We start from the raw sequence: 144,179 nt of genomic DNA on the forward strand, positions 1-144,179 counted from the left end.
GTGTGTGAGAAATGTATTTGAGTGTCCCTTGATTCCAAAAAGAGGGCCAAGGCTTCTATGATTATTTCTAGTGTCCACACTATGCTTACACAAAACAAGGTGATTACTTCCATTTGAGCTAGTCAGCCATATATGACCTTGTAGCCTAATTGTGTAAGGTAGACATACCTTTTAGCACATTTGTGCTAGTCCAACATATCACTATGGTTATTCTAATTGTGAAGGGTAACCATACTTTGCATTTAGCCTAATTGTGTAAGGTAGCCATATTTTGCATTTAGCCTACTTGATTAAGGTAGCCATACCGTGCTTTAGTCCATTTGTGATGGTCTGCCATATCTCGAATTTAGTCGAATTGTGTAAGGTTGCAATATTCTGCATTTAGTAATTGCACGGGCTAGCCATGTGTCACCCTCAGATACAATTCTGAAGATTAGCTACGTGTCACATTTAAATAGAATTTTGAAGACAATCAATGCCTCACACTTGGATAGATCTGTGAAGATTAGCCACAATTCACAGTTAGATAGATTGCAAAATTAACCATGCCCATTACTAGATAGGATTGTGAGGATTAGTCATGTGTCACAATATATAGGAGTGTGTTGATAAGAAGAACTTACAGAGTAGCCAATGTCCTAACCACACTGCTCCTGCTCCCCGCCAACAAACCACCTAAATACTATACACACCCACTGGGCTAGCCAAATTATACACAAACACACACCCAAAATATGTATGACTTGCAAGCAGCATACAATCCTTGACACTGCGCCTTACTCATAAGGATACATAAAGCCAGTGTGCACAACCACAACCTTAAATACCAGCCAATATACACATAAAACACACAGACAAATCCCAAACATAACAAAATATTCACATAGAAAAACAACCTAGGCATTGCCCCTTACTGATACGGATACAACAAGCCAGTGCATTCAACCAACCATCTGCAGCCCAACACACACAGACGCCAGTTTCTCCTGGTTATAGACATATCCTATCACTCTACTCTCACTAACCAACTCCATCCTCTTTCTTTCGGAGCCACATGAGACTAGCCCTGGGTTGTAACAGTGTAAGGTATAAATAAAAATAACATAGCATAACATAACCTATGAAACTAGCAATGTCAGCCCTATGGCCAGTAATAGAGCCTTGACGTCATGGAAGCACGTTCTATCGACATCACCATCTCCACAAATTGATGCTAGTGCTCAATGTGTATTGAAAATACACAGCTTATTTTGTTCTCATTAAAACTGTTTCACTTAATTTTTCCTCTTACTAATATCCGAATAGTGGAGCAACCAGAAGGTGTGGGTTGAGCCATGTCTATGCTTCACTTTGATTTGATCTTTGTGTTGCATAGTGTTTTATTCCATCAGCAATTCTTCCTGAAATTCGGTTACGAGTGTGTTGAGGTGGATTTAGCATTTAGTAGATGGTTTGATGAACAGGAAACTGATCGTTTGATGACTTCCAACTCGGTACAATCTTCTTGGGCTGGGGAAGAACTTAGGGTGGAAGTGGACAGGAACTGACAAAGAAAAATGTTTCTGAAGTCCAGCGTTCCCTGTAACCCTAGTGTTCCAGAAAGAGATGACTGGTCCTGGTTGGCCGGCGCTCTGCATATTAGGGGTGCTAGCAGATCCTGACGCTGTAAATCAGGTGCTAGCCTGGAACACTTAGAGGTCATGCTCAATATACTGGGGAAGCAGACATTTGGGTTTCCCTTCAGTATTATATGATTCTTGCCCTTCAGGAATCTTGGACAATGGATGAATTAATTTGTGATGGTAGAAATACTATTCAGCTGGCAGCAAAACAAGGTAACAGAGGTGGACCGAAAGGAGGACAAATGACCAGCCTACATAATGCTCTTACTATTAGGCATGTTTCTTTGGATTCTGATCACATCTTGGCAGGGCTGATTACTGGCAATTAGCTAGGTAGTCATAAGAAAACCTTGGTCATTAACTACTATGACCCTCTAGGATATGAATTGAGTGTAGCAATCATGAATACATCGAGAAATTTGCTGATATGTGAATATTATGTTTATAATATCATTATTATTATTTTGGGAGATTTCAACTCTAAAATTCCGATCCCTCCAACCAACAAATGGGGAGTGGAGAACATGAGTTATCAATGAATATTCCTCCCTCTTAAATCAGCCAAATCATTCATAGTTGCAAGGGAATTATATGGGAATTATATGGAATGAAGTTCTCTTGCAATATGGAATATGGTTTTGTCATGTCGAAGGGTTGTTGTACTGGTGAAATTCCAGGAAAATTTACTAGGGTTGCCTTTTATAGTGCCTCGACATTAAATGATTGTTTTGTACAGGTCACTTTTTTCGAATTACTTGTTAGTTTAAAGGTTGAATATAGAGAAGAGAGTGACCATTTCCCACTGATCATGCCCTGTACCTGGCTCTCTAGTAAAAAGCAAGTTGACTTGACTGGTAATATGGATCTAAATATTCAAAAAACAATCACATTACCCCGGCAGCTATTAAACTAACCGTGCCGACATTTATTTTAATATACATGACTCTCTCCTACTGCATGTATAAATATTGACAAACAGTTACCAAAACGAAAAAACGCTAAGCACCCATTGGGGCACTACAGAACGGAAATGAGTCTGAATTTAGCAAAGGGATTTTAATGTTTAATATCAAGATGCTTTATGGGGTATGTACAGAATGAAATGATTGTCAATTTGGGGAACAGGAGTGAGTGAAAGTTATACATTGGGTGATCGGCCTGGGAGAGAAGGAGCAGCCACTCTAATATTCTACCTTCACCCTTGTCACTGGCTGGCAAGGTCAGGAATGGGCGTAGAGAGGGGACATCAGGTTGAGGGAGTTTTTGTTGTTGGTTATAGTTTTGGTGTAGGGAAGGGTAATAGGGATGCACCCAGTATTTGGGGGTTCAGGTGCAGGGAGGAGGGAAGGGGTGTTGTTTGGAAGTGGGAGATTACTGTGCTTTTGCACACTTGTATGCTTTCTAAGGATTTAATCTGGCTCTTAGGTCCAAATTGGCTGGGTATTATATTAAGAATATGGTTGGAAGGGCCAGGCGGAGGATGCTTAGTTGGAATGGTCGAGGGCTGAATAACGCCATCAATAGAAGGAAGGTTTGTTCGTACCTTAACAGGCACAATATTAACATGGCAATCCTGCAAAAGACTCACCTGGATGCACATGTGTTACAGGGAGTGCAGAAGTGGTTGAAAGACTTGGTGGTCACTACTGTCTTCTCCAATTATGCGAGGGGGGTGCTTGCATGTGGACACCGGACTGATGAAGGTTTCACAGACTATGTTGGATAGGGAAGGAAGATATGTGGGCATTGTGGAGGACCTATTGGGCATTCAAATGTTTCTTCTTGGAGCCTATGCCCCTAACGTCGCTCAATTGGAGTTCATGAAATGCAGGATGTACTGATAGGATATGATATGATATGATATATGACATGGCATTTATAACGTGCCTATACACAAGTGTTTTGAGGTGCGACGAGGCAAGGGAGAGGGAACAGATGGAAGACAGACAACAATCTTACTAGGCCAGGTGTCATTCAAATTGCGCAGGTGCATGAGAAGGGGGAAAGGGAAAAGTGCATGCATCATGGGAATGAAATGGGTGTTCTCCAGCTCTTCAAGATGCTTAGCAATACCCTGGAGATGGATGGGGATGCAGACCTTACTCATACATCAATAATCAAAACGACTCAGGTAGTTGGCAAAAAGCAAAAGTGTTCTAATATGAATCATCTAAAACAGGGAGCACAAAGGAAATCAACGGTCGTCTCAGCGCAAATTATCTCAATGCATTACAAAAAAAAGCAATCTTATATAGCAAAAAATCTTCATTGATGACGTTAACCTATATATTACTAACGTCATCCTATGTGGCAAACTACAAAAACCAATTGAAGAATTGAAGAAAATGATTGGGTCTAAAGGAATATCTAAGTATATGTTCTATACAAGTATGGGACAGAGAATGAAAGTAATTGGTTTTTTAACATCAGGTGGGGCAACTAAGCCCTCCCTTCAGCACGCAGATTGGACCTCCAGGTGCTGGTGAGCGCATCTAAAACAGAGCTTCCCACCAATTAGCACATCCATCTATCATCACCTAAGTGGTCTGCTAGCAATTAAGACTTTAAAATTCTCCATGGGAGTGTTCTTAGCTCTGGAGAATTCAGGGTAGTGTAGACACGCTCTGCCCTCATGCATAGGTGTGATAGTCCTGTCCGTCCGACTTCATCTGTCCACGTGACTGTAGACCATGATCTCAAGCACTTAGTGTATTAAAATACTATTTTGTAATATATCTCTGACGTCTTCATTGTTTTGTTCATGCCTTCTGAATAGGAGCTTGTTCTTTCACACAATTTTGTATCCAATGTCAGCCCACCCCAGCCTGATAAGATCTTGACTTCTTGGCTTGGCTTTATGGCTCATCCAACCTCACCTTTCTAGGATTCACTTTGAATCAATTTGTTTTCTTACTGCGACACACTGAAAATGAGGCCTTCCTTTCTTGGTCAAGCTCTGCTATAACACGTAGTGGAAAATTCAATCCTTTACTCTTTATGCATATATGTATATATTGGCGCATGCTGCAATCTATTCACTATAAAGCTAGCCTTAAGAATACTTTGTTTGCTTGTGTTTCTCTGCATCTGTACACATGTAAAACAGATTGCTATCTTCATCATTTCTGTGGCATAAGCTTCCTCACCTTGGTCCCAAGATGTCACTTATCCTTGATACTTTCTTGATGCCTTATAGAATATCTGCATTCTCTTGTCTCAGCATCTCTTCTATGTATGTCAGCTCGACTCTATATAATGTCACCATTCATCTTGGTCATTCATTTGCTCTGCTTCTTCTGGGATTTCATTCAAATGGCCATCATATTTTCTCATATGCAGTTATGGTTTTCTCAATGGGAACCTTGCTTTCAGGATGCTTTTTGGTATCGGTATTCTTAGTGGTACTGCACGTGTCTCACACTCTGGCTCCCAACATATAGGCAATATGGATGATGTGGTTGAGGTGGGGTTACTTGGCTCCTTCTCTACACTCCCCCTTCTGGGTGATACATCAACCACTCTGCCATCATCCTTTACATCTAGACATCCTTGTCTGAAGAAATGCTTCTTAAAGATCCATATCTTTATGACTCCCTTCAGGGATCATGCTGATTTCACATAATCATCCTCGTTACATGTCATGTGCTTGCACTGTCCACTTGGACTGCAATAGATACATCTTCCCAAATACTTCTTATGGTTCTTTGGATACAGGAATTTCTTTCCCTCAGGTACATGGATAATGGCCTTCAAAAGGTCTTGATTTTTTCATCTGTCAAGTCTCTGGCCTTCCACCCTGATTCGACATCAATCATGATTTTCATCCCTATGGCTTTCTCTGCTGTCTTTTTACATTGTGTAAGTATTATCTTGATTACACAGAATCCAAGCAACACCAACATGATCATGGCTTCAAGGAATTTGAACATATCTGCCATCCATTGTTGAACCCATGAAAAAAGTGATACAAACCAACTGTCATCAGCAATGTTGTCTACTTCGTGTATCATCTGGACTTGTAGCTTCGTTAGCATCTCTATAGCCTCCGTCAAGGTTCCATTCTCGTTGTCATGAGCAGGTATGAATATGCAACATGATTCACTGATTTTTGCACAAAAACCTCCATTCATTGCTGTGATCATGTCCTAGACATATCTGTTCTGAAGAGTCATTACTCGTATGGGTCTTATCTCCACTTTCAAAGCATTAAGTCCCTTCATGGTTATTTTGATCATTTGAAGCAATTCCCATCTGGTAATCTGCAGCCATTTGGTATTTGAGCCAACCTAGATTTTCGGCATGAAGATCAATGTGAAGACTGACGAAGTCTGGCTGAACAGTCTGTGCTCATGCGGAATGGCATCAAAAGCTTCTATTGATTTCACTGAGAAGTCGTTCTCTCTCTTCTTTCTTCTTATCAGCTCCACACATCTCTTCTTCCTCAAGTGTGCATTTGCTTTCAGGAAACTGTCAAGATTCAGGAGACTTTTAGGAATCACCAACACTGGAACATGAACATTCACCAGTGTGCATATTCCTCCCGCAGTCTGTAGGCAATTTCATATAAGTTCTGGCTCCACAGGCCCAATCATGATCCATGATCACTGCTGTCCCAAGTTTCATCCTTGGTGCATCAAAGATCCGACTACCGTTCTGGTTCTCTCTGACTTTTCTTGTGCCATTGTTTCTGAAGCACAGCTTTGAACTTTCCAAAGGCACTATCTGCAAAGGTCCTCCTTTGTCTTCGACTCAGGTCAGTAGCTTAGCAAGTTTCAGCCACATGGTTTGCACAGTACCTGAGCATTCCAAACAGTTGATTCAGGACGATCATATACAATCCAGGCTCTGCAGATAACCACTTGTTCTGTCCAACCATCTGGTGACAACACTGTTCCCCAAATCTGCATCTGGCCTCTGTTCTTCCAATGTCGGATGTCTTCTTCAGTTTTTCCTGGACTCTCAAGTCATTTGTTTACTTCCCATCTGATTTCAGCTCCTTTCACTCCAGGCTTTTCATATTTGATCACGTGATTCTTGGTATGAGCTCTATCTCTTGTCTTTGTGTCTTAGACATAGTCATCTTCATCTGGATCTGTCCTTTCAGTGGCCCATTTGAGATAGGTATCTCGACCCATGAAATGGCCTCTAGTGCGGCAAAGTGCTATGTGTGATAGACAATGTGTTGTCTGGACATCTATTTCAATAGCTATGAGGATTTTAGACTTTCCCATGCTATAAGGCAGGAGTGCACATACAAAGCATTCCTCCATCAAGGTCCTCCTTCCCACTTCTTTCATATGTTATTTCCCAGATGTGCTGAACTGTCCAACTAATCATTTAGCTCATGATCATCCTCCCTAGCATTTCTCTTGGATCTCGTTTTTCTCTTATGATCTGCTATGATCATCTCATACAACATGTCAGCATGACTCCGTTTTACTGGACCAATCATAGGAACATTTGTCAGTGGACTGGGTGCGATAACATGTACTACCTGTGTAGGTTCACTTCTAGATAATCTCTTCCTCTGTCTCTCCTTTCGAGCTTGTTTCTGGTTCTCAAGAACAATCTCCACAATACTTTGTCTCAAAGAACGAGGACTAGTGACATTTGTCACAGACTCAGGTAATTCCTCATCATCCACTGGGACCGGGATGATTACATAGGGCCTAGATTTTCTAGTAGTTGCCACATCTGTACCCTCCTCTGTTCAGGAAGTTTCACAGGAGTCCTTGCTCCATTTACGTCTATGTAATAGGACATGCGCACTGTAAGTGAAAGCAATATCACTATGAACAAAATGCAAACATAAATCATACAAAGGTAGGTCCATTTACAGCAATAACATTTTATGCATTGTGAACGTCTCTCAGGATTTGACATGATGATATTACTATAATGCTGCCAATTTATATTTTTTAAGGAACAAAAAACACTTTTTAATGGGGCAACATTATGCACTACTTCTGGAAGCTGCTGAATCGGCTCTGTAAATCTTCTCGATTAGCAGACTGCTCACTGAATGATGAGCACAAATTCCCAATGAATGTCATGAATTGACCATTCACAAGACAACATGATGATTTTATTTCAGCATGAAACAAAAGTTCTTTAACCAGTAGACCTTGGATCTGTCCCTCGAAAGAAAGTCTCGTTCAATTCTTAATGTTCTTGCAGAGTACCCGTTCACTTGTATGATAATATCTCTCAGAATTTAATTAAGCACTGCATTATTTCTCGGGTCTCTCAGGAATGTTGGGATGTCGGTTTGCCTCCCAACAAGATGTGGTCACTCTTAAATCAGGTAGTAGAATACTAGGCTGACCAGTCTGTGTGCATTATCCGGTGACAGGGACATTTGCGTTCTCCCCACTTAACACAGAAAGCTGGAGAATCTGCTCAACAATTGCTATGAGCAATCGCCTCACAATTTGACCATTCTTAGGATCTTGCAAGAAAACATGAACACTATTAGTTCTCCCCACAAGCGCAGGGTATGGGCGCAATATGAACATGAAAACTGCAAGAATGACCCGTGAAACCTTGTCATTGGGTACCACCATATGTGCCTCTGAAAAGAACTCAGTGAGAAACGCATCTGGGTACTGCTCCCTCTTCCAGAAGTCAATAAGGAACTCCGGATTTGGCATGTCTTTGTTTTTCAATCAAGGCTTAAGCATGCCTCAGTTCAATGTCAACAAATACCTGTGGCTCAAGAACACAATAACGTCCTTTTTAAATGACTGAAAGGAGTGTTGCGAAATAAGCCACAGTCTTTATATCTATTTGGCATCTTCTGCGTCCTTCTTCCTCACCATAGATCGTGGTTCTTCACCGATGCTTGCTTCTGATGGGTGTAGGTGTGAAGGGGGTTCTCCAACATAGACCTTTACGTCACCAAGGAAAGGCCAAGCGCGTCTGCCTTGCACTTTGACTGCAGACGGCGTGATGTCTTCCACAATGAAAGGGCTGTTGAAGCCAGTGGTTCAGCTACAAACATGGCAGAATTCACTATTCTGCATCAGACCATTTTAATTGCTGGATTCAATATGACTACTTCATAGGCAGAAGCCCTTTGAGATGTCAACGTGCCTTTAGGTTTCTCCAAAATGGCAAATAATGCATGTTCAACAAATAAAGTCAGGCAACACCCCATTACTATACTGGCAGCCTTCTAAATTGTGAATGCCGTGGCTGCCAAAGATTGTTCGCAAGGAAAGTGACCCCTCATTACTGGGTTTAGAATCCCACTGTAATATACAAGGGGTTGCGTGAAGACTGCTGTCAGAACCGTGTCATCTGTGTGCAAAAACAAAAAGAATTCCTCAGCATAATTGGGAATCTCTAAAACTGGAGCTGTGCAAATTGCCTTTTTCAATTCATCAAACCCTTCTTCCATTTCCTCAGTCAAAACCATGTTCTCTTGAGTTGCCTGTTCTTTCTTCAGAACTTGCAATAAGGGCCTTATGTATGAGCTGTAATCATAGACCCATGCTGTCACATAGTTACATAGCCCCAAAAATCTGTGCATGTGTTTTATCATCAGTGGCTTTACTATTTTCAAAACAGCCTTCGCTCTCTCAGGAGTAACCTTATTTCCTTCATGTGACATTAACTGACCAAAGTACAACACTTCTTGTTGACAATACTGTAACTTCTCTCTGTCGACCTTATATCCTTTGTCATCAAGAATAATCATTAGCTGAATAGAATGGCATCTTCCCTTTTCCTCTGTGGTACTACAGACCAATACATCGTCTACGTATTGAAACACAACACTTTCTAAATCAATATTGCTTAAGTCCATCTGCAGGTCCCTATTGAAAATCAATGGAGACTCACAATACACCTGGGGTAAATGAGTGCTTTTCAGTTGAGTCTGTCTGAGCGCAAATGATGTCAGATCTTGCAAGTCTTTATGCAATGGGATTGAGAAAAATGCATTTTGTCAAATCAATCACAGAGAAATACTGTGCCTCAACAGGTATATTACATAGGATTGTTGCAGGATTAGGAACTAGAGAGAGCTCTGCCTTTACAATCTGGTTATTCAGGCATAAATCTTGAATTAAACACCACAACCCCCCTTTCCCTTTTTTGATCAAAACGAATGTGGTATTACTCAATGACTCTGACGTCACTAGGATGCCTTGTTCCATCATAGCTGATATCATCTTGAAAATACCTTTGTCTGCCTCTCTAGACATAGGATACTGTCGTGCTCAAGATAAAATTGCTCCTGGTTTCAATTTAATCTTCACTTCTCCAACCCCCTTCAGTAGGCCTACATCATAGGGGCCTGTGATCCATAATGAAGCTGGCATTTTGCCATGTCTTCCTCAAAATACTCGGGACGTTTTTAAACTAACGTAATTTTCAGACAAACCTCACTTTAATTGCTCTCACCCAATAAGTAATATTCATCTCAAATATCACTTCGTCATCTGATGGATGATCTCCAAACATATCCTCATCAGTGATATCAGTAAATCTGTAACCCTCCCCAATGGCAATCACTGTGCACCATTGTCTGCCATCATGATCATTCCCATCAACAAAGCCATTTCCCCTCGCACTATGGCTGCTTGTAATTCTAAAGGAAAGATTTGCCCTTCCTCTTCATCCATAGGTATATTTGGCCTGAATAAGAATTCATCAGGTATTCTCATAGTCCTGCCCACTATGCCTGGCAGCCATGTTAACAAAATGTGTACACCATAGTGAAACACTTCTGGTTCTAACAGCACTCTTCGTATGGCCACATGTCCTGCAAATGCCATAATAAATTCACTCACATTTAAATAATGCATTGCTGGTGTTGAACACACTATGCGTTCATCAGTAAATGAAATTGTCATATTTAAATTTGTCATCAAATCTAGACCCAATATATTAACAGGTGTCTGGCTTGAATATAGCAATGGCACCAACATGGCACACTCTGCTATAGAGACTGGTAATGCATCAGTAAAACAAACTCTGCTTGTAGCTCCTGTAAATCCTTGAGTATTCATGGCATTTCCAGACATCAAAAATGTCCCCTCTTGTATACATGAGCGTGTTGCACCCGTGTCTACTAAAAACGAAAAAGATCTGCCTCCTATTTTAACGTCAACCCTTGGTTCCTCTTGAGGATTTGGTGTTATTGATAGTATTGAACACATCAAGTCTCGCTGTGAGCTGTCCTATGGTAGATACAGCCTCATCCCTGTACCTGTGAAAGGATTCCCTCCATTGACAGTGACAGCCCCAACCCTTGGTGTCATTAACTGTCCTGTGCTTGTGCTTTGCTGCATCTGCATGGGCAAATGATGTGACTGCCCTTGTGGCAGATCCATTGCTGTCTGTTGTGTCTGTAAATCTTGCTGCACTTTCTGAGCTTGTGCTTGCTGCACTGTTTGATTCTGGGCAGCCTCATCTCCATTCTGCTGTGAATATGCAGGCGGGTTTGAAATCCCCCCTCTTGAGAATTGATTATTCTGCGCAAATCCTTGACTTCTACATACATGGGCAAAATGACCTGTCATACCACAAGTCCAACATGTAGGCCGAGGTCTTCCCATTTGTCCTCCCTGCATGCCTTGATTATCATTCTGCATGTTCTGAAACCCACCTTGATTATTCTGAAAGTTCCCCTGATTATTCAGAAAACCTCTTCCTCCAAAACCTTCCCTTCCCCGTGGTATAAACCCATTATTGCCTTGGTCAAACTGCCTTTGGTTACTCATCTGCGGCATATTTTCTGCTTGCTGCAAGCTTGATCCTTCTCCAATAGTTAACATTGCCCCTTCAATGGCGTACTTGGAGAGTTTTTTCTGCACTAACTTTGACTCTTCGCCTTTCCTAATATCCTCTTTCTTGCGATTCTTTTCTTGTAAGAGTCTTCAATAATGTGCAATGACCAGCTTTATCTCCGACCATGGTTTTGCTTCCATGCCCACTAACTTCTTGAGCTGCTTCTTTACTGGGTCTGGCGCCCCTCACATAATATATGATAAAACACAGGTATATATTTCCCCCAAGCCTTGTGTGTTTTCAAAGTCCATTGCTCTTGGACATTTTATATCTAAACAAGTGGATTGTCTCCTTCATACATCTTTTTTGTCATTATAGCTCGCATACAGCACTCTAAGTGCTTTCCAAATTGCCACTCTGCAATTGTTGAACGGTGCTCCATCATGAGCAGTTTTTACAATGGTAATACCTGAATATCCTGCTCTTGACCAAACATCATCAGCTCTTTCACCAAGGATTAGCAATTAGGAGACCCTTAATGTCCCCTAATGTATTACCTCCTGTCATTTTCTCTAATTCATGCATCCATTTCCCATCTGCGGCCAAGGTATATACTGTGGTCTGGCCCTTCCCTTCTCTAACAAAGTAAACTGTGAGACTCCAAATTCACTCTCATCTCCCACTGTTTGTCTATCCATAGCAGGAACAATGGTTCTGCACTGCCTTCTTCCTGGCAATGACCTTAACCTGCTCAAATAAGGTCGCGAGTCCCCCCTCTGAGCATGGGACCACCCTTTAAGTGGTGGATCTTGCCGCATCAATGATTCTGACGTCCGAGATGTAGGTAGGTCTAAATCCGGGCATCGGATTCCTTATCCATTGTGAAACATCCCTCAGGTCCATATGCGTTACCTCCCTCCTCCCCCAAAGAAGGCTTCTCTGTCTTTGTCTGACATCTCCTTTGCCCAACTCGTGTGACCTCTCTCCTCTTTGTCTCTTTCCAGAGTCAGTCTATCTAGAGACAGCTCTTTGGGCTCAAAACTACATGAGGCTCCCTCTATGTCGTACAACTGTGTACTCTCAAGTCGATAATTTTTACCCTTCCCTTACCACTTTCTTAGTCTTCATATCATGATAGACTTAATCGATAGCATCTCCAATGCTTCTATAGTCAAACTCATCCTCTAGATTTACCCTGGGATGGACCTGTTATTGGCTGGTGTTCTGGGAAGAACTCCTCCAAATTTTCCCTTGATACTACTGGATCAGGACCCATTACCTCCTTCTCCATGCGATCAAGTTTGCTTGCTCTTTGCCTTCTCTTTCATTCTAATTCATCATCAAACTCTCTTCCCTTTCTTGTTTCCCCTCATACCCTATCTTCCTCTGTTCTTTTCATATCTCTTCTCTCATTTGCCCTTCAAAGTTCTTCTTCTCTACCTCTTTGCATTCTTTTATCCCATCATTTCTGTTCTCCTTCTTCCTTTCTTTTCCTTTCTCGTCTTTCCCAGTCTTCAATTGCCCTCTTTCTATTATCATATTTTCTTTAGTCCTCTGCTCTTTCCTGTTTCTTCAATTGCTCCTCTTGATACAACTGTTCCCGTCTCTGTCTATCCTTTTTTTTTGCCCCATCATCTTTCAATCTTTCTTCCCTTTCTTTGTCTTTCTTATACTTCTCGTCTCAATTTTCCCTTTGCCTTACGTCCTTGATGCCTTTACCATCGAGTTTGAGCAAAATCTGACCACCCATCCATTCGTTCTGTATTAGTGCTAACTCATCAACCTTATCATTTTCTCCTTTCCATCTCTTTATTTCTCGTCCTATATCTAAGGATGTACTTGGTCGATCACTTCTCTCTTTATCACGTCTCTCGTTGTCCCTCACGACCTTAGAGATTACATCTCTCTCAGTATTTTTCTCTGGGTCCTCGTCGCTGCTTTGTGCAGGCAAATCATATGGCGGGTTACTATACCATGTTGCTGCCTTAAGCTCCCTCAATTGGTACAGCCATCATCTTTCTTACTATCGCCATCTGCTTCAGGCAGGCGAGGGGAGCAGAAGGCTCCTCACCCCCCTCTTTGCATACATTAAGTTTCTAATCTACAGGAGGCGGGTCTTCTCTCTCCTCCTGGTACATCTTCCAAAGCTCTAAGCTCACTTGTCGCTTGTCTAGCTTTTTCCCGTATATGCAGAATGCAAATATGTCATCATATGCTGCAGCACTACCTTCGGTAATGATCCCCCTTGTGGCCAGGGCATGAACATTTTGTCTGTGGTTCCTTTAACCCATTCTGTACTGTACTATCTAAGTTTAGGTGCGTGTTTCGGCAGGTGAATAAGCAGAGTAATATCCTCCATTTTGACACGTCACTCTTTGACTGTCAATACTCACCGTTTTACAATTTTCAAATTTGAATAATACTTTTCAAGAAACACAAAGCAATATGAGCGTGCACCAATCGTTGCAGGCTCCAAACCCTTTTTATCATGTTTTTTATTGTAATCTGCTAAAAATTTAATAAATTCAAGTTCATTTAAGTACACCCTTAATTCTTTAACTCTCGCGTTTCTTCTCTTTACGTTTATCAATCTCGTCTACTATTTCGTCATCACAATCACATAAAACAAAACAGACAGACAAACATACTCGGCCGGCCACACATATCTTAGCCTTTTTCCTCAAGACTTCTCCTGCCTCTAAAAATACTCCTACAGAGTTTGAATAGCCCTCTGTAAAATCCATCATTAACCGGGTTTGTCTCCCACGTCATACACTATGGGATTTTAGGTGCTGTTCCTTCTGTTACACTCTTTAAAATGCAGGTATCTAGGCATACTCTTTATAATGGACTCTCCTCACAATACTTCTTAATTGCTTGTCCTCTCCCCAAGACAATTTACTCAATATTTAACATTAATTATTCTCAAGTTGCTTTACCCCAGCCTCCCGCCTTTACTCGTTTTCCCCTTATCACTTTCTCCATTCACTGCTCATACACAATTTATTTTGACACCTCAATCAGTTCTACTCACCATTTGTATGTTCAACTTCCGACTCTCGGGATTGCTCACCTCGTTATCACCTCTTCAACTTTTCATTTGTTCAGCTTCCTGTAGACCCCGGGAGGGGATTCCGTGGAAATCGGGTGACCTGTTACCCCCTAGCTTTCAATCATAATGTTTTTAATGAACAGCGCTATCTACAGCTATCTTCACATCCTTTCAGACGAATGGCAGAGGTCGTGCCCTATTGTCGGGACCCCAAAGCTTACTTATCTTGATGGATTTGCTTTAAACCATCCTCTGCTACCATGTGAACTGGGTGTTCTCCAGCCCTTTAAGATGAGCAGCAATAACCTGGAGATGGATAGGGATGCAAACCATACTCATACTTCAATAATCAAAATGACTCAGGTAATTGACAAAAAGGATAACTGTTTTAATATCAATTATCTAAAACAAAGGACATCAACTGACATATCACCGCAAATTCTGTCAATGTATTACAAAACAAAGCAATCTTATATAGCAAATAATCGTCATTGATGATGTTAACCTACGTATTACTAACGTCACCCTACGTGGCAAACTACCAAAACCTATTGAAGAAAGTGATTGGGTCAAAAGGGATATCTATGGATACGTTCTATACTCGTATGGGAATGAAAGTAATAGGTTTCTTAATATCAGGTGGGATAACTAAGCCCTCCCTTCAAAATGGCCACTATGAACGTCACTAAACGCACAATGTCCCATTGGCTACACAAAAAATAGGACCCTTAATTATGTGGTCCCCTTCAATTGGTTGGCACTCTAACCTTTGTCAGTACTTTTCCACCTACATCTAGCAGCACACAGATTGGACCTCCAGGTGCTGGTGAGCTCATCTAAAACAGCTTCCCACCAATTGGCATATCCATCTATCATCACGTCAGTGGTCTGCTGGCAATTAAGACCTTGAACCTGTCCTTGGGAGTGTTCTTAGCTCTAGAGAATTCATGGGAGTGAAAGCATGCTCTGCCCTTATGCATAGGTGTGATAGTCCTGTTCGTCCAACTTTATCTGTCCACGTGACTGTAGACCATGATTACAAGCCTTTAGTGTATTAAAATACTATTTTCTAATAGACCTGTGATGTCTTCCTTGTTTTGTTCATCCCTCCTGAACAGGAACTTGTTCTTTCACATGATTTTGTATCCAATGTCAGCTCACCCCAGCCTGATAAGACCTTGACTTCTTGGCTTGGCTTTATGGCTCATCCAACCTCGCTTTCCTAAGATTAACTTTTAATTCATTTGTTTTCTTACTGCGACACACTGAAAATGAGGCCTTCATTTTGTAGTCCAGCTCTACTATAACATGTAGTGGAAACATCCATCCTTTACTCGTTATGCATATATGTATATATTGGCACATGCCGCAATCTATTCACTATGAAGCTAGCCTCAAGAATCCTTCGTCTGCTTGCGTTTCTCTGCATCTGTATAGGTGTAAAACAGCTCGATATCTTCCTCATTTCTGTGGCATAAGCTTCTTCACCTTGGTCCCAAAATGTCACTTATCCTTAATACTTTATTGATGCCTTATAGAATATTTGTAATCTCTTGTCTCTGTAGCTCTTCTATGTACGTCAGCTCAACTCTATATGACATCACCATTCATCTTGGTCATTCATTTGCTCTGCTCCTTCCGGGATTTCATTCAAATGGCCAACATATTTTCTCATATGCAGTTATGGTTTTCTCAATGGGAACCTTGCTTCCAGAATTCTTTTTGGTATTGATATTCTTAGTGGTACCGCACGTGTCTCTCACTCTGGCTCCCAACATATAGGCAATACGGGCGATGTGGTTGAGGTGGGGGTACTGGGCTCCTTCTATACAGGATTATTTAGACCCTTTGTGCTGGGGAGTTCAATTGTGTGCTGAATGGCATGTTGGATGTGGCCAGTGTCACAGTTAGGCAGAGGGGTACAGCAACAAAAGCCCTGGCATGGGTGGTGGGAGATCTCTGTCTTAAGGATGCCTGGAGGGTGTTACATGTAGCTACTCTCACTTCTCTATGGCCTATGGATCATATTCATGGATAGATTATGCATTTGTGGGGGAGGAAACATTTGACTGGGTGTCAAGCATGGAGTATCTAGATAGGTAATTATCAGACCACTCATGTATTGTGGTGGAATTGGTTCAGAAGGATGTTTGACCGCTTGTACCTAAGTGGAAGTTTGATAACCGGATGTTAGAAGACGTTAGGTTCAGGGCTTCAATGGGAGAAAGCATATGTCAGCTTCGGGGAGAATTGGGGCACCATGGCATTCAGGTCCACAGAGTGGGAAGAATTGAAGTTCATTATAAGAAGGCTGTGCATATCCACAAGTGTGGAGGTCACTAGGGCCCTAAGTCAGGAAGTGAAGGATCTCAAATTGAAGGTTGCATTAGTGTACCAAGAACTGGCAAGATGGAGGGTGCAGCCTGGTGTGCTGACTTCTGCGAAAGTGGAGCTATGTGAAGTGAGGGAACGCATGGACACTCATAATTATGCTGGATATGTGACTTGCCAGAACTGGGAAGAAGATAAAGCAGGTAAATGATTGGCCTAGTTTGTCAAAAAGGAAGGGGGGCTACAACAGTGTGAAGACTTTGATGCTATTCTATATCAGGAGAAAGATGGGTTCAATGACCATCAGGCCACTTAGTGGTTGGGGCAAACTGAGTTCACAATACTGGATTATAATCAGAGGGAACAGTTGGACGGGGATGTTGATGTGCAAGAAGAAGCAAGAGCAATTGGCAGTCTGTCCCAAGGTAAAACACAGGGAATGGATGGGATCTCGTGGAGTTGTATAGAGAATATGTTGATATCCTGTCAACTAAGCTACTCTAAGTTTTTCTGGGGCTAAGAAGAGGGGGGAGGGTTCCAGAGTCCCTGATGGAAGAACTGGTAACAACTTTGCCTAAGGAAGGGAGGGACCCGGCCGGGTGCACGTCATATCGTCCATTGTCAATGATGAATGTGGTTGTTAAAATGATGTGTAAGGTGTTGGCAATAGGTTTGTATTTGCTTATGCAGACCTTGTTTCATCCAGACCAGACTGGAGTTATCCCTGGGAGAACCACAATCAATTACCTATGGCAGCTACTCTTGATACTGGATAAGCACAGACAAACTGACAAGGGGCTAGCAGTCATTAGCTTGGACTCTTACAAGGATTTTGACTCCATATCATGGGAATTTCAATGGAAGATTTTGTAGAGGATGAGCCTTGTGGCTCACTTTATCGAGTGGGTGAAGCTGCTATACGCAGGCTCTTCCTCCAGGGTACAGGCAAACAGGGAGATTTCTTCCCCATGTGGGATGAGAAGGTGAACGTAACAGGGGTGTGTGCTTTCCCCTCTGATATTTGCATTGGTCAATGAACCCCTGGGGAGGGTGTATCGACACAGACATGAGAACACATATTTGCTCCTCGGAGGGACCAGACACTGTACGCAGATGATGAGTGCTGATAAATCAAGAACCCGGGGGCAAACCTCTGTCAAGCTATGAACAGGATACAAGTGTTCCGTGAGCTTTTTAGACTGTTTGCCAATAAGTTCAAGTCGGCCATTTATGGGCTGCCTATCGAAGAAGATTTGGTGGTGCTGGTCAGTGCGGATTGGGAGTGGATGTAGAGTCAGAATGTAGACAAACTAATGGCGGCCTTCGAAAAAACTCACTGGATTTTGGATTAAGTTTCCCATTTCTTTGATATGGCAGATGGCATTGGTGAAGATGATTATATTGCCTAGGATATTATATGTCTATCAAGTAATGCTGATTGTTCTAATGGCCGCCTGTTTACAATCACTGCAATGTATCCTAACTAGGTTACCCTGAGACCAGAGGATTACTTTAGTTATGGTCATGAATCTGATAATGTCATCACTCCTTTCCCTTGTATAGGCTCTGGCCAGGGGACGGCAGCTTCTACCTGATCCTGACCCCGGGGGTGGCTATGTGATGGAGGATCACATGGGGGAAGCCACCCTCAGGGGAATGACACAACATCATCAGGTGAGACACTGTATGCCCTTTTCCCCTTAGGACATAACTATGACCCCAAAATTCACCAGGTCTCCAAGACCTATTGTATTGTTACACTAGAATGTTCTCAGGGTAAACATTTATGTCATCGTTGTAGTCATTCATTCCCATCCAGTGTTTGTGATGTTGATAATCAGCTTAAATTTGACTAGTGAAATAACTCTAGCCTCTCTTTTCACACAGAGTTATAAGACAAGGAGAAGGATGTGATAAAGAAGAGTAGGGTTGACTTGAACAACAACCCCCACCCTCCGTGGAAACACTGAGACAAGGAACGGCCACGTGCAATCCTGGTATAACCATAGTACTGGGACGAGGAAGAGGACCAGAGTAACAAAGATTACTAGAGCCAGAAAGCTAGCTCTGCATTCTAGTTTTCGGAAGAGATTGAGCAGTGCCGGGACATTGAAAAGCGCCACAGCTTTTATAGGACGAGAAGCAGCTGGGAGAGAGATGCGACCGGCTAGTCACTCAATAGAATGCTGTTATTAATGATGGGATTAAGGTGCGGGGGTAGAAAATTGTTGACAGCAGTGCTGTGGATGGGTGGGGGACTGTTCACTGTGTTGCTATTGTTGTTGCCCTGAAACTGATTCAACGGACAAAGCAATAAGATATGATTTGTTCATCTACCCAGATGTGGACAGTAAGACAAGTGTTTGTTATGGAAATCAAAAATAAAATATTTTAAAATAAGAAATATAGAGTGGGAATGGCCAAAGTCTGTGCTGACTAGCCAGGGCCAAAGACCCTAGCTTGTGGGACTGAAACACATGTACAGTGGACACAGCTGAAAGTTGTGGCCACTGGCCATCGACAAAAGAAATATATTGGGGGAACATCTACATTGGACATGGCTAAAGGCCATTGCCAGTACTGTGCAAACAAACTACTGTATACCAAAACCCCTGTAATGTGCTGAAAAAACTTCAGTGAAAGTTTAGTTAAGCTGATAAGTCTATCGCAACAAAACCCTTGAAATTCAGTGCATTGGCGAAGTCATTGAGCATATGGCCCTTTGGATAACGTGCATGCAATGGATGGGGATGCAGAACAACTATGACACCAAATAATCAAACCAACTCAGGAAGATGGCAAAGGTTGCTGTTTTATTAACAATTATCTAAAACAGGGAAATACATTTATATACAAAAGAATTTTCAGAGGTGACGTCATACTATGTGGCAAATGGGAAAAACCTACAAGGGATTGTGGTAGGTTCAAAATGAACATCTAAGTATACTTTTTATACGAGGTGGGATTGTGATTGAATGTCTACTGTCAGGTGAACAATTTATGCCTACATCTAAAACATGTCATCTTTAACACTAGTAAGTACACGGTATATCATTGGCTCTCAAACTATAAGGCCTTTTGTTATATGGCCCTCTATAATTGGTTGGCAAGCTTGTGCCCTGCCTGGAACATTCGGTTCACTTAGCAGCACGTAAGCTCAGACCCAGGTGCCAGGAGGTGTGCTTGACTTTACTTCTGCACCCAATTAGCCCATCATCGGTCATCACCCGCGCCTTCTGCCATGAAGACTATCTTTGAACTTGGCCATGCAGAGTATTCTTGTCTCTGGGAATATAAGGGAGTGCGAGCATGCACTATCGTTGTTTTAGAACTCCACGCTTGACTCTATTTCCATCCTTGGCTCACGTGACAGGACACCAAGATTTGGTCCACTTTGCAGCATTTAAATGTCTTAAATTAATCAAACTTGGCACACTTGGTGTTCTTTCTTTGCACCTTAACAAGGGATGATTCAGCTTCTCATGTTCACCGCCTTCAAGAGTAGATAACCTGTCTTGGGTGCCTCAGCTTTGACACCAGGCAAGAAATCCTCGCCATTTGTTTCCACAATCTCAGTTTATTCTTGCTGTGACACGGTTCTTGGTCTTTCCTCTCCATGGATCCGGGATTACTAAATTCATGACACCGATTTCCAGTTTCTATACAATGTTGGCTTCGCCTAAAGTCTATTTACTACTTATAGACAGCTTCTAAGATTACTTAGTCTACTTGCATTACAGCATCTGTACAGTTATTGAATGGCTTGCATTTTCTGCAATGCTTCACAAATGTGCAATCTTCTTTTCACATATGAAAGTTTACTCGATTCTTAACTTCATCATATTCTGTAAGATTCATGCATTTTTTTCAGCCAGTATTCTCAGTATGTCATGCTCGTCTTTCGTGTGACGTCACTAGCTCCTCTTTTTGCTCCTTTCATATTCCTTCAGGGAGTTGCTCCCTCAGATTATCATCTCTTTGGGGTTATATCTGATAGGGCTTTCCCAGTGGGTACCTTCTTTCAAATATTTGCTGTGGTGGTCACAACTGCTGGTGTCAAGCATGGCACAATCTCAGGCTTCCAACATACAGGAGGTAGGGGGGCGGGAATTCCTGCAGAGGCATGTAACTGCTCCACACCATTTCCCCCTCTGGTCGAGTCATCGACACCTCTTCAATGGTTTCCACATCTTGATATTTACTCTTGAAGAAGTGCTTCTCCGGAGTTCAGATCTTCTAACATGTTCATCCACACTCCAGGTCATGTAGTGGCACTGTCCATTCGGATTACAATAGACCCATCATCCTACGTACTTCTTATGATTCTTTGGTTTCAGGAACTTCATTCCTGCAGGTGCTACGATGCTGGCCTGTATGTATTTCCTGACATCTTCATCAGTCAATTCCTTGGGTCCAAACCCTGGACATTGATCATAATCTTCATTCTTACTGCTTTCTTTGCTGTCTTCTTGCATTGTGTAATTATTATCTGATCACACAGAATCCAAACATCACCATCACCAATATTGCTCCAAGACACTTGAAGATGTTTGCCATCCACTGTGGAATCCATGAGACTGTGGAAGCAAACCACCTGTCATCTATATGTCTTCCGACTCATCTTCCATCTTGTTATCCAGGTTTGTCAGAAACGTTGTGGCCTCTATCAAGATTCCATTCTCGTCATTGTGAGAAGGTGTGAATGTGCAACCTGATGGCCTGATTTTGGCACAAACTCCTCCTTCCATCACTGTGATCATCTTAAGGACATATCTATTCTGCAGGGTCATTAGTTGTATGGCCCTCGGCTCTTCCTTGATAGCATTGAATCCCTTTAAGTTAGTGTTGATTGTCTGCAGAAGCTCCAATCTTGTAATCTGCAACCACTTGGCATTGGCCATCATTTGGATCCCAGGCATGAAAATAGTTGTAAATATTGAAGCAGTCTTGCTAAACAACCTCTGCTCATAAGGAATAGAGTCATATGCTTCAATTGATTTGGATGAGAATAATTCCCTCTTCTGGGTCAATTGAGAAATTCAAGCGATGGTCTCCTTCTCAAATGGGCATCTACTTTTGGAAATTCTCCAATGTTCAGGTCACTCTGAGGAATCACTAATGTTGGAACATGAATGAGCACCAAGGAGAACGTTCTTCCCCAATCCTTGGGCAGCTTCAAGTAGGCCCTACGCGCACAAACCCAATATCGATCCATCAGGACTGCTGTCCCTGCTTTGATTCTGAAAACATCAACTGTAGTTTTGCAGTCTCCCACATGATTCTTTCTATGTCTCTGGAACCACGATGTCTCATTCACCAATGGGATTACAACCATTGGACCAGATTCATTTTCTACCCATGTCAGCAGTTTGGCATGTTTAGCCCATGACTTCAAACATCCATTGTTTACTCTCTGTACCTCTTGTACATATTCTGGCTTCAGTAGGTGAGCTGCACAGGACATCAGTCCTTCTTCCCATCCCGTCTTGAATTTCACTTGTCCATAGACCAAGATTTGAGTTTGCTCACAACATCTAGGCGATCCAGCTATTTCTGTCACATCAGGGCAATTTATTTCCTCTTTAATGACTACCTCTTCCTGTCCTGCTGCAAGATACACAAGCATCTTGCTCTTTCATCCACGTTCCTTTTCCATTTGCTTGGTCTTGATATAATCATCTTGGTATGGAAATGACCATTTTGATCTCCATCGTAAAGTGCCCCAACTTCCCTGCAATTGTCCTCTGGTCATACATGCTGCAAGGTTAATGAGTCATCTGGCATTGTGTTCTGGAACTTCTCTGGAAATAAAAGTTTGCACTATATTCATCACATAGGGTATGAGGGTGCAGACGTAGCAACTCTTCTTAGATGTTCTCTCTCCCACCTTTCTCATGTTCTGATACCACATGTTATTACCCAAGTGTGCTGCATTATCTAGATAGGTATTTATCCCCTCATTATCTTCCTCTGCATTTCTCTTATGTCTCCCAAATGCAAAGGTTGTGTAATAATCATGAAGCAAATCAAAAGCAGTTTTCATAGTGGGGAGAACCATAGGCGCCTCTGCCTCAGCAGGAATGCGAACATGATAGAGACTGTGAAACATGAGGAACAGAAACACAGAGAGTAATTGTACAGGCATATATTATGCATAAAAACATAGGCACCCACTTTTCGCACCATCCTGGTACTTGTTGCACTTGTTCATTCTCTAGAACCGTGCCAGCTTCTTCATTTCCCATTTGTAATACAATCATAACATTTCTTTATACTTACAACTGTAACATTTGATCAATTATTGCAATGAGAAAGCTCCTTATCACAGGGCCATTTTTAGGATTATGTAAAAAAAGTGTGAATACCAACGTCTCTTCTGACAAGAGCAGGATAAGCCTGAAGTATACATATAAAAACAGCAAGCACAAGACGATGAACATCACTGTCAGTAAGTACCATAAGTTTAACTACTTAGAACAGGTATGCACCACAAAATGAATCTAGATACTGATCTCGTTTCCAATTTCTGATCAAGAACTGACATTTAGGCATAACTTTGATATGTCAATTCGTTTCTAAAGTTCATTTTTGGCCTACTAATATTCTCAGCAAGTCTTTGCACTCCTGCTAAAATATCTATAAGGAGTGTCCACCAAATTATAGTTCAAGATAAATCTGTATCATTCACTGGTCATTGCTTAATCATACTTCATCATTGTCATCATTCAAGTCTGTGTCAAGGAGTTCCCACTTCTCACCTGGGTCCGTTCTTTGCTGGAGTCCTTGGTCGCTGCCTTCTTGTGGACGGACCTGGTTTTGAACAAGGCTGCTCGAGTCTCTTCCGACTCCAGAGTGCGTTCAGTTTCCGGGACGCGGATCCAGGAATCCGGGAAACTATGAAGAGTGCAAGTAGCACACGAGTCCAGGAGATAGGAGGAAAAGAAGGGGCAAGGAACGGGTAGATAGACAGGTACAAGGAAACAATACCGCGAGCTACGGGACACACGTCGGATCACTACTTTGCAATAGCATTGAGACGCGCGGAGCCGCGGAAGGCGTGGTCTATTAATAGAATATGTTACGTCCAGCGCTTGGAGCGAGAAAGGGGTTTCACGCTGGACGACCATGTTGGGAGTATTATGGCGTGCAAGCCCCGTTGTGACAAGGACCAGGAAGTCCAAAAGGGATGTGTTCTGTAGTTCATGACAGTCTGCACATGCTGAAATTTCCTCTTCTTGCATTGCTTCTGGATCTGTCACTCACCTTTATAGGATTTTACATCCCCTAAGTGAAAACAAGCTCATCTCCCTTGGACCTTCACAGCTGAAGGGGTTATATTCTCAATGCGAAAGGAACCATTAAAACATGGCTCATGCCACTTTCTAGTAAAGTTCTTGATCAGGGCTAGGTCTCTAACATATACCTTAGGTGCCGATAGTAGTTGTATAGGGTCGGTTGTTGAACTGTCTTCTTCTGTGTTCTGAGACCAACCCCTCTTGCGCTTGACTTGATCTGAAATGGGAGAGATGCTAGAGGTCATACATGTCAAATAGTCGTGTAATTCATCACCTAATGTTTTAGCTGCATTCTGAGCATCCCTTCTTCTCCAAGATGGAGGTGTAAGAGGTGTTCTCATATGCTGCCCTGTCACTAGTTCATGAGGGGTGAGGTGATGGTCTAATCCTGGCTGATTCCGAAGGGCATATAACGCTAAAGGTAGGCAGTATAGCCATCATTTCTTCAAAGTCAATATAACCTTAGCAATCCTTTCTTTAAGGAGGCCGTTGAGTCTCTCACATAATCCGTTAGCTTGCGGGTGATAAGCAGAAGAAAACGTGTGTTTTATATTTAATACAAGCTTTATTTGTTCAAATAGCTCATTAACAAAATGTGGCCCATTTTTGGATCCCAGCACTTCACACACACCCCATCTCGGAAAGACTTTTCACACTAAAACCTTTGCTGTGCAAGTGGCATCAGGGTGTGACCTGCCTCGATCCACTTCGAGAAGGGACATACCACCACTAATAGATACCTATATACATTACACACCTGCAGCATATCGACATAATCGATATGTAAATGCTGAAACTGACCATTTGGTTGAGGTATAATTCCTCTAATTGTTCTCAGTGTATGCCAGCAGTAAACTTTTGACACTCTCCCTAGTTACATGCGTGGGGTAATGCAGCTGTTCAAGCGTGACCTTTAATAATGCTACTGGCATCACCGGCTTTCCAGTGCTGTCCTGTTGCCACAATGCTTCTTTGGGGGATAAAGACCACCCTCTTGGTGTCCATAATTCCTGCTCTTCCTATGGTGCACTCCCTTGAATCTCCATTAGTTGGGTTATTGATAATTTATTAAACCCTTCTTGCACTAACATGGCTGTAACTAATTTTTCTTTAACATTCTCAGTATCAAAACTTGAAAGATCTGGGGAACATGCAACCCTTTTGGCTTTTGCATCTGTGGCTTTGTTTCCGCAATACATAAAATCTTTTCGCTTAGTATGAGTTCCGCATTTAACGATGTCTATGGCTACTGGGAGTTGTAGTGCCTTAAAAGACTGTCCAATAAGGATCCATGCTGCACTGGAGTGCCGTCCGCATGGAGGTAGCCCCTCCTTTTCCAACATGCTAGCCCTGCGTGTACAGTTAACGTCACGTAGACGGAGTCACTGTACACCATCACATCCTGCCTTCTGTGTTTCTCGAGCATGACAATAAGCACCACTAATTCTGCTGCTTCCGCTGAAAAGTGAGACAGTAGTCTGACACTTGCTACAACTTCAAATTCTCCATTTAATCTGTGTCTTACCACCGGAATGCCTTTCCCCACTAGTCTGATCAATTTTCAAAGAACCATCATTAGAGAGAAGTTCCCCTCCTGCTAAAGCATTTTCCTTCACATAGGGTATATCATCTTAAAACTCAACAATAATTAGCACAGTCATGCACATGATCACCTTCTCCCATTGGCTCAGCAATAAACGTTTCAGGATTCTCTATTTTACATCTTACAATCTTAATCGTTGGATTTGAAATCACTACCTCATAAGCTGAAGCTCTTTGGGATGACAATGTGTCTTTGGGGTTCTCTAAAATGGCAAATAGAGCATGTTCCACGAAGAGGGTCATAGAGCAGTCCATAACAATACTTGTAGACTTCTCAATTGCGAACGTGGCAGCTACCAATGACTGTTCGCAAGGAAAGTGTCCTCTCAAATGGGTCTAAAATCCCACTGTAATACGCTAAAGGCTTGTGCCCCAATGTAGTTCTCTGAGTAAGCACTGCTGTCATTGCTGTCCCATTTGTGTGCAAAAATAAATAAAATTCCCCAGCATAATTGGTAATTCCTAAAACAGGGGCTGTACAAATTACTTTTTTCAGCTTCTCAAACCCTTCCTCCATTTCCACAGTCCATTCGATTTTTACTTTGTCCACTTTTGCTTTCCTCAAAGCTTGCAAAAGGGGTCTTGTGTATGTACTGTAATCAAACACCCAGGCTCTAACATAGTTGCATAAACCCAAAAACTGTTGCATCTGTTTCACTGTATTTGGCTTTGAGGTTTTCATGATCGCCTCAGCTTTTTCAGGTGTCACCATCTTTCCATCATGTGCAAACAGTTGCCCAATGTATAACACCTCTTCTTGACAACATTGTAACTTATCCTTGTCTACCTTATGTCCCTTGTCTGCTAGAATGGTCCTCAACTGAATAGAATATTGTCTGCACTCATCTTCCATGGTGCTACAAATTAGAATGTCATCAGCGTATTGTATAATGGCACTCTTAAGATCAATGTTACCTAAATACAACTCTATTTATAAAGATTGATGGGGACTCACAGTACCCCTGTGGCAAACGATTATGTTTCAGACGATGTTGTGGAACGTTAAGGAAGTCATGTCTTCTGAGTCTTTGTGCAATGTAATTGAGAAAAAACGCATTTTTCAAATCCATCACTGTGAAATATCGAGCTTCCACTGGAATACTGCATAGTATCATCACTGGGTTAGGAACTAGAGGAAACTCTGCATCTACAATCTGGTTAATCAGTCTCATATCTTGGATAAATCTCCACAACCATTCTTTAGATTTTTTGATCGGATACACCGCGGTATTACACAATGATTCCGATGATTCCCTTGTTTCATCAATGCCAAAATGGTCTGAAATATACCCTCATCAGCCTCTCAAGACATGGGGTACTGTTCTGCTCGAGGTAAAATCATTCATGGCTTAAGCTTTATTTTAACTTCCCCTATTCCCTTTAATAAAACTATGTCATAAGAGCCTGTGGTCCAAAGAACACTTGGCACCTCCTCCAAGTCTTGGACGCTGCAGCATTATCGCCATTCGCTGTGGGACTTCCCTCTTCTCTATTCATATCCAGTATGTGATGCTCATAAAAAACACAAACTCATCATCTATTTGGTCTTCCCTGAACATGTCGTCATCAGTGATGCCAGTCAATCTGTACCCTTCCTCGATAGCTAATGATGTTCTCCATGGTCTACCCTCATCATCACACTCCTTTGAGCATTGTCATTTTCCTTCGTACTATGGCTGCTTCTAATTCTATAGGGATAGTTTTTCCCCCCTCTTCATCTATAGGTATTCGTGGTCTAAACAAAAACCTATCAGGTATGCTCACAATTCTTACCACTAAGACAGGTAGCCATGATAATAGAATGCTCACTCCATACAGACAAATCTCTGGATCTACTGGAACACCTTACACAGCCACCTGCCCTGTGAATGCCAGTATACATTTGCCCACATTTAAATAGTGTATTCCTGGAGTGGAGCACACTATTCCTTGCTCAGTAAATGAAATCATCAAGTTAAGTTTTGTCATCAAATCTCTTCACAAAATGTTAACCGGTGTCTGTTGTGAATATAACAAAGGAGTAGACATGTCAAACTCTCCTATAGAGACTGGTAATTTATTAGTAAAAGGAACTTGACTCATAGCTCCTGAGAACCCTTGAGCATTCATGGCAATTCCCGTCATTGAATATTTTCCCTCTCGTATACATGAACGAGTAGCTCCAGTGTCTACTCGAAAATTGAAAGATTTACCTCATATCGTCACATTGACCCTTGGTTCCTCTTGGGGGTCTGATGTCACAGATAGTACTGAACACATCAAGTCACCCGGTGAGCGGTTCTATTGTGGATACAAGCACATTCCCGTTCCTGTGAAAGGATTTCCTACCAAAGTGGGACCTCCTATTCTGGGTGTCAGCACTTGTCCTGTGTTTGCATACTGCTGTGTCTGCATAGGGGCTTGTTGCAACTGCCCTTGTGGTAGATTTATCTGCACTCGCTCTTGATGCTGTACCTGCTGTACTTGCTGCGCTTGTGTCTGATACAATGTGTGATCTTGGGTGAACCCTTCTCTAGTTTTTGTGCTGTACGGTGGAGGATAATCTGTCCCCCATTTGAAAATTGGCCATTCTGTACATTCCCTTCACTCCCACATACATGTGGAAAGTGTCCTATCATCCCACAAGTCTAACATACCGAGGGTGCTTGTCTGACAAGTCCCCCTGGGTTATATTCTAACTGGGTGCTCTGATTCTCATTCTGTGTTTTCTGAAACCGACGTTGATTATTTAGGAATCCTCCTCCTCTTCCTCTATAGCCTATTCCTCTGCCTTGTGGCACAAACCCGCATCCACCTTGATCCATCAGGTGCTGATTACTCGCCTGCAATGCACACACTACTTCCTGCATTGTTGATTTTTCTCCGCGTGTCAATACTGCCTCTTCTATGGCAAATGTAGACAGTTTTTTCAGAACTAACTTGGCTTCCTCAATTTTCCTAGTCTCATCTTTCTTCTTATTTTTCTCCTGTAATAACTGGCAATGGGGTACTATTGTCAACTGTATCTCAGCCCAAGGCTTCACTTCCATACCCACGTGTTTCTTCATCTGCCTCTGCACTGGCACAGGCAACGCCAGGCATGAAATGTGGTAAAATAATGCCACCATGTTTTCCCACGGCTCGTGTGTTTCAAGTTTCCATTTCTCCTAAATGTCCTGAATGTAAACAATAGGGTCTTCATCTTCCTTCATCTTACATGTCATAATTGCTCCCATATCTGATGTATCAGGGTACTGTAACCTGAGAGCCCTTCACATGTTTGCTCTACAATTATTAAATGGCTCTCCGTCATGCGCTGTGTTTTGTGCTGTCACACTTGAATATCCTGCTCTCCTCCATATGTAATCACCTCTTTCCCCAAGAATAGCTGCCAGGTGACCTTTTATGTCCCCTATTGCCAATGGATTACCTCCTGTCATTTTTTCTAATTCATATATCCATTTACCAGTGCCCGAAATCAAGCTCGGGAGCTTACACCTTACATTTTCCTTGTCCATCTGCGGCCATGGAATACACTGTGGCCTTGCTTCCCCTTTTTCTAATAAGTGAAAATGTGTAAACCTCAACCCACAGTCAGATCATCCCTGTCTGTCTCCTTGTCAGTAGTGGCCTTAACCTGCTCACAAATGACGGCGATTCTCCCGTCTCACTATACGATTTTCTTCGGAGATGCTCTGGATATGCTATGGGATCTGGCGTCCTCTCCTTAAGTTGTTCCACATCTGACCATCTAACTTCTTTATTGATTTGTAAGCTTCCTTCATGGGTGCACGCGCTCCCTCCTTCTACCTCAAGGATGGACTCTCTTTCCTCATCTGACATGTCTTGTCCCCAACTAGTGTGACTAATATCTCCTTCACATTTGTCTAAGTTCAGTCTGCTTAAGGACAATACTCTACGTCCGTGACTGAACGGAATATCTTCTTCGCTTTGTGACTGAAATGCTAGGGATTGATCCTTCCTCCCTCGACTTCCATATTTGCTACCTTCCTTTAATTCTTGATAGGCCTTATCGATCTTGTCTGCGATGCTCTCCGCATGAAAGCATTATTCTTCGAATAATACTCTAGATGCACCTGATGTTGGTCCCTTTATCAGAAGAAACTCTTCTATTCTGTCCCATCGTATTTCTGGGCTTGGCCCTACTGGTTCCTTACAAATACGACTGATATCAAGACCCTGCTGTCTTCTTCTTCATTCTGTTTCTTCATCTAGTTCTCTTTGCTTTCTCGCATCCCTTCTAATTCTTTCTTCCTCTTGCCTTCTTTCTTCTCTACTTACTCCTTCCCTTCTTTCCTCTTTTTCCCTTTGTCTCTGTATTCTTTCATTCCTTAATTATTGCACTTCCTCCTCTTCTCTCTTCCTTTCTATTCTATCCTTATCTTCTATCGCTCTGTCTATTGTCATACTTTCTTTGTTCTTCTGCCTGTTCTTCTTTTTTCTCTTGCTCCTCCTGATACATCTGCTCTCATAGCTCCTTGCTCTGCCTTTTCTGCTCATCTTCTTTCAATCTCTTCTCGTTTTCCTTGTCTTTTCTATCTTGTTCGTCCTTATCTTCTCTTTGTCTAACTTCCTCAATGTTTTTCCCACCTATTTTAAGTAATATCTGTCCTCCCATCAATTCTTTCTGCATGAGCGCTATCTAATCAGCTTTATCCTTCTCTCCTTTCCATCTCTTAATCTCCCTGTCTATTTCTGTCAACAGATTTGACCGCTCACTCCTTTCTTCCTTCTCTTTTATGATATTATAGATCTCTTCTATTCTCTAATTCTTCTCTGTACTATCATCGCTACTATAAGCTGGAGGTTTGTATATTTGATTACTATACCCTGTCAACCCTTTCAACTACTTTAAAGGATATATCCCTATTTCTTCTGTGCTAGTGCCTCTTACTTCAGGAGAGGTAAGGAGTGCTGAGGGCTCAACACCTTCCTCCTTATGCTGATTAAGCATCCACTCCTTAGGTGGCAGATCTTCCCACCCTCCCTGGTATATTTGCCAGCGCTCTAGAATTGCTAATCTTTTCTCTCATTTCTTCCTCGTGTATGCAGCCTTCAAGTATGTCGTCAAGTGTTGCAATACCGCTTTTGCCAATCATCCCCCTTGTGGCCATGGCATGAACATTTTATCTGCCGTGCCTTTCACCCGTTCAGCACTATACTGTTTGAGCTTAGGCATGTGATTTGGTAATGTCTTACATAAGTGTATCAGAGGAGTATCTCCCCTAATGACAAGTCTCAATTGACTGTCAATACTTACCATACTTATGAAATAACCTTGATACTTTTGCTTAAATCACGACTTGTGCAATGCCTTTTAAAACAACCAATATGAGCACACACCATCAATTGCCGCTAAAGCCTCTAAATTCTTAATTAGCTATCTCTACCTTTGGATTGGTACCAACCATTTTGCTAGGTTTTAATCAGTATGCTCCTCAGATGTTTTCAATTACTTCACAACTTCTATCACTCTTTGATTTTTTTACTCAATAAACAATCATACAGACTAATCGACTTTAAAGATTAATAAACACTGTGATCACCTTTTTCTCTCTCGCCTTTACTTTGTACCCTATACAGGGTTTGAGACGTCACCTTACGTGAATCTGTTCAAGCGTTATATATTTCTGTCAAATCCCCATTGGGATTTGAAACGTCTCCTTCTGAAACTCCCTTGAGCCAGGACTCTAGGTGCTATCTTTTCTTCACACAATTTCCCATTTCATAAAAATGATCACAACCCCATCCCCTTCATTTGCCATTTCCTTACTCTACTCACCATTCGTTCGCTTATTGACTCGAGGCCTTCGGTATCGACTCCTCCTTCAATCCAACCACTTCGCCTTCCATCCGCAAAGCGACCATGGAAACCTGGCAGGGATTTTGTCAAAGGGGGACCTGCGCACCATCTCAGTTCTTCTTGCAAGTTTATTTCTATCGGCTGCTCTCCAAGGGAAACCCTATGATCTTCTGGCTAATGGCAGAAGATACTCGATCGTCCAAAAGAGTGGGGACAAACTAGTTTGGATCTTTTCCAACCATCTGCACTGCTACAACGTGAGCATATAGCCCTTTGGATAATGTGCATGCAATGAATGGGGATGCAGAATAACTCCAACACCAAATAATTGAAGCAACGCAGTAAGATGGCAAAGGTTGCTGTTTTATTAACAATTATCTAAAATGGGGAGTTAAACAAGGGACATCAACAGATGTTCGCTCGAGCTCTCAACGCATGTCTCATATAAACACATTTATATACTAAAGATTCATCAGAGGTGATGTCATACTACGTGGCAAATTAGAAAAACCTCAGAGGGATTGTGATAGTTTCATGGGGAACATCTAAGTATTCATTCTATATGGGGTGGGATTGTGATTGGATGTCTACTGTCAGGTGGACAACTTATACCTACCTCTAAAACATGTCATCTTTAACACTAGTAAGGACACAGTATATCATTGGCTCTCAATCTATAAGTCCCTTCGTTATATGGCCCTCTTTAATTGGTTGGCATGCTTGTGCCATGTCTGGAATATTCGGTTAACTTAGCAGCACGCAAGCTCAGACACAGGTGCCAGGAGGTGGACTTGACTTTACCTCCCCACCCAATTAGCCCATCATCTCTCATCACCCATGCCTTCTGCCATGAAGATTGTCTTTGACCTTGGCCTTGCAGAGTATTCTTGTCTCTGGGAATATAAGGGAGTGCGAGCAGGTACTATCGTTGTTCTAGAACTCCACGCTGAACTCTATTTCCATCCTTGGCTCACATGACAACAGACCACGATTTAGTCTATTTTGCAGCATTTAAATGTCTTAAATTAATAAAACTTGGCAAGCGTGGTGTTCTTTCTTTGCACCTTAACAAGGGATGATTCAGCTTCTCATGTTCACTGCCTTCAAGAATCGATAAACAGCCTTGGCTGCCTCAGCTTTGACACCAGGTCAGACAGCCTCGCCATTCGTTTCCACGATCTCAGTTTATTCTTGCTGCAATACAGTTCGCTGCCTTTCCTCTGAATGGTTCCGGGCTTACTAAATTCATGACACCGATGTCCAGTTTCTATACAATGGCGGCTTCACCTGCAGTCTATTCACTACTTATAGCCAGCTTCTAAGATTACTTAGTCAACATGTGTTACAGCATCCGTACAGTTATTGAACGGCTTGCATTTTCTACAATGCTTAGCACACGTGCAATCTTCTTTTTGCATATGAAAGTTTACTCAATTCTTAACTTCGTCATCAGTTTCTGTAAAATCCATGCATTTTCTTCAGCCAGTATTATCAGTGTGTCACGCTCGTCTTTTGTGTGACGTCACTAGCTCCTCTTTTTGCTCCTTTTCATATTCCTTCAGGGAGTTCCACCCTCAAATTATAATCTCTTTGGTGATACATCTGATTGGGCTTTCTCAGTGGGTACCTTCTTTCGAATATACATGGTATGGTCGCAATTGCTGGCGTCAAGCATGGCACAATCTCAGGCTTCAAACACACAAGAGGTAGGGGGGAGGATTTCCTGTAGAGGCATGTAACTGCTCCTCTATATCATGACCGGCTTATTTTATCAACTTAACTAAACATTAACTAAAGTTTTGTCAGTGTAAAAAAATATATATATAAATATATGGGCAGCAGCTCGGCTCATTCAGGCCAAGGATCTGTTCAGCGAACAGCAGGAGATGCCTATCTCTTTGCCCAACAATGGGGCAAAAAAGACTAATTTGAATTTAAGTATGGAAATAACCTTACTCAAAGATATCGAGAAGCTGCGAAAAAAAGAAATCTCAAAGTGGTGGGAGGAGCATTCGTTGAAGAATTATTTGGACATTGGACGTGTACCTCGAGGATTGCGCATCATGACAATGCCATCCTTCGAGGACCAAGATCCTCTCATGCTCCAAGAATGGGGAGAAGCCAGCAAGGGTTGCTCTGCCTATTTCCTTACCATTTTGGTCAAATATGCCAAATCTGATCGAGCTATGGCCCTTCAAGAGCTTGAAAAGAAAGAAACTGAACTTAACAAGGTTTCCAGTACGGAGGAGGGTAAACAATTGCGTATAAAAATCAATGAGGCTTTGATTGCATATGAAGAAGATATCAAACAGCGAAAACATCGAAAGTTTATAAGGGAAAAATTGGATTACGAGACGGGAAGGATATTTACCTTTGCAAAAAGATTTGATTCTTTATGGAAATATCCCGTTATCCAGCCTGTATCTATTGCACCTGTTGATCTTGGCACCATTTTGTCTGAATCAGATGTTTTAGCTTCTGAAAACGAGGAGCCGGTAGTTAAGCTGAATTTTTTAGAGGAGATGCGGCTACTATGCCAAGACGGGAAAAATCAAAAACGTGGCAGAGGTCGGGGCAAGGGAAGAGGAAGAGGAAAAGGACATAAATCGCGAAAAGGAGCACAACTCACCGAGGCCGGCGTGGGAAACGGCTCAGGGGCACATCAGGAGAGCAGATCACTGCGCTCTGGAGTCATCGACACCATGTAGCTTTGCCAAATAATTAATCTGTCCTCTCATGTACTCACCAAGCCTCAAACATCTGTCCTCTCCCTGGGCCTTAATTTTTGTCCCACTAAGGCTTTTGACTATGTTCAGGCACGTCTAGATTTAGACACATTTTTTCGCAAGATTAAACTAAAGAAATTCTTCTGCATAAATCCCACAGCAATCAAGCCCTCTGTACCTTGTACTGGTCGTACTGACCTCCTCATTTCAGACATTCCATCGCTTATGGATCTAGCTTGTCTGGAAGATACCCAGTTTGATCCTTTAAATGTCGACTTCACTGACTTTGACATTAACCCGAACTGGGATATACATACAAGACTCAAAAACAAATCCAAATTTAATCCACAGTTTCCCGTGGGTGGTTGCATTGAAGCGTTTTATGATTTATGTGTCAGCGATCTTAGAAAATTACGAACAAGGACTGTCAGTGCTAAACACAACCTCACTGCCTTACAACTTCAGGCCATTGGCGAATTACAAAATCTGTCAAACATTGTCATCAAGCAGGCCGATAAGGGGTCGAATATAGTGATCAAAGACAGAGTCCACTATGTTACCGAGGCCAACAGTCAGCTTAGGGACCAACTGTGCTATGCCAAATTATCAAAAACCCCTTTCTTGATATACAGTCGGAACTCAATAGCCTTTGAACCAAATGGGCTGATATTGGACTCATCGAAGAGGATTTAGCTAAATTCCTTGTTCCCTCCTGCCATAACGTACCTACCATCTATTTTTACCTAAGACACATAAATCTCTCACTCACCCACCAGGGAGATCCATTGTCACGCTATGTGGTTCCCTCCTTGAACACTTGGCACAGTTCAGTGATGAGACTTTGTTTCCTTTTGTTTCGGTTCTGCCTTTTTATTTGCAAGACACTAAGGATTTTTTGCAACACATCACCAATACACCCTGGGAGGATGGGCTTCTTTTGGCCACCCTTGATGTTGTTTCCCTCTACACCTCCATCAATCATCAAGTGGGAATGGGTGCCTGCAAATATTTTTTGGATACTCGTTCACTGTACTATCATGGCAATAGCTCCATGATTTTGGAGATGTTGTTTTTTTGCCTGACGAACAATGTCTTTTTGTTTGAAGGTGCCTTTTATCGGCAAGTAAGGGGCACTGCTATGGGCAGTACCTTCGCCCCACCATACGCAAATCTTACGATGGGATGGTGGGAGGCTACTTTTCTCTGTGACTTGATTGAATCTAGTTGTCCTACTCAAATTGTCGCCTGGTGGCAATATATCGACGATGTGTTTGTAATCTGGAAGGGTACTGAATTGACTGGCAACTGTTTGTGAAAAGCATTAATACCAATACGGCCAATTTACGTTTTACAGAATGCCATACCACTGAAGTTATCTATCTTGATGTGGTCGTGACCCTAGAAAGATCTGGTTTTCACACAGTATTGCGTAAAAAACCCTCCAATACCGGTCTACCTCTGCATGCCACCTGTTGTCATCCTATGTCATGTAAAAGAAGCATTCCCTATGGCGAATTCATTCGCTACCGCAGGAATTGCACTGACCTTCCATCGTTTGATCATTACTGTGCCCAAGCGGCTGTTGACTTCTTGCAACAAGGCTATGCAAAAAGAACTATAGAAATGCCCTACACTAAAGCCCGTGGACTCTGTAGGGACAAACTATTGTATGGCATCAAGTTAGATAAGCTCGCTACTGACGATGAACCCAGACTCATTGTCTCTTTTGATAATGCCTCCAACCATGTTCGTAGGATCATCGAACGACATTGGCGTGTCTTGATCTTGGATAAAGATCTATGCCCCTTGCTTTCCAAACGTCCCACCATTACGTATAAAAGAGTACCATCGCTCAGAGACAAGCTAGTTTCCAGCTTTTTGCCACCCATTGACAGAAGTCCTCCTCTTTCCAATTGGTTGGCGGTCTCCCCCATTGGCTTTACCAAATGTTTTAAATGTAAAGCCTGTGCTCATGCCACTGTCTGCAAATCTTTCATACATCCGGTCACCAAATGTAACCAGACTATTAAGTACTCTATTAATTGTGACACTAATGTCCTCTCGTGTCCTTGCATGAAGTGGTACGTCAGGAGCACCACATGCAAGCTCAAACTAAGGATCTTGCAGCATCTTAGGGCTATTAAAAATTCAGATCCCGTGTACCCAATGGCTAAGCACTTTTGGCAAGAACATGAGAATGACCTTAATTTGCTTACTTTTTTTGCAGTGGCACACATCCCCATTAGGTAAGACAATTGGAAACAAGATTTATTCTGGACTTCAACACTAAGTTTCCCAATGGCCACAACCTGGACGAGGAGCTATATACGTTCTTGGGCACCTAAGCTTGCTCTACATACATATATGTTGTTTTCTTTTATCTGATGTTTTTTGATTTCTTCGTTGGTTTAGGTGTTTCTTCTTGGCATTCATTTCCGTTTATTTTATCCTTGGCTTGTTTGTATTATTACTTTTCACCTTATTTTTTCGGTGATTCTACCTTTTTTCTTTAGACTCCTTGTGGTCTGATTTCTGAGCTGCTGCAGCATCATTCTGTGGGATCTGAGCCCTTTATTGTCTGTTTTGATTATTTTTTTGTAGTCTTTTCCCATTCTAATTCCAGTTTTTTCCCCCTCCTTTTTTGCTGTCATTCAGTTTTGCCATCTTTGTTTTGCATATTTGTACAAATAGGGGCTGCCATTTCCCTTTATAGTTGCACTTCATCTTCCCCCAGCTTTTGTTAGGATCATGACCATTGTTAATTTCAGCTACTATGTATGCTTTTTATGGCGAGAGATGTACTTTGCATTTTTGCACATGTATATGCTTCAATTTTGGCTTTGCATTTTTGCACATTTTGATGCTGCTATGTACTTTTCTAATGAGAGTGGTACTTCGCAATTTTGCACATGTAGGTATTGCCTCTGTGGCCTTGCTTGTGTGCATATGAAGATATTGCTATTTGTTGCTGGCACTTGCACTTTACACCATCTTTTACCTGTGGCATGTTGCCATACTAATGTCTAGTTATTAGTCACATGTATGAGCTGTTTTAATCCTCACATGGGGTTGGGAAATGGTGGTCTTATGCTTTAATCTATTGTCATTGATGTATTTTCTAGTTTTTCAATTGTGTGTGGAATTTCCACTCATTTAATTGTATGCATATTATGACTATGGGTTTCCTCTTTTTGAATTTGTAAACTAAACTGGATTTTACAGTGGAACTGTGGTTGTGCCTGCCGTGGACTATGTGGTTCAGACCATACTTTTGTTGGTCATTAACGATTTTTTGGCTACGGCTTTTATTTTGTGCACTATGCACCGCCCAGCCACTTCTATTTATTTCCCCCTCTTGCTGCTGGGATTTGCTTTGGCTCACACTCCTGGCTATTACTGCCTCCATTCCAACATGGCTGCCACTTTTTCCATTTCCCCATGCACTTACCCAGTTCCACTGACATAGCAAAAGGACTACATTTTTCAGTTATTAGTGTGCTCTGGTCCTTCTTTCCTTCACGTGACCAAGCGCTCAGTTGAGCGTGAAACGCGTTGTGTGCGGGTCGTGCTTACGGGCGTCCTGCCTCTGTTGTTGCTGCTGCCTATCCGGTCGTGTTTTTTATCTGTATCTTTTTTGTATTTATCATTAAATTTATGACCACTCCTTTGCTGTGAGCTGCGCTATTTTAATCTACATTGGTTCTCTATTTGGCCCGCGGAGAGTGCGGTTCCCCTTCTCCTCTTTGTTTTTTTATATATATATATATATATATATTCAATTAACACATTTTAGTTGCAGGGACGTTAAGGTGAGAACTTGACGCAACAAAACCTCTGAAATTTAGCTAGAGTTACCTTAACTTTGCGCCCCCTATTTCGCAGCCTATGGCGAAAATGATGACATCCCAGATAAATTCACTGATGACATCACTAATTACATTAGAACAGTAAATGGCATTAAGCATGGCTGTCAGCCATGGTCAGAGTGCATGGCCAAATATGTTTTAACACATTAATAGGTACTAGTCGTGGCCTTTAGTTATGGACAGTGGTCACAACCTTCAGGCATGTGCACTGAATATTTAAAAACACTAACAGGCTACCGGGCTACCAACCATAGATTCAGGCCTTTAGTGGCTTCAGCTTTCAACCGTGTCCACTGTATATTAAATACACTGATCAGCCACAATCCATGGACTTTAGCTCAATACTGGCCACTTGCCACAAATGTTGGCTCTGCCCACTATATATTGCAATATATAAATGGGCCACTGGGCATGGCTTTTGAACCTTGAGCAATTTGTACATCTTTTGGCCATGTCCACTCTATATTTTAAAATAATAAAATACAAAATCAAAAGCCTTCAGCCATGCCCACTGTATATTATATACCCTAACCAGCCAATAGCCATGGTTTTCACCACAATACTAGCCAGTGGCCACATCCTTGTGGCCACAGATTGTTAGACCACTTCTACACCATCAGCATGGTCTCTGGCCATGGTCAGTGGCCACGGTATTTGGCCGTACCCATTGTCCATTTTAAAACACTACCAAACCACTAGCTGTGGCCTTCGGCCAAGGCTGATGGGCACGGACAAACACTACCAAACCACTAGCCATGGCATTCAGCCATGACCGGTTGGCACAGCCGCCACTCTATATTTTAAAACACTTGCAACCCATTGCAACCAATCACAAACTGATTTTGTCCTGTTTTGACAGTGGTATTGTTATGTATAAAAGATTGGAGGCATTGAAAACTCACATTATTTTTAGGCAATGTGCAGTGAAATTGAATTATTTGCCATGGACCACACACTTTGGGTAAGCAGCGTGCTCAAATCCCCTTGTTTTATAGCCGATCTCTTGGTGACTGTTGTGATACATCACACAACCCCAACTAACCAAATTTAAATGAAATATACAACTGTAGTTCATTTGACCTTCCCCTTAGAAGAAAGTGTGCAAGACAAAATAGCATTGGACTTTAAAAAAAAGTAATGAACACTTGAAAAATAACCTAAGAGAGGAAATGTTCCAACAATACTCTGCTTTATAAAGATAACTTGAAAATGCCTCGTACCATTATGTCACTCAAATATATAAATCCTTTTAAAACTATGTTAGGCAAAAAGTGTGCAATTGTGGCAGTATTCCCCCCTTTTTGACTGGGAGACTACAAATACCAGAATGCAATTCAGCAAAATGCAAAAACAATATCTCTGAGTGTAAAACTTTCAAGGACTGACAGTAGCATGGTTTAAAAAAAATAATGTGGATGCTGTGTGTTATGAGATATTTAAAACTAGGAAAACACACATTATTCGGGACTGTGGAATGTAGTCTCCCATCCATGCAACAACCTGAAAAGACCTGGGTTAGCTTCAAAGTGAGAAAGTATCTGGCACCTTGCGGCCATGTTGCTCTAAGTAGTCTGAAAGGAAGGCTCATTTATAAGCTAACATGGCCTGAGTGGGCTTGCTCCTTCCACACTTTGAAACTAAGCAACATCGGTTCCACGGCATGGATGGGGAACGCACTGTAGTTATAAACATATCTATTTCATTTGAGTGTTAGTATTGACTAGGAGACTACAAATACCAGAATGCAATTCAGAAAAAAGCAAAAATTGATCTCTGAGTGCAAAACTTTCAAGAACTGACAGTAGCATGGTTTAAAAAAAACCAATAATGTGGATGCCCATTCGGACACCCATCCATGCAGTAACCTGGAGTGACTCTGGTTAGCTTCAAAGCGAGACTGATGTTGCTTTGCTTCAAAGCAAGGAAAGGGCAAGCCTGTGTCTCTAAGTGGTCTTGTAAGTTCGTTCCATTTATTGGGCAAAATGGCCTGAGGAAGCTGACCCCTTTTTCTCTTTGAAGCTAAACAAGGTCTATCCTGGTTAGTGGATGGATGGGGGACCTGGGTGGCAATTGTGTCACTGGTTATGGCCACTGTTTTTTTTTTACTGCTGGCATCACTATAGCTGTAAAAATAACTTTAAAAAAAATACAACTGCGGGTACTAAACTACACATACCCTTGGCTGTCTGTAGCACTATATAGCATAGAATATAGCATATAGAATACTGGAAAACGTCTGAACAAGAAAAATGCTTTTCTCCCCCCCAGGCCCTCACCAAGTTCCCACTCATCTGTGCCAGCTCCACTCACTCCCAGGATGGCCTCCCTACCTCCCTTGCCCTCTTCCTTTACCCCCACAACACATGCTTTTTCTGTGACGCAGTTTGCTTTCAGATGGCGGGTATAGCCAAGGCTACAGAAATCTGTGTTGTAAACTCAGTCCCTAGACCTCCCCCAACTCCCGAATTTCACTTGGTGCCCTCTAGCCACCCCCCAACTTCTAGCCTGATGGCATTTTCATTTGTTTTGTCCTGAAAATTGCTTTTTTTCCTTTGTTTCATTTTCCCATATCCTCGGCTATAACCTCGAATATCGCTCACATCGAGAGAAAAACAAGATGGCAGCTGTTTCATTTCTAAAAACACCCAGTTTTGGGTAAATCCCTGTGATATTGCTGTATCTATTTTTGAGCAGTGGGCACCCCCTTCTCCATCAAATGTATAAATAACAGCTGCACGGAATAACCCCAAACTAAGCATGGACTGTGAGATTAGTGGTTCGTGGCCAAGTTGTTTCGGACCTGGACAAATACGTCAAGCAGTTTGGACTGTGCGTTTTGGCAAACATTTACCTTCTTTGTCTATGGGAAAATGAATGGGAAGTAGGACACGATTTTGGAAAACATTTTCTTTGTCTTTTGATAACTTTCTTATTTTTTTATGTATATTTACAAAATATTACATTCTGTGGAGGCCCACCAGTCCCTAACCACTTGCGCAATTTCTTTCAAATCCATTACTCGAATCAAAAGTTATAAATAATAGATTGTTAAGGGGTTCCTGTAGGAGTCCGACTCACCTTAACTAGCTGCCCTATAATATACTGATATACTCATATACTCTTTGGCCCTTTCTCAATACCCCTGTCCCTCTCTCTATGCCTTCCCTTCTTTCTCCGCTGTTCTGTTTCTCTATGTCTTTCTATGTCTCTCTCTCTCTATGTTTCTTGGTCTCCAGCTCTCTCTATGTCTCTCTCTTTAACTCGCTGTCTGGCTCTCGCTCTTTGTCTCTCTGTTTCCAAGGCTCTCTTTTGCTCCATCTCTCTCTTTCTCGCTCTTTCCTTATGACTAAAGTAGGTTTCATTTTCTTTACATAAGTCCCACACTTTGGCAGCTTTGGTACAGAGAAGGCAGCACTGGATTGATTGACAAATTAACTAGCTAAAAATATTTATATAGTACATAAATACCCACAGGGGTCTCAGGGTGGTGAGCCACAGAGTGGGAGATCACCCACCTCAAAATGGTCCCAGACTTTGAGAAGGTCAAAACCTGCCTGAAGAACTGAAAACACTGAGTCGACAAAAAACAAACTGTTGCCACACAATCCCTGATTAAATATGCAGTGGATGTTCACCAAGCTGCCAGATAGCATGAAGTTTTGCGTCATTTTGCCGATACAGCACAAGCACTGAGTGGCAATTCGCCCATTCTGGTTCAAAGCAAAGAGGGCGAAGATCTTCAGGAGGGTGACATTAAAGTGGGGAATGAAACATATATTGCACGAGAGCTGATGCCATATGTTGCAGCACCCAGATTGACTCGGCCTACTCTTCATCCACACCCATCACACTTGCTCCAAGCCCCAAGTGCCACACGCGCCATGGCCTTATCACACAGTTCCAGAGAAGAGTGTTGGTATCCAATTGATTAATTAAATGCTGAAAATCATTTCAGCAGAGAATGAGCAAGTCAGTATTAAAATTTGAATGCACTGCCTGGGAAATGCAGCCTGCAAATTGTTCAAATATTTGGTCACATTTGAGTAGTGTGAGCATTGGTGCAAACTATTGAACTTTGATAGATATGACAACAAGATAGCCCTTCCTATTCTTTTGAGGAAGCCCATCCCACCTATCTGCATTCAAGGATAGAGGGCAACCACACCCAGCTTGGGAAGAACAAAATCAGCAAATGCTTGCACATTCATAGGTGAACTCCATGGTCTCTGTACAACCTATCTCTATTGCCCCAATTCTTCGCTTAGACCTTCAAACCGGCAGCTGGTATACTGTCAGCCATTAACCTTCTGCCTCTTCCAATTCTAACAGTTCCTTTCTCTTCCACATTTGTGATGTCATCTTTGATGTCGTGGGTGTTAGTCTTAGCAGTGCACAGTGGTGGCACGAGTTATGGTTGCTTAGCTTACCATAGCTGGCGAATTTCGGGGGGTTTTCGGTATTACTTGGAACCATAACGTCCATTTAACAAAGTTTTTTCACTGAATTTCATAGGTTTTTAGTAGCGCAACTTAACCATAACGTCCCTTTAACAAAGTTTTTTCACTGAATTTCATAGGTTTTTAGTGCGCAACTTAACCATAACAGGCCTTTAACAAAGTTTTTTCACTGAATTTCATAGGTTTTTAGTAGCGCAACTTAACAATAATAAATCTGACTTTATGTACATGTAATATGGAACATACTGAACCCCCTCTACTGAATGTGATGTCTGCGAACTCTTTTAATGTCCGCGGACATGTTCAGACAACAGCACCACTACACAAAAAGTCTGGGGGGGTATGTTTAATTGTTATATCATAACATATGAACATTTTACAAATTCACAAACCAGCACACATACACATTATAAGTAGTAATAAATAAGAAGTGTAACCCATATATATAACACACTAATCATTCATTTAAATACAATATTTTATAAAATGGAATATACCAAAAGAAGAAAGATAGGCTTCCAACATGATTACCTCACAGAAACTCCACAAATAAGAACAACAGCAGATCTACACACCACTCAGAACACACCTTACCTGAAATAGTAAGTGCACTGCATTTTACTCATATATTTGTAAACTTTCTGTATTAGATACAAAAAAGAATGATATTATGTTTTTTTTCTCACAGAAATGTCTAGTACTCTGGAGTGGCTAGAGGAGCATTTCCCACGTGAGGAAATGTCAGAAGATAGTGAATCTAATGGTAGACACTTTACTATACAAACCAATTAATTAATATTATTTTATATACATTTAACATATATATATATTTTTTGTACAGACCATACACAAATTGAAAATACTAATGAAAAAGCTGTATTTGATAAGACTCTTCAGCACATAGAAGAAAAAATGGACCTACTCTTGGCAAATTTTAATAATTTAAAAAACTTTGTGGAGGATCACTTCAAACAAACAACTACATACCATTGTCCCACATGTACCTGTCCCCCTCACCATATCCCAGTCAATTATCCCCAAACCCTCTCCATGAACCAAAGCGTTTTGATGAGACTTCCATCCCTTCTTCACCTCATATAATTCCTATTGAAACCCCTAATTCTCCTGTTTTTGTTTCAGTTTCTGCCTCACCTTCTCTATCATAAATGTAACATACATGTAAAATAAATCAAAATAATTATATTGTGTCCTAATTCATTTCTTGTTTTGTTTTTTTTAAAGCAATTCAGGTGTCCGCGGACAGCGCGGGTGTCCGGAATGTCCGTAAAGAAATGAAAATGGAGGTGTCCTAAGAACACTATACTTGTCCGTACTGTTCACTAGCAAGTTGAAACTGTTCTAAGAACACACGCGGTATCCTGAAATGTTTGTCAATGGACGAAATGTGGGTGTCCTGACGACGCTGTCCGTATTGTTCGCTGGCAAGATGAAAGTGTTCTTAGAACATAATATGTGTCCTGGGATGTTCGTAAATAAACAAAATGGGGGTGTCCTGAGGACGCTATGCCTGTCCATATTGTTTGCAAGCAAGTTGAAATTGTTCTAAGAACACAGGCTGTGTCCTAAAATGTTCATAAAGAAACAAAATGGGAGTGTCCTTAGGACGCTCTGCCTGTCCGTATTGTTCGCAGGCAAGTTGAAACTGTTCTAAGAACACATGCGGTGTCCTGAAATGTTCATCAATGGACGAAATGTGGGTGTCCTGAGGATGCTGTCCATATTGTTCGCTGGCAAGATGAAAGTGTTCTAAGAACACAGGCTGTGTCCTACAATGTTTGTAAAGAAACAAAATGGGAGTGTCCTGAGGACGCAATGCCCGTCTGTATTGTTCGCAGACAAGTTGAAACTGTTCTAAGAACACAGGCTGTGTCCTAAAATTTTGTAAAGAAACAAAATGGAAGTGTCCTGAGGACGCTATGCCTGTCCGTATTGTTCGCAGGCAAGTTGAAACTGTTCTAAGAACACACACGGTGTCCTGAAATGTTCGTCAATGGACGAAATGTGGGTGTCCTGAGGACGCTGTCCATATTGTTCGCTGGCAAGATGAAAGTGTTCTAAGAACACAGGCTGTGTCCTACAATGTTTGTAAAGAAACAAAATGGGAGTGTCCTGAGGACGCAATGCCAGTCCGTATTGTTTGCAGACAAGTTGAAACTGTTCTAAGACCAGAGGCTGTGTCCTAAAATGTTCGTAAAGAAACAAAATGGGAGTGTCCTTAGGACACTATGCCTGTCCGTAATGTTCGCAGGCAAGTTGAAACTGTTCTGAGAACACACGCGGTGTCCTGAAATTTTCGTCAATGGACGAAATGTGGGTGTCCTGACGATGGTGTCTGTATTGTTCGCTGGCAAGATGAAAGTGTTCTTAGAACATATTTGTGTCCTGGGATGTTCGTAAATAAACAAAATGGGGGTGTCCTGAGGACGCTATGCCTGTCCGTATTGTTCGCAGGCAAGTTGAAATTGTTCTAAGAACACAGGCTGTGTCCTAAAATGTTCGTAAAGAAACAAAATGGGAGTGTCCTGAGGACGCTCTGCCTGTCCGTATTGTTCGCAGGCAAGCTGAAACTGTTCTAAGAACACACGCGGTGTCCTGAAATGTTCGTCAATGGACGAAATGTGGGTGTCCTGAGGACGCTGTCCGTATTGTTCGCTGGCAAGATTAAAGTGTTCTTAGAACATATTATGTGTCCTGGGATGTTCGTAAATAAACAAAATGGGGGTGTCCGGAGGAGGCTATGCCTGTCGGTATTGTTCGCAGGCAAGTTGAAACTGTTCTAAGAACAAACGCCTGTCCGTAACTGTTAGTATCACTTGTGACGCACTTTTAATCACTCCAGGACCCGAACAGTGTCCGTAGAACACCAACGCGCATGCGCAAAACAGTTTCAGTGCATTTGGTGTCCTGCGGACACCCGCTCCCTTCGCGGACATGTTTGCGAAGCTATCATGTGACCGCGCCCACGATCAGCATATGTTCTGATTGCAAACAGTGTTTGTGTCCCCGAACAATTTAAAACTACATTTTCAAGTAATATACAATGTTTTCCAACAATAACTCACCATAGAACAAGTCCCACATAGTAATCCTGAGTTTCTACATACTGTTTGTGACTTTTTGAACCCTTTTTTCTGTTTGATCTGTCCGCCGACAGCGCGCATGTCTGTGAACCACGCACAAGCACCCCTATAAATGACCACGCCCTAGAGCTCATTCTCATTGTGTTTCTGGCTATCCTACAGAGCACAGCGAATTTTGCTGCCAGTTTGCAGATTTCCATCGCGAACTTGATGGCATCCGTGGCTCCACTACTGCCACCTGGTGCTGCATCTGCCTTAGCACCACCCCCACCCCCTCCACCACCACCACCTCCCCAAGGGCCTGAAGAGGGGAACAGGAGTGAGGACGCACAGGAGGAAGAAGAGGATGATGAGAATGAGGTAGTGGAAGTCCCTACTACCAGCACTCGGCATGAGTCTTGGGTGTGGCGGTTATTTACCATTCGTGGTAATGGTCCTAAGGCGCATGCGAACCAAGTCACCTGCAATGAGTGCAAAATGGTACTCAGTCGCGGGAGGCATGGTTCATACAGCTTTGGGACAACAACCATGAAACGACACCTAAAGTCATTCCACTTGTGGGCCGTTCGCAAAGTTGTACCTTGCGAGGAGCGTAGCAGGTTGACTTCCTCTACTTCATCCTCTGTTTCCGATCCTGTCACCACAAGGAATACTCCTGTGGGACAGCGTATTCCTCAAGCTGCCTCACAGGCCATACGCAATGCTGATGACCCTTACCTTTCGAGGGTCACAGTTGTGTGTATGTACTGCAACGCAGTACTGTGCAGAGGGGAGGGACTTCGTAGTGCTTTTGAGGCTATTGTTTCAGAGCACGAAAAGGTCTGCTCACTACCCAAGTGAAACCCACTCTACATCTTCCTCTCTCAGCTTGCCCTTTCTTATCCCCGTGGTTGGTGTCCCCCCTTACCCTCCTTTCCCCTCCTCTCCTAGTGTGTCTTGTATAAAAAAAAACAAAAAAGTAAAACAACAAAAATACAAAAAAAGGCTCTTTTCAGAGCCGCCTTTTACAGTTAAAAAATAGAAGTGAAAATAAATGAAGCAGGACTCTGTGTATTTTTTAGAAGTCTGCGGACATCTAAAATTGTGGGGTGCTACCCTATCATAACCATTGCAGTTTTATCTGGGAGGAAGTGGTGGCTTTGAAAAGAGCATTTTGGTGGTGTTTATTTGTGTTTGAAAAATTTGAAATGCTCAACACCTACTATAAAATGGATGCTGTAATTCCAAAAAAGGTTGCAATGCATTTTGTACATTTCTCAAAAAAATCTGATTGCCAGCATAAGTAAGATGGACTCCATCTCTGCGAAAAATGTATGTAGTACGAAACATAATATTTTCATTGTGAAAAGACGACATGGCAAAATCTCTTAGAAAGGCACAAACAGCCTTATTGACATTGCGCCTTGCTTTCTCCATTTGTGGACCAAATGAAGAAGAACGAAGCCACATTTGTCTCTGTGCAATCCGTAAAAAAATTACTTGAGAATTTGGAAACATGTCCATGACCTTCCCAAGTCCTTCTTTCATTGCAAATTGCAAAGAAATTCCAGACACACGTCCTAAACTGTTCCCTCCACACTGAATTACAATTATGTCTGGATGTTGCTCTGTCTCCAAAGTAGCACAGAGAGGTAGCAAGTCCAACCACTTCATTCCACGTACTCCATGCCAGTGCACTTCCACATGTGGGAATCCAAGATCTACAGCTACTCCACAGCTTTCTGCATGCACTTTTAACCAATGTATCCACGAGTCTCCCAAAATCCAAACAATCTGTTTTTTTAAACACACAGCCATAGCTATCTGTTCTTCTCTCAGCAAAAAGAGTATCTGAGAAACTCTCTCCTGGCACAACACACCCACTAAACTTTCCTGACCAATCCCTTTCTCTTCTCATTCTCATTTGCATGGCTCCCCAACCCAAAAATCCCTGGATGGTTACACCCGATGTCCACGGACTACCGCCATGTCCGTGGACATATCGTAACATGAACAGTCCTTCTACCATTTCCTTTTCACTTTCTGTGCCATTCCCTCATTGGATATAGCTAAGAAGTCACATGAGCATCCACCAATCACATCCAAGACGTCTACATCTAACTGCATCATCATAGATCAGCAGTTTAAAAGTACTGTGAATCTCTCTGAGTACAAGTGTCATATCATTGGAAAGCACCTTCTACCAGAAATACTGTACAAGTCTCCAAGATTTCTACTTGCAGCTGCATGCATATCCATATGCATGAACACAAACTACAGGTATGCATATTTTCTATATAGTACATGTACAATTTGTATAGATTCATATAAACAGATTAACTGACTTTTAGCTTGTATAATCTATAAAATGAATTTACTGTCATTTTTTCCATCTCCTAAAATCAACTGTCACTTCCAAACTTATCTGCTATTTAATTTCTTTTTACACACACATTTTCAAAGCATGTTGAACTAACATATTTAAAGTACAATATGAAGAGTTAACATACTCAAACAAAATTGCATGCACACAGTATGTTCAAAAATCAAACAACAATACTTGTACAAAAATGTAAACATTTATTTACTTATATTTATATACTGCGCAAGCAGCCCATGGCATGTAGGTGCTGTTACTTACAAGAGCTTAGTTACAGAAATAGTGGTATTCAGTGGTACATTATGAATTCCACAAGGCATACAAATGATATTTTGGTTGGTACAGTTAGTCATTACAATACAGTTTATGCATTAAGAACATATGATATGTATTCAACTGGTGTGACACATTTTATGTGAATAAAATAGTTTTCATGATTTTGAGGAAGGTGCTGAGGGTCAATGTCAATTAAAAAAATCAATGTCTAAATTCAAAACAATGCTATATACAAACAAAATTCCTTATTTGTTTCCTTTACAATTGCAGTGAAGACCATTCTCCTAAAAAGAAGCAGCCGAATTTGAAGTACAAAGAACAACTAAGAAGAAACCTGCTCATTTCAGAAAAAAAGTAAGTTGAATAACACCATATTATTTGTACTATTATTCAAACACACTGTAAGGTTAATTCATGCTATTTCTGTGTCTAAAAATAGAGATTGTGCACCATTCTGTTTACAAATCCCCATTTCTTAAACAGAGATTTACAGGCAGAATGACGCACAATTTCTTAGTTTTCGACACACAAATAACCCAACTCAAACCCTCAACTCAACAAACAACTGTTTTAATTGTATACCATTAGATTTACTATTTCTACTTCTCCACACCACCAGCTTACTTTCTACTATCATGTGAACCCCAGTTTAGTAGCACATAAATTCAAGAATAGACATCCCAACTAGTTGTAGTTGCCCAATGCACAATCACACACCATTACATACATCTTTATTATCGTACTCACACACTCATGCAGACAGCACACATACATTAAGGACACCCCAACCCATACCTTCTTTATTTTTTTCAACAGACCCTAAAGAATGCCTAACAAAAATCAAGTCCGTAGAAAGCAACGCAGAAACTGAGCAAATTAAAATATAAGTGTCCAAAACAAGCATCCATCTCTAGCAGAATTTGTAAAATAAGTTAAAACAAAACAGCTAATACAGTCATTTAGTGAAACAAAACAAGCTTCAAGTACAGAAACTTTGCCTCCTCCATCAAAATGTAAAACAAACCACAAAACAATTAACAAAAAATCAGCTACCACTACAGATAAAACTGCTCCTATAAATCTTGATATAGTGCAAACTAAGCATACCAAAAAAAGTATTTTAGCAAAAATGTTCCATCAGAGAGTCCTGCAAAATCTTATAAAAACAGGAGAGAAATCAAACTCAACCCTTAAAACCTATCATAGGAAATTAATCTTAGAAGCGTTGACAGACAGTGCAATCCTTCTCAAAAGAAAGTTATTTATTTTAGTGTTAAACAAAATGAAACAACTAACAAAACTAATGAATAAATTACAAAAAAGACTTCTCAATAAACGAAATGTCAACAGAAATAACTTCTTAAGTATCTGTGGAGGTGAATGGAGTCACACTACGAGCACAGAACCATACTTTAATGAAGAAGCATGCAAACAAAAGCAAACAAATACAATTGCCATAAATAGCGGTGGACGAGGTTATGAAAAAGTTAATAATACCATAATGGAACAAGAAATACTGCTTACAAAAATATCCCCAGAAAACTTAGAATTACCTCTCCATTCAACTGAATCAGAACGTCTAGTATACAAATGGCCATGCACGTCAATGTGTAACATTCCCAAAGAATATTTCAAGTCTTTACGCCAATTCCTCAATCAATATGTGAAAGGCAAACACAAAATGAAAATTAAACTACTGCAAAATATGGATACCTGTCCAGTGCGCAAGTACACAGGACTACAAGGACATTCATTGGCCTACATTTCAGGACCTACTTGCAAAACCACCTTCCATTATATCAAAATGATATCAACACATCATTCAACTATAAGAAATCTAGTCTATAAACTGTACTATGCTAAAAGTCCTGCTTTAGCACTAGCCAATTTAAATAACATTCTTCTACATGGTACAGCAAAAGACCTACTTGAAGAAATCGACTATATCCAGAAAAAATATTTTGCATGTGAAAGCCACTTACAGAATGAAATAGCTTTAAAGCAAATTAGCAACAATTCTATGCATGGCAACCTTCTACTACACACATACAAAAAAGAAATACTTAAATTTAAAAGTACCTCTGCTGAAATACCAAACCATGTGTGTGTATGTTGCCGTAGAACTTTCTATAAAAGTAACACAAAAAAAACTGTAGACCTAACATATAAAATAGAAAACAATGAGGATTCTAAATGGTTTGAATTAGCTCTCTGCCTTATAGCAGAAAACAAATACGAAATAACTGAACCCTTTATACTTTGCAGTTACTGCACTACAAAACTTGACAACAACCAAACTCCTTCACATGCTATCACAAATAATTTGGAATTATTTCCAATACCAAAACCCCTACAAAAACTCAATTTATATGAGAGCATCATAATTCAAACAGTGCACCCCTTTCAAGCAATAATACGCCTCCAACCAAAAACAGCAAAATTACCTCCCTCTGAATTAGTGAAAGGTATTCGTGGAAAAGTAGTGTATTTACCATTAGATCTAAAAGAAAATGTGCACACTCTAGGAGTGCAACGTCCAATGGACAATCTTTAATTATCTTAGTAAATGATGTACCTACAAAAGACAAATAAAATTGGCAACAACTGGTAGATTTACATAAAGTTAGACAAGCTTTGCAATATTTAAAAGACAATAATGAATACTACAAAGAAATTAATATTGAAGAAAACTTGAAGCATACCACTGAAATAATTCAAGAGACACAAGAAGCTGGTCAATTTGAGCTCCTAGATCCTGCTACAATATCCAATACTTTAGAACATTATACAATTCACCCATTGCATTCTAATGACACCGTAGAAGATGCACTAGAAACGTACCAAATGCGTCAAACAAAAGGATCACCAATCAGCATATGGGAAAAAAGTATAGAAGCACGTGCTTTTCCTCTACCTACTGGCAAAGGAGGAAGGTACGATGATAGACCTATTCAAATAACAGCATCAGAATATCGCTCATTACGGATGTATTCTGAAGATCCCAGATTTAGACAAAATGTGGAATACATATTCCACCTACTCTTTGAAAGTGAACTAGCAACTTTATGTTACGGAGTTGCACACACATTAAAATCAGGATCCCACTTTCAAAATATGTCAGCTACACAATTATTACAAAAAGTGCAACAAAAAGATGAGGTTGTACAATCAAATATTACAAATCTATTAGCAAATATGCGCAGTACTAAAGAATACTGGTTTCGATGTCACGGAGATGAACGTTGTATGATAATAAACCTTGGCCCAACCACTTGGTTTGTTACATTAAGTTGTGTAGAATATGCATGGGAAGATTTACATGATTTCCTACGCATATCAAACAAAAACAAAACAAACATAGATATACTAACACCTGGAGAATTTTGTTCTCTAGATCCTGTTAATGTTTCAAGATATTTTCACCATCGCTTCATTGCTATGCTACACTTTATTTGTAATAAAACTGCTCATCCCCTTGGAGAAGTGCAACACTTCTTTTGGAGAAAAGAATACCAAGCAAGAGGAGCACCACATATCCACATGCTTTTATGGATTAAAGATGCTCCTAAATTTGGTCAAGACAGTGACGCCTCTGTTTTACAGTTTATTGAAAAATATGTCACTTGTCAAATTCCATCAGAAGCAACAAATACTGATGTTCAAGCACAAATTTTACAATTTCAAAGACACAAATGTGGCAAATATTGTCGTCGCAAATACAAAAACAAAGGGAAATACTACACCAAATGCCGCTTTGGTTTCCCTAGACCGGTTACAAAAACAGGTCAAGTGAGCAACTTCATGTCTTCAGTTAGACATAGGCCCTCATTACGACCCTGGCGGAAAGTAACTGACCTGACCGCCATAGCGTAAATAGCGTTTCCGCCATTGCACGACGGAGTAAAGTGCGGCTAATTCTGACCCATCGGGCACGAGCACTATGCCATGGCGGAAGTGCAAAGTCCGCGATGGCGGAAATGTCCCCAAAACGCCCCTCACCGCCGTCGTACGGCGCCCTAGGTGCAATTCCGCCACCCATCATAGCGGTCACCGTAATGAGCGGTAATCGCAAAATACGGTGACCGTAAATATACGGAAACGGAAGTAAAAACATGGGCCCGGAACGGGAAACAGCACGCCGTACACCTATAAAATCAGAATCCCAACACAACCATTAAAAATCCTACCCTGAGACACATCCCAACCCGTTAGCCACCCTAGTGAAAACAATAAAAATGGGAAAAGTTGCGAAAAAAGCGTGCGACCGCAAGCGGCAGGTCCACTTCTCCCATGAGGAACTCACCGTGCTCACAGAGACCCTCCAGGAGAATGCTGCCGTCGTCTTCTCGACGCAAATGACCAGGACGGCACTTGCGAACAAGAAGGCCATATGGGCCCTGGTGGCACAGCGGGTAAGTGCGGTGGGGACCGCACCCCGCAACCCACAGCAATGCAGAAAGCGATGGGACGACTTGCGGATACGCGTACGGAGCATACTATCAGCCAACCGTAACATTGCCACAGCTACCGGGTGAGGATCGGAATCACCCATCAAGTTGACCCCCTGGGAAGAAATCTGTGCCTCCACCATTGGAATGGAGAGTATAGAGGGAGTCGGAGGGATGGAGAAAGGAGTGCAGACATCCGAAGAATCAGGTAGGTGGGCCAAATAAAACAATGCTAAATCCACAATGTCCAATCATGTGAAGTACCATGTGTCCACATAGTGCAACAGAAACACATGTCCAGGAGAACGTCCACATACATTGGCCTGATAGCGCACTTTAAAAGTCACATTAAATACATAAATAATTAAAAATCCTAAAAACACCCTCTACACGTGCAGCATGCACACCCTGACTGCAGGCTGCAAAACAACTGCATCCTCAATCCACACAAAAATGAAACCACCTCCAAGGCCCTGACCCAAATCACCCTCAGGTACCACCCCAATGCATGTGATACATTGCCATTCCAATTTCCACAGACCCATAAATAACGCTCGCCCTCCTTTACTCCAACACAGGGTCCGATTCAAACGACGAGCTTCAGGACACCCCTACCAGCACACCTGCAAAGAGGGCCAAGACCAACGGCCAAAGACCCTCCACCTCAGCTGCACGGATCAAGACACGGCAGCAGCACAAATCAAGTGGCAGCACACAGGAGGGGACTTCAACAGGCACCCCAGCAGCCAGCATGCCCACAACAGCAGCACCACAGGTCCCCCCAATGGATGCCACAGAAGGCACTGCTTCTGGTGGCAGCAGCACCATAGGTGACACTGCATTAATGGCAGCATGCTCCGACACAGAAAACGGTGCTGTCGATGTAGGATCCATCCATGACCTGTCTCAATCCCCCTGTTTGTTTCATCCCGTACACCATGAGGATACCACGCAGGGGCACCCACAAGACGACGACTGGCCATCCCCCACAAGCCCTGTGGCAAGGCAACATGAGGTGATCAGCCCCTCTGTGACACCACCGCAAATGAGCATGGCCCAGCAGAGGCAACAGTCCCTCGACCAGGTGATCGTGCAACAGCAGCAACTGGCCACGCTCCTCAAGGAGCATGCTGATGAATGTGGGGGTACTAAGGCAGCCATAGAAACATCTACTGAGACACTTAGGGCAGAAATGGAGAGAAGTACAGAGACACTAAGGGCACAAATGGAGAGAAGCACCGAGAGCCTGAGGGTACAAATGGAGAGAAGCACCGAGAGCCTGAGGGTACAAATGGAGAGAAGCACCGAGAGCCTGAGGGGGGAACTGCATGCGACGTCCAAAGACGTATGTGCTGAACTTGCCACTGTGCGCCGTGTGCTCACTGAGCTCTCACAAACCCTTAGGGACATGCATGGACGTGAGCAGGCAGAGACATCATCCGTTGCAAGTTCCGTCCAGGGCAGCCCCCAACGTAGATCTGGGAGAAACCTGCGCTCCACAGGCAGGGGTGCCCCTGATACCCGGAGAGGGGGCTTGCAATAGCGTCTGCCCACTGACAATGAGCATCTTTGGACACTGGTGTTCGGGGGGAGGTAGGAGGGTGGAGGGGGTGTGTTGGGCTTTCTTGGGTGGCGGGTCGATGGGGTGTGTAACATAATTTCACATATGCTATAAACATTTCACAATCATCCAATGAGATGTGTGGACATTGATCTTTGTGTACGAGGCCTTTATAGGCGTACAGTCCATATTGTGCATGTTCCAGACACACACAGTGCCACAAGTCCCGTGTCCATGTATCAGCCACCAGGCGTGAGTGCTAGAAGCATGAATCTATGAGAATCTGACGATTTTCACGGCCCTCCTGTGCCTCGCGGACTCCTTGAGGTGCTGCCACATCCCCACCCTCATCATGACCATCTTCAGGTGCTTGCAGCTCTGCGTCAGGGGGCATGGGCACATTTCTACGTACGCACATGTTGTGTAGCATGACACATGCCATGACCATCTTTGCAACCTTCTCATGGCGGTACAGGAGTGCCCCGCCAGACCTGCTGAGGCAGCGGAAACGAGCTTTCAGTAGGCCGAATGCCTGTTCTATGACTACACGGGTACGTGAGTGGGCATGGTTGTAGTCCTCCTCATGCTGGTTCTGTGGGTTCCGGAGTGGTGTAAGGAGCCATCTCTTCAGTGGATACCCGGCATCACCTGTATGTGGACAATAAAGGATGTTTGTGGAATGACATTGCTACGTACGCTTCCCCCCAGGTCATTGCCGCATCACATACCCCACATTATCATGCATGAAATGAGACTCACCGAGTAGCCAGGATCTGTTCCCTGCGTGGCGCTCCATGTAGCGTGGTATTGTAGAGTTCCTCAAGACCATAGAATCATGGGTTGATCCAGGAAATCGGGCACAACAATGTGTAATGATCCTGTTGGAGTCACACACCATTTGTACATTAAGAGAATGATATTGTTTTCGGTTGCGGTACTGGACCTCCATGGCATGTGGGACAACCAATTCCACATGGGTGCAGTCGATGGCATCACACTTTTGTGTTCGTAATTTCCTGCTCCGAGCGTGGTAGAGAGATGTAGTCGTCTGCGTGCTTCAGGAGGGCATCGAGCACTTGCAATAGTGTCCGTGACAACAGTGGCTGTGAAATGCCATGCAACTGTCCGACTGTGTGCTGGTAGGTGCCTATGGCCAGGAAGTGTAGTACAGACACCACCTTCAGTAGGGGTGGGATGGCGGTTGGGCTATCTATCATGCTGACAAGGTCAGCGTGTGTCATGTCCACAATGGCGGTTATGGTGTCCCGGTCCAAACGGTAGAGGGTGTGGATCTGCTCATCAGTGAGGTTGAACGGATGAGCTCGGAGGCGTGGGATTGCGGGCTGCCTGCGTGGTGGTAGTGGCTGTGCTGGTGGGCCTTGCTGGCCCTGCCTTGCCCTCCTCCTCCTCCTGCGTCTCCTCTGTGCGGCCGGTTGTTGTAGTAGTTGGTGTTCGTCTTCTTCTTGAAGATGGAGTACTTGCAGTGCTATCAGGTCCCCCAGGGCCAACATCGCTAGTCCTGCCGGTAGCATTTTGGAGTGGGTGTGGTTGTGGGAGGGGGTTGGGTGTGCAATTTATGTGTTTTCAGGCAGTATAGCCTCCACCTGTGGTGATTCATTCCACCTGTGCAAGCTGCAATCCCCTTTGGGCGAGCACGTCCCGCACACAACGCTGCAATTTGACGCATGGCATCTTGCTATTACAATCATGTATTTAATCCCGATGGCAGTGAAATATTGGTTCATATGTTCATTCTGCTATGGTCCCATTGTTTCACATACTATCTTTACAGTCGCGAACAAACTTGTGAAGGGTCAGTGGAATGTAGTACTCGATTAACGGTGGACCCTCATGCAGCACTGTACCGAGGTTCACCGACGGGCGGGGCGTCCCATTTGTGAGTAAAGCCAGTTGCCATTTTCACACACTGCCGCACTACATGGATGAATTTGTGATTTCAAGCGGTCACAGATGCCTTTTCGACGTGATGTTGCAAATGAGGAATTCGAAGGACAGCGCTTTCGGTTTTCAGCTAGCGGCGAGGAGACGCCCACAGGTCTGACTGCAGATATAAAGTTCTATTGTTTAATGTCCTTCGGACAGGGGCCATGGCGAGAATGCAATGATTGATATGAATAGTATGGGATGCGCAATAGCGTAGTGGACGATAAGGCCGGACGTTCCTAAATACATGTTACTTCACAACACTGGAATTCCGGGCTGGAGCACAGTGGATTTTGCAGACTGCATTACGCACAGACTCAATGGAAATTTCACATGTTATGTGAGTAAATTATCAGGCGTTTTCATACCGGGATGAGGGAATGATGTATGGATGCATGGACAGATGATTTAATTGAGAGTTTGCCATGTACATGGCTTTTTGGAATCTATCCACTTCCCCTGCGCTATGTGATGCAGAGCTGCCATAGTGGGACCATCGTCTATCTGCCCTTGTTGAACCCTCCCTGTCTCGACGCGCCTTCAAACACTTGTGTCTATGCACGTTACTAATCCCATCTAATGGATTCTGTTTTAACAGACGCATGCACACAAAGACTCGTTTGTAATAGTGTTTTCACCTCGATTTATATAGTTATGATTCGCAAGTGATTTTTGGGTGGGAATAATCCTTTTGAGTGGGCTAGCATGCATATGGCTGTAGATTTAGTGTGATCATTGAAGTGAGTAATTCAAATGAAGTTCTGATGCCCATACTATTCTTTTTCATTTCATTTGGGTGACAGGTATCTCCTCCCCTTTTGCCGCTGCCATCTGTATGCCACTCCTGCAGATGGCTTTTACTCCCGACACCTGCTGCTTCGTGTTAATCAGTGGAGCACCATTACGATCTTATGGGACGATCGCCAATGGGCCACATGCCCTTACGCAGTACTAGTGGCTAGGAGCAACATATCGGCCTTTCAGCTGGACTAGTGCCTACCTAATGGGACGGCCCTGCGGTTCTAGGCGCTTCCATGTTGCCTTTTTGAACGTGAATGTAGCCCGTGTGTACCATGAAGGAACAGGGCGTCACACAAGAAGAAGCTGGTCATTTATTGCGGATGCAGCCCACAATGATGAAATATATTTTGGAGTTCATGACCTAATAACTGTATGGGCTTGGTGATTTTGTTGTGCATTAAATTTCTATTATGATATTAACCGTGTAGCGTTATTCTTTGCAAGTAATGTAGCATATTCCTATTTGTGGAGCGATGTATTGTGAGAAGATCTGCATTGGGTTCCGGCTTCTGAGTATAGTTGCGTGGTACTGTACTGGGCGCGTTTGCCTACGAAGCCCAGTGAGGTCAGGGATAGGGGCTGCCATTATGACTGTTTTAATGATGTCATGCTCAGGGGCGGGGGATTAGCTTTTGTGTAACAGATGCCGGTCAGCCAGGTGGATTGGTGGAATGATGTGATTATCAGAATATGGCTGGTCACAGGTGCCTGTGTTTGCGTGCGTTTCTTGGAGGGAGACTGAGGTCATGTCCATTGGAATAGCTTCTGTATTCGTGCCATCTGTGCCCTGCAGCTCCCATTGGCCCCTCTTGAGATGGGCCTGGCTGCTCAGTCACTCTGCCAACTTGTGTGGTACATGCTTGTGCTGATGGTTGGTTTGTTTACTGGCAAGAGTACAGGGCTGGTGCAGTCTCCATCAGGATACTGCTTTGAATGTTGCCTTACACTGGTGTCAAGCGATGGGGGCCTGTTGTTGTTTTGTCTCATATTTCAGTTCATATTGCTGTACTTGAACCTTCACATGCCTGTGCTGCATCAGTACGGCAATGGTGACATGGCAAATATGGATGGCCACTCACAAGGCACTTGGAGCCCCTACATTCATTTGTTCGTTGGCATGCATGGGTGACTTGTACATTTCACTGGTTGCATTGTGTGACTTCATTGCACCTACGAGGAGTTGTGCAATGTGGCCAGGGAGTGGTGTACAGGCACTCAGTAGGGCCATTTACGGTTGGTTCGCGATGCCGTACTTCTCACCATGGCGGAATGGTACTTTCCGCCATGCTTGATGGCGTTAGGTAAATGTCCGCTAGGGTCAGAATTCGCGTACCGTTGCGCCATGGTGGTAATTACGGTTTTGCATGGCGCGCGTGCGCGTACTTGGTGCAGTTAGCGTTGGCGTTCACTACGGTGTCGCTAATGGCATCGTACTTTACGGTGACGGGTCATAATCGCACCGAGCGCTATTCGATGGCGGTATTGCATTTCCGCCATCGTTTTTTGATTTCCGCCAGGGTCGTAATGAGGGCCATAGTGTTAAAGGCAAATCACCTAAAAATACATATTACATAAAAAGAACAGAAGAAGAAAAATATATCAATGATTACAATGCAATCGTTCCCCACTTATGGAATGCAAACATATATGTGCAGTGCATTGCAGACAATTCCACTGCAGTTGCACGATATGTTACAGCATACTTAACCAAAGCAGAAAAAAGAGAGCTACAAGACCTCTGGAATGACCTGTCATCAGACAAAACACTGTCTCAAAAATTATACAGCTTGGGCATAAATATGCTCTCCCATAGAGAATGTGCCTCCTATCAAGCAGCAGATCATTTAACTGGTACTGCTTTGTATGGAAAATCTGAAAATATAGTATGGCTAAGTCTAGGTCCTGCTAAATCTAGAAAAAAAGCCAAACATGATCCCAACAGCCAAGACATTTTAAAAAACAATTTGCTGGACACATACTACCCAAAGAGAAGTACCACTTTGGAAACCATGTGTCTATACCACAATATAAAACCTGATGAAAAAAAGGTAGATACAGAGTGACAAATTGTGAAGGCAGCTTAGTAAAACTCACCAAACCAAATGTAATTAATCATATCAAATTGTCCTTAAAGACTCCTCAACATAAAGAACTATATTACATGTCCCTGCTACAACTCTTTAAACCATGGAGAAAAGAAGAAGAAATACTAGATAACTATGACTCCTATGAAGACGCTTTCAAAGCAAATAAAAGCACTATAACTGATGTAAACTTTACATAGTACAAAACAATGTTGCACAATGAACAGCAACACGAAGAAGTACTGCAGGCCCAACTAGATAAGGACACTCCTGACAGTAGTCAACCTTCTGTAACAGGAAGCCAAGAACCACTGGGAGAGCCACTAATAACAAATGAGGCAGAATTAGCTATGACAGAAGTAGAAAACACCATGTGTCAGTATGAAGATAAAGAAGACTTAACTATACTACAATCAAAACTAAACAATGAACAACGTAGCATTTTTGAAGAAGTAACAAAAGAAATTGCATGTGGGATACAACATGAAAACAAAGAATGCACCTGCCAAAATTACAAACCTATACTACTGTACGTCAGTGGTGAAGCTGGTTCTGGCAAAACATTCTTAATCAAAATCATCAGTAAATTCCTTCAACAATTGACAAACAACAACCTGTCAGCTGTTGTCACTGCCCCCACAGGTTTAGCTGCCTACAACATAGGCGGTGTCACTTTACACCGATTACTACTCCTGCCAGTAGAACACCAAAAAAAATTCGACTATTACAAACTTTCTACAGAAGCTGCAATGGAACTACGCAGAGTATTAAAACAAATGAAAATGCTAGTAATAGATGAAGTGAGCATGGTCTCCAACCTAATGTTGGCCTTGATTCACCTCAGATTAGAAGAAGTACTCAAAACAAACTACGAAGAGCTCTTTGGAGGAAAACACATTATTGTTTTCGGAGATCTTCTTCAATTGACACCAGTGAAAGGTGAGCCTATTTTTAAAACCTTAGGACACAAACTCTGCCATAAAACTGTTGGCAGCATTGGAAATGTCAACCTTTGGCAACATTTCCAATACAGAGAATTAACAGAAAACATGCGGCAATCTGCAGATCTCACTTATGCCAACATCGTAAAAAGTATTAGAGTTGGTATATTATCTTAAAAAGCACAAGCAATATTGAAAACCCGGCACATTCATGCACTTTATGGCCATAATGCATGGTCTACGGATGTTATGGAACAATTAGCCCACAAAAATGTCAATTGTATGGCCTTAATGCCAACTCTTGCAAGCTGTTTCAAATTCAATGAAACAATGTTAAAAAAGAAATGCAACCAATCATTGAAATTAATGCCACAGACGAACTAGACATACATGGTATGACACTACCCATGTGTGAACAAGCCACGGCAAGTAAAATAGTTTAGAAAATTCAATCTCCAACACAGCTGGATTGGAAAAAATATTAAAATTATCCTTAAATTGCAGAGTAATGCTTAAACGTAACCTTGACGTGGATCAAGGACTAGTTAATGGAGCACTGCGTACAGTTGTTGTCTTTCAAACATACCCACGTGACAACAACATTCAGTTTGTCAATATTCTCTTTGACAAATTTTCAGAAGTGAAAAGGATAGGACGCTTAACAGCTCGATTCCTTCTCTTCAAAGACATGTATGTACGAAGAGAACAATTTTCTCTAACTCTTGCATACGCAGTCCCCATTCATAAATCACAATGTCTTACCCTAGACAAAGCAATGATAGACATTGGTAACACAGTCTTTAAAGAAGGCATGAGCTACATAGCACTATCATGCTTACGTATACTTGACGGTCTATTTCTAATCAACTTTGATGCAAGTAAAGTAAACGCTGATATTCCTTGCAATTCAGAATACAATAGACTTCGTTCACTATACACCCCCTATCTAAAAACATATCCTATTCCACAAAAAGTAAAATGTTCTAAAAGAAAACTAAATCAAACAGAAATGCAACAGGATGTCACTGCAAATCCTCCAAAGAGATTAAAAGAAACTAATACTTCATCAAGTACTACAATCAAAAAAGAACCTATTAGGGAAAGTAAACCAGGTACTTCTTCAAAGAAGGAAGACAAACTCCAAAAAAAGCACTCAGATACAGAACTACCTGGTCCATTTAAACTTTCAAATGTAAATGGTGTAAGTTGCTACGCAAATGTAGCAATGAATATTCTATTTCAATTACCACCAATAGTTGACAACATTTACTTACACAGTACAAACCAATTGTGTTTTGTGTTTGCAAATGTTAGTACTTCATAGAAATGCAACAAACAATCCTGACAACACGTATAGTGTTTATGGAATAGGACAACAATTGGACTACTGTGCTGGAATGGTGAAATTCACTATAAACTCACAGGAAGATCCACAAGAATTTCTAATGTACTTACTACAAGTACTGGAAAACAAAAACATACCTATAAATGAAATCTTCCAGATTTCATACATGTGGAAACATACATGCACTCTGTGCAACAATGTGACACAAGAACAAATCCCCAATGAGAGCTTTGTGTATGTATCAATACCCAATTGTGAATCCGTTCCATTTCAGCAACTTGTACAAAATACAAACCATGGTAGATTATGTACTACCTGCAATTCAGATAATAGCTCCACCTTACTAATACAAACACATAGTAAATACGTAATACTAATGCTTCTACGTTACAATGCAGATGGTACCAAAAACAACTGTAAGCTGACTGGATTCACACATGGTCAAGTATCACTTGGTAAAAAAACCTTCACAACAATAGGTATAATCTACCACACAGGAGCCACAACCAATGCAGGTCACTATACTTCATATATAAAAAAAAATTGTGGATGGTTCGAATGTAATGATAGTACCATTACTCTAAAGCAGAGATTACCTGCAAATCTTACAAACGCTTATTTAATCTTCTTAAAACCGAAATTTATTAATTAAACTGTACTTAAACATTAACTAAACTTTTATTAGAAAACTATAAACTGTTACAATATGCCAACAGCTATAAAACTGCCCCAGGATTCTACAACAACTAAACAGATAAATGAATACCACTAAATTATATAAAAAAATAAACAGTTAGAATACACCAACTGGTATCTAACTACCCCAAGATTTTCAATAACCAAACAGATAAATCAATACCACTACATTATAAAAAAATATAGACAGTTAGAATACGGCAAATGGTATCTAACTACCCCAAAATTTTACAATATCCGAACAGATAAATCAATACCACTTCATTATAATTTCTTAAAACCAAAATTTATTAACTAAACTATACTTAAACATTAACTAAACTTCTAATAGAAAACTATAAACTGTTACAATATGCCAACAGCTATATAACTGCCCCAAGATTCTACAACAATTAAACAGATAAATGAATACCACTAAATTATATAAAAAAATAAACAGTTAGAATACGCCAACTGGTATCTAACTACCCCAAGATTTTCAATAACCAAACAGATAAATCAATACCACTACATTATAACAAAAAATAGACAGTTAGAATACGCCAAATGGTATCTAACTAACTCAAAATTCTACAATATCCAAATAGATAAATCAATACTGCTTCATTATAACAAAAAATAGACTGTTAGAATATGTCAACAGGTATCTAACTGCTCCAAAAATCTGCAAAAGACAATATATAGAGCATTAGACAGAAACAACAAGTGAACACTGAAAACAAAAAACAAACAAACAAATAGACTGTAGCATAACAAAAAAAGTTTTTTTTTTAATCCAACATGGATTTTTTTTCTCCCACAGACCCAATGATTTTAGCAACAAACACAGAAACTGAGCAAATTGCACAGTACACTGGTTTGTAATCTACTAAAAAGGAGGGTAAAAAAAATGTCGATTATTCAATGTTATAAGTTGTCACAAAATACCAATACTAACATGATCTTTTCTTTTATCACAGAAATAAACAAGAAATACTTGTACTCCAGTTACTAAACCAAACAGCAAGTATATTATATTAAGTACAACCATCACAGCAAATCACACCCATAGTGACTTATAACTTTGCTGCCTATAAATGTGATCTTGTCCATGCACCCAAGACTATAGACCCTGCAAACAACCACCACAGCATATCACAACCATAGTGTCTTATAACTTTGTTGCTTATAAATTTGTTCTTGGATCCAAAAGTTATAAGCCACTATGGGTGTGATATGCTGCGGTGGTTGTGGCCAGGGCATAGAGTCTTGGATGCATGGCCATATGGCCATGCTCCTAAGACTCTATGCCCTGGCCACAACCACTGCAGCATATCACACCCATAGAGTCAAACATTTTAACCACGCCATATGGACACTTTTAATGTCCGCGGACATCATGAGTGTTCTTAGAACAGTTTCAACTTTGCTGCCTATAAATTTGATCTTGTCCATGCACCCAAGACTATAGGCCCTGCCCACAACCACCACAGCATATAACACCCATAGTGGCCTATAACTTTGTTGCTTATAAATTTGTTCTTGGATCCCAAAGTTATAAACCACTATGGGTGTGATATGCTGCGGTAGTTGTAGCAAGGGCATAACGTCTTGGGTGCATGGCCATATGCCCATGCTCCCAAGACTCTATGCCCTAGCCTAGCATTAGCCAAAGTATATGACTTTTTACACTTTTCTTTACATACAAAACATTTAACGACAGAGAATTAAAAAAGGACAATAAATATTTCATCTAAATACATTTGAACATATATCAAAGAAAAAAAAGAAAAAGAAAACTAACATATTAATAAAATTACAACTCTCATCTAGGTTCCCTTTGATAATTGTCTAGCTTTAAATCTCTCAGTAGTCTTACCATTTCAGCTGTTAAAAAAGTTTCGGCCCCAGAGGAAGCTCTGGACCAAAATACCTCCGTATCTAGCCAGCTGATATCATGTACAAATCTTCTCAGTCTCAAAATTCTCATCTCCCTTGTACCCGTGCACTTAATTGCCAGATGTATTAGTGTTTGACATCACATTTCGTACAACAGTTCCCAGATTTAATTAAATCTCTGGCTGATTGAATTTCCAGAGTAGGTAGTAAATTAAGTCTGAACCTCAAAAAGATGTCCCTGGAGCATGGATCCGGATATTTTTCCAAGTATGGGGGAAGACTTGTCCTTTTTCTACCCATACCGGAAAAGGATTGTGATAGTCAGTTTCAACTTGCCTATGAACAGTACGGACAGACATAGCGTCCTCAGGACACCCTCATTTCGTTTATTTACGAACATCCCAGGACACATAATATGTTCTAAAACACTTTGAACATGCTTACGAACATGTGTTCTTAGAACAATTTGAAATTACTTGCGAACAGAACGGACAGGCATACCGTCCTCAGGACACCCCCATTTTATTTATTGACGAACATCCCAGGACACATGATGTGTTCTTAGAACAGATTCAACTTGCCTGCAAACAAAACGAACAGGCTTACCATCCTCATTTATTTTCGAACATTTCAGGACACCGCCAGTGTTCTTAGAACACTTTCAGCTTGCTTGCGAACAATACGGACAGGCGTAGTGTCCTCAGAACACCCCTCATTTCGTTTATTTAGAACATTTTAGAACATCCGCATTGTCCGCGGACAAAGCGAACACAACCGGGGTGTCTACCCACTAAAAAAATAAAACATTTAACCCATCTCTTACTCCCCCACCCTCCCCAAACACTTTCACACAACAACACACTCTACTAAATAGTATTTTTCAACTAAGTTTCACTGCGCTGTCCGCAGACGTCCGCGAATCCAAGATGGCGGGTGTTCCCGAAAATCTGACGCGCTTCACGCTCTTCAGTGTCCAATCAATGAACACTTTGCATGTCTGCGGACATGACGCAAGCCAATTGGCCAATCAGGACACTGTCCGCGGAGCGAACAGTGAAGTGTGTCCGTGGACCGAACATAGATATCACTAATTTTTTTTAACCTATTTTTTGCTCATTTTATAAAAAACTACTGGACGGATTTTCACCAAATTTGCTAAAGCACGCTTTCGGGACCAAGCCGCTGCTCCTGGTCCAAATTTGGTGAAAGTCCGTCCAGCGGTTTGGGCTGTAGACGTGAGCAAAGTTTTTTCCCCATTCATTCTATGGGAAAAAAAGAAGTTTTGGGACCCCCCATATAACGTTGCCCCCCCAGAACCAAACCTCACCAAACTTTGCAAAAAGTTTCAGAGTGACCCATATACCTTTTTTGCACAGTTTGGTGAGGATTCGTCCAGGGAGAGAGAAGTTATAAGCCACCCAAAAAGGGCTCTTCCTATGGAAACAGCAACTTAACCATAACTACACAGCCACTACCGTGGCTGTGTAATATATATATATATATATATATATATAGGGTTTGGGTGGGGGTTTATGGGCGGTTCTGCATTGGGTGGGGGGTTGCATGGGGTTTCCCCCTGTATATATGTAACAATTGACAAATTTGGTCATTTGTGCAAAGGTCAACAATTGTTTTTCGCACAATTGTGACTCGAACAATTTGTATGCAACCGAATGATCACAGGGAGCACCTTCTGTATGTGGTGTATTTTGTCTGCACAGGTTTTTATTGTCAAGATCTGAAAATGCAACTTTCAAATGTCACTCTTGGCAAGTGTTTTCACATGCTTGAGGTAACTCCTTGGCTTTACCCAGGTCAACTCATTAGGTTATAGCTCTGGAGATTCTATGGACGTTCAGACCCAAGTTAATCTTCCCCCTCACCGTAAAGCCTGCTTCAGACGAGTAATAAAGGAAAGGTTTCTGTAGAATCGACAGTTTGTGGGTGTCTGGTGTTTAACGATGCCTCACATATGGCAACAACCACTGCATATGTATATTCTCTTTAAAGGAGTAAGTATCCACTGTACTTAAAAATAAATCAGTGGTCTGGGCCTTACTTGGAATTGCTGCCCTAGAAATGTACATTGACATGATGCCTTTGGGTGGGCTTGCTTGAAAGTTGGAATTTCCTCCTGAAGGCCATCCAGTTGAAATGTTTTAGGCTGATGGGATTCTCGTCCATGATAGGCCATCCTCAAAGTCTTCCACTGTCTCTGCCCCGAACTTTACATGGGCCACGACATTGCTAAATTAACATTGCAGATATTAGGGCACATCATGTGAAATCAAAATAGGGCATGGATCTAATAAAAGAAATGATCACAGTCCTTCTTGACCACCGATACATAATATACAGAGGGGGAGAGGGAAGCATAAGTAGTCCGAATAAGGCATAATAATAATAAAAGAAATTAACTTTACCTGGTTTCCACCCAAACATAACTCACAGAGGGGGTCCAGAATATGTCACTTGTATTAAAAAGAAAACGTGGAGAGGAGTTCAGCAAGCTGATTTAGACTTTGCATCGTTTGTGTTCAGTAACTCAGATCGCTCTGTTTCCTGTGCTCAAAATGGAGACTTGCTCACAAACACATATGCTGGTGTAGCTTCAATCAACCTCAATAACCCATTGATTTTGCTTGGAAGTGGTACAAAACAGGGCAGATTTTAGATATCGACAAAGACCAATCCAGAACCACAGTAAATACTCAGCTGAAAATTGCTGTTTTAAACAATAAGCAATGTGCTGAGGACGTGAAAGATTTTTCAAACTTTGTTTTATAATCCTTCTGCATGAAACATGGGCTTGGAGCCAACTCATATTGATTGTTTTGAAACATTCAACCAACCAGCCACTATTAATAACTATGGCTGAAATCCAGGCAGGGTTATGTATATTGGGCAACATTTTCTCACAAACTCTAATGCAAGGAAATAATGAAGCATACTTCTGGCTATATAATGTCAGTGATTGTTTATAGCACTAGTGAACCTACATTATGAATTATGAACCTGTATCATCCTCCAACTCCAAAAGATCATGAAAGGCATTTGATAGCTATGTAATCTACATGATAATTTGGATTGTATTTTTCTTTAATTTATATAATGCTTTTCGACAAAAACACTGGTACAAAAATGTAGTAAGAAACAGTACAATCAAAATGAAAAAGAATCCAGGTACATCAAGAAAGAAGAGGAGAGAGAAAAAAGAGATCAGTTACTGGGCAGAATGGATAGAAGATGAGTTCTAAGGTTGGTCTGAAAGATACAGAAGTAAGAAGAAGACTGAATAGAAAGTGGGAGAGAGTTCCAATATTTGGGAGCAAGAATGACAAAAGAACGGAAATGAGTAGAAGCACAAGGGGTTTTAGAGAAAGAAAGTAAGAACTGGTTCTGGGAACGAAAGACACAAGGGGGGAATAAAGTGAGATAAGTGAAGAAAGGTAAAGAGTGGCGAGAACATGAATACACTTGAAGACAATGGAAAGGAAATGATAGGGGAGACATGACTCAAAAGGGAAAAGAAATATAGAAAGTAAGGAAGGAGTGAAAGTGTAGAGGAGCAGGTAAATGCTTTCTCACTAGTTCCCGCCCCATAACCATTGACATATTGAAAAAGCAGACAAAGGGATATGGCTGTCACCCCTTGTGTAATCCCACTACCGCAGTGAGTGTATGAGAGATGTTATGCACTCAGACAGTCATACAGAATGTACCCTCGCACTGTAAGTATGAAAGGATGCTTCATGGAAGGATGTCAGCACACACCTATGGACATTATGCACCATTAAGTGAAGTCTGACAAGGACAGAATGATGTCATAAAGAAGATATATGAACCTATGCTGAAATAATATGAAAATACATAAGACTGACGATGTAACTGAAGTGCCAAGAGAAATATGTACATAAAGCTAAAGTAATCATGGAAATAAAGAAGAATTAAGTAACTTACAGGTTAATAACTGTAAATATGCAGTAATGTAAGATAGATGAGACATATAGAAGCTAGTTATATAGGAATATATAATGTGACACGGACGGCCATGATAGGAAAATGGACGCTGGCTCATGCCGAATTCAACCAAGCTATCTCAGAGGCAGACCTAAGTAGCAGAATCAGGAGACGATGGAAATATAGCCTGTGTGCAAAAAAGCGATGAGTCGAGGTTGGTCTAGGATCAAGGATACTATTTTAAGGAATAATTGCAAGTCACAAGGGGAGTTACACAGATAAGCCCTGAATGTGAGACATTCTTCTTAAATTAAGGAAGAAGAAAACATCTGCAACAGCCAAAGTATAGGACAATTAAAAGTGTATGAAGTCAGTACAAGACAGAGTGAGCAAGTCTCTAGAGGCCAAGAGGAGCAGTAGCAGCCTGCCTAATTGAATGAAATATCAGTAGAAAAAAAGGCTGAAATGGACACACTCATGCTCTCCTCACATGTGGCTCAGAAGTCGAAGACAAGGGCTATTCATTAGTTCTGTAGACTAAGATAGTGGGGTGCACACACACCCTCAAATCTTCCAGGACAGTGAGCAGGCTACAAGGTCAACTACAGATGAAGACTTTGGCTTATGGGTGACTGATGAGGGATGATGGATTAATTGGGAGACCAGAGAGTAATCTGATGCAATTCAAAGCAACTAGGGTTTATTTCACGTACTTGCTGCTAGAGAGCCGAAAGTCCAAGGTTGGGATAGTATGCCAACCAATCAGTGGATCGAAGGGGCAACCTACTATACAATGTTGCATAGACCAATCCCCTGCTATTTTGTCCATTATAATCAGTACTATATGTATTTAAAAGTAGTTCAAAGCGTGTCCTACAGATAAAGGGCAGCCAATGATGTATTAGTTCTTACATTGGCTTTATGTATATATGGTTCTCTAACCAATCCCTTCCTTTGATAGGTGTTAGGATTTGCCACGTAGGATGACATCTTAGAGGACACATATTGGGGTATAAGATCTCTATCAAATCAAGTTAATTTATGAGTGTGCATGCATCAGTCCGATGCCTTTCAGTTTTCCCTGCTTTATTAAAGGACAATGAAGTAGTACTTTGCCATATTCCTTGAGTCTGTCCGGTTATTTGGTCTAAGATCTTTATTTGTAATTCCATCTTGCACAAGAGACGCTTCAAAGTGCTGGAGCATAAAAGATGCTTGAGAAGAAAGTGCACATTTTGGTAGCAGTGCGGATCGTTGTGGTCTAGTCGACCTAGGCCAGATCTAGACCCCCGGACGCGTGGCTGCTCCAACCATTAGCCAGAAGACCGCAGAGCTTCCTGTGGAGATCGGGGAGCAGAGTCACGTGCAAGAAGATATGGTTGGCAGGTCCTCCTTTGATGAAATTCCTGTCTGGTCCTCACAGGTGCCCCATGGACAGAATGCAAACTGGTTGATTGAGGGAGAGTCGATGCCTAGGGACTCAAGCTGAGTCACGGATGTCACGGATGTAAATAGAACAATGACGGTGGCAAAAATAGGTGGAGGGATTGTTTTGTAAATAATCTGTACAAAAGTAACAGGATTTTTTGAGAGATTATAAAGAGAAGATGTGGATACCTTGATTCCTGGTTCCAGGGGAGGCAGAAGGGTACGCACTAGAGTAAAATACTCCAAATAGTGGTGTTAAGGATTCCTGAGGCAAGGCCCACAGAAGATTGCATAACAAACTCCAAAATTGAGTAAAGTTGAGAAGAGATACATGTACAAAAAATAGTAAAGGAATGTGTATTCAGTAAAATTGAAGTGCACATGTGGGGCTAAGAATATGTCAATATAAAGCTTTTGTTGAGTCTAGACTAATAAATATAAAATGATAGTAAAAAATGAAGGAGCTTGGTGAATATTTGGACCAAGAGATTGATGTCAATCAATAGGGCAAAAAAAATCAGAGAAAAATTAATATATAAACAAAGAAGACACTCTTTAAATACCAATAATGAAAGAATACAAGAATCTGATAACAAAAATTGATAACAAAAATTGATAGAAAGTGTAAACGAAGGAGCAAACAGAAAATCATTGTATAGATTTTTAAATAAAAAGTAAGTAGTTAAAATATGTTTGGGGTTTATAAGCAGTGATTGATGGTGCCTGCTCCAAATGATTGGTTGGTGTATTTCATGAAATAAAGAATCGAATAAAGGACGGGTAAGTATTGACTGTTGAAACTAACTTGTCATCATGGGGGACACTACTCTTTTACCTCTGTGCAGGATATTGCCAAGATTAACAGCGAAGATAAGGAAATATAATTTGGAAAGGGTCAGAGTCACGACTAATAAGACACTCATGACGTGGCCACATACTTGCATGCCACATATGAGGGGGAAAATTTACAAAAAGGCTGGCCATTTTAGAACTATGGAAAATGTACCAGAGTGAGAAAGAAGATCCAGCTGAGAGGGGGTGGGATGCTTAATCAGCATAAAGGGGAGGATAAAATGCCTTTGGCCACCATTTCCCCTCCTGAAGATAAGAGCATAGACATCGAAGAGAAGGGATTGTATCCTTTAAAGATATTAAAAGCAGCAGAGGGGTCTTTTAATCCAACATATGCTCCCCACATGCCCCGCTTATAGCAGCAAGGATAATGTGCAAGAGAGCAAAAGCAGAGAACGCAAAATATCAACATGCAATGAAAGCAAACTGCGTGATGAGAGAAAGGACAAACTGGATAGAGAGAGGCAGATAGAGCATGAAGCAAGGAAACATAAACAAATAAAGGATAAAGCTTAGACCATATTAATACCACAGAATGAATGGATGGGAGGACAAATATTGCTTAAACTAGATGATAAGGGCATTGTTGGTGTTTGAGAAAGAGACACCCATCCATGCAGTAACCAGGAGTGAGCCTCCTTAGCTTCAAAGTGAGACATTTGCTGCTTTGTTTCAAAGCAAGGAAAGGGCAAGCCTGTGTCTCTAAGTGGTCTTGTAAATTTGTATCATTTGTCAGGCAACATGGCCTGAGGAAGCTGACCCCTTTTTCTCTTTGAAGCTAAGCAAAGTCGATCCTGGTTAGTGCATGGATGGGAGACCTGGGTGGCAATCATGTCACTGGTTATGGCCACTGTTTCTTTTTTTTTTTACCGCTGGCATCACTATAGCTGTAAAAATAACTTTAAAAAAAAACTACAACCACTGGTACTAAACTACACATACCCTTGGCTGTCTGTGGTACTATATAGCACAGAATATAGCATATGGAATATCGGAAAAAAGTCTGAACAAGAAAAATGATTTTCTGTCCCCAGGCCCTCATCAACTTCCCACTCATCTGTGTCGGCTCCCCCCACTCCCAGGATGGTCTCCTCATCTCCCTTGCCATCTTCCTTTGCCCCCCACAACACATGCTTTTTCTGTGATGCAGTTTGCTTTCAGATGGTGGGTATAGCCAAGGCTACGGAAAGCTGTGTTGTAAACTCAATCCCTAGACCTCCCCCAACTCCTGAATTTCACTTGGTGCCCTCTAGCCACACCCCAACATCTAGCCTGGTGGCATTTTCATTTGTTTTGACCTGAAAATTGCTTTTTTCCTGTGTTACATTTTCCCATATCATCGGCTATAACCTCGAATATCTCTCACATCTAGAGAAAAACAAGATGGCAGCTGTTTCATATCTAAAAACACCCAGTTTTGGGTAAATCCCTGTGATATAGCTGTATCTATTTTTGGAGCAGCGGGCACCCCCTTCTCCATCAAATGTATAAATAACTGCTGCACAGAATAACCCCAAACCAAGCATGGACTGTGAGATTCAATGCTTCGTGCCCAAGTTGTTTCGGACCTCGTCAAATCCGTCCAGCAGTTTGGACTGTGCATTGTGGCAAACATTTACCTTCTTTGTCTATGGGAAAATGAATGGGAAGTAGAACACGATTTTGGAAAACATTTTCTTTTTCTTCTTGATAACTTTCTTATTCTTTTATGTATATTTATGAAACTTTGCATTCTGTGGAGGCCCGCCAGTCCCTAACCACTTGTGCAGTTTCTTTCAAATCCATTGCTAGAATGAAAAGTTACAAATAATAGATTGTTAAGGGGTTCCTGTGATAGTCCGACTCACCCTAACTAGCTTCCCTGTAATATACTGATATACTTTTGGCCCTTTCTCAATGCCCCTGTCCCTCTCTCTATGCCTTCACCTCTTTCTCTGCTGTTCTGTTTCTCTATGTCTTTCTATGTCTCTCTCTCTATGTTCTTTGTCTCTAGCTTTCTCTATGTCTCTCTCTGCAACTCGATGTCTGGCTCTCGCTCTTTGTCTCTCTGTTTCCAAGGCTCTCTTTTGCTCCATATGTCTCTTTCTCGCTCTTTCTTTATGACTAAAGTAGGTTTCATTTTCTTTACATAAGTCCCACACTTTTGCAGCCTTGGTCCAGAGAAGGAAGCACTAGATCGATTGACTAATTAACTAGCTAAAAATATTCATAAAGTACATAAATACCCACAGGGGTCTCAGGGTGGTGAGCCACAGAGTGGGAGATCACCCACCTCAGAATGGTCCCAGACTTTGAGAAGGTCGAAACCTGCCCGAAGAACTGAAAATGCTGAGTCGACAAAAAACATACTGTTGCCACCCAATCCCTGATTCAATATGCAGTGGATGTTCACCAAGCTGCCAGATAGCATGAGGTGTTGCGTCATTTTGCCGATACAGCACAAGCACTGAGTGGCAATTCGCCCATTCTGGTTCAGAGCAAAGAGGGTGACATTGAAGTGGGGAATGAAACATATATTGCACCAGAGCTGATGCCATATGTGACAGCATCCAGATTAACTTGGCCTACTCTTCATCCACATCCATCACACTTGCTCCAAACCCCAAGTGCCACACGCGCCATGGCCTTGCCACGCAGTTCCACAGAAGAGTGTTGGTATCCAATGCTGAAAATCATTTCAGCAGAGAATGAGCAAGTCAGTATTAAAATTTGAATGCACTGCCTGGGAAATGCACCCTGCAAATTGTTCAAATATTTGGTCACATTTGAGTAGGGTGAGCTTTGGTGCAAACTATTGAACTTTGATAGATATGACAACAAGATAGCCCTTCCTATTCTTTTGAGGAAGCCCATCCCCACCTATGTACATTCAAGGATAGAGGGCAACCACACCCAGCTTGTGAACAATAAAATCAACAAATGCTAGCACATTCATAGGTGAACTCTATGGTCTCTGTACAACCTATCTCTATTGCCCTACTTCTTCACTTAGACCTTCAAACTGGCAGCTGGTATACTGTCAGCCATTAACCTTCTGCCTCTTCCAATTCTAACAGTTCCTTTCTCTTCCCCTGTACACTAGGCAACTCTTGGCTCAACTACTCATTCAGAGTTATTGTCATGTGTTTCACTTTTATTCCTGCTCTCTCTATAAAACTATGTATGTTCTAATGTACTTTACTTAATGGGTGCCGGTTGCCATATAAAAGCTGAGCAACATAACTTAATAGAATGATATGAGCATTCAGGGCATAACAACCATTTACATATTGCTAGTAGACCCATTGTTCTGAATGATTGGTATTACCCAAATAGTTCGAAGACAATTGTTCAAATGCACAATTAGTGAATTACAGGGGTCCAAATTGACCTTTGCACAATTGACCGTATATGGGGGGTTTTGCATTGGGTGGGGAGTTGCATGGGGTTTCCCCCCACATATATGTAACAATTGACCTTCACAATTCGGTCAATTTTGCAAAGGTCAATTGTTATTCGAACAATTGTGTCTCGAACAATTCGTATGCAACCAAATGAACACAGGGAGCACCTTCTGTATGTGTTGCATTTTGTCTGCACAGGTTTTTGTTGTCACAATCTGCAAACACAACTTTCAAATGCCACTCTCAGTGGGTGTTTTCACATGCTTGAGGTAACTCCTTGGCTGTATCCAGATAATCTCATTAGGATATAGCTCTGGAGATTCCATGGGAGTTCAGACCCAAGTTAATCTTCCCCCTCACCATAAAGCATGCTTCAGACGAGTAATAAAGGAGAGATTTCTATAGAATCCACAGTTTGTGGGTGTCTGGTGTTTAACGATGCCTCACATATGGCAACAACCACTGCATATGTATATTCTCTTTAAAGGATTAAGTATCCATTGTACTTAAAAATAAATCAGTGGTCTGGGCCTTACTTGGAATTGCAGCCCTAGAAATGTACATTGACATGATGCCTTTGGGTGGACTTGCTTGAAAGTTGGTATTTCCTCCTGAAGGCCATCCAGTTGAACTATTTTAGGCTGATGGGATTCTCGTCCATAAAAAGGCCATCCTCAAAGTCTTCCACTGTCTCTGCCCCGACCTTTACATGGCCCACAACATTGCTAAATTGACATTGCAGATATTAGGGCACATCATGTGAAGTCAGAATAGGGCATGGTTATAATAAAAGAAATGATCACGGTCCTTCTTGATCACCGATACATAATGTACAGAGGGGGAGAGGGAAGCATAACTAATCAGAATAAGGCATAACGATAATAAAAGAAATTAACATTGTCCTGGTTTCCACCCAAACATAACTCACAGAGGGGGTCCAGAATATGTCACCGGTATTAAAAAGAAAACGTGGAGAAGAGATCAGCAAGCTGATTTAGACTTTGCCTCATTTGTGTTCAGTAACTCAGGATCGCTCTCTTTCCCGTGCTCAAAATGGAGACCTACTCACAAACAAATATGCTGGTCTAGCTTCAATCAACCTCAAGAACCCATTGATTTTGCTTGGAAGCGGTACAAAACAGGGCAGATTTCAGATATTGACAAAGACCAATCCAGAACCACAGTAAATACTCAGCTGAAAATTGCTGGTTTAAACAATAAGCAATGTGATGAGGACTTGAAAGAATTTTCAAACTTTGTGATATAACCCTTCTGTATTAAACATGGGCTTGGAGGCAACTCATATTCATTGTTTTGAAACATTCAACCAACCAGCCACTATTAATAACTATGGCTGAAATCTAGATAGGGTTATGTATATTGGGCAACATTTTCTCACAAACCCTAATGCAAGGAAATAATGAAGCATACTTCTGTCCATATAATGTCAGTGATTGTTTATAGCAATAGTGAACCTACATTATGAATTATGAATCTGTATCTCCTCCAACTCCCAAAGATCATAAAGGGCATTTGATTGCTGTGTAAATTAAAATGGAATCTACATCATAATGTGTATTGTATTTTTATTGAATTTTTATAATGCTTTTCGACAAAAACACTGGTACAAAAATGAAGTAACAAACAGTACAATCAAAATGAAAAATAATCCAGGTACATCAAGACAGAAGAGCGGAGAGAAAACAGAGATCAGTTACTGGACAGAATGGATAGAAGATGAGTTCTAAGGTTGGTCTGAAAGATACAGAAGTAAGAAGAAGACTGAATAGAAAGTGGGAGAGAGTTCCAATATTTGGAAGCAAGAAGGACAAAAGAACGGAAATGAGTAGAAGCACAAGGGGTTTTAGGGAAAGAAAGTAATAACTGGTTCTGGGAACGAAAGACACAAGGGGGGAATAAAGTGAGATAAGTGAAGAAAGGTAAAGAGTGGCGAGAACACAAATACACTTGAAGACAATGGAAAGGAAATAATAGGGGAGACATGACTCAAAAGGGAAAAGAAATATAGAAAGTAGGGAAGGAGTGAAAGTGGAGAGGAGCAGGTAAATGCTTTCTAACTAGTTCACGACCCCTCACCACTGACATATTAAAAAAGCAGACAAAGGGATATGGAATGTCACCCCTTGTTTAATCCCACTACTGCAGTGAGTGTATGAGAGACGTTATGCACTCAGACAGTCATACAGAATGTACCCTCGCACTGTAAGTATGAAAGGATGCTGCATGGTAGGATGTCAGCACGCACCAATGGACATCATGAAGCGTTAAGTGAATTCTGACAAGGACAGAATGATGTCATAAAGAAGATATATGAACCTATGCTGAAACAATATTAAAAAACATAAGAGTGACGATGTAACTGAAGTGCCAGGAGAAATATGTACCTAAAGCTAAAGTAGTCATGGATATAGAGAAGAATTAAGTAACTTACAGGTTAATAACTGTAAATATGCAATAACGTAAGATAGATGAGACATATAAAAGTGTGTTATATAGGAATATATAATGTGGCAAGGACGGCCATGATAGGAAAATGGATGCAGGCTCATGTCGAATTCACCCAAGCTATACAATTAAAAGTGTATGAAGTCCATACAAGACAGAGTGAGCAAGTCTAGCACTCAGCCTAATTGAATCAAATATCAGTTAAAAAAAAGGCTGAAATGGACACATTCATGGTCTCCTCACATGTGACTCAGAAGTCGAAAACAAGGGCTATTAATTAGATCTATAGACTAAGTTAGTGGTGTACACACACTCCCTCAAATGCTCCAGGACAGTGAGCAGGCTACATGGTCAACTACAGATAGCAGACTTTCGTTTAAGGCCGACTGGGTTTATAGTCAAAGTTTTGAATACATAGTTTCAAAATGCAATACTTTCGAAACAAAAAGATCGGCAAAAAAAAATTGAATGCACTTTTTTTTTGTTTTTTTTGGGGGGTTCCCCCCAACCCCTGTTTTTTGGGGAAAAACCACTAGGTTTTCCTATATGAAACCCAAACAAAAAATAATACATTTTAAAAAAACCATTTGAATTTTTTTTTCGATCCTTTTGTTTCGAAAGTATTGCATTTCAAAACTATGGGCCTCATTAGAGGTCGGGCAGTCCGGAAATAACGGTGGTGGTAAACCCGTCGCCACCGTTAATTCCGGAGCGCCCGATCCCGAGTCCTGCAGGCGGGAGGTGGCGTTCCCGCCAGGTCTGACCTGGCGGGTTTACCACCGCCTGCCTGCAGGTGGACGAGGAAACACCGGCACCATCACGAGATGGTGCCAGTATTTCCATGATCCCCATTCCCATTGAGTCCCATAGGACTCAATGGGAATGGGGATCTACACCATTCCGCCTCCGGAATTCCCGGGACACCGGGGTTGTAATGCCCCGGTAATTCCAGGAATCACAGAGGCAGAATGGTAATACGAGTCCGGCGGTAACCAGGCAGTTTTACCGCCCCAGTTACTACCAGACTCGTAATGAGGCCTCATTACGACTTTGGAGGCAGCCATGCCCTTATTAAGGGCATGGCTGCCTCCAAAACCGTGTCCGGATCAGGGTCCCTTGAATGGGGAATTACCAGGCCATTCCGAGTTTGGAGGGCCCGGTAATTCCTCCTTCAGGGAACCTGGGCCCGGACCTTCCCCATTCCCATTTGAGCCCCCATAGGGCTCAATGGGAATGGGTGCAGGAGCTAACAACGGGCCGATTACGACCGGCCCGTTGTTAGCTCCCTGGTCCCCTCGCGGAACCCGCTCTGGAAATCTGGTAAAACCAGACGTCCAGAGCGGGTCACGCGATGGAACCTCGTAATATTGCGGAATGCATTTAACGGCGCCAGCACCATTACCGGCGCCGTTAAACGCATTCCGCAATGGTTGTAATGAGTCCCTATGTATTCAAAACTTTGACTGGACACCGGCCGACTGATGAGGGATGATGGATTAATTGGGAGAACAGAAGAGTAATCTGATGCAATTCAAAGCAACTAGGTTTCGTTTCATGTACTTGCTGCTAGAGAGCCAAAAGTCCAAGGTTGGGACAGTATGCCAACCAATCAGTGGATCTAAGGTGCGACCTACTATACAATGTTGCATAGACCAATCCCCTGCTATTTTGTCCATTATAATCATTACTATATGTATTTAAAGGAAGTTCAAAGCATGTCCTACAGATAAAGGGCAGCCAATGATGTATTAGTTCTTAAATTGGCTTTATGTATATATGTTTCTCTAACCAATCCCTTCCTTTATAGGTGTTATGATTTGCCATGTAGAATGACATCATAGAGGACACATATTGGGGTATAAGACCTCTATGAAAACAAGTTAATTTATGAGTGTGCATGCATCGGTCCGATGCCTGTCAGTTTTCCCTGCTTTATTAAAGGAGAATAAAGTACTACTTTGCCATATTCCTTGTGTCTGTCTGGTTATTTTGTCTAAGATCTTTATTTGTAATTCCATCTAGCACAAGAGACGCTTCAATGTGCTAGAGCATTAAATATGCTTGAGAAGAAAGAGCACATTTTGGTAGCAGTGCGGATCATTGTGGTCTAGTCGACCTAGGCTAGATCTAGACCCCCAGATGCTTGGCTGCTCCCACCATTAGACAGAAGACCGCAGAGCTTCCTGTGGAGATCGGTGAGCAGAGTCATGTGCAAGAAGATATGGTTGGCTGTTCCTTCTTTGATGAAATTCCTGTCCGTTCCCCACAGGTGCCCCATGTACAGAATGGAAACTGGTCGATTTTGGGAGAGTCAATGCCATGGGACTCAAGCTGTGCCACGTATGTAAATAGAACAATGAAGGTGGCAAAAATAGGTGGAAATAGGTGGAGAGATTGTGTTGTAAATAATATGTACAAAAGTAACAGGATTTTTTGGGGAGATTATAAAGAGAAGATGTGGATACCTTGATTCCTTGTTCCAAGGAGGCAGAAGGGTACGCACTAGAGTAAAAGACTCTAAATAGGGGTGTTAAGGATTCCTGAGGCAAGGCCCGCAGAAGATTGCATATCAAACTCCAAAATTGAGTACAGTTGAGAAGAGATACATTTAGAAAAAATAGTAAAGGAAGGTGCACGCAGTAAAATTGAAAAAGTGCATGTGTGGGGATATAAATATGTCAATATAAAGCTTTTGTTGAGTGTAGACTAATAATTATAAAATGATAGTAAAAAATGAAGGAGTTTGGTGAATATTTGGACCAAGAGTTTGATGTCAATCAAGAGGGTAAAAAAATCAAAGAAACAAATTAATATATAAACAAAGAAGAGACTCTTAAAATACCAATAATGAAAGAATACAAGAATGCGATAACAAAAATTGATAACAAAAATTGATAGAAAGTGTAAACGAAGGAGCAAACAGAACATTGTTGTATACATTTTTAAATAAAAGTAAGTATTTAAAATATGTTTGTGGTTTATAAGCAGTGATTGATGGTGCCTGCGCCAAATGATCGGTTGGTGTATTTGATCAAATAAAGAATCGAATAAAGGACAGGTAAGTATTGACCGTTGAAACTAACTTGTCATCATGGGGGACACTACTCTTTTACATCTGTGCAGGATATTGCCGAGATTCACAGCGAATGTAAGGAAATATAATTTGGAAAGGATCAGAGTCACAACTAATAAGACACTCATGCCGTGGCCACATACTTGCATGCCACATATGAGGGGAAAAAGTTACAAAAAAGGCTGGCCATTTTAAAACTATGTAAAATGTACCAGAGGGAGAAAGATGATCCAGCCAAGAGGGGGTGGGATGCTTAATCAGCATAAAGGGGAGGATAAAATGCCTTCAGCAACCGTTTCTCCTCCTGAAGATAAGAGCATAGACATCGAAGAGAAGGGATTTTATCCTTTAAAGAAATTAAAAGCAGCAGAGGGGTATGTTAATCCAACATATGCTCCCCCCATCCCCTGCTTATAGCAGCAAGGATAATGTGGAAGAGAGCAAAAGCAGAGAACGCAAAAATATCAGCATGCAATGAAAGCAAACTGCATGAGGAGAGATAGGACAGGCTGGATAGAGAGAAGCAGATAGAGGAAGAAGCAAGGAAACAGAAATAAATAAACGATAAAGCTAAGGCCATATTAATAGCACAGAATGAATGGATGGGAGGACAAATATTGCTTAAATTAGATGATAAGGGCATTGTTGGTGTTTGAGAAAGAGAGGAAAGAGAATGGCAGGAAAAGGAAGAGAAGGAAGAGGAAAGACCACATGAAGAAGAGAGGGATAAAGAATGCAAGCGAAGGAAAGCACGAAGGAGATACGAGGCAAGGAAAGAAAAGGAGAGATTAGAAGAGAAGAAACAAGAAGAGATAGATGTCCAAAGAATGAAAGTACATAGGTTGCAAAGAAGACGAGAGGAAGATGAATTGAGGGAGATGAGGAGAAGAGAAGAAGAAATGATCAGGAGTAGAGGATTAGAAGATGATGAGATGGAATATCTATGTCAGAGGAGCATAGTACCGATTGATGCACAAACATGATTGGAAGAAAGGATAGTGTCACAACAGCCCCACAGGGAGCTGCAAGAAATGCTGAGACCAGCATGGGCTGATGAGCAGGATACAGAAGACATCAAGCAGAGACTTGGCCATTTATACAGGCCATAAGGGATGAAGACAGGTATAAAATCCAAGAGAACGTCAAAGCATGTCTTTTAATGGGAATTGAAGGTAGGCCAGGTGACGTCATAACAGACAAATTCAGAATGTTGTCTTTAAAAAGATAGATGATGCGGAGAAGGACAACAGCCATACGCGCTGGGGTATAATGATGTCAGACAAAGAAAGGGAGGAGAACAAGAGGGTGCAAAGAGAGGGCGCATGCAGGCTTTCAAAAGAATCAAGTGGAGAAAATGGGTAAAATGATCAGACCTAGAGGACCCTAAAGAAAAAATACCAGAACTGACACCATATACTGAGCGACCACAAGCACGAATGCGCAGTACAGGGGATGTATCCCTGCCTTACGTAAGCAGATTAAGATCACTACCAGGAAGGAGGCAAACGGGTGAGACTAGCCCCACCTGGAAGATTAGGAGTATGATTATGGACTGGGATTTTCCCAATTCCCATTATTGGAGAAGGGGGAGGACGACCACAATATATGCCATGGCCACAAATGGATAAAGATAATTTGAGATGTAAATTACAGAGTTTGACTCCTGGTGTGGGAACATTGATTTATGAGTTAGGGCATCATTTTGAGTTTGTAGGTAGCAATGCCCTTAACTAGGGCATGGCTATCCCCAAACCCGGGTTCGGGTCCGGGTTCCCTGAATGGGGAAATACCGGGCCATTCCGACCTTGGAGGGCATGGTCCATCCCCATTCCCATTTGAGCCCGTTGTTAGCATGCTGGGCTGCTCGTGGGACCCGCTAAGGACGTCTGCTAATGGGGCGGTAAGGGGTTAATGGCTCTGGCACCTTTACTGGCGCCGTTAACCCATTACCACCCTCCTCATAATGAGGCCCAGAAAGGATGACATCAGGGATGACGCTAGCTATAGGGGACAAAAAAGACTTGCTAGCTGCCATCATATGGGAGAGAGCTGACAACATTTGGAACCGAGAAGGATACGCAGGTGTTACCACACAAAACATGACACAGGATGGTGTGCCATTTAATAATTGCAGAGCAGATATATGGCGGTGCTCAGAGTAAATTATCCTCATACATCAGACATGGGTGCGATTATGACTAGGAAAATGGGGGAGGATGAAGACACTGTCACTTTTATACAGGATATTCAAGAGAAAGGGTGCCTTGAGATGCGTGAACCGTGGGATAAAAAGGTGGCATTATTTTACCAAATTTTGTATCAAGGGCGGCCTGAGCCAGTGCAACAGCAATTAAAGAAACAGGTAGGAATGGAAGCAAAACCATGGTCAGAAATACAATTAACTATCATGCATTACTGCTGATTGTTACAGGAGAAGAATAAAAAGAAAGCAGAGGGTAGAAAGTGTGGCGTGCTTGGCTTTGTAATCTGTTACTCTGGTGTTTTCGCCTGTACTGATCACGCTGACATGCTAGCTTTCCATGTTGCTCCACTTCCGATGTACACTGATGGGAGGCTAGCGTAGCGTGGCTGCCGGCTTCATGAGGCACTCGATTCTCATGCCGCTGTCTGCCCATGCGTCGCAGCTTCTGCCTGTAATTTCACCCATCATGGTCTGCCTGCCTTAAGTTGGGCCAGCAGTGGTCAGGTACTTCCCCAGTTGAGTCGGGTCAGTTATGTCCTTTTCACAGCCCCACCACGACCCGGCGCTGACTGCAGCTGTCACAGCCGGTTCGTTCTGAGGCGGGCCAGTGGTGGTCCTGGAGTTCCTAAGGTGAATCAAGCGTTCACTGGTTTCTCCATTATGGGGGCAATGGAGAGGGACCTGGAGGTTGGGGCTTTCCTTTAGGTTCTTACACACTGATATCTTAAACAGGTATCATTGCCTCTTGTATGCCCTACTGCCTATAATTCTACTTTATTATTCCTTATTTCAAAATATTAGTTCTCATCCAACTATATGTAGAGAAGTTAACTCTTTTTAAATTAACCACCTTTTCTGGACAGTAATCTCATTACTAACACTAAATTCTTCTCTTAATATCTATATATGACAATAAACTACCAACACGTTTTATACTGTTAGATTCTAATTTCACAAGATTAATGACAATACACATTAAGACAGAAGTGGTCTTTGTAAATGCACACATTAAGCAAACTAACCCTTTCTCAGGGCCCCCAAATATGTAACAACTCAAAATTAAATATCTGTAATAAACATGGTCAAATTATACAGATCGTCAAAAGATTTTCAAAAGAGCTAAGTAAAACCCATCAGCATAGTGCACATCCTGCAATCAGAATGGCAATACACATCAAAATGGTGCATATGAAACCTTTAAAAAAACTGGCAATGAAAGAGGAATGAACATTCCAAATTACCTAAAATGTAATAAAATGGCTGACACCTTTTCGCTTGAATCTATCACAAGATAGAAAACAGTGAAGACAACCTAACCTACCAATTACAAACACAGAAGTAGTGACATCATTAATGCCCCACAAGAACGAATACTAGAATTACAAATCTGCCCATATTTTTCAAAAAGTCAGAAACAGAGTTTATAATTGATGACTCAAGGTAAAACTGTGTGGTTTGTGGGTGTCTCTTGTGTGTGTTTAGTTAAGGATATATTGTAGAAGCTTACATATTGACAAAGATTTTAGATTTAAATGGTTTGGAATACGAGGAGTGAGATGATGCCAAATTTTTCCCAAACTATTTTCTATTAGAAGCAGAGAGCAGCCTTATGTCATACTTATTCATTGGGGCGGCAATGATTTGAGGAATGTACAAGACATGTCTCTGTCTTTGATTATGAAACAAGATTTGGAAAAACTCATGGAACTTTTCCTTCACACCCCCTTTATATTTTCCAACAAAACTCTGTGGCAAAAGTGGAAGTGGACAACCACATTTAATTCTAAAATTGAGAAATCATGGTAGTTAATAAAGTTGTTTCTGCTGTCATCAGAGATCAAAAAGATATGTGGATATCCAATAACAATATCCAATTTTACATGTCTTGTCTAACATAGTAGATGGAGTACATTTAATTTAGGCTGTAAATGTACCCTTCCTTGAGAACATTCAGTGAACAATACAACTTTGTTAAAAAAACTATAATCAATATACCCCCAACAAGCAGTTTTTGGATGACTTATAACTTTGGTGCCGTTTGACAAATTCACACAAAACTTTGCAAAAAAGAGTATACAGCCACCTCTGAATTATTTAAGAAGTTTTGTGCAATTTTGTCAAGAGGGGGAAAAGTTATTGGGGATCCCATAACTTTTGAAATTCGTATGGACATGAATGGAAAAAAGGGTTGCTTGCGGCTATGTCCCAAACCGCTGGACCGATTTGCACCAAACTTGAGCAAGGAGCGGGGGCCTGGTCCTGAATGTGTGTTTTGCAAATTTGGTGTTTATCCTTCAAGTAGATTGTTGAAAAGTGCCCAAAATGGAGTTAAACAAAATGAGTGATATCTCTGTTGGTTAGCAGACTCACTTCCTAGTTTGTGGTCCGCGGATGCCTCTGAGCCAATCAGAGAGCTGTGGAGCATTCGCAGACTTCGTAGGTGCCCGCTGATTGATCAATTAAAAACATGAGGTGCATCAAAAATGTTGAAACTAACACCATGTTGGATTCACAAACTGCACCCATAGTCTGTGGACATTGCAGTAGACATTGTTGAGCCGGAGCGGGTTGGAGCGGTCGCCGTAGCCCCGTGTGGCTTGTTGCTGAGGCTGCCTCCCGAGCCCCATTGGGCACCAGTTAAGCCTCCTGTTATTTTTTGTAACGTTTTGTTGTTTGTGCTGCTAGCGCTCCGTGCGCGTCTGTGTGCTGCCCCCTGCCCCCTCCCTCCCCCTCACTTCCTGGTCCTCCTTCCCCTCTCCATTCCCGCCTCCCTTCCCGCCCACCCCCCCCTCTGATTGGCTGTCCTCGCAGCCGCTCCGGGACTACGGCTCGACCGCTCACCACGCTCGCTTCCTTGTTGAGCCGGAGCGGGTTGGAGCGGTCGCCGTAGCCCCGTGTGGCTTGTTGCTGAGGCTGCCTCCCGAGCCCCATTGGGCTCCAGTTAAGCCTCCTGTTATTTTTTGTAACGTTTTGTTGTTTGTGCTGCTAGCGCTCCGTGCGCGTCTGTGTGCTCCCCCCTGCCCCCTCCCTCCCCCTCACTTCCTGGTCCTCCTTCCCCTCTCCATTCCCGCCTCCCTTCCCGCCCACCCCCCCCTCTGATTGGCTGTCCTCGCAGCCGCTCCGGGACTACGGCTCGACCGCTCACCACGCTCGCTTCCTTGTTGAGCCGGAGCGGGTTGGAGCGGTCGCCGTAGCCCCGTGTGGCTTGTTGCTGAGGCTGCCTCCCGAGCCCCATTGGGCTCCAGTTAAGCCTCCTGTTATTTTTTGTAACGTTTTGTTGTTTGTGCTGCTAGCGCTCCGTGCGCATCTGTGTGCTCCCCCCTGCCCCCTCCCTCCCCCTCACTTCCTGGTCCTCCTTCCCCTCTCCATTCCCGCCTCCCTTCCCGCCCACCCCCCCCTCTGATTGGCTGTCCTCGCAGCCGCTCCGGGACTACGGCTCGACCGCTCACCACGCTAGCTTCCTTGTTGAGCCGGAGCGGGTTGGAGCGGTCGCCGTAGCCCCGTGTGGCTTGTTGCTGAGGCTGCCTCCCGAGCCCCATTGGGCTCCAGTTAAGCCTCCTGTTATTTTTTGTAACGTTTTGTTGTTTGTGCTGCTAGCGCTCCGTGCGCGTCTGTGTGCTGCCCCCTGCCCCCTCCCTCCCCCTCACTTCCTGGTCCTCCTTCCCCTCTCCATTCCCGCCTCCCTTCCCGCCCACACCCCCCTCCCCTTCCTCTCCCCCTGCTTATATCCCACTCCCTCTGGGCAGCCCCCCTGCCCGGCAGCCCCCTCGGCCAAGGGCCCCTTTAGGCAAAGGGCGGCTCCTACGACTGCGGCTCCCTGTGTGTCTGCAGGTGTCCGCAGGGGACGCCAGGCGCCTGTTCCACCTGTTCTCCGCTCTCCGGCCCACCCCTCCTCACCTTGCTCACCTCATCCGCATGATGCCTCGCCCCCCCTATTCCAATTTATTGGTTAACTAGGGTGCTTTTCTCCCCTCGCAGGATTCTCAAACTTAGGTGGCCCTGACCTATTACGCATTACTGTTTGCTCTGCATTGTGTTAAACTAGGGTGCTTTTCTCCCCTCGCAGGATTCTCAAACTTAGGTGGCCCTGACCTATTACGCATTACTGTTTGCTCTGCATTGTGTTAAACTAGGGTGCTTTTCTCCCCTCGCAGGATTCTCAAACTTAGGTGGCCCTGACCTATTACGCATTACTGTTTGCTCTGCATTGTGTTAAACTAGGGTGCTTTTCTCCCCTCGCAGGATTCTCAAACTTAGGTGGCCCTGACCTATTACGCATTACTGCTTGCTCTGCATTGTGTTAAACTAGGGTGCTTTTCTCCCCTCGCAGGATTCTCAAACTTAGGTGGCCCTGACCTATTACGCATTACTGTTTGCTCTGCATTGTGTTAAACTAGGGTGCTTTTCTCCCCTCGCAGGATTCTCAAACTTAGGTGGCCCTGACCTATTACGCATTACTGTTTGCTCTGCATTGTGTTAAACTAGGGTGCTTTTCTCCCCTCGCAGGATTCTCATACTTAGGTGGCCCTGACCTATTACGCATTACTGTTTGCTCTGCATTGTGTTAAACTAGGGTGCTTTTCTCCCCTCGCAGGATTCTCAAACTTAGGTGGCCCTGACCTACTACGCATTACTGTTTGCTCTGCATTGTGTTAAACTAGGGTGCTTTTCTCCCCTCGCAGGATTCTCATACTTAGGTGGCCCTGACCTACTACGCATTACTGTTTGCTCTGCATTGTGGTAAACTAGTGCCCTCCACTCTCTTCTTGTCTGCATACCCGTGTCGTCCGCCTCCCCTCCTACTCCATGGTGCTCTCTATCTCGCCTATCTACTCTAACTGCTTCTCCATTGACTATCCTGCTCTCCTCACTAAATCCGGTAGGAAAAAGTTTAAAAAGGACATCCTGGTCTCCAACCCAGGCCTCCCTATCGCTGACACCTACACGAGCGCCTGCTCCAAGGAAACTCTCACTGACATTCTCTTTTTCGTGCCTTCACCTGACCTATGGACCCTTCACATGGTCACTGTGCTCTCTCCTTTCTCCACCTCTCCCATTAATGGTGGCACCCGTTGGGATGTCCTCTTGGCCCCTTTCCACTCCTCCAAAGCCATCATTAATGTCTATGCTAACGGGACCGTCTTGGTCCAAGGCCCTCAGGCCAACCTTCACCTCTTTGATAGACGCTTCCCTTGCCTCATCAACTTCCTCTCCGCTCCCGCTGTCCCCCCTCCTCTGTCCTCGGCTACCTTGCCTCTCCCCTCCCTCCCTGCCCCTTCTCTTGCTCCCTCTTCAACTCCTTCTCTAACACCTCCGCAGGGCGTACCTCTGATCTGTACCCCTCCCCGGAAGTTTTTCAAGGGTGGCAACCTTCTCCACATTGCCACTCTAAACTCTCGCTCTGCCATCAAGCACTCCTCTGATATCTGTCGCCTTCTTGAGGAACTGGACCTCGACGTCCTCGGTCTCACTGAGACTTGGTTCACTGCCAGCTCTGCCACCAGCTTCGACACACTCCTACCTGACGGCTACAAGATCCTCTCCGTGCCCAGGCCCAACCGTTCAGGGGGTGGTGTTGCCCTTATCTTCCCTGAGTGGATTCATGCCACTGTCACTCCTACGCAGACCTACTCCTCTTTTGAATGTCTTGTCTGCCGACTTTCTCTCTCTCCTAGCCATTCCCTTACCGTGGCTACTATCTATCGGCCACCTGGTCAAATTTCCTCCTTCCTCTCTGAGTGGGCTGACCTCTCCTCCTCACTCCTGTCCTCAACCACCCAACTCCTCTTTCTCGGTGACTTCAACATCCACCTCGATGCCTCCTGTCCCCCCACTGGTCTCTTCCGCGAACTCTGCAACTCTCTCTCACTCTCTATTCTCCCGTCTGGGCCTACTCACTCTGCAGGGCACACTCTTGATGCTCTGATCTCTTCTGACCTTCCCCTCTCCCTCCCTCTCTCCACTCCTCTCTCTTGGAGCGATCACTTTCTCCTATCCTCCCACCTCTCCCTCCCTACCCCACAGGCAAAGCCACCCTCTTCACTGCCACCCACCTTCTCGGTCATCCGACCCATGAAGCGCGTGTCAGTTGAGGCTTTCGCTGCTACCTTCTCGCCCCCTTCTCCCCCTTTGGCTGACTCCCACCCTGACACAGCCCTCTCCATGCTCTATTCCTCTATATCTGATACTCTCGATATCCTTGCCCCCGTCATGAGAATCCGCCTGAAGCCCAAAGCCAAATGTAACTCCTGGTATGACTCGGATCTCGTCTCCCTAAAACGCAAGTGCAGGGTGGCAGAGAGGAAATGGCGTGCTTCATGCTCATCCTCTGACAAACTGGCCTGCCGCCTGCTCCAAAGGCAATACCGGCTCTCCGTTCTCACCAAGAAGAGAGCCCTTATCCAAGCCCGCATCTCTGAGGCATCAAACAACTCGGCCAAACTCTTTAAAATCTGCAAGGAGCTGGCCAACCCTGCTGCAGTCTCTACCTCTCCTGTCCCCTCCCAGGCCCTCTGCACTGCACTGGCCTCGCACTTCATCTCAAAAACTCAGGACATCCTGTCCTCGCTCTCCTCCTCTCTCCTCCCTCCCTCTCTTCCCGGCTCTTCCTCTTGCTCTCTTGCAGCCACCCCTCCGCCCTCCTTCTCTGCTTTTCCACCTTTTTCTGCTGATGAGGTTTCCAGACAAGTCCGATCTATGAAAGCCTGGTCTAAACAGGTTCACCCCTGTTCCTCCAAAACCATCAAGGACCACATCGACTCCCTGGCTCCTGCCCTAGCTGACTTTTGCAACCACTCTTTCGCCTCTGGAGTCTTCCCATCCCCCCTCAAGCACTCCCTTGTGCACCCCCTCCTCAAGAAACCCTCTTCCGACCCCTCCTGCCCGGCCAACTATCGCCCAATCTCCATTACTCCCTTCCTGGGCAAGCTCCTGGAGAAACTGGCCATCTCCCAGCTTAACCTCCATGCTGAATATGTTGGTAATCTTCATGACCATCAATCCGGCTTCAGAGCGGCCAGAAGCACGGAAACTGCTCTCCTGAACATCCGTGAGGACCTGCTCCTGAACCTCGATTCCAACACTCCCTGTGTTCTCATTCTGCTCGATCTCTCCTCTGCCTTTGACACTGTCAACCATGCCATCCTGCTCAACCGTCTCCGTGATAACCTGGGTATCACTGGTCAGGCTCTGGCATGGCTGACCTCTTTCCTTTCCGGTCGACCCTCCCAGGTCCAAATGGGCTCCTTCCTCTCTGACATCTTTTACTCCACCTGTGGTGTCCCCCAGGGATCCAACCTCTCTCCCTGGCTTTTCAACCAGTATCTGGCACTCCTTGCCCACCGCATCGCCGCTCTCTGCCCCCACTTTCAGTGCTATGCGGACGATACCCAGCTCATTTTCAGGCTACCCTCGGCCTCCTCCTCTCCTTCCCTCATCTCCGACTGTCTGTCTGCTATCCAGGAATGGTGTGCCGCCAATGACCTCTGCCTTAACGCCAGTAAGACTGAGATTCTACTCATCGGCACACCCACTCCCTCCTTTCCTGCAGCTCTCTGGCCGGCCTCCCTTGGCCCCCTTCCTGCCCCTACCTGCAAAGCTAAAAACCTCGGGGTCATCTTCGACTCCACACTCTCCTTCTCTCCTCATATATCTGACGTCTCTAAGAAGTCACACTACCAGCTGCACCTCCTCAGAGGTATTCTTCCCTTCCTCTCCTTCCCCCAGAAGCTCACTGTCTCCCGAGCCCTGGTTCTCTCAAGGCTGGACTACTGTAACAGCCTCTATCTTAATCTGCCTGCCTCCACTCTCCGCCCTCTGCAACTTATCCAGAACAGAACTGCGAGACTTGTCCTTGGCCTCAAGCCCAGGGACCGTATCTCTCCAGGACTGAAATCTCTTCACTGGCTCCCAGTGGCTGCGAGGATTAAGTTCAAAACCCTCTGCATTTTCCACAAGGCCTTCTGGGGCCTGGGGCCTAAATACCTTCAACTCTCTCTTCCTAAATATCTGCCTTCACGAGCCCTTCGCTCATCCGTCTCCAACTCCCTCATGGTCAGCCGCTTCTCGAAGCAACGAGCTGGGGGTAGATCTCTCTCCGCAGCAGGGGCCTCCCTCTGGAACAGCCTTCCTGCCTCCCTGAAACTTGAGGAGAACCATCTCCGGTTCCGGAAGCACCTCAAAACCTTCCTCTTCGCTTCTGCCTTCTCTCTCCCTCTCCCTTGCTAAACCTGCTAAACTCCCCACTGAAGTCTGCACTAAACCTGCATCTGGGCCACTCTGTGACCTCGGTCCAGGGCCCAGCCACTCTCCACTTGCACTGCCTCCCTGGCTCCTCCTGCACTGTGGGACTGTCACTGCATCCCTACAGCCCCCTTCCCAGCACTTGCTCTGCACTTACCTCGCACTTGCCACCAGCTGGCCCTTTTATTTATTATTTATTATTTATTATTTTATTACGCTACTTACCTTGTACTGCACTTTCCCCCCCCACCTCCTCCCCCTGCACTTTCTCCTTTTCCCCTTACCTCTGCACTTGCACGATCTGAATGACACCTGGCCTAGTAGGATCGTTTGTCTGTCTTCCCCTTGTTTCCCTCCCTCCCTGCCTCGTCGCGCCTTGAAACACTTGTGTATAGGCGCGTTACAAATACCATATCATATCATATCATATCATATCATAATCAAAAACACAATTTTACCCGTGCCAAACAAATGAAACAATCTCTGGGGAAGTGAGGTGTGATGAGGATGGGATGGGATGTGTCCAGAAAAAGCAATAAATATGGTGTTGTTTCTTCTCTGATGTCCGTGAACATTTCAGATGTTCGGGGACATTGGTGTGATGTTCATGAACTTGTGAAATGATCGAGGACCTCTATGCATATGTGTGCGTCACAGGGTTGGTGAAGAGCAGATATTTAATGGTTTATTACTTTGGTACTGTTCAACGAAACTGCCCAAAATTGAGTTAAAAGAATGAGTGATATCTCTGTCTGGTTAACAGACTCACTTCCTAGTTCGTGGTACACGAATGCCTCTGAACCAATCAGAGAGCTGCGGAGCATTCGCAGACTTCGTAGGTGCCCACTGATTGATCAATTAAAAACATGAGGTGCATCAAAAATGTTGAAACTAACACCATGTTGGATTCACAAACTGCACCCATATTCTGTGGACTTTGCAGTAAAAACATAATCAAAAACACAATTTTACCTGTGCCAAACAAATGAAACAATCTCTGGGGAAGTGAGGTGTGATGAGGATGGGATGGGACGTGTCCAGAAAAAACAATAAATCTGGTGTTGTTTCTTCTCTGATGTCCGTGAACATTTCAGGTGTTCGGGGACATTGATGTGATGTTCATGACCTTGAGAAATGATCGAGGACCTCTATGCATATGTGTGCTTTACAGGGTTGGTGAAGAGCAGATATTTAATGGTTTATAACTTTGGTACTGTTCAACAAAACTGCACAAAATTGTGTAATAAACGATAGACCCAACTTTGAATGTTGTTTAAAGGTTTGTAGCCGTTTCATCAAGAGGAACCAAAATTAGATGGGGGTCCCAACATTTTTGGATGGCTTATAACTTTGGTGTCGTTTGACAAATCTGCACAAATCTTTTCAAACATATTACAGACCCAACTATGAATGCTTGTGCAATGCTTTTTGCCATTTTGTTAAGAGGTAGCAAAATTAGAGGTGGGGTACAAACATTTTTGGATGGCCTATAAATTTGATGCTGTTTGATGAATCTGTGCATATGTTTGCAAACACATTGAGACACAACTTTGAATGTCTGTGCAAAGTTTGAAGGGATATTGCCAAGGGGGGTTAACATTGTAGGGAGTTCCTAAAATTTTGAAATGGCATAGACTTGAATGGGAAAAGAATTCTGATTACAGCTACAGTGTAGGGCGGATTTCCAACAAACTCTGCTAAGAGCATTGGCATGGGCCCAAAAGCATACTTTTGTAAATCTGTCCTGTGTTTTATTTTTTGAAAAGTGTCAAAATGAAGGTACAAAAAAAGTGATATAACTTTGCTGCTTGATGCAAAGCTTGTGGCCATGGCCAGTGGCCAGATTGTTTGGGTATGCCCCTGACAATCTGGACACTGGCCATGGCCACCATGGCCCAACAATGGGGTTAAAGTGGGCATGGCCACCAGGGACCGGCTATGTGGTAAAATTCTCAAAATCTGGATAGGCTTGAATAGGAAGTAAATTCTGCTTGCAGCTCCAGCTTGAAGTGCTGGACAGGATTGCAGGAAACTTGCATGTGGAGCATCAGCAAGGACCTGAAAGCATGCTTTTACAAATCTGTCCTGTGTTTGTTCCTTCCAAAGTGTCAAAATGCAGATACAAAAATGTGTAATACAACTTTGGTGCCTGGGCAGTGGGCCTGGCCCTAGCAAGGACAAACGTCTACTCTGATGTGCTTATTGGAGGCTGCAGCAAGGCAAAAGCTCATGCCCCATGGATTGTGGACACTGGCCATGGAAGCAAGCCATGAACACTGACCATCGGTCACATTATGGGGGGTATAGTGGACACTGGACCTAGATGCAGTTTAGGTGCAGTGTATAACGAGGGTTGTTTTTTGAGTCTGGGTTCATGTTCGAGCCGCATGACCTAGGCAATTCAAACATAAGTTGCATCACCAGCACGCACTGCTGAAAATGACACACAGCACTATGCATGGCAAAAAATATGTTTGTTATGGGAGTTTTATAGTCCTTTCATATATGTTAAAAGAGGAATTATTACTAACATATATATAGTGCTGTAAAATAATTAATCATTTTCACATATTAAAAACCATTGCAATTTAGTGAAAAAAATGTTGTTAAAGGGACGTTATGGTTAATTTGCACTAACAAAAACCTGTGAAATTCACCTAAAAATCTTTTTTAACGGGATGTTATGGTTAAGGTGCATTAATAAAAACCTATGAAGTTCATTGAAAGTAAACGTTGTTAAAGGGATGTTATGGTTGCAAGGTAAGATCAAAAAAAGCCAAAGAAATGTGTGAGTTATGGCAAGCCATGCAACCATAACTCTTGCCACCTCCATGCACATGCTAAAACTAACACCCAGGACATCAAAGATGATATCACAAATGTCATCTTCAATGACATCACATATGAGTCCACTCCTCTTTAACAATCCTGATGGAATGTCCCTACAAGGGGGTTCTGTTTAGAGTGACGTATGAAGGGTGATGGGGAGGCCTCTCGTGAACTATTCCATGTATCACAAAATGTACTTATTGAAAGAGAAACGTTCTAAAGAGGTTTTGTTGTTAATACAGCAATCTAATAATACCAATACATAGGCAATGGTTGCAGCATAGACCATAGAAGAAGAATATTTTTAATCGTGTATGTTTGGCCAGTAGAATCATAAGTCCCAGCCTATCAGAATGTTGACTAATGTACAACTTGGAATCAACATCTATCAAAATAAGAATTACAACACATGTGTTAGTACAAAAAATATATATGGAGAGCCTAAATGCATACAAAATGGTGGCACAAACATGGAAACTCTAGTAAGGAGGAAACAAATACTATGATCAGAAAATCACATTTAGATTAGAGTTCATCATCATGTAAAAAAAAGTATTGTCTGTCTGGGGCAGCTTATTCTTCCATGTATGTAACCACTGGGCTCAGGCCATTCCCTAAGGAAAGTACCTGAAGAACATAACACAAGGTTAAGGTCTACATATACAGGGCCTATGTAGTATGTATGTCATGTTTTCAATGCAGTATGACCCAATCAAGTCCTCTGCTTAAAGTTCTTACTGTCACTGAAGAAACAACAAACATATGAGATGTCATCAGTGATGCCATTTGTTATGTCATATTTGATGTCATGGGTGTTAGTCTTAACAGCGCATGGCAGTGGTGCAAGTTATGGTTGTGTAGCTTACCATAACTGGCAAATTTCTTTGGTTTTTCGATTTAAATTTGCAACCACAACATCCCTTTAACAAAGATTTGTCAGTGAATTTCATAGGTTTTTATTAGTGCAACTTAATCATAATGCCTTCTAAAAGAGCAGCTGTTTTTCTTTTCAAAATTAAAATCTGCAAAAAATGATTCTTTTCAGAGAACCCCACTCAGAGAACCCCACTCCTTCTCCAATTTCTGTATTGCTTTCTTTTAAAGAATTCAAGTAGAAGCTTAAACATTGTCTATGTCCGTTCCTTAAATAGTTTATTCATTTTCGTTGGCAAAAAGATACATTCTTGTGCTTCCAGTCAAAACAATCTGTCCAGAGTGTGAAAATACTTCTTTGCTCATGCAATCTATCTAGAGTTATGTAATAAAACCAGAAAAATGTGGTAATGCTTTTCTTGCATGTGCCTTATAATTTCACCATCACTGTTAGTTCGATTATCAATAACACATGTTCCCTCATAATCTTGTGAAAAAACAGAATCATTGTTGCACAAATCAATGAAGGAGATATCAGCATCTCTTGGAGAAATAGTGTTAATTTTTCCACCTCAAAAATATATCACAAAAGTCCACCAATACGAGTTGTACAGTCTTCAACTGCACATCTGAAAGTGGCACACCTATTCCTGAAAAGTGTATAAAAAGAAATCCCACATTCCAATCGCACACAGCTATTGCAAAACAATCACAACACCATTTCAAACTTATACTGTCATTATTCCAAACGTTTCACCTTTGGATTTACTATCGAGATTATCAAGAACAATTGAAAACATCCTCTATAACCATGGCTTTGTGGGCAGGTGTTATTCTCGTGAAAATGGGAGGCCATCAAAAAAACAACACGATGTCCCATTGGTGGAATCCCTGTCGCTGATAACTGCGGCTACCATACACACGCATTCCCACGGCAACACAGCCATTTTGAAACAAACCATAAAATGCTATAGGCCACGCAACAAACAAACATACGTAGGGCATTAAAATTGTTCAATTGAAAAGAATCCTGCATTTTATTACTTTTTTTTCAATTTCCACGGCATGTTGCTGTGGCTACATGCAGCAGACTCCTATTGGATGTCACGATTCCGCTGTGACATGACCTATCCATTTAAGATTATTCCATGCAGGTCGTGCACGCGGTATTCCCGCGGCTACATGGCCGTTTGGAAACCAACTTTAAAATGACATTTTCCAAACAAACGGCCACAGGCCAAGCCACAAACTAACATTTATTGGCCATTAACATTGTTAGAATGAAGAAAGTCCTGCATTTTGTAACTTTTTTTTTCTGGTTATGTGCGGCGGGCTCCAATTGGTTGGCATGATTCTGTGGCTACATGTTCCATCTGTAGTAGTACAATTCTACTGCACATGCCGTAAACATGGTATTTCTGCATCTACACAGCCGTTTTGAAACAAAGCTTAAAATGACATTGGCAAAGCAACAACCATAGGCCACGCCACAAACAAACATTTCTAGGCCATTAACATTGTTAAAACACATAAAATCCAGCATTTGTCTACTTGTTTTCGGTTTCCACGGATCGTTACTATGGCTGCGTGTGGTGGACTCCCATTGGTGGGCACGATTCCATGGCTACATGACCCATCCGTAGTACAATTCTGACGCACATATCATACATATAGTATTCCCGCTGGTACACAGCCATTTTGAAACAAACCTTAAAATGGCAATTGCCAAGTAAACAACCATCGGCCGCATCACAAACATTTCTAGTCCATTTACATAATTAAAATTAAGAAAATCCTGCATTTGTCAACTTCTTTTTTTTACTTCCATGGCCCGTGACAGCAACTACGTGTGGTGGGCTCTGATTAGTAGGAGAGATTCCGCAACTACATGACCCATCCGTAATTCTAACCTTGAAATGGCATTTGCCAAAGAAACGACCATAGGGCATGCCAAAAACAAACATTTCTGGGCCATTAACATTGTAAAAATAAAGAAAATCAAGCATTTTTTTCTTTTTTTCAGCTTCCATGTACCGTTACAACGACTAGGTGTGGCGGTCGCGCATTGTTTGGCGCGATTCTGCAGCTACATGACCCATTCTTAGTACGAATCTGCCATGCATGTCGTACATGCGGTATTCCCGCGGCTACACCGCCCTTTTGACACTAACTTTAAAATGGCTTTTGCCAAACAAACGACCATAGAACACACCACAATCAACTATTTCTGGGCCATTAACATTGTTAAATAAATAAAATCCAACCTATGTTGCCGTTTTTTCTGGTTTCTACCACCCTTTACCACAACCACTTACAGCGAGCTTCCATTGGTTGGCAAGATTCCGCAGCTACATGACCCATCCGTAGTACGATTCGGGCCAATGCTGCAGGGCGCCCAATGCAAGGCGGGGTAACTGCTGGTATCATCCGGCAAGCATGGGAGAGGGGCAGCTGCCTTCCCCCCAAGCCTGCTCCCCACTCTCCCACACCACAGAGACACGCGGTCTTGCCTCACTCCGCAGTGCACGAAGGGTGAGGTGTAAACAACACCTCACCCTTCCACAAAGCAACAGGGTGCTAATCACCCAGAGGAAACCAACAGCAGGCAGGAAGGAGTACAAAGACCTGCACCCCCCCCCCGGGGGGCCAGACAGTCTGCTACAGATGGCCTGGGGGCTGGGCCAGCCCCCACAGCTACACAACAAAGACCCAGGGTCACCCCTGGATCTTACATAAGAGCTGCACAGCTCTCAGAAAAATACAAACTGTTTGTGGACCCTGAGTTTCGCTGTTCACTCAAACACATCCCTTCGCAATATAAGGAGGCCCAGCGGTGCACGGACGGAACATGAGACACCTTGAAGACCAAGAAGTCGTGAAAACTACAGTGAGCCTCCGGAGTTGGAGTGCAGAAGAAAAGGAACCCGGCGCCGCGGCGACATTGCAACATTATCTCAAGTAAGTCAGCTGCGGCGCCGGGTGGATGCAACGTGGGCCGCTGCATACAGCCGAGCGGCCGAACGAAATAGATTCAGCCTCCCCCTCTTAGACAAATCAATGCACAACAGGCCCGCTACTTACATGGCCGAGACCAGCTTGGCAAGGAGGGGGGTTTAAGAACGCTGCAGGGTGAAAATGACACTGACTTCGCTTCATTGGAAGCAACTCAGCACAAAGCAACGTGGTCCACGACAACACGGTTGATTTTGTATACCTAAACATCAGTTTCCCAAATTAATAAACAACAATGAATGTATAAACTTAGTAGGAACACGGGGGGCTGCCAGAGTATGTGAAAGACAGGCCAATAGGTTTTGTTGCGGGACCACAGGGAGTCTGTTGCTACAATTGACAGGGCACCAATTAATCGGTGTATCAAGATTGGCAGTATATATGCCAGGCTACAATTTAAAGAGCACTGCAGTCTGTCAAATAGCACAGTGATCAGAGCGCTCACCCTGTGATCCGGCAGACACATTTCAAATCCCGGCAGCGCCAAATTCAACGGCCCATTTTCTCGAGGTTGATAAACCATCACTACGCATTGTGGGGAATAATAAGCAGCGCACAGAGATTTCAGGAACTCTGCATAAATACTAAATTGTATATACCCTATGATACAGCGTTATAGGAAATCCCTTTTTACTAAACAATATAGGCAACAAAGAACATAAAATTGGATGTAGACAAGCATAACAGCAGCTACTTAACAAAAATGGACAGCAGCATAATAAAAGTTTTTCGCCAACTGCACGGGCCAACAAGCCATCTCGTGAGTTGATGTCACGTTTCTTGTACAGACAGTGGGGTTATTGCGCAAATCACAAAGGGGGCTGCCGGATAATGAAACGGCAGGCCCAATAGCTTGGTGTGCAGAAGCACGTCTGTTACCCGACAAGGGCAACTAAGTAACTTGCCTGTTGTTGCCCAAGAATAGAAGCATCAATCACCTATCACGGGTGACAAACAAAACTTTAGTGGGTAAGAACTTGTACCTGAACACCACGTTTCCATTTGGTTAGAAAACGGGCAGTGTGCTGGGGAAGGCTTTCGATACAGTCAAAAGACTATTTGTAAAATATAAACAGCATGTCCGCAAACCAGTCCAGTAGCACAGCGAGTAGAGCGCTGAGCGTGCAGAACCTGTTGATGCAGTTCGAATCCCGGCAGGACCAACTCAGCCGTTCATCCTTCTGAGGTTGATAAATGAGCACCACACACCATGGGTACCAATGAGCACCGCTCAGATACCTGAGGGTGCATAGCACTATATAAATAACCCAAACATTGTAAATCATAGTTTTTTGCCACAAAGGGGGAGAAAAAGGGGAGTGTTCCCATGTTCATCACAATGACATTGGCACACACAGAACAGGCCATTAGTAGAGCAAGAAAACCACAATGGACCCCAGCATTCCACATACCCCAGCATGGTTGTTTAAACGCCAGACAGGGCAGGCACCCGCAGGGAAGCCCAAAAAGGGAAGGGAAGCACAAGGACAGAGGAGCTGACCTCGACCCAACCCTGCTTGCACTACAGTACGTGCCTCTCTGGGGAAAAGTCTAATGGAAAACTCAAGTGGGAGACGATATGACACAAAAGCAAGGGGCCGACGTCCGAGGGTAAATGAATAAAGAATGGTAGTTACACCATTAATATACTTTTGAGGAAGCTTGGGCATTTAAACACCAAAACGCGATGCAATCTCGTAATAGCAGAGCACGTTTTATTTTACAAAATTACTGCAGCATCCACCAGTACCCTGATACGGGACACGGCACATCAGTTAACCTGACACTATCGAAAAAGACAGTCTTTCAAACTACTGGTCGGAGAGCACAGTGTTTTAGAACGCTCGTCTATGGCATCTGTACAGAGCCAGCCAACGCAGCTTCGAATTTCGCCAGGCACCAAACTAAGCCTTTCATCAGGGCCAACTCAGCCTTGCATCAGGGCCAAACCCAGCCTTTCATCCTTTAAAGGTCGATAAATAAACATCACACACATGTGGGCAGAAACAGCTCTCAGTGCCATATGGATGCCAAAACAAACAAAATTAAACAATTGGGTATCATGCCCACGAGACAAGAGTTTGTTATCTACATACCAGTACCCTGACAAAGGTCACAGCAAGACATAGAACATGCCACCCAACATTCGAGGTGAACCCGGGACAGCACACAACAAGCCAAATTACCACAAAAACGTGCACAAGCACTACAAATCAGGGTAAACAGCCATGATATAAGTTTATACCTACAACACAGTACCCTGATACGGGGCCCAACAAGGCGTGGAACATGCCACTCAACAACAGGGGAAGGCCATGGACAGCACGCAACAAGCCAACTTACCACAAACAAAGCAGTTTCTCGAATTGCCAAAGTTTTGCAGCACAGGCAGCGCCAAGACACAAGCCTCCCGCATAACACAGGAAGTTTGAGGGTGGAGTAAGAGACAATACTATACCTTGGACCTCAGGAAGGAATTGTGAAACCACCTGTACAAAAGCCAGCATAAGCACTAAAAATGTTGTACACTCGGACAGATCATACTGGCACAGTTTTGAAGCCTGGCAGAGACAACACACAAGCCAATGCGTATCAGCATCAGCCTGAAACAAAGGCCACAAAAATAAAAAAGGAGAACCCGTTGTAAGGGATCTCCAACTAAAAACAGCTATCCAAAATGGAGCTGGCCAAATATTTCTGTAAACGCAGAATAACCACAGAACCCTGAAACGGTGTCCAAAAACAACACACAACTAAGGAAAACCTGTACTCAGGGGACCCAGTTCCAACAGCATTACTAAAGTAGTGCAACAGATCCAGACCACGGGCACAGAAGGGGGCAACGACAATATGACAAAAGAGCACAGAAGCATCCAGGACATCGGGGGCTAGCGGTAAGGTGCCAGGCGAAGAAAGGGCGATGACACCAAAGCCACCACGGAAAAGTAAGATAGCACCCACACGGGGCACCAGAAGACACAGATCCCACACACCCACCAATGGTCACAACCAGCCAGGGTCCTCAAAAGACACACACATGCAGGCAGACGAAAGGCGAGCCAGCCCCACAAACAGTTCAAAAAGCTGAAACAAACAGCTAGGACAGGACAGACACCTAACAGTCAGGTAGCATTACAAGCAGAACGTTTTGCAGCCTCAACTCGCACTAGAGGGTGGTTCCAGAGCCCACCCCATACCAAACACAGCTCCACCTCAGGGGCAATAATAAATATGCAGAACCAAAGTGAGAGCCGAACAATTAAAACAAAACCAGGAAACTGAGGCACCAACAAGCGAGAAGTGTTTCAGACCACCAGGATCCCCCGCAACATGCAGGTAGTACACAAGCGGATGAACAGTTTACCCAGCGGCTAGAGGTGGCCGAGACTGGAACAGAACAGCATCAACACAGGTATCAGGACAAACAAACACAAACCAGGGGCCAGAATAAATACCCAGGCTTGTCGCTTAGGGCAGCCAAGGCAACAGATAGAGGATATATTCCCAAAAATACAGTCACACCTCCCAAAACGGTACAGCACGTCAGATAGCACAGCGAGTAGAGCGTGCACCTTGACATCAGGGCAGAGCCTGCTGACGCAGAGTCGAACCCCAGCAGGGCCAAACTCAGCCTTTCATTATCTCCAAGGTCGATAAAATGAGCACCACACACCATAGGAAATCAGAAGTGCTCAGATGCTTGAGGGCCTGTAGCGCCATAGAAGTAACAAAAACAAAACATGCAACGCATGTGTGTCGAGAACAGAATAGAGAAGGAAAACAAAAGAGGTAGCGGAATATACAAGAGAAAAAGGGGTATTTTGTAAAGGAAAAAACATTAACACATGGGTAGCATCACAAATCAGGCTGACAGTACACCAAGATGCCAGAGAATAAGGTAACACAGCCTACAAGGCAGCAAAAATACGTGGAGGAAAATACAAGCGAGAAGCAGAAGAAAGCAAAAATCCAAACAACCAAGGGCTGAGGCCTGAAAACTGCAAGTAGCACTGAACCCAAAAACGGGTTCTACAAAAATAATAAGCATTGAGGAATAAACACCACACAACACAACAGGCCGACGCCCGAGGGCCGAGGCCAGAGTGCTGCAAGTAGCATGGAACCTGAAAACAGGTTCAACAAAATTAGGAGGCAGTGGGGAACAAACACCACACATCACAACAGGCCAGCACCAGAAGGCCGGGGGCAGGGTGCCACAAACAGCACCAAACCTAAAAACAGGTTCAACATAATTAATAAGCAGTGCGGAATAAACATCGCGCAGCACAACTGGCCAACGCCCGAGGGCGAGCGGCCAGAGTACTAAAAGTAGCACAGAACCGGAAAGCAGGTTCAACAAAATTAATAAGCAGTGGGGGAAAAGCATCACACAGCACAATACAACGGGCCAACAAACGCCCGAGGGCAAGAGCCAGGGAGCTACAACGTAGCTCGGAACCAAAAGGCAGGTACAAAACTACCTCTTGTTAACAAACATGACAAAAGCAGGGGTGGTCCGTCCCTTAGAAAACCTGTGAAATTCCACAATGGTTACCGAACCTCGGGGGACAGATTGGAGCTACCCCACCAAGTAAGATACAGTTACCTTGGTCATCGGAAACATGTTCCAGGATCCAATCTGGACAAATACTCCCAGGGCTCCACCCACTGTTCACAAATACACCTCTAAAATGTTCCTAAGATCAATAATCAGGCGAACGCCACAAAGGGCCGGGGCCACGCTTCTAGAAGCCTCAAACCATAACGTTTTTTAAAAATAGATAAACAGGCCAACGCCACAAAGGCCGGGGCCAGAAGGCAGCTCAACTACAGATTAATGTAAACTGTTGGGGTTTTGAGCAAACACTGGAAAACAGGGGAACCAAGCGGGGCTCCCCGGGAACATAGGCAAACACTAGCATAAGGTGGGAATCGAAGTATAAAACAGAGACAGCATATGGGCCATAAGGCTCCCGCAAACTGGGCCATATTAAGCACGGCACCAGGTACGATCAAAGGAATAGCCAAACTAAGGGGAACAGACAAGGCAGCTAGGACAAAGCACGCAACAACTTTTGGGGTAAACCTGGACAGCGGGTAACCCATCCAGGTTGTGGCGGCATGGGCCAGAGGGGGTAACCTCAGGACCCGGTGCCCAAAAGTATGATATTATTAGGATATGTGATTATTGTTATTGTTTCCATAACCATGTCTGCAACAATAAAATCATGCCGCCTTTTATTGCCAACACCTGACAAATGTGTGGTCTGAGCTTTCTCTGGGGAGGGAAAGGGTCACGGCAGCCCACAACCACTGTTACGAAAAGGACTAAGGTAAGTTGCGTGCATATGGGTCCAGCAGCTATGGACAATGCTGCAGGGCTGCCCAAAGCGAGGCAGGGTAACTGCTGGTACAATCCGGCAAGCATGGAAGAGGGGCAGCTACCTTCCCCCCAAGCCTGCTCCCCTCTCCCCCACAACACAGAGACCTGCGGTCTCTCCTCACTACAAAGCGCAGGAAGGGTAAGGTGTGAACAACACCTCACCCTTCCACAAAGCAACAGGGTGCTAATCACCCAGAGGAAACTAACAGCAGGCAGGAAGGAGTACAAAGACCTGCCCCCCACCTGGGGGGCCAGACAGTCGGCTAGAGCCAGCTTGGGGGCTGGGCCAGCCCCCACAGCTACACAACAAAGACCCAGGGTCACCCCTGGATTTTATATAAGAGCTGCACAGCTCTCAGAAAAATGCAAACTGTTTGTGGACCCTGAACGGGGACCCAAACAGTCAGGAGTTTCGCTGTTCACTCAGCGTCCTCCACTCTCTTCTTCTTTTCCACAAAGCCCTCCCACCAGAAAAGACAGGAGAACTACAAGGAAGAGAAATACGGGACACTGGACGGTGACCACAATAAGTCGTGGGACAAGAAGGCGGCACGGGCCAGAGGGGGTAACCTCAGGACCTGTGCCCAAACGTATGATATTATTAGGATACGCGATTATTGTTATTGTTTCCATAACCACATCTGCAACAAAAAAATCCCACGGCCTTTTATTGCCAACACCTGACAAACGTGTGGTCTAACCTTTCTCTGGGCTGGGAAAGGGCCCCGACAGCCCACACCACCATTTCGAAAAGCACTAAGGTAAGTTGCGTGTATATGGGTCCAACATGTCATACACGCAGTATTACCACGGCTACACAGCCATTTTGAAACAAAATTTAAAATGGTGATTGGGAAGCAAACAACCATAGGCCACTCCACAAACACACATTCCTAGGCCATTAACATTGTTAGAACGAAGACAATTACATGTTTTTTTACTTTTTTCTTCAGCCTCCATGGCCCGTTACAGTGGGTACGTGTGGCGGCTCCCATCGGTTGGCGCCATTCCGTGGCTACAAGACCCATCCATAATACAACTCTGTCGCACATGCCGTGAGCGCAGTTTTCCCACAGCTACATGGTTATTGTGAAGCAAACCTTAAAATGCCAAATGCCAAGCAAACGATCGTAGGCCACACCACAAACATTTTTAGGCCATTAATATCTATAAAACAGAGAAAATTCAACATTTTCCGTCTTTTCCTTTTGGTTTTCATGGCCTGTTACCACAGATACATGCGGCGGGCTACCACTGGTTGGCACGATTCCGTGACAACATGAACCATCGGTAGTACGATTCGTCTGAGCATGTCATATATGTGGTATTCCCGTGGCTACATGGTTGTTTTGAAATAATCCTTACAATGGCAATTGCCAAGCAAACGACAATAGGCCGCGCCACAAAAAACCATGTGTAAGCCATTAAAACTGTTAAAACCAAAAAATCCCATTCGTTTTTACTTTTTAGGGTTCCACGGACTGTTACCGTGGCTGTGTGGCGGGCTCCCACTGGATGGCGTGATTCAGCTGCTACATGACCCATCCGTAATATGATTCTGCCACACAAGCAGTATTCCCTTGGCGACACAGCCATTTTGAAACAAACCTTAAAATGGCAATTGCCAGGCAAACGACCATAGGCCATCATTGTTCGTATTTTTTAAAGAAATTGGCTATGTACAATATGCACTGAGCCAATTTAACTAAAACAATAATATATATATATATATATATTGGCATCCAGGGGGAGCTCCAGCATGCAAATAGCAACAACCCATTCGGGGCAGACTGGGCCAGTAATAGCCTGCCAGCCCTACGTTGGCTTTGTCTATTGGGTCATTACCGGCCCTTTCTGGCTGCATTCCAGGTTAGTAGCTGTGTCCCAACTATACTGCAATTATACACATGATTTAGACGATTTTATACTCGTATTGCAGACTGCCATGTATTAAGGTGAGATTACGTCGTCACATATATCACTAGTGTTGTTATATTATTACTGTTATTACAATTGTATTATTTGTATTATTGTTGCTTATAGTATTACTAATAATAAAAAGAAAACGAAGAAGAGAAAGAAGAGGAGACCGAACAAGCAGATGTGCCCATACAGGATTACACTGCTAAATGCAGCTAAATCGTAATGGTCAGCTTCCTCAGGCAGTTTCCTTCTCGAGTGTTCTAGGGTGAGCAGCAAGTCATGGGCGTGAAATGCTTCACCTTCCGAAGCCGTGGAAATCTGGGGACTGTAGTATTTAAGCCTTTCACTGAATTTTCTAAAGTGCCGACAGTGTGGGAGTTTTTCAGGCAGAAGAAGCAAAGCACATGTTTTATGCCAGAGGGGGGGGGAGGGCTAGAGAGTGCAAGTGAATTCCAGCTGCTCTTCTCTCTACAGGAGTTCCAGCCCTTCAAGTATGCAATTACTGCCAAGCAACATGCTGATTATGTCATCCTCATACCAGCAGGCGGACAGGGTCCACTTTAGTACATCATCCGTGTTATGTCATCTAAAGTCTCCCTAAGCAGGGGTGTTATGGTTACCATGGGATTCGACCGCTAGTGGGAAAAAAAATAAAGACTCTTTGCTCACCTTTAGCAAAAAAAATAGCTCTGCCGAAAGCTTGCCTCAGCTTTCAAAATACAAATCGCTCCTCCGGGTCATTATTTTCCTCCGGTGTTTGGGCATAAGGATTTTTAGCAATTGCAGCGCATGGCTCCCATTTACAGTGGGGCTTTGTGTGTTGTTCCTGTTTAAAGATATCCATCACAGTAGCTTCACTAGATATTCATTATTTAGTAGCAAATTCAAATTGAGTATAAATTATGTTGTGACACGACATTTGTGACATGAATATCCTGTATTAAAAAAAAATCACTTTTAATACTCCCAGAAGGTAATTTTCTCAACCCTGACACATTATGCTATTGGAAGCCAATTTCAAAGTCAGTCAAAGTAACATTGTTTTTGAAGAATTCACACTTTCTTCTTTAAAACACAATAAAACTTAAAGATGATCACATTCAAAATATCGTGACAAAATGAAATGCTGCGAAGATTAAAGACAATGGGCCTCATTACGAGTTTGCCGGTAATAATTCCCTTGTGCCGGTATTGCCATGTCCGGCAGGGCGACCACCAGAAGTACTGGTGCATTACAAGTCCTAAGGCACGTACACACCCCTGCCGGAAACAGTAATAGCAGCATGACGGTGTTACCGACAACGGCATCAATCTGTTGGTATTACCAGCAGAAATGTGCTGGTAATACCGATACTGGCACTCAAACTGCCGGCATGAGCATCGCCGCCGGAACGGGTAGCTCGCTGGTTGCCATCTTTAAGACTCAATCCACTTGGAATCCCCCACTTCCAACTGCCATCCAGTGCTACAGGAGGTGCCAAACCTGTTTGGAAGCCAGAAGAGCCGAGTCCCTGACATCCACATGTGAAAACCTAAATTCTCAGAGGCTGAGCTGACTGCACTGGCAGACACTGCGGTGCAGCACTCAGAGGCACTTTTTGGGGCTGTCCACAGGAAGACCAGCCAGCAAAGAAAGACTGCCATATGGCAGGGGGTGTTTGACAGGGTGAAGGCTGTAGGGACTGTACCCTGCACAAAGAGGGAGTGCTGGAAGCACTGGGATTATCTGTGCCTGAAGGTCCGGAAACTCATCTCCCAACACAGGAGAGATACGTTTGGCACAGGAGGAGGGACAGTGGCACCCCTCAACCTCATGCCCTGGTAGGAAACATGCAGCTCCATCTTGCACATGGAGGGCATTGAGGGGGTTGGGACAGCAGGTTGTGTCCGTTGTAACTCCCTGTTTTAGATAATTGATCATCAAACATGAAAAGGACTTTGCAGTCTTCCTGAGTTGGTTAGATTAGTTGGTGTAAAGAGTTATTCTGTTTCCCATCCAACTGCATGACACGTTACACACCATGGGTCCTAAATTCACTCCTCCTCTCCCTGGCCTACTATTGCCTCTGCTGGTACTCCATCCCCTGCAGATGTGGATTGGCATGCAGCGCCTCAGCTCCATGTTTGCAACAATGACTGGCAGCATGGTTGTGTTGTGAAGTGTTTTGGGGGAAGGTCTGGCTCTTTTGTACTCTTCGTGTGTGCATTGTGTGCACTTGGGTGGATTGGGTGCACTTTTTGCCTTATTTCCTTCACCTTTGTCCATTTACCGGCTGCTCTGAGGTGTTATCTGTGCCTTGGTTGTGGCTGTATTGCTGGAAAATATCAACCAGTATTACCGGCAAAGCCAATCTCATTTTTCCAGCATTACTAGTGCAGGTTTCCAGCCCATCTGGTATTTTCTTTTCCGGTATTACTGGCACCGGTAATTTCCGGCAACTGTGTTCTGGCAAACTCGTACTTGGCCGGACCGGTAAAAGTGCTGGTAAATAGTATTACCACCACTTTTATAATAAATCAGGAAACTCGTAATGAGCCCCAGGGTTAAAATTTAAAACCGTAACACAAATGCCTTTTTCCAGAATCCAAGACCATGTTCAATAAAAGCGGAAACTGAAAAAGAAGTGTACAGGTCACGAAGGCAAAGCAAGAAAAGATTGGAGTACACGATTTGGCCGCAATATTTAAATAGTGGTATTAAGACTGGTTTCTTTAATGTAAGATAGATGTGGAAACATATAAACATAGCATCATATCTTATTGCTAAGCATGGCAATTTCAACCATCAGAGACACCCACATGGGGCAAGTCAGGTTACTACCCAAACCAGAAAGTGTGATATGCTCTGAAAGAATTACGTTGAAAAACGTTTTATTCATATTATGAATATTGGACATAAAGCCTGAAAGGAAAATCGGATTTGCCACTCTTAAAATGTCATTCACACATAATTTTTTAGTTTAGTTTATTACTTATAGAGCGCACCTAACCCTGAGGTATCTGGGTGCTTGACTTGGAAGAATTGATACAGTTACAGGTGCAGTATTGTGAACAGGTTTCAAAGTGGTAGGTGAAGTAATGGCGATAATCAACAGGCATGTGACTAAACAGACAGCATTATGACCAGGTTATAAAGTGGTTGGTGAAGTAATGGCGATAATCAAAAGGCAGGTGACTTGACAGACAGCATTATGACCAGGTTACAAAGTGGTTGGTGAAGTAATGGCGATAATCAACAGGCAGGTGACTTGACAGACAGACCAGGTTACACACTGGTCAATGTAGCATGCCTAATTGCAAGATGCAGTGGTCAAATGCTACAGCAGAGCGAAAGGATACCAAGAGACCAACATGAGTGGAGCAGAGAGGTAAATGTACAGTAGGTGGCCGGGCTGAATTCAGGAGTGGCAGAAGTCGGCGGGCAGAGTTAGGTAAACTGGGATTGCTAGGCAAAGAGCCATTCTTTCACTTTAGCACTAAAGGTCCAGAGAGAGGGTTCTGCTCTAATGGATGAAGGGATGGAGTTCCAGCATTTGGCTGCTAACACTGGGAAGCTTGAACCCCCTGACATTTTTAGTTTAAACTTAGTTATATTGAGGCAGTGTAGGTAGGTGGATCTGGTAAGTCTGGTCGATTGGTGCCTTGAGAATTAATCTGTGGTGCTGTGTTAGCCAGGCATTTGTGTGTATTGACGAGGAGTGTACGAAGTTTTATTCTGTCTCATACTGGTAACCATTGAGAGTCACGTCTGGGCCTCTAACTAGCGAGTTATCAGGTCTGCCTGTTTCACTTCTATCAAACGGTGGATCAATATGAAAATGACAGACCTAACTAAACTAAGAGGACTCTCATTTTTTCACAAGTTACTCAGAGATCAGCACCAAATCGGATTCTTTTAGAAATCAGGATATGGATCAGGCCTGGGTGAATATAGTTGTCTGAATGTTCTGGGAAATAAAAGCAACTGGAGATGGTTCTCCTCAAGTTTCAGGGAGGCAGGAAGGATGTTCCAGAGGGAGGCCCCTGCCAAAGAGAGAGATCTACCACCAACTCGCTTCTTGGAGAAATGACTGACCCTGAGGAAGTTGGAGGCTGATGAGCGAAGAGCTTGAATAGGAAGATATTTGGGAAGAGAGTGTTGAAGGTATTGCGGCCCCAGGCCCCAGAAAGCCTTGTGGGCAATGCAGAGGGTTTTGAAGTTAATCCTCGCAGCCACGGGGAGTCAGAGCAGAGATTTCAGTCCTGGAGAGATGCAATCCCTGGGCTTGAGGCCAAGGGCAAGTCTCGCAGTCCTGTTCTGGATAAGTTGCAGAGGGTGGAGAGTGGAGGCAGGCAGATTTAGATAGAGGCTGTTACAATAGTCCAGTCTAGAGAGAACCAGAGCTCTGGAGATGGTGAGCTTCTGGGGGAAGGAGATGAAGGGAAGAATACCTCTGAGTAGGTGTAGCTCGTAGTGTGACTTCTTAGAGACATCGGAGATGTGAGGAGAGAAGGAGAGTGTGGAGTCGAAGGTGACCCCCAAGGTTTTTTGCCTTGCAGGTGGGAGCAGGAAGAGGGCCAAGGGAGGCTGGCCAGTGAGCTGCAGGGAAGGAGGGAGTGGGTGTGCCAATGAGTAAAATCTCAGTCTTACTGGCATTAAGGCAAAGGTCATTGGTGGCACACCACTCCTGGATAGCAGACAGACAGCCAGAGATGAGGGAAGGAGAGGAGGAGATCGAGGGTAGCCTGAAAATGAGCTCGGTGTCATCCGCATAGCACTGAAAATTAGGGCAAAGAGTGACGTTGCGGTGGGCTAGGAGTGCCAGGTATTGGTTGAACAGCCAGGGAGGGAGGTTAGATCCCTGAGGGACACCACAGGTAGAGATAAAGATATCAGAGAGGAAGGACCCCAGTTGGACCTAGGAGGGTCGGTCAGAGAGGAAAGAGGTCAGCCATGCCAGAGCCTGGCCAGTGATACCCAGGTTATCACAGAGACGGTTGAGCAGGATGGCATGATTGACAGTGTCGAAGGCAGAAGAGAGATCAAGCAAGATGAGGACACACGGGGTGTTGGAGTCAAGGTTGGAGAGCAGGTCTTCACGGATGTTCAGGAGAGCAGTTTCCGTGCTTCTGGCAGCTCCAAAGCCAGACTGATGGTCATGAAGACACCCAACAGATTCAGTGTGGAGATTCAGCTGGGAGATGGCCAGTTTCTCCAGGAGCTTGCCCAGGAATGGGGTAATGGAAATTGGACCATAGTTGTCCAGGCACGACGGGTCGGCAGAGGGTTTCTTAAGGAGGGGGTTCACAAGAGAGTGCTTCAAGGGGGATGGGAAGACTCCAGTGGCAAAGGAGTGATTTCTGAAATCAGCGAGGGCAGGGGCCAGGGAGTCAATATGGTCCTTGATAGTTTTGGAGGAACAGGGGTGAACCTGTTTCAACGAGACTTTCATAGATCGGACTTGTCTAGAAACTTTGTCTGCAGAGAAAAGGGGAAAGGCAGAGAAGGAGGGTGGCTGCAGAACGGCCAGAGGAAGAGCAAGGGATGGAGGGAGGGGGGCGATAGGAGGAGAGTAAGGACAGGATGTCCTGAGTTTTTTAAATGAAGTGAGAAGCCAGTGCCGTGCAGAGGACCTGGGAAGATACAGGAGAGGTAGAGACTGTGGCAGGATTGGCTAGTTCCTTGCAGATTTTAAAGAGTTCAGCTGAGTTGTTAGATGCTGCAGAGATGCGGGCTTGGATATAATCTGTCTTCTTGGTGAGGGCGGAGAGCCTGTATTGCCTTTGTAGCAGGCGACAGGCCAGTTTGTCAGAGGATGAACATGAAGCACGCCATTTCCTCTCGGCCACCCTGCACTTGCATTTTAGGGTGAAGAGATCAGAGTCATACCAGGAGTTACACTTGGCTTTGGGCTTCAGGCGGATTCTCATGACAGGGGCAAGGATATTGAGAGTATCAGACATAGAGGAGTGGAGCAGGGAGAAGGCTGTGTCAGGGTGAGAGCCAGCCAAAGGGAGAGGAGAGGGTGGTGGCGAAAGCCTCAAATGACACGCACTTCATAGGTCGAATGACCGAGAAGGTGGGTGGCAGTGATGGAGGTGGCTTGGCCTGGGGGGTAGGGAGAGTGAGGTGGGAGGGTAGGAGAAAGTGATCACTCCAGGAGAGAGGAGTGGAGAGAGGTACAGAGAGCAGAAGGTCATAGGAGATCAGAACATCGAGAGCGCGCCCTGCAGAATGAATTGGGCCAGAGGGGAGAATGGTGAGTGAGAGAGTGTCACTGAGGTCACAAAAGAGTCCAGAGGGGGGACAGGAGGCATCCAGGTAGATGTTGAAGTCTCCAAGTAGGAGAAGTTGAGTGGTTGAGGCCAGGAGTGAGGAGGAGAGGTCAGCCCACTCAGAGAGGAAGGATGAAATCTGGCTGATAGATAGTAGCCACAGTAAGGGAGTGGCTAGGGGAGAGAGAGAGCTGGCAGACGAGGCATTCAAAAGAGGAGTAAGTCTGCGTAGGGGTGACAGAGGCAGGAATCCACTCAGGAAAAATAACAATAACACCCCCACCAGAGCTGTTGGGCCTGGGCGCAGAGAGGATCTTGTAGCGATCAGGTAGGAGTGTGTCAAAGCTGGTGACAGTGCTGGCCGTGAACCATGTCTCAGTGAGACCGAGGACATCAAGGTCGAGTTCTTCAAGAAGCTGGCAGATGTCAGAGGAATGTTTGACAGCAGAGCGAGATTTAAGTGTGGCAATGTGAAGAAGGTTGCCATCCTTGAAGGACTTCCGGGGAGGGGTACAGATCACAGGTACGCCCTGCAGAGGTGTAGAAGAAGGAGCCTGAGAGGGGGCGGAGAGGGAGGGGGAAGTAAAGGTATCCATGGAAAGGGGAGGGGGACAGCAGGAGAAGAAAGGAAGTTTACGAGGCGTGCAAAGCGTCTATCGAAGAGATGAAGGTTAGCCTGAGGGCCTTGGACCAAGACGGTCCCATCAGAGTAGACATTAATGATGACCATAGAGGAGTGGAAGGAGGCCAAGAGGACATCCCAACGGGTGCCACCATTAAAGGGAGAAGAGGAGAAGGGAGAGAGCACAGAGACCATATGGAGGGTCCATAGGTCAGGTAAAGGCACGACAAAGAGCATGTCAGTGAGAGTTTCCTTGGAGGAGGCACTGGTGTAGGTGTCAGCGATAGGGAGGCCTGGCTTGGAGACAAGGATGTCCTTTTTAAACTTCTTCCTACCAGATTTAGTGAGGAGAGCAGGATAGTCGATAGAGAAGCAGTTAGAAAAGATAGGTGAGACAGAGAGCACCATAGAGTAGAAGGGATAGAGGGGAGAAACTTGCGAGAAAAGGCAGACAGATGGCGAGCGTCAATCACGTTGCGCAATAGGACAGACTCTCAGGGTTAGGCGCTCAGAAATGCTTACTTTTAGAACCCGTGGAGAAGCCACCTAAGTTTGAGAATTCTGCACGTGGAGAAAAAGCCTAGTTTTTTACAGCACAAAATTTTACATACGGAGCAGTGTGTATTATAGCAACCTGTGGAGAAGCCACCTAAGGTTGAGAATCCTGCACGTGGAGAAAAAGTCTAGTTCTCCACAGCAAAACATTTCACATACAGAGCAGTGTGTATTACAGCAACCTGTGGAGAAGCCACCTAAGTTTGGGAATCATGCACGTGGAGAAAAACCCTAGTTTTTTACAGCACAACATTTTACATACAGAGCAGTGTGTATTACAGCAACCTGTGGAGAAGCCACCTAAGTCTGAGAATCCTGCACGCGGAGAAAAAGTCTACTTCCCCACAGCAAAAAAATTCACATACATAGCAGTGTGTATTACAGCAACCTGTGGAGAAGCCACCTAAGTTTTAGAATCCTGCACGTGGAGAAAAAGCCTAGTTTTTTACAGCACAAAATGTTACATACAGAGCAGTGTGTATTACAGCAACCTGTGGAGAAGCCACCTAAGTTTGAGAATCCTGCACGTGGAGAAAAAGCCTAGTTTTTTACAGCACAAAATTTTACATACAGAGCAGTGCATATTACAGCAACACCAGGGGCAGCACAGTAGGGGAGTAGACAGGTAGACAGGGAGGCTAGAGGGACTGACCAGGGCGACTGGCTGGCAACTGGCATCCCCTGCAGACACCTGCATACACACAGGAGCTGCAATCATGGGAGCCACACTTTGCCTTGGGTGCCCTTAGCTGTGGGGGGCTGCCGGGCAGGGGGCTGCCCAGGAAGGTCAGTTTAGACCAGATGTGCACCCAATAGGGGAGGGAAGAGGGGTGGGCGGTTAGGGAGGCGGGAGGGAGTGGGGACCAGGAAGTGGCTGTAGAGGGAGGGGGCAGGGGGCAAACAACGCGCTCAAAGCGCAAATGCAACTAATAAAATAAAGAACACAAATTCCAGAAGGACACCAGAAAGCAACCAATCAGAGGGGTAGGGCGGGCAGGGAGGCGGGAGGGGGTGGGGACCAGGAAGTGGCTGCAGGGGGAAGGGGAGGGGAAAAACAACGCGCTCCAAGCACGAATGCAATAAATAAAATAAAAAACACAAATGCACTGAACGGGGGCTCTGAGGACCGTGCTGGGGGCTTACCAGCAAGCTGCACTGCCGGCGAGCTGCTCACACCCTCTTCGCTGTACACTGTGTAATACATAGTTTGTGTGTTCCGTACGGCTCAACTTCTGTAGCATTCTTTCCTTCCTGTGGGAATTATGTTGATCATGTGCAATAGCCAAGTTGAAATCCATATTGATAAATTGAGTGCCACATTGGTTCAGAAGTTAGCTCAGTGTGTTAAGCACTCATTGCAGAGATATGTGTTCATATGAAAGATTAGAAGAGCACATTAAAGCAAGGCTGGTTGAATCTTTCCTATGTCTGAAGTTTATAAACATACATGCATATGTACTTGGTTTTGGAGCATAAGAGGTGCTATTATCAGCAATGGTCCTGCACCAGAAAGGGGTTGCTATAAAAACTAACATGTCATTTGTATGGTGAAGGTCTAGAAATTGGTTTGTTCAGGTGGGGCTTTCTAAAACCTAAGCAATCCCCTCCAAAGATGAGCATAAACTATTAGTCCAAAGGTGAAAGTGAATAAGTATCCAAATTCAAGACTGTGGAACCAAAGTGTTCATGCTTGTGTCCTGGCTTTGCCAGCAGATGATACACTGATCCTGGTCAAATAATATAATATCTCTTTGATTACTTTGCTGTCTTCTGTGAGATGTTCCTTCGTGCATGCTGGTGGCATTGTTTAGCTAATTACTTAATATTTCTTCTTATGTAGGCTATTTGAGTGGAAGCGTGGTAGTCGGGACAGAACGGACCAGATGTTGTAGGCCTTGGGCAAGCATATTTTAAGGTCTGCTAGTTTGACACAAAAAACGTTTTGGTTTGTGTATGAAAGTCAAAGGTTTTATCTGCATGTTTATGAAAGACAGTTTCACAAGCCATTGTTTTGCAAGTTTTTAAAGCTTAAAAGTACAAAAGACATACCTAGATTGGTTGGTATGCTGGTACTTATATACTTCCCTTGATGATGGAGAGAATGAAGCTAGAATCATTCCTATTTTGCGTAACACCCTTCTGTAATATTTTGCTTTTAAAAATTGTCCTGTTTGAAAATGTGATTTGTGTACTTTGCAAGTCAGTTTTATAAAATTAGATTGTTTTAGTACATGGTAAGAGCTGGAAAAGAAAGTGTTCAAATGCAGAAATTGCATAGTTTACACAAATCCCAGCTTCACCCCTTAAGCAATGGGTGATCCTGGGCATCTCATTTAATCTTTTATTGCCTAACCTCTCAGAATTGCCAGTCCCTAAACCTTTCAAAATTGTCAGCCCTTCAGAGTAATTTCCTTCTCAGGGTATGATCTTCATAAAAGCCTCACTCATGGATTCACTGGCTATAGGATTGCACTATGATAGTGAGCATTGATATACTGCACACCACAGGCACTTCTTCCCTTGATCTCTAATGGCATCACTATTTGAAAATCATGTCCCACTTCTAATCTCAGTCTGTCTGGATAGAGACACCTTCCTGATAGCTTCCGATCTGCATTCATTATCCATACTATGCTATGTGTAGCTTTCTCCATATTTACAATTGGTCTACTCTATCCATGCTTAAGCACTTTTGCATTCTCTGTGGCAGCTAATGTGAGTTCTCTGCCTATTCGGGGTTATATGCACCTTTTACATACAGTCCTGCATTAATACTACAGGCTGCATACCTTCCTGGATGCTATTGATAAAAAGTATCCTGTTTTTATACTAGAAGAGAAGTAACCCCTTTGTAGATTGCTAATGTTGAAGTTAATGCGAATGGGAGTGATTCTCAAATGCGCCTACCTATGAGTTCAAGAAAGCGTATAGTTTTCAAGTGAGTCAATGTTCAAATAACAAGCTGACACTGAGTTGAATTGTTATAAAGTTTGTGCTCTATTTTCATTATATTCTTGATTTGACGGTGTTGCTTCACACCAAAATCACTCAAATTAGTAAATTTCAGTTTTTCTCAATAATGTAGATCTTAATGATTTTCATGGCTTATAAGTCTCCCAACACGTTTTTCCCCATTCTTGTTATAAATGGTTCATCAGAAAAGAAAGGTAACTTAGTTCATAACAAAAGTTGATTTAAATGCTTGAAATTAGGTTTGTGCTTACTTTGTTTACAGACAAAAAAAGTTAATAAAAATGTTTTACTCACCCTGATTTCACAATATCAATGATAATAAGCAGTATTAATTCTTTTCTTCGTGATTAGAAACTGGGTATTAACACTCTGTAGTATACAGATAATTTAAGCTGCTGTAGCACAGATTATACAACAAATGTCTACAACCAGCTCACCTTGACAGATCGATGGCTCCAAATGGGAGGACCAATGCAGCTGGGAAGGCTCCCCTGCGAGAGCCCTGGCCTCTCCACCCAGGGTAAAGTGACCCAGGAGAGAGGGCAGGACTCCCAGGGAAACCCTCTAAGGGAAGAAAACCCTGGACGAGTTCCACTCGTACGGATCGGGAAGAACCGGGATGTCACTCGGGAGGCTTCTTCTAGGTACAAGGGAGAGGAAGAAAATAGAAGAAGGTTAGAGGAGAGATCAAGGAGAAAGAAGAGAATGGGATACATAAAGTAATACTCTCACCAACGAAGGAACGAAGTTAGAGGAATAATGTTCAGAACTGGAGATCGGAGGAGTTGTGAAGCTTCCGGAGACTCTGGAAGGAAAGCAGCAAGTAAGAATCCTAATCGAAAGGAAGGGGAGCCCTCACAGAACTGAACTTACTCTAATGGAAGTCTGGCATGAACGGGAATCAAATAGGTCTGCCAGAGATGGCAGACTGAGAAAGAGGCAGGAGAATGCTGCAGGGTGAATCTGATTAGGGGATGAAAAACAGGGTTAGAAGGAACAGTAAGCACAAGAGGAATTAACTAGCAGAAGTGAGAAGGAGGTCTCAGAAGCGAACTCACGGAGCGCCAAAGGCAGAAGCGACGCGAAGCACTGTCCGCTTCGATTCCGGATAAAGGATCACGTGAGCAGTTGGCCGTACATCAAATGAACGTGCAACAACTGGACCCCTACAAGCAGAATGAGGAGAATCACGGGCATCCATCTTGGAACTGTTCGTAAGTAGAGTGCCACACAAGCGGGTCTGTGCCCACAAAGACCACTTGTGGCGATGTGTAACACTGGGTCCCTGTTGGGTAAAGTTCCTAATTGTTTCAAAGTAAGTTCCAAAGCTGTAAAGCTAAGAGCTGGTGCCCAGGGAGATGGAAGAAAGGAAAGGTGTAAAAATATAGTTTTAATTTTAACTGACTGGAAATGTAAGATTAGTTTACATGCACTAAAGGTAGCCTATGCTGTGAATTGAAATTGAGAAGCGAGATTAGAGTTAGTTGTGTTACCCTGATAATGTATAGAGAGAAAGCCCTTGATAAGATTTGGTGTCCTGTGGATTCCAGTCGGATGGCACAGGTAGGGAATGTTAATTCACGCTATTTATGGGGTGAAAAAATTTGAAATGCACAGTGACGTCATGCGCTACATGCGTGTGCCTCATGAAGTCATCGCGTGCATTGCGTGGCTGCAGCCATTTTAGAATGGGACTCGAAATATATGGTAGTTAAACGTGGTTCTAAAGTGCAGTAAGAGGATGTGAGGAAAAAAGACTCAAAATTAATACAGTATAAATTTCATTGGCTGTGATAATATAAATTAGGGATAAAAAATAATATTTCTTAAATAACGTGTTTAGTAAAGTTATTTTGAAGTTAGTGTTGTAGAAGAAAACATTATTACGAAGAAACCATCTCTGTTCTTAAGATGATACTTTTCGCTTAACATTATTTGTACAAGGATTTTTATAACCAAGTGTACATCTCTGAATCATGGTTTAATTCAGAGATGCAAGTGTCCATGGTACAGATCCATTTGGATTCCTTTTGATGAAGGATATGTTCTTTGTTTCCTCCTCTTAGTGGTTGTTTCATATACTTTAAGGTCTTCAGTTTTGAAGTTCTGATCTTCTGTAATAACATGTACTGTTAAGGGATATCAGAGGTACTAATTTCGAATTGCTCTGATATGTTCAAAAATTCTTGTCTTCAGCATTCTAATCTTGCTTCCAATGTACGTTTTTCCACATTTACATACAATCCTGTATATCACTGTGGTCTGACCCCCTCCTTTCTCAGCAACATTCATCCCACATTGTTTCCTTGTCCATAACAGGGACAATGGTTCCACACTGTCTTCCTCACGGTAATGACCTTAGTCTGCTCACATAAGGCACCAAAACCCCCTCATACTATGGGATAACCCTTTAGGTCGACCTGGCCATGCCAGGGGCTCTGGCGTCCTTGATTTAGGTAGGTCCATGTCTGACCATCTCGCCTCCCTGTCTGTCGAAGAACACCCTTCAGGACCACATGCATGAGCACCTTCCTCCCCATGGAAGGTTTCTCTATCTTCGTCTGACACATCCTGTCCCCAACTTGTGTGACTTCCCTCCTTCTCATCTCTATTCAGAGTCAGCCTATCCAACGACACAGCTCTATGCTCGAGGCTAAACAAACTTCCCTCCTTTCCTTTTGGCTGCTACTTTCAAATTGATAGTTTTTTTTCCCCTTTCCTTTTGATTCACTTTTGGTCCTCATCTCATGATAGACCTTATCGATTTTTCCCACAATGCTTCTTATGTTGAAATCGTCCTTTACATTTGCTCTAGACGGACCTGGCATTGGTTCATGTGTCAGGAAGAACTCTTCTATGTCCTGCCATGCTGCTACTGGATTGGGTTCCATTAACTCTTTCTCTATGCAGTCAATGTCACATGCCCTTTGCCTTCTCTTGAGTTCTATTTCCTTGTCAAACTGTGTTTGTTTCTTCACTTCCTTCCTTACCGTTTCCTCTTCCTGTCTTTTCACCTCTCTTCTCTCATTTGCCTTATGCACTTTTTCATCCCTTCGTCTTTGTATTATTTTATCTCTTAACTTCTGTTCTTTGATTGCTTTTTGCCTGTTATCATACTACCTTTGTTCCTCTGCTCTTTCCTATTTTTTCAACTGTTCATCTTCATACAGCTGTTCCTGTCTCTGTCTATTCTTTCTTTTGGCCTAGTCCTCTTTCAATCATTTCTCTCTTTATTCATCTTTTCTATCTTGCTCGTCCTGATCTTCCTTTTGCCTTACTTCCTCAAAGCTCTTTTCATCAAGTTTGAGCAATATGTGACCGCCCATACATTAATTTTGTACGAGCTCAACCTTGTCATATTTATCCTTCTCTCCTTTCCATCTTTTTATCTCTCTCTCTATATCTAGAGACATGCCTGGTAGGTCACTTCTCTCCTTGTCCGGTGGGACTTTAGGAATCACATCTCTTTTTGGAGTCTTTTCGGGCATCTCGTTGCTGCTACATGCAGGCGACTTATACGTCGGGTTACTATATCCCATCTCTGCCTTGAGCTCTCTTAAAGGATATACTCCTTCATCTTTTGTACTATCGCCATTTACTTCAGGTGCGGTAGGGGGGAGCAGAAGGCTCCTCACCCCCCTCTTTAAACTGGTTAAACATCCAGCCTCAGGAGGTGGGTGTTCCTGTTCCTCCTGGTACATTTTCCAGAGATGTAAGCTCGCTAACTTCTTTTCTAACTTTTTGCCCGTGTATGCTGCATGCAACTATGTCGTCATATGCTGCAAAACTGCCTTGGACAGCGATCCCCCTTGTGGCCATGGCATGAACATCTTATCTACTGTGCACTTAACCCATTCTACACTGTACTGTTTAAGCTTAGATGCGTGTTTCGGCAACTGTGTGCACAAGTGTGTGAGCTGAGTAATGCCCTCCATCATGATTTAGTCAAAATTGACTGTCACTACTTACCGTTATCTTTTACAAAAATGAAAATGCTTTCCAGAAATATAATACAATATGAGCGTGCACCAACAGTCACTGCTCCAAGCCTCTATGCCAAGTTTACTTCACTCTGCCTACTCACTGAACATTATCAGTTTAACTAATAAATAAATAATCAAATTTCAAATCTCATTGTTTCCACCATAGTCTATTTCTTCCTCGTTCTTATCAATATTTCATTTTGTTACCACATACATCATACATAATATACAGACAAAACAGACAAACTGACAGACTGGCTGGCCCACATATATCTCCGTCAATGCACCTCATGACTATTTATGCCTCTAAAATTACTCCAATGGAGTATGAGTTGTCCTCTTTAATGACCCTTGGTTGTTCGTAGCCTATTTATGTCCACTTGGACTTTAAGACAAGCTCCTTCTAAACATCCTTGACGTAGGTCTCTGCGCTTACTATATAGATCGCTCCTCGTCTATATACCTTAAAATGTGACGCTCATCGTCTTACACTATGACGCTCCTCATCTTTAAATAAATAATAAAATATCCCAACCAACCCTCTGTTAATCTTTCCTCTTTATCACTCTTCCCCACTCAGTGCCCATTCAGTTTGCCACCTCACTCAGCCTACTCACCATTCACGATTTTGACTTCTGACCTTTTGGATCGTCTCCTCCTCAACCAGGCACTTTAAACTCTGGTCCGCTCAGCTTCCTGTAGAAGTCGGGAAGGGATTACGCTTCAAAACGAGGGACCAGTCCCACCGGTACTTGCAAGATTTTTAAACTAATGGCCGCTATCTACAGGGAGCTTCATGTTCCTCCAGCTAAATGGCAGAGGCCGTGCTATATTTCCAGGACCCCAAAGCTGACTAGGTCGATGGATTTTTAACCATCAGCTCTGCCACCACATGAACTGGGGTAAATGACCAACCCCTTTAAGACGAGGCAGCAATACTTAGAGAGAGAAGGGGATGCAGAATATACTCAAGCATAAATAATTATACTGAACTTGGCAAAGTGCGTCTGTTTTAATATCAATTATCTAAAACAGGGAGTTAGAACGAACTTCAACAAATTCGCATGATCTTCTCACTCAAAACATTACATAAAAACACAGGTTATGTACTAAAACCTTGTCATCATTGACGTCAATCTGTTTGGCAAACTACAAAAACCTACTTGGGAAAGGAATAGGCTTACAAGGAACATCTAGGTATACGTTCCATACTTGTCAGGGAAGGTGATTGGGTATCTAACATCAGGTGGGGCAACTAAGCCCTCCTCTAGTGCAGATCACTATGAACATCATCAAAAACACAACGTCCCATTGGTTATCCAAACTACAGGGCTCTCTATTATGTGGCCCTCTATACTTGGTTGGTGCCCTTGTACCCCTCTTTAATATTCCACACACACAAGCAGCATGCAGGTTTACACCCAGCTGGTGGGTTGGTCATAACCATAGCTTCCCACCAATTAACCTATCATCAATCATCACAATTGCAGTCTGCTAGTCAACTAAGGCTTTGAACTTGGCCTTAGAAATGTTCCTTGCTCTGGAGAATACGAGGGAGTATAGGCATACTCGGTCTTATTGGTTTTAATACAGCTCGTCATAGTGTCCATTTTCATCTGACATGTGACTGCAGACCATGTTTTCCAGTCTTACTGCATTTAAAATACTATTAAATGATGAACCTCTCCTCATCTAAGAGAGGAGTTTGTTCCTTGGACACGTTCTGTAACTGTTGTAACCCATTACTGCCCTATTACGAGGTCTGCTCGCGGGACCTGCTCAGGACTCCTGGTTTTACCAGGCATCCTGAGCGGGTCCCGCGAGCAGCCCAGCATGCTAACAATGGGCCCGTCAGTAATGGACCCATTGTTAGCATGCTCCCCATTCCCACTGAGCCCTATGGGGGCTAAAATGGAAATGGGGATGGACCGGGTCCAGGTTCCCTGAATGGGGAAATACCGGGCCCTCCAAGGTCGGAATGGCCCGGTATTTCCCCATTCAGGGAACCCTGACCCAGATCTAAGTTTGGAGTCAGCCATGCCCTTATTGCCACTCCCCAACCAAACCTTATTAAGGGCATGGCTGCCTCCAAACTCGTAATGAGCCCCATACTCTTTATACTCTCGATTTATTCCAAGGGTCAACCAGTTATGAGACCATAAAACGAATGTACAAAAGGAATCAGCATGTTAATTTTATTTGTTATTTGGAGCCCACTTATGGCAAAATCCTTCCCTTTTTGTGGAATGTTATTTGGAAAAAATTACATTGGCTATATAAATTGTCATTATTTTCTTGGGAATGAGGGGACGAAGCAATATCCTTCATATTCAATTTGAATGGTAGAAAACCCAATTCGGGATTCTCTGCTGCAGGTCTGTGAGGCATGTTTTACACTGTGCTCCAAAACGCAGACAACATTTGCGCATGAAATCTTGAGGAATAAATAAATAATTGAATACTGTCAGAGAATAATATGCCCTCTGCACCTTTACATTCTAGGTTACTCCATTTTAAAATATACTTCTAAATTGTTCCCTTAAAGGACAAGTCCTCAATTAGGGAAATAGCCCGTAAACAGGGTTCTCCAAGAAGATGTTCACTTCTGGAGAAAAAATAATGTGTGTGACACATCTCCACATGTACAGGTTTTGCAATACACACTTTTGGTTTGTCTTTTAAAGTGCCAGGACAGGTAGGGGCCTAAACAGTCCCAGACCTTTCTGCCAGGTTGGGTCTTCCTTTCTTTTAATTCCTCCTCATAAAATCCCTCTCAGGCGATCTGATTATGTCTTGGGATGGGCTGAAGCATTTGGTTCCCTCTTGGGAAAAGGCCTTTTCAAAGAATATGCCATGAGTTTTTTTTCCTGGAGGAAACACAATCTGTTCTTCTTCCCCAAGAACTCTCCCAACGTCCTATGAGTTTGACCTCAAATAGTTAAGTAACCCTTCCCATCCAGCATCATGTGATGCAGCAATTTCAGATTGGGCCGACCTGTGATTGGTTTCCTTCAGACACTGATGCCCACCAAAATCCCTCTCTGCTATTTGATTGGTCAAATATATGTTGCCATGTCATAAGGGGAAGTATTTCACTCCTCCCTCAGGACCTATGATCAACTTTGGCTGAATATAACTTTCCCTTATCATTTCTTGTATGGAACAGCACTATTGTTGAGGACTATATGTTCAACATTTAAAAAAGATTCTGAATGCAGAGGTATCCATCATGTGCCTGTAGCTGAAAGCATAATAACCTTATTATCATATATGAATGTATCAATAATCGATACAGGTTAGTGTACCCTTTATATGTCGGTGATAGAGGCCACTTTGCTGAATCCAAATATTTCCTTGTTTTTTTAATCTAGTAAATGGTTGCAAGGTTTGAGACAATGATGTGTTTCCGTTATTTGATGCCTTTATGCCTTTAATTGCACTTTGTATTTCAAAACTGCCTTAGATGTTTATTGGGGTTTTTCATTAACTGAAATTAATTTATAAGCTGACAAAAGATGAATTCAAGAGGGTGCTTCTCAGGAAGCAGGAAAAAGTTATTTATAATACATTATTTATCTACTTAGGTTAAAGTTCAGGATTATTATGGACATCCTTTCCTTTGAAGCAGTCAAGTATCAAATAAACAGGCTGTTAAACTCTGGCCTTGCTCTCCTGGTAAATCTACAAATCAAGAAAAACTCTGAATTTGGAATGTAAGGGCCTTATTTTTTTCAAATTAGTTTTTAAATAATAGCCTTTCTTCTGAATAACCACACCTGCATCTGTTAATCTATGCTTATAGATTAGTTACGGATTAATGGTGGGACTATTTTCCAGAATGCTGACCTCTGAGCCGCTTGCCTTGAGAGGTGAACTTTGTATAAATACAGGCCAGGTTTACAAGATTCTAGCAGCATTGATCATTCTAGAGTTACATGCAGAAAACAAATACTCCTGATGTGTTTCACACTAATAATGACAATGTAATAAATGCATGCCTTATTAACACATTTACCTCAATCTGTATAATTTACACTGTATGTCTATCAAGTATCTTTTTCAGAATATTGCAATATAATTCATATATTTTTGTGGCACTTTCATGTAACATTGCTGCACAAACATATTGTTCAGGGAAAAGAAACACTTTGTCCTGCTACATTGAACATTATAGGAATGAATGATCATGCACAATGTACCTTTTTTAATGCAACAAATTGACAACATTAAAATAATCAGAAGGATTACACATCTGGGTGCATTGGGAAATGATTGAAGAAGAAAGAGCTGTGATATAAGAAAATAAAGGAAATTAAATAGCTCATTCTCCAATTGTTTCCTACAAAAACAAGTAATTCATAAATGACCAACGTTAATAAAGTTTTTGTAAGCTGAAACATAGTGCACAAACATAGTCACCATCCTCCAGTCACATGAAGCATGCACAATGTTAGCTATGGCTTTCAGAAACATTAAATAAAATTAAAATTGGATTAATATCGAAAAAGGTACACAAAAACACATTATAGTGCTCATTTTACCGAGTGATTTACTGGCACAGACATCTTTCCCACTAAATAATGCATCATGCACCTTTCGTGCATTTTCTTTATGGAGCTTGGGTGGGCGCTTGATGGCCATATCTGCCTTCATCAGCCACTTTGTGCAGTAAACTGTACATGCATCTATGTGCACATTGAATTGCCCACAACGTGAGCGGTTTTGGATATTGCATCTTAAAACACACAAAGATGCTCTCATTGAGCAGTTAGAATGGCAGGTTTTTCTAAAAAGACCCAATTTACCTATTTTCTTAGAGTGCTGGTAAAGTAGGTTATGGCATTTGATTAATATAAACTGGCCATGCATAACAGATTAGTCACTTGAGAATCAATAACTTGCTAGAGTCCATTTTATAGCTTCTATTGCAGGGTGGACTAAGTTTCAAATGTCCGCCTCATAATGAGGAACCTGTAAAGTGTAGCTTCCACCTTCGGCGCTAATGAAATATTTTCTTACATGTTGCGCTGAGCTAATGTATCTTTCCACATGAATGTTGCGCTGAGCTAATGTATCTTTCCACATGCCGAGTAAATGCATTACTGGCAATATGGCATCCAGCAAAACCAAAACCACGTTAGAGCACTTGACGCTCTAGTGCAGGGGTGCACACCTGATTTTGACAGAGGACCGAAAGTACCTTACATGATGGCTATAGTGGGCCGAAAAGTAAATGTGGGTGGGGCGGTAGGAGCAGTGGGGCGTGGCGTGGCAGGAGGCTTTTTCAACCCCCAATTTTTATTAAACACATGGAAAAAGAATACATTTTTGAGGTGTAATGATTTTTATTTGTATTTCAAACTTACATTTTGTACTACACATTTTCCATTGTTATCATTTATTTCAATTTAGTTATTGCATGTCGTCTGTTTAATTAAATTATATATATTTTATTGACACTTGATTGGACATTCCATTATTTTGGACTGCTATACTTTGCTGTAAGAGGAGTATGGCCTTCGTTGAGTCAGGTTTCCACAAAAAGCAAAGGATGTACATCTCCTACCTGTGCCTGTTTTAGCTTTATTTGCGGGTTCACTCTTTGAGTGCGACGCTATGCCCCATAGCCCCCACCCCTCAACCAAACACTATGCCCCATGACACCCACCCCTCATGCAAACACTATGCCCCAAGACACCCAGCCCTCATGCAAACACTATGCCCCAAGACACCCACCCCTCAAGCAAACACTATGCCCCCAGACGCCAACCCCTCAAGCAAACACTATTGCCAATGGCCCCCACTCCCCAACCAAACAATATGCTCCATGGCCCCCACTCTCCAACCAAACAATATGCTCCAGGGCCCCCACCCCCAACCAAAAACTATGCCCCATGGCCCCCACCCACAACCAAACACTATGCCCCACGACACCCACCCCTCACCAAACACTATGCCCTATGACACCCACCCCTCAAGCAAACACTATGCCCCAAGACACCTACCCCTCAAGCAAATACTATGTCCCGACACCCACCTCAAGCAAACACTATGCCCCAAGACACCCACCCCTCAAGCAAATACTATGCCCCAAGACACCTACCCCTCAAGCAAACACTATGCCCCATGACACCCAGCCCTCAACCAAACACTATGCCCCATGGCCCCCACTCCAAAACCAACCAATATGCCCCATGGCCCGCACTCCCCAACCAAACAATATGCCCCATGGCCCCCACCCCAACCAAACACTATGCCCCATGGCCCCCACCCCCAACCAAACACTATGCCCCATGACACCCACACCTCACCAAACACTATGCCGCACGAAACCGACCCCCAACCAAGCACTATGCCCCACGACACCCACCCCTCAAGCAAACACTATGCCCCAAGACACCCACCTCAAGCAAACACTATGCCCCAAGACACCCACGTTTCAACCAAACTCTATGCCCCATGGCCCCACCCCTCAACCAAACACCATGAACCCCACCCCCCCAACCAAACACTATGCCCCATGCCACCAAGCATGCACCATGCATACATACTCATACAGACCCGAACCCCGCCAACCCCAACTCAGCACACAAACTCACAAGCATACACCATGCACCCATACAGATCCGAACCCTCCACCCCCAACTCAGCACACAAACTCACAAGCATACACCATGCAGCCATACAGACCCAAACCCCCACCCCCAACTCAGCACACAAACTCACAAGCATACACCATGCACTCATACAGACCCAAACCCCCCACCCCTAACTCAGCACACAAACTCACAAGCATACACCATGCACCCATACAAACCCGCGCCCCCAACTCAGCACACAAACCACAAGCATACACCATGCACCCATACAGACCCGAAACCCCCACCCCAACTCAGCACACCAACTCACAAGTATACACCATGCACCCATACAAACCTGAGCCCCCAACTCAGCACACAAACTCACAAGCATACACCATGCACCCATACAAACCTAAGCCCCCCAACTCAGCACCCAAACCACAAGCATACACCAATATACTATGCACCCATACAGACCAGAACTCCCACCCCCCTACTCAGCACTCAAACTCACAAGCATACACCAATACACTATGCACCCATACAGACCCGAACCCCCACCCCCAACTCAGCACACAAACTCACAAGCATACACCATGAACCCATACAGACCCGAACCCACCACCCCCAACTCAGTACACCAACTCACAAGTATACACCATGCACCCATACAAACCCGAGCCCCCCATCTCAGCACAAAAACTCACAAGCATACACCATGCACCCATACAGACCCGAACCCACCACCCCCAACTCAGCAGACAAACTCACAAGCATACACCATGCACCCATACAAACCCGAGCCCACCAACTCAGCACAAAAACTCACAAGCATACACCATGCACCCATACAGACCCGAACCCCCCACCCCCAACTCAGCACACCAACTCACAAGTATACACCATGCACCCATACAAACCTAAGCCCCCAACTCAGCACACAAACCACAAGCATACACCAATATACTATGCACCCATACAGACCAGAACTCCCACCCCCCAACTCAGCACTCAAACTTACAAGCATACACCAATACACTATGCACCCATACAGACCCGAACCCCCACCCCCAACTCAGCACACAAACTCACAAGCATACACCATGAACCCATACAGACCCGAACCCACCACCCCCAACTCAGTACACCAACTCACAAGTATACACCATGCACCCATACAAACCCAAGCCCCCATCTCAGCACAAAAACTCACAAGCATACACCATGCACCCATACAGACCCGAACCCCCCCAACTCAGCACACAAACTCACAAGCATACATCAATACACTATGCACCCTTACAGACCCGAACCCCCCAACTAAGCACACAAACTCACAAGCATACACAAGGCGCCCATACAGACCCCCACCCCCAACTCACCATACAAACACACAAGCATACACCATGCACCCATACAGACCCGAACCCCCCACCCCTGCATCTCAACATACACTGAATGTGCACACAACAACAACAAACATTCAGGCAGACCTGACCCTCCCCATCCCCCCCAGCATCTCAACATACACTGCACTTGCACACAAACACATTCAGGCAGACCCGACACTCACCCCACCCCCGCATCTCAACATAAACTGAACTTTCACACAAAAACAAACATTCAGGCAGACCCGAGACACACCCCACACCCGCATCTCAGCATGCACTTTCACACAACAACAAACATTCAGGCAGACCCGACACCCACCCCACCCCCGGCATCTCAACACACACTGCACTTGCACACAAACACATTCAGGCAGACCCGACACACACCCCCCCTCCACATCTCAACACACACTGCACTTGCACACAAACACATTCAGGCAGACCCGACTCCACCTCCCCCCAGCATCTCAACATACACTGCACTTGCACACAAACACATTCAGGCAGACCTGACACACACCCCCTCCGCATCTCAACACACACTGCACTTGCACACAAACACATTCAGGGAGACCCGACACATACCCCCCTACGCATCTCAACACACACTGCACTTGCACACAAACACATTCAGGCAAACCTCACACATCCCACACCCGCATCTTAACACACACTGCACTTGCACACAAACACATTGGGGCAGACCCTACACACACCCCACACCCGCATCTCACATACAAGCAGCACAAAGAACCGACACACACCCACACACACAAGCATCCCCCCTCCCAAAACAAATCTGTACTTAACGGATGACGTGCTGGAAGGCAGGCTAGCTGGAACGCTGGCGAGGTCCGGCACTACGGCTGGCGTGGGTGGGGCAAGGCTGAAATGCCTTCTGGCATCAAGCCTTACTGGCCACGCCAGTCATGTGCTGGCCCTCCATTGGTGCAGCACACACGCACTACGTGGCTCGTAGGAGCTACGTGGTTCATGTGCCCTGAGCCAATGAGGGCCAGTGTTTTGTCCGGCCCTGAAGACAACAAAGACTTTTCCTAATGGATGGCGGCCGATGCTGCTTTTCTGAGGTCAGTTTCACAGTTATAAATACACTTTTGTATCTCATATACAGGGTTACATCCAAGTAACAATCACTTCTCATGTCCATAGAGCCTTCAAGCAAAGGAAGAAAACTGAGATTTGAAATGTTTGCATTGAAGCTGTCTGAATGATGGATGAAACTGTCTGCCCGTGAATTCTATAAGAAAGAGAAAGATCAGGTAGGGAGTTGCCCTTTTTCTCGGTTTGGCGCCATGCATGTTGGGATTGCAATACAATATATGAGTGATTTTTCAGCATTGTTGGTTCTATTTATGCTAGCAAAATTTACACGGTTATTTCCGGTATTTTTTGCAGATGGAAAAATGCTGCCTGGCACAATTAAGTTGTTCAATACGTTCCTAACATATGTTTGGATATTTGTACAGCGTGATTACAAATACTTAGAATGTGTAAAGAGAACCCTAAACCAAAGGAAAGTTATTTTTTGTCTTTTTTGTTTTTGTCTTTTTTTCAAAAACACATCCTTACTCACCAGTATATGTTATAGGCAAAATATACATCCATTTATTCATAGTACATCGAGACATCGTGTAAAGATGTGATTACTAACATCAAGAAACACAAGCAAAAAGCCTCAAATGAAATGCGAGACAAAATGACAACGCTTAAAGCTAATACATAGTGGTATATACACATTAACATACATACAATAACTCCATACGTGACATACAGTTCAAAAAACAAATTCGCTCAAATTCGTACAAGCACAATAAATGATGTGCCGGTGTAGAGATTGTAGCACTTGTTTAGAATGGACAAGGAGTAAATCCCAAGGTTCTTCAGCATTATCTTTAGGTAATTTAATATGTTTACACCATTCGTTTCTAGAGAAGCACAGTCAGAGCTACCCACAGACTAAAAGCTCCGTTTCCTTTGTATTTTGTTCTTGAGTTATACTTTGTAATCTTCGCCCTGTAGAAGACGTGGCCCGTATTTATTCGTGGCCGGTTATTCGTCGAAATCAACATAGTGGCCCTGGGGGAAGTCAGAAGGATATACATTGACAGGCCATTACATCACAATCGTTATTCTTACTAGGCTAAGTGGTGCCACTGTATTAGTAGGTATATGTGTGTAGTTACTGCACCTGGTACATTTTGGCAGTGGTGAAGTTGTAATGTAGTGTTTGTTGAATTCACATTTAAGGCCTGATTCACAGAACGTGTTCCTATGGGATTGCGCCATTATAAAAGACTTCCATGAATCAGGCCCAAAGTGTCTTTGAGTACCACTGTCTAATTCGGCTATTTTGGTACAGAGTGAGTAAATTGGTTGTTAAATCATAACTTTAATCATTGTAAGTCTCCTCATCTTTAATTGTCTGTCTTTTTATGGCTGTTTGTGAGATATATGTTTAGATTAATAATTGTATTTTTAAGGATAGTGTAAAATGTGAATAATATCTTGCACTTTTTTAATGACGTGTTATTTTCGATTGTGAATGCATGCTCCGGACCACAATATCATTAAGTGCCGATAAAAAATGCTACATATGTTGCTTTATATATGTGTGCTATGTATGAAGATGGGCTTATATTTGATGATAATTGAAGAAATAAATTGAGAAGGTGGATCCATTCAATGTAATCATTTTACACTAAATCATTGCATCATTATTGTTTGTCACGAAGCCTGTGGTGTTGTTTTGTTTGTCAAATTGAATTCACACGCATGTGCAGCTGCTCAAATACGCAGGGAATGCCACCTGGTTGTTGCACCTGCAAAATAGGAGAAATCCATTGGGGTTCCTTTAAATGTCGTATGCAATGCAGGGACATACCAGGAGGCATTTACAAATGTGTATGTGACTGTATGTAAGTGTTGCATGGAACCATGGCCCGCCCAGAGTTCTATGCAAAATTGCAATCCAGTCACATAATAATAACAATGGCATGCAGCCGATTGATTACATGCATGCGTAAGTGGCCCCTTATATATTTTTTCCAGGTCAAAACCACATGAACCCCATGCTCTTTCCATATCACATGCACCACCATTGGCTGCACATACCAGTCAAATTATGATATGTGACAATGTATAAAGGGATCAAGCATCACCCTTGAATATTCATTTCAATGAGGATTCTATTTTGACCTAACGATACACACTCATTTTCTCTCATAAATCCAAGTAAATACAGATAACTCTTATAATAAAGGCAAAAACCATAAGCATAAAGTCATGCCACACCTATCAATATAGTTATGGCAACACAAGTAAGAAAGCAATTGGTCCTAAAATGAGAATACAAATACACTCATGAGTTATCGGCTCATGCAGTCACTCAATGAAATAAGCATGATAGTCAACATAAGAAAGGAAATCGATCAAATGAAACCAACATATGTGTGGTCAACAAATCAAATATGCAAGCAATACAAATCAAGCTCAGCAACAGACAAAGAAACGTATGTATGCATGGCAGAGCAACTTCATCGCACTAACGTTATAGCGCACATCCCAGACTTTTCTAAAGAGCCCTTTGTTATGCATGCATTCAGAACACAAATACCATCACCCCTAGCCAGCATAGTCAATGGAGAGGGATCATGTGAGTCATTGTCCAAAACATCTGGAGAAGCAAATGTTTCAGACTCCTGGCTTAGACCACTCAGTCTGGCATCACCTCCATGGTAAAACTACAGTTGTATCCTACTTTCTCGCCATTTGATGCCATAGCCAGCCAGTGATCAAGCAAATCAAAGCCCAGCTTAAATGATGTCAAGGGAACAGAGCACACTTCTTGTTTTATTCTCATTCTCCATCACCGAGCCCTGTAATGATTTTCTACGAATTTCCATAAACAACTTCCTGTGGCGTACATGAGATGCAGAGAGCCCTGTGAGCAGAGGGCTGATGTGTCACTCATATACTAGCCAAAAAGGAGCGTGAGAGCAGCACTGCGTAGCAAAGAATCTGTAACACAGGTAACCAAGAACACTCAACTTTTTTATTTTCATATTTTAACGGATGCCGCGTAAGATGGTGGAGGCTCCAACTTCACAAATGCAGAGTAGTGTTGCAGTCTTTGAAGCATATGGTGGTGAGCACAGTCTGTCTACTGTGTCTGTTGTTAGAGGGGGAGCAGTTCAACAAAACCCCCTTATGGCCGCAGAGCTAGCCGCGGAGAAGAGCAGCAGAGTGGTGCTGCAGTCTAAGCAGTACGAGCGGTCCAACAGCGTTGCCTTGGCGTGGCAATGGGTTTTTCAGCTCTGCATCGTTTTAAAGGTATTTGACTGCTCGTTTCTCTCAACAGTCTTTTGTGTGAATATTTTCCCTCAGACCTGTGCCCGTCTCACTACGAAGCTGAGGGTATATTTAAACTTGATTAATCTCAGAAATCCCTCCTGGGTTATTGGCAGGGAGGGTGTTTGAAAAATTAAGCTGAAGACTGCTCTTACACTTAGGATATCAGCATCTGAGACCTGTGTGCGTCCGATTTTGTTTGAACTTTGCTTTTCCTCTCGAAACATCTCTCGCCGTCCCTTCCTTGACCAAGAAGAAAGGAAAAGTAGATGCGGCAGAGCGAGGACTGCGGGCTTCATTGCTTTTGACTTGTTCACCGCATTCTACTCGTTTTCAGAGATACTCTCTGACATTGCTAACAGCAGAAACGGTTTCCCCGCTCATTAGGTTGCATTTTTGAACAATCTTCGCTGTACCTCTACATTATGTCCAAACTATATAACTTAAGAAGCGCAGCCTCAGGTGAGGCGCTATGCTCTATGGACCAAAAAGCACCTATGGCACATGGTGCGAAGCTGAACAGGGGGGAGATCCTTTTGTCTGTACAATTTGGGGGAGGCAGATTTTATCCCCCGCAAAATGTTTTCCCAAATGATACACAAAAACCTACTACCTCTGGACTGGTAGAAACGCCTCCAGCGTTATCAAAAGCTATTAATGAATCCGCCCCAGTTAGCCATCGTTTAAGAGACACTCTCACCTCAAATCTCAATTGTACACTCACTACCACAACAATGAAAACTACTATTGGCCATTATTTTTCAGTGGGTATTAAAGGTGATTATGTTAGATATTTTAAGGAACAACAACATAAGGAGCAGGGAATGCCTCTCCCTGTAGTTGCCCCCCCTGATCATTCCAGAAATATTATTGATATGCTTATGCTGATTGAAGGAAATGGGGAGGGGACTATCGGCCCCGTGGCGGAATCTTCATACAAACTAAATTCTATCTTGGCTCTGTGAGATGATATGGAGTCTGCTAAATACTTACCACCAATATCCCCACATTGTAACTCGGACGTGCCACTAAGGGAGGAAGCCACTGCTGCTATGGGAATACAGGGGCTGCGGTCTCCTACGATTGTGGCCCTAAACTTTGTGTTAAGTTCCCTAGTTAAAGTCTTTGAAAATCTAAAACTAGAAGTTCAGCAACACTCGGGGATCCTCCGTGAAATAACGAAAGACCTGGAAAAAAATGAGTCGTCAATGGTGGAAATAATGTTGGATTCTCGTAATTCGTTTTGCATCCTAACTGAGAAAATTGATGTGCTTATGAATCACTGGAAGGGTGCAAAAGAAGAACTCTCACTTCTGAACTTGAAAATGGCTGATTGTGTTTCCGAGGTTCCGCAAAAATAAATGGCAACAGTGTAAGCATCCTATATTGGCAAATTTGCAGGACAGTGATATGAATGACACACCCCTCTCTGCCTCTGTAATGGAGGAATATATACTGATGGTCAAATTTGAGAGCAAGAGGAGACCCCAATAATCACAGATGAAAATGATACAGCAAACAATGTGTCACATCCAAAGGCCTATGGTCGGAAATGGTTTAGGAAATGAAATAGGAAATCTAGGAGATGGAGGAAGAAATTCAGTAGGTCCCAAAAGGAATTGCCAATACAGGAAACTCTTGAAAAAAGTAAACAAACAAAGAAAAAAGCAACCAATAATACTAATCACTTCATATAAAATGTCAAAGTGCTCAATACTGAGCAAAATGAGAAAGAGAAGACCAAAGGTCCTAATTCAAGCCGGGGCAAAAGTAAGAAAAAGATAACTGAAGAAAAAGCTATGAGCTTTGACTCTCTGGGCAATACTCCTGATGCGACAAAGGCCACTGTGGGGAGTCAAACCGAGCCACCTCAACCACAGAGGAAGATAGCTCAATTTTTTTTGTTACACAACCAAAAAGCAAAAATAAGGTCTCCTGAATATAAAAGTTGCTCCTATTATTTTGAAAGTAAAACACACAGCTGGCTGCCTTGGAGCTCCAGTCCTGGACGACCAGGGAAAAAAGAATCTCCCACAACCGGCGATAGGTAATATGCCGGGCATGTATCTATTAAAAGGGACGGCCAGTATACATTTGGAGGGTAATAGCTCCAATCATAAGAAAGAGGAGCTGATAACTCAAACAAAAATTATCTCCAAGACTTCAACTAAATGCCAAGGAAAAGGGCTTGATGTATTCTAATAAGAATGACCAGGAGCACAACTCAAGGCTCTTTATATCCAGAAAGACTGATGACAAGACCACTGAAGCTCCTTTAAATCACTCAAGAGTGCTGACTGAAATGAAATCAATTTCTGCTTTAAAATGTTTCTCTTCCTCTGATCTAGATCGGCTGAGTTTCCCTTTTTGTGCCAATACAAACATAGCGGAACTGGCAATGAACCAGACTGGCCCTGGAAACTATCAGGGGGGCCAAAGAAGAATGGTCTAGGAGAGGTTTCTGGATATCAAGAGACTGTCCACTATTAGATAAAACCTCTGGAGATCTTCAAAATCAAGCCCACCCTCAATCTCAACAAACTGTGCAAAGATCACATGGCTCATCCCACAATGTATGGGGAATGGTCCCTGAAATTATTTCTCAGATTTTCATTAAATTGGGTACACCCGATCAGAAGCTTTAGTTAGCACTGTGATAAGATTTTTATCCTGCAGCACAAGCGGTTTTAATTCTTTCTGTGAGCGCACCAGAACATTCTATATTTTTCAGAATTTTGATTTAATATTGTTCCAGGAAACCGTGTTCTCTGAGTGTTTGGGATTGGATGGTTTCACTATATATCAGCAGATGGCAACCAGTTGTGGAAAGGGTCGACCAAGTGGAGGCCTGTGGATCGCATGTAAGAATGACAATTTCTCATTTTCAAATCTATTATCAAATGAGATCGAAGGTATCGTGATGGTCAGACTCCAAAGTAGGCCAAATGTGAATGGTACAAACTGGATTGTAGTCAATATATATTGGAACCCTGTGGTAGTCAAGTTAATAGAGTTTTTACAAAGTCTTTCAGAGTTACTGGTGAAGTTCTCCTCTCAATTCCCTTCGGATGATTTAATCATAATGGGAGATTTCAACTCCCAATGCAGCACAACCAAATGAACCCCCTCTTTATATAAATATAAAAACAAAAATGGGCAGGTGTGGTGCAATTCCATGTTGGAATGGGATTTAATGATGTTTAATGGCAACATAGAGGGTGATATCCCCAGTGTTCAGACTTGGCAAAGAGGGGAGTCCTTCTCAGCTATTGACAATATGTTTGCCACAAAATCCATCTTTGATAACTGTACCGAATTTACTGTAACTTAAGGAAATCTAAATGATCACTCTATTTTGGAAGCAACCACAATCTCCACATTCCTCTCTATAAACAACATCTCTCTGTAAATCATGCTGGAAATCGTGTGGTTAGATTTGATATGGGGGGGGCAAACACTTACAAATATTTTAGATAATGTAGTTAAAGATCTTTCTGTTAAACAGCTAGCCATACATTGTGATCCTAGCAGCTTCATAGATTTCTTGTGGGATCTAAACTGTCCTAAAAGTAGGCCTCATAAACAATCTAGGAAACACAAGCATTTTCTTAATGCATTTTTTGATGCATCTATCCAGGAAAGAAAAAGGTACAAGAGAACTCGGGTTTCTACTTTACATTTTTTTAAAGATCCAAAAAAATACGATGAAAGGATGAGAGCCTTAAGCAACACTCATAGAAATTGGATAAGGTCTTATCGATTCATGATAAAACAGAGAGTGGGAGGAGATATGCACAAAGCCATCTATTTAAGGAACTCCAGAAACTTTTGGTCCATTGTCGGGTCTTTGAACATTTCTACTAACCAGTCACAAGACTCCTTAATCCAGGAGCAGACCTGGATAGACTATTTCTCCAAAGTTTATGGACCCTCCGATACTCAAGAACCTAAGATAGAAGTAAACTCAAACTGGCTTTTGACCTATACAACTGATGATACTAAAACCCTGATAAATAAATCCTCTATGTCTAGAGCTGTGGGACCTAATGGACTGAGTAATTCAGGCCTAAAATTAAATCCGACTCTTTGGGCAAAAGTACTTAAATTACTTTTTGATAACATAATCTCCTCCAAGAAACTACCTGAGTCATGGAGGAAATAGGTAATAATTCCCATTTATAAAAAAGGTGACCGGTTGGCAGCATCCAATTATAGACCTATCTTACTCTTGGATGCTGATCGTAAAATCTTCACAGGTTTAATCTTGGGTGAGCTAGAGAAGTGGGCTGAGAATAAGGTAATAGTACCCAAACAGCAGACAGGCTTCAGGAGGAGACTATCTACCTCATTGAACACTCTTGCTCTCTGTTGTATTAGTTCAGATAGCTTTGTTAAGGGTGGACCCCCTCTCTTTGGGGCCTCGGTTGATCATTCCTAGGCTTTCAACACTGTTAATAGAAATCTGCTATGGTAAAAGCTGAAAGATTGGGGCCTCCGATAGTCTCCTGTCCATCCTAATAGAACTTCACCAAGGATCTTCCCTAAAAGTGAGAGTGTCTAAATATCGGACCTTAACCAAATCTGTCGGTACTGAAAGAGGAGTGCATCAGGGATGCTTGATTGCTCCTTTTTTCCCATTCTCTATCTGTCAAATTTGTTTCAATGGTTGAGAGAGATTGGTTTGGCTACCCCTAAAGTTAGTGCATTGAAAATAAACTGTGTGGCCTATGCAGACAACATTGTAATCTTAGATTACACACAGGTTGGACTGCAGTTTTTACTAACTGCCTTAGCCGAATATGCACTAACTAATGATTTGAAAACAAATCCAATTAAATTGAAAATAGTTATATTTAAACATCCGCTAATTAAATTAATATATTTTTCTTGGCAACTGGATAACTCACCAATTGTTATCTCTAAAGAAGTTACCTATTTGGGTACTCAAATTGCAGCCTTTCTGACTAAAGCCCATCTATTCTCAATGATTGATCGAAAAATTATGAACTTAGGCTCCCAGATGAAAAAGATATATTCACAATTGTGTAAGTTCTTAGTACTCCCTGTCCTGAAGATTTTACATTGGAAAGGTGATCCCGATTATTGTTTTTGGCTTGGAATCTAATTTCCAAGCTTTCGACATTGACTGGGATAAAGTGGAACGTAAAATTTGGAGAAGAACTCTGGCCCTCCCTAACTGCCTACCCATTGCATGTATAAGATTTGAATTGAGTCTCACTTCTTTGCGCGCATGGATGGAGTGGAAATGGGTGTCTATGTACAGGACAATCTTGAATCCCCTGAAATTATCCCTATATGAGGAGGTCAAAATATCTATGAATAGCTTCCTAAGCAAGCTGCGATCAAAAAGTAATGAGACATTTTATGATTCTGAGCTCTACTGACATCTTACTACAAAATCCATTAAAAATAAAGGAAAGAATGAAATGCATGGATAAGGACAATAGGACTAATGAGGTTGGCTCAGCTGTCTGCGTCTATTGCTCTAATAGATAAACCGAGGTCCTTTCGCCCATTGTATTTAAAGAAATTTCCAGACCCTCGAATGCAGACAGAGTTCTTAAGATTTAGATTAAATATCTTAATAACTCTGGACATTCTGCACACTAGAGATAAAGACAAATATCCATCCAATATATGTGATAAGTGTGCAGATATGGAGATACAGTTAGCTTACCATCTACTGTCTAACTGTACAGGAACTTTAAACCAGAGAGTCCAAAGTTCTCAAGATTCATACATGATGCACAGTCCCTTGATTCACCCATGCTTTCAAACCACTTTACTAAACACAACTGGAGACCAATAAGAACCCTCCAACGTCTGTCCTATCTCAAACATACCGTACCCAGCAATACTTCCAGAGAGCTAAGAATATAGCCAAATTTTGGAACATGTATAGTGTAATAACTTGTAGTTCACATATTCGTTTTCTACCCAGGAGAGGTACAGAATCTGCACAGGTTTGCATTTATGATAAATTGAAGTCTCAGCAGACAACATCACCCTGGCACTGTTAACCATAGTACACTAAGAAACCAGACTCCAAAGCACAACTCTACAATGGATAAGATTATTTTTTAATGAACAGAACAGAAATAACCTGGCTCCCCCTTTTCACCACTTGTGAGCCCAAGGCCCATAACTTTTGGAGTTTCCCAGAGAACAAGCCTCCCACCACTCCTCTTTAACATCTATGTGACATATTTGATGAAGATCATAACATTTTATGAGCTCATCTGTTACAACTATATGGATGACACACAAATCAAATATACAATGACACACAGAAATTCCCACACCACCCTCGGCAAATGCCCCACACAAATACGCAAATGGATGACAGCCAACTACCTACAACTCAACCCAGAAAAAACTGAAAGCGTGATTGTCTCACCACATGCACACCCTAAACACTTCTACCATGGCTTTGAAAATGGGTGACTGTCCTAAACTATCTAAAGTGATCTTGAACGTAAGCATTTTAGTTGACAACGGACTCATGCTGGAACCCTATGTCAACAGAACAGTCAAAAAGTGCTTTCCCTAGCTCCACTCTATCCATGGAATTATGCTCCTTCTCACAAAGACAGCTGGCTTTTATCTCCCTGATTATTGTATGACTCAAGTACCCAAACAGCATTTACATTGGTCTGCCCAATAATGTTAAAAGTAACTTTAAGGGATCAAAAACACAGCAGCTATAGTTCTACCCAGACTCAACAGAAGGGAACACATAACACCAGATTTCAGAGCATCCCACTGGCTGACAATCAAAATGAGGATCCAGTTTGTGACCCTGTGCATTGCCCACAGAGCAACTGAAAGTCCAGGAGCAGAATGTCCCCAAAACAAAATCTCATTTTAACAGCAAACCAGAGTCCCAACATCGAGAAACGACATACTATTTGAAACCTGAAGATGTTGCAGAGAAAGACACAGAGGCTCCACATTTTCCACTATGGCGGCCAAACATTGGAATGTGCTACCAATGGAAATCATCACTTGCAGGACCATCATAACTACAGACAACGTTTTAAAACTTCCTTTTACATTGCTTAGCAGACAGAACGTGTAACCTAACTCACCAAGCCACAGAAAGATCACCTCTCAAGAGTTCAACTTTTTCACACAGACACAACCTAAAGGATTGCTACGACCGCTCCTGACCATCCGCCTAGAACACACTGCATGACACTCAGAAAGCTATAGTATTGACACCTCAATACATCTTTATGCATCAGTCACTAATGCAAAACACTTCTCACCATAACACAATTGACATCAAGACCAATAATTTGAAAGCACTATGGAAGCCCTAAAATGCTCCCCACCTTTTGATTAACTTCATTTTCTGTCAACCTTGCTAACCACATACAAACACAGAGTAGCCACTCCCTCACAAGTTTTAAAAAATATCCTCTCCTAATGCTTCAAACATCACAAACCCACAACTCAATCTACAAATACATACTCAGACCCTACTTAAGGAACACCCCCACTACAAGCATTAGGCTGCCCCTCTCGACACAAAGACCTCATTGCTTCCTTCATTTCACACCTAGAAAGCATATAGGCATGCATAGTACATTTGATCTGCAATATCAACACAAAGCACTATAATCTTGACTTTCTCTCCCCTGCCATCAAACAAAACCCACCCACTCTCTCTGAGAACCACTGGAGCACCTATGGACTCCTCACATGGCAGCAATGGGTGGTAAATATACTAAAAACATAACCTAATATAACATCATGAACATGTGCTTTACGGTGGAAATGCTGGCATATATTGTGTGCATAGGGAAGGATCATGAATGTGTGATTTGCATTGGCAATGCTGGTTTACATTATTGCAAAAGGCATCATGATTATGTGCTTTTACAGTGTCAGTGTTGCGATCAGTTGTGGGCAGGACCATCATGCAGAATGTGCTGTCAAATGCTCCTCTATGCCGTTTATGGCCAGATTATTGCTGGAATTTTTCATATGTTACACTACCAATTGGATTGAACATTGTATGTCATTTTGCCCAAATCATCACCAGAAAATGGGCTGTAAATATGCATCATTTCAACCAACTGATTTTAAAATGGTTCTCTCAGGGACTTCATTTGGGGGTCACCAGGGGTCACACCAAAGAAATATTTTTTTTTTAAAGAAATTGAAGCTCCTAGGATGTGCCCAGTGCCATGTGGCTCTTTGCTTCTGGAGTTGATGGCTTTCTTGTTCAGGCCTCTTAAAAAACATAGGGTTCCACAAGTGTAACACTTGGAGCAGTGCCCCTAAATAAGAAAGAATAGGAATAACACATTATTTGTCTTGATTGGACTTCTATACAGTGATTGCTAGATTCATTAAAAGGTTTATTTCAGGCACACTTCACAGGATGAGTCACTAATTTAGTCTGCTCTTAGACACCTCAAATTCAATGTGCAGACAAAAACTTCCAAAAATCATTTAGAGTAGAATAAGCATTTATTTTGGACTAAGTATTTTACTTTTCACAAGTTGCAGTTGTAGATGAGAAGCCAAGTATCCCTACCGGAAGTCCCGCCCCCATCCTGCCCATATGCTGACAGTCGACTATTGTGACATATGCAAGACTAGTAATGTTACCTATACCGCGAAAAGTCCTTTAAACAAGGTATCCATTGAGAAAAACCTACATGTATTCACAGAGAAATGACGGTCTGCTGGAGGAAGTTCTGGAAGAAGTGTGAAAGTGAATGAAAGAGAAGACAGGTGACGTCACATGAAGCAGAAATGACACACCCAGAAGAGATGTCAATGAAGAAGGTATATAGACCTTATAGAATCTGATGATGAAGTAGCGAATTAAGCAACGTTTCGGTAGTGAAATGAAGATTGCACTTGCGGAGAAGCACTGAAGAAAATGCAAAACCATTTCACAATTGTACAGACGCACTAACGCAAATAGACAAAGTAATCATGAGGCTGGCTACATAGTGAATAGACTGCAGGCGATGCGCCAATGTGTGTATAGATATAGGAATGTATAGAATCAGGATGTTCAAAAATGCATTTTAGCAAACTTGGACGCTGTGAATGAAAGGGCTAGAAGTGTGGCGCATCAGAATAAGAATAGCTGACGGCAAAGGAAGATTTAAGAAGGCTTGCTTGGCCCAGTTTTAAGGGTTGGGGCCGGCGAGAGGCTAGTTATCTACTCGAGAAGATACAATGACGTGAGAAGCAAACTGAGCTCCTGTTTGAGGTGTAATGGAAAAACACTGGAAGTGCCAGATTTTCTGCAAAAAGGAACAAAGGAGCTCAAAATGTGTTCTCTAGTCACATGGTCATATGAAAATAGACTTTGAGTGAGCTACACTGAGACCAGAAGATAAGGCCATGCCTTCACTCCCTTTTGTTCTGAGGCACAGTGAGCCTTCGCAAGGCCAAGTTCATAGAGATTTAATTGAATGGCAGACCGCAGGAGTAATGATGGATATTCGGCTCGTTGGGTGGGAAGGCATGACCAGGCTAACCCCTCAGCACCTGGGGTACCAGCTTGCGTGCTGCTAGCGTGTGGAATATTCCATAAGGGGACAAGCGTGCCAACCAATTGTAGAGGGCCATGTATTAAGGAACCCTATAGTTTGAGAAGCCAATAGTATATTGTGTATTAGTCTAACACAGAAGATGACTTGCACTTGGGGTGGACTTAGTTGACCACCTGACTTTAGTGACCCAATCACAACCCTGTACATTATAGAAAGTATACTTAGATGTTCCCCTTGAGCCAACCACAAACCCTGTAGGTTTTTGTAGTTTGCCACGTAGTATGATGTCACGCATGACAAGTTTTTGTTATAAAAGTATAATTTTTTAAGAAATGTATTGAGATTGTGCTGTGCAGCATCCGTTAATGCCCATTGTACTCCCTGTTTTAACAAATGTTATTAAAACAGCTGAGATTTTGCCAAACTTCCTGAGTCGGTCTGATTATTGATGTATGAGTAAGGTCTGCATCCCCATCCATCTTAGATACTGTTACCTCATCTTAAAGGGCCCAAATGGGTTCACCTGGTAGCTGAGAGAAGATGGTTCTGATCCGTTGGTCAGTAGGCTTTTAAAACTGTCAGAACATCGGGTGCCCTCAGCTATTTAGCTGTAGGATCGCAAGATTTCCTGTGGAGAGCAGCCGATATAGAATTCTTGCAAGAAGAATGATACAGGTGACATGGGTCCCTCTTTCATCCAATCACTCCTTGTTTCCACAGGCACTGAGCGGACCGAAGGCAATGGTGGCCGATTGGAGGAGGAGACGATCCCAAGTGTCAGGAGTCAAAAGGTGAATGGTGAGTAGATTGAGGGGACTGACAAAATATAAGAATGAGCACTGCTGTAAAAGTATAAGGTAACATGGGTTGGTTGCTTAATATATGACGAAGAGCATCAAGATGAGGAGCATCTATATGGATCCCAGAGTCCTAAGCTCATGGAGCTTTTAGAAGAAATCATTTAAAAACCCAAGGCATACTTACGCGGCACGTAGATAGATTCATGAGAGGAAATTATTTAAACTCCTATTGTGGTATTTTAGGGGCAAGATATAGCAGCAAAGAGCGCTGAGGAGATATATGTTGAAGTCGACTAGTTTGTTTGTTTGTGTATTTTGTGTATTAAAAAAGGTGATGTGTCGAAGAGCGATGAATTTAATATCTATCATTTTAGTCATTGTCGGCGCCAACTGAAATACGTAGAGAGGAGTAGACTGAGAAGTAGAGGCTCTGAGCAGCAACTGTTGGTGCGCGTTCATATTTGATATATTTCTGAAAATGATTTTGTGTAAATCAACGATAAGTATTGACAGTCAATTGAGACTCGTCATAATGGGGGATGTTACTCCATCGATGCATCTTTGCAGGCAACTGCCAAAACACGCACCCAAGCTCAAACAATACAGTGTGGAATGGGTTAAGGGTACCGCAGATAAAATGTTCATGCCAAGGGGAATCACTGGCGGTTTTGCAACACATGACCACATGCTTGCATGCTGCGTACACAGTAAAGAAATTGGAAAAAATGTTAGCTAGTTTCGAGCTCTGGAAAATGTACAAGGAGGAAAGAGAAGACCTGCCTCCTGAGGATGCTCAATCAGTGTAAGGAGGAAGGTGTTGAGCCTTCTGCTCCCCTACCGCACCGGAAGTGAATGGCGATAGTACAAAAATGAAGGATTGTATCCATTAAGGGAACTAAAAGCAGTGACAGACAGGATATAGTAATCCGATACATGAATGCCTGCAGATAGCAGTGACGAGAAACCAGAAAGGACTAAAGGAAAGGAGATGAAGGAGGGTTTCCAAGACAAAGAGGAGAAAAATGAAAGACTGAATGTATCTCTAGATATAGAACGGGAGATTAAGAGATGGAAAGGAGAAAAGGATAAAGCTGATGAAGTTATGCTCATACAGAGCGAATGGATGGGTGGACAGATTCTGCTCAAATTCGATGGGAAAAGTATCGAGGAAGTTAGGCAAGGGGAAGATCAAGATGAACAAGCTAGAAAAGACAGGGAACAAGAGAAACAATTGAAAGAATATGAAAATAAAAGGAAGGATAGACAAAGGCGAGAACAAATTCATCAGGAGGAGCAACTAAGAAAGGAAAAAAGGGTGGGGGAGCAAAGAAAGTGTGACAACAGACAGAGAGCAAATTAAGAATGAGATAGACTAGAAAAGAAGAAAGAAGAGGAAGAAGAACAGAAATTATGAGATAAAAGAATGCAATGACAAAGAGACAAGGAGGTGCGTAGGGTAAACGAAAGAAGGGAAGAGAAAAGACAGAAGGAGGAAAGAGTTAGATAGGAAGCGGAGAAGCTAAGGGAATTAGATGAAGAAATGGAGCAAAAAAGGAGACAGAGAGCATGCAACATTGATCGCATTCAGAAAGAGGTACAGTATTATCATGAAGCGACATAGAGGAGTTTCTAACGTCCCAAGGAGCAATGCCAGGTCCGTCTACCGTAAACCTAGATGAGAAATCAGAAGCATCAGAGATAGGATCGATAAAGCTTATCAGGAGATGACGACAAAAGGTAAATCGGGAAACAGGGGAAAAGAAGATCGATCTATAGTTGTTAAGTCACAAGGCAAAGAAGGAAGCCCATTTATCCTCGAGCACAGAGCCTTGTCTTTAGACAGACTGACTTTAAATAGGGATGAGAAAGATGAAATCCATACTAATTGGGGACTAGATATGTCAGACGAAGACAGAGAAACCTTCCGTGGGTTGGAGGGAGAGAGTGCATGCAGTCCCGAGGCATGTCTGCAGACGGACAAGAAAGTGAGATGGTTGGATTTAGACCAGCCTAAAGATAGGACGCCAGACCCCATGACATACCCAGAGTGACCTAAAGGAAGAGCGCATAATGAGAGTGGGGAATCGTAACCATATGTAAACAGGCTGAGGCCATTGCCAGGCAGAAGGCAATCAGGAACCATTGTCCTCACTATGGATAGGCAGACGATGGGAGCCGTAGTGGATTTGGTTTCACACAGTCCGCCTTATTGGAGAAAGGAGGGGCCAGACCACAGTATATCCCTTGGCCTCAGATGGCCAAGGATAATTTAAGGTGTAAACTCCCTAGTTTAATGGTGGGTGCGGGAAAATAGATTTATGACCTAGAAAAAAAACACAGGAGGAAATACTCTAGCCATAGGTGACATTAAGGGTCTCTTAGCAGCTATCCTTGGGAAAGGGCTGATGACATTTAGACGAGACCAGGTTACTCAAATGTCACGGCACAGAACACAGCGCATGATGGAGCGCCATTTAAAAATTGTAGGGTGGCTTTTTCGGAAAGCGCTCAGGGTGTAGTATCCTGATACGTCAGATATGGGTGCAATTATGGCATGTAAGATCAAAGTTGACAAATGTCTGCTTGCTTACATTCAAAGCATTCAGGAACGGTGGATCTTGGAAACTCGAGAGCCGTGGGGGAAATCAGTGCCAGTATTTTACCACATTCTGTGTCAGGGATTGCCAGAACACGTACAGAGACAGCTAAAGAAACAAGTGGGAATGGAAGCGAAGCCATGGGCAAAGATACAACTGACTATCATGCATCATTGCAGGCTGCTGCAAGAGAAAAATAAGAAGGGGGATGCTAGGAAACTGGAGGGGGCTAAGGTAGTACAGAAGAAGTTGTCAAAGTATGCCACGGAAGGAGCGGTATTGACAAGCAGAGAAGTGTTGGGAGCACAGCAAGCAGTGAGTATGTCACAGGTGAATAATCTACGCCACACAGATCAAAGAGGGAATGGGTTCTCACCGTGAGGCAGAGGAATGGGTTTCAGAGAGAGAGGTGGATTTCAGAATAATCAGGGTGGCTTTCAAATTAACCAAGGCGGGTGTCAGAATATAAGGATGACAATCAAAATATGCAAGGAGGGCAAATTAGAAGACACCCTCCTGTATGTTGGACATGTGGAATGACAGGGCACATTGCACAAACATCTGGAGGCCAAGGGAATGTACAGTTTGGGCAATTCTCAAGAGGAGGGACAGCTTATTCTCCAGCATATAGCTCACAAAATAGGGATGGGTTTACCCAAGATCAGACAGTGTATCAAGTACAAGCGCCGCAAAAGCAACAGGCTTTGCAACCCCAGCAAGCACCATTGAATCTGCTGCAAGGGCAGCCACAGCACGTACCATGCAGATACAGCAGAGTGCAAACACAGGACAGTTATTGACACCTAGAGTAGGGGGTTTCACTGTCGTGGGAGGAAGTCCTTTCACAGGCATGGGAATAAGCATATATCCACAATTGGACAGCTCACAGGGTGACTTGATGTGTTCAGTACTATCAGTGACACTGAATCCTCAAGAGGAACCAACGGTTGATGTTACCAAAGG

This window comes from Ambystoma mexicanum, chromosome 7q, assembly GCF_040938575.1.
Source record: "Ambystoma mexicanum isolate Mex_15411 chromosome 7q, UKY_AmexF1_1, whole genome shotgun sequence".
Taxonomy (NCBI): domain Eukaryota; kingdom Metazoa; phylum Chordata; class Amphibia; order Caudata; family Ambystomatidae; genus Ambystoma; species Ambystoma mexicanum.